This window comes from Pristis pectinata, chromosome 24, assembly GCF_009764475.1.
Source record: "Pristis pectinata isolate sPriPec2 chromosome 24, sPriPec2.1.pri, whole genome shotgun sequence".
Lineage (NCBI taxonomy): Eukaryota > Metazoa > Chordata > Chondrichthyes > Rhinopristiformes > Pristidae > Pristis > Pristis pectinata.
The window spans coordinates 16,584,899-16,729,077 of NC_067428.1; the positions used below are offsets into that span (position 1 = coordinate 16,584,899).

At 45.1% G+C, this 144,179-nt stretch overlaps 2 protein-coding genes across 13 annotated transcripts; one reads left to right on the forward strand and one right to left on the reverse strand.

The window, feature by feature from the left end:
* The first annotated feature begins 402 nt into the window (after positions 1–402).
* Positions 403–109,024, forward strand: ssbp4 (single stranded DNA binding protein 4). Of its 5 annotated transcripts, none has more exons than XM_052037575.1 (18): positions 403–492; positions 1,133–1,205; positions 1,300–1,361; positions 3,973–4,057; positions 86,436–86,525; positions 92,400–92,483; positions 92,997–93,056; positions 95,670–95,736; positions 97,865–97,935; positions 99,090–99,157; positions 100,060–100,108; positions 100,648–100,683; positions 101,558–101,609; positions 103,631–103,701; positions 105,208–105,286; positions 105,997–106,025; positions 107,683–107,784; positions 108,800–109,024. In XM_052037575.1, the coding sequence occupies exons 1-18, from the start codon at positions 452–454 to the stop codon at positions 108,827–108,829; spliced, it is 1,149 nt and encodes a 382-aa protein (XP_051893535.1). In that variant the 5' UTR covers positions 403–451; the 3' UTR covers positions 108,830–109,024. The 5 variants fall into 5 exon arrangements, with proteins under 5 accessions (XP_051893535.1, XP_051893534.1, XP_051893536.1 ...); XM_052037574.1 differs by having other exon boundaries at positions 453–583; XM_052037576.1 differs by lacking the exon at positions 86,436–86,525 and having other exon boundaries at positions 453–583.
* Positions 109,025–119,174: 10,150 nt separating this feature from the next.
* Positions 119,175–135,839, reverse strand: LOC127582621 (inositol-3-phosphate synthase 1-B-like). Of its 8 annotated transcripts, XM_052038069.1 has the most exons (13): positions 131,715–131,747; positions 130,069–130,122; positions 128,924–128,987; positions 127,154–127,232; positions 126,315–126,476; positions 125,472–125,601; positions 124,608–124,801; positions 124,021–124,170; positions 123,488–123,703; positions 122,249–122,413; positions 121,396–121,509; positions 120,179–120,396; positions 119,175–119,681 (listed from the first exon to the last, which is right to left on the reverse strand). In XM_052038069.1, exons 5-13 carry the CDS (start codon positions 126,411–126,413, stop codon positions 119,501–119,503), a joined length of 1,467 nt encoding a protein of 488 aa, XP_051894029.1. In that variant the 5' UTR covers positions 126,414–126,476; positions 127,154–127,232; positions 128,924–128,987; positions 130,069–130,122; positions 131,715–131,747; the 3' UTR covers positions 119,175–119,500. The 8 variants fall into 8 exon arrangements, with proteins under 8 accessions (XP_051894029.1, XP_051894028.1, XP_051894027.1 ...); XM_052038068.1 differs by lacking the exons at positions 127,154–127,232; positions 128,924–128,987; positions 130,069–130,122 and adding exons at positions 134,238–134,276; positions 135,650–135,839 and having other exon boundaries at positions 131,715–131,846; XM_052038067.1 differs by lacking the exons at positions 127,154–127,232; positions 128,924–128,987; positions 130,069–130,122 and adding exons at positions 134,238–134,404; positions 135,650–135,825 and having other exon boundaries at positions 131,715–131,846.
* Positions 135,840–144,179: the final 8,340 nt, after the last annotated feature.

A 144,179-nucleotide genomic window follows, 5' to 3' on the forward strand; every position in this document is an offset into this window, starting at 1 on the left:
TCCTCTTAACTAAATGTTTCACCTCTCTTGTCAACCATGGTTCCTTCACCCTACCATCCTTTCCCTGTCTCAGTGGGGCAAACCTCTCCAGAACCCCATGCAAGTGTTCCCTAAGCAGCCTCCAACACCTATTGGTGGAGAGGGGTCTTGTACACGTCCCTCCACACCTCCCCGCCCCCGACTCTCTTCTCCTCCTGCAAATCACTCCTAAATTCCCTCCTCTTTGACCCAGCTTTGGTTGGCTCACCGTCTTGTGGTTTGGTTCAGTTGGCTAAACAATCCAGTGAAGAAACTTCCTGTTTCTCTCGACAGAGGGAGCCGGCAATCCGTTGGAAGCAAGAAAAACATTCACATATATAGAGAGTTGGAAATCCTGCAGATCGAGTCGGTTTCAAGTTGCCCTTCACAGAATGTGGCTGTGCGTGCCCATTGGTCTGGGAGCTTTGCTCAGATGTATCTATGGAGATGGCAAGTCGCTGGTTCCTTTGACAGGTGTGTGTTTCAGCTTTAAGAGACAGACAGCGGCAATGTACAGCAAAGGGAAAGGATGTGCGGTTCCTTCGGACGGTCAGGCAAGGGAAAAGTAAGTGGCAGCGAAAGATAGGGAGAGACAGAAGGAGAAAGAGGAGAAAAAGAGAGAGAACATCTGTGGCTCTCGGTGGGAGCGCTGTGCAGGAGAAGGGAATTTTTCGGAAACTGGATTTACCCGGGGAACGCCGAAGGGGATGAGGAGGGAGGGATTTTCTTGTAAAGTTTTTATTTAAAATGTAAACATTTATTCTCCGTTGCATTTTAATTGTTTCAATTTTACAATATTGCGGATAATAACGCTTTGCAAAGAAACACCACGCTTGCTGCGGTTTAATTCTGGTCAATTCTGAAAATTTTCCCCATTTTATATTTTTTAAAAACATCGTTCAGTTTCATTGGGAATTTCATAGCATCCTATCCCGGGAAGGGAATCTTTCCGTAGTCTCGGGAATGTTTTGTTCCAGTAATATATGTAAATATTTGGTGTGTGGTTGTGTTTTGAGTCTCTCTTTCCAAAGCGTGTTTTACATTTAATAAAAGTGCTTGTTGCAAAAAAAAAGTTAATTCCTTCTAATGTGGCGCGTTTGTTCTCTCTCTGTAGGTTGGCGTTGTATGTATACGAATACCTGCTCCATATCGGTGCACAGAAATCTGCACAGACTTTTCTCTCAGAGGTGAACCCACTCTCCCGTGTTCCGAGGTTGAAATTTGGCATTATTGGTTTTGATTCTTTTCAGGTTTCCTGATTTCCTCCATCCTTATTTTCAGATCCGCTGGGAAAAGAATATTACTCTGGGAGAGCCTCCCGGGTTCCTGCACTCCTGGTGGTGGTAAGTTTTAGTTACATTGGTTTAGTTTCATTTGAAAGTGCTTTCCGATGTGCAGGAGACCGGCTCCTCAAACAAAGGCAGCCTGTTTCCAGATGGTGAGGAGGGCGCTCCTCACCTCAATGTCCTGGCTATTTATTTGCTGTTCCCCCCACCCCCACCCCCACTTCCCCCTTCCCTCTCCCTTCCACCCCCTCCCCTTCCCCTCCCCCTCACTTTCGCCATCCGTCCTCCAACTTCCCTCTGACCCTGCCCTCATCACTTCTTCCCTGACTCCCCAACTCCCGCTGCACAGCCCTGCCCCTCACTCACACCCTCCTCTCTTCCTCATTCTTTCCCCCTTTACCTCAGCTCTCCCCCTCCCCAGCTCTCCCTTTCTCCCTCTTTTTCCCTCTCTACCTCCCTTCCCTCTCTCCCTACCCCACTTCTTCCCACTCTCTCACCTATCCCCCTCTTTTGCCTCTCTTTCTCGGCCACCTTCTCCCCAATTTCCATGCCTCTCTCTTCCCACCCCATCCGTCCCTATCTCCCACTTCTCCTTCTCTGTTACTCTCTCTCTCTCTCTCTCTCTCTCTCTCTCTCTCTCTCTCTCTCTACCACACCTGGCCCCCACCCTTCACTTTCCATTGCTATTTCTCTCTCATCACAATATCACAATCTCAAACTTACTTTTGGACTGCCTGGGGTCTTGGGAACATTTATCAAAGTCACAGTCTGTGCACCTTGGGTACAGACCAGGACACCAGTGAGCTGCAGCCACCAGTGAAGGATCTGGGCCTCTGCTCACTGGGCTTTGGGGTACTGAGCCAGGCTGGGAACCTAGTCTCCACCCCAAGCCTGTACAAAGTTATCTATTAGGATAGTCTTAGTCATACAGCATGAAAACAGGCCCTTCGACCCAACTCATCCATGCTGACTGTGTTGCCCAGCGAGCTAATCCCATCTGCCTGTGTTTGGCCTGTAGCCCTCTAGACCCCTCCTACCCATGTACTTATCGAGATGGCTTTTGAGTGTTGCTAATGTGCCCACCTCAACCGCTATTTCTGGCAGCTCATTCCAAATACACACCAGGCTTTGCATGAAGAAGCTGCCGTTGATGTCCCTTTTAAATCTCTCGCCTCTGATTTTAAACCTATGCCCTCTTGTTTTTAACACCCCCTCCCTGGGAAAAAGACTATGTGTATTCACCCTGTCTATGCCCCTCATGATCTTATATACCTCTGTCAGGTCGCCCTTCAATTTCCTGCGTTCCAGGGAATTAGGATAGCAATTAGTCTTAATCCAACATCCTCCTCCCCTCACCCCCGTTGGGCGGGCGTGAAGCTCGGCCTGGGTTTCTGCTCCCCACCACAACCAGAAGGTGGATTTACAGGTCCATCGGGGAAGGACAAGGTTGGCAACGATGCCTCCACAGTCAAATATTCTTCTCCCTTTGGCTGGTATAGAACTGGAGCAACTTAACCTACAACTAGAAGCAGTGCCTTGAAGAGAGATGAGGAAGGTGAAGGCAGTGCAGAGAAGATCTGCCCAGTTAGTCCCTCTACTGCTCCCACCCTGGGACCCATCATCCTCCAGAACCATTGGATAAATACTTGAAGGGAAAGTAATTGCTGAGCTCTGAGGAAAGAGCGACGTGTGGGATTAATTGGAGTGCTTTTAAAGATGGGCTGAGTGGCCTTTTGCACACATCATTTTAGGATTCTAATTATCCAGGTCCTTTTTGCAGGTTCTATCAAATCTGCTTCCACCAACCTTGGAGTGCATTCCCATTCAAAACAACTCACTGCGTTAAAATGTTCTCATCTCCCCAATGGTTCTTTTGCCAGTCGCCTTCAGTCTGTCTCTTGTATTTACTGACCTTCTGCTGCCAGAAAGAGTCACTCCTTATTATGTTAAAATCCCTCATAGTTTTGAACCTACCCTTAAGTTTCCCTGCTCTAAAGAGAACAGACCCAGCTTCTCTAATCTCTCTGCCTTCCCTGAAGTCTCTCATCATGATGTGATTGGTCAAAGGCGATTTGTCCATTTAAACTGGGCTACGTAACATGGACCTGGGCCAACATCTGGGTACCTGTCCCAGTCAGACCCTGTCTTGTTCTCAGCCAGTGGGTTCACGACTGTGCTGAGTGGTGAAGTGGTGCATGGAACCCGAAAGCCGTGGAGTGCTGTGTTAACTGGATCCTTGTTGTAAGTGGTCCTCAGCACTGTGGCCCATGGGAGTCTGTGCTGAACCAGACTGCTTGGCTCTGGGATAGATGACCAGCCGGGGGTTTGAACTGACAGAGCAGTGGCTTCTGCAATTCCACGACTGGGGTTGGAATCTGGAATCAGAATCAGATTCTGGCTGTAGGCCTCTCCTTATCTGGAGTTGGAGTGTGATTAAATATTGGAGCCCATGGATTTGGATGGGAATTGGGATTGAGGACCAGAGTTGATTTGAGTACCAAGGGCCTGTTGTCTTCCCTGTGGAAACTGGTTGGATGTGGGGTTTGTGATGGGGAACATGATATGTGGCTGGTTCCCTGTTTGCCAATTTTATCAAATACGTGACAATATGAACTGAGAGCCAGAGCAATGAGAGAGTTTAGTGACGGTCTCTGTCTCCTCTCTCTAGTGTATTTTGGGATCTGTATTGTGCAGCTCCTGACAGACGGGAAACCTGTGAGCACTCCAGTGAAGCCAAGGCCTTTCATGATTATGTGAGTTTTATGCTAATTTTATTCATTATGGAAAGAGATTCTCTGTCTTGTTGGAGGCAAATATTGCTGGCAGGAAAGACTGTGTGTGTGTCTGTTTACCTCCCTGTGCATGTGTGTCTGCCTCAATGTATGACTGTGTGCCTGTGTTTTTCTGCCTCTGTGAGTGCCTTTGTGAGTGCTAGTGTGTATCTGCTTCAGTATGTGCCTGTGTCTCTGTGTGTCTTTCTCTGTTTGGTACCCGTGTATAACCGTGTGTGTGTGTGTGTGTGTGTGTGTGTGTGTGTGTGTGTGTGTGTGTGTGTGTGTGTGTGTGTGTGTGTGTGTGTGTGTGTGTGTGTGTGTATCTTTATGTCAATGTGCTGATGTAGGTCCACTTGTGACTGTGGCTCCATTCATGTTAAAGAGCAGATGGACCTTAACCAGGATTTGATCGTGTCTGAATTAGTCTTTATCAGAATATTGTGCATTTTACTCTTCACTTAAGTGGCTTCATAAAACTTGTGATCACTTCCCAGATATTGTGGTTGATGATTGTTCCAGCTTTTAGAATTTACGAATTGGGAAGGAGGGTTGGTTTAAACTGTGACTTCTTAAAGGCAAGATCTGTTGTATCTAGAAAATAGATTGCCCTTACAGTCTGGTTGTCTCAGCCTTTCGATTGTGATTGAAAGCTGTAAGTATTGTCAGTCTGTCAATAGGGTAAAAATGACTAACAATGTATGGTATAACTAATACTGAATGTAGGGCCCATTACTTTCCATTTGGCCTGTTCATAATGTAAATATTCAATTTTTTTTTCATTGATGAAATAGATACCATCTTTCTAGTTGTATCAGTTTATGAGCCTTTTTCTCATTTGCTGTAATTTCTATGCAACATGTTGGAATGTTTTAGTATGTTTAAAGGTGCTACATAAAAACAAGTTGTTGTTGCAGTTACCTTCCATACCCTCTGGTGCACATTGACTTGAAACAAACAGTAAACCTGTGTGTCAGTGCTAGCTCAAGGGCTGACAGGTTTCAATGGCAGCGTTGACAACCTTTGCTTCCACTCACAAAATTTATTTTTCATTCCGGCTACTCCAACCCTTCCAGAAGCTGCTGAATATTCCCTGGTTATGTGCCCTGCAGCCACCAGCACTTCCTGGGGTATGGGATCTGCAGACACCAAATCCCACCAGGGCATTGAACCCACTGATACTGATACCCACTGGGGTATGGATGGCACAGATGGTAAGTCTCACTGGGTATGTGTCAAACAGACACTGACCATCATGGGGTTATGGGCCCAACATAAAGTGACATTCCTTGCGGTATATGTCGCACAGATGCTGATTCTCACTGGGGGGCGCGTCCCATAGACACTGACTCCCACTGGGGAATGGGTTCCACAGACACTGACTCCCACTGGGGGATGGATCCCACTGACTCCCACTGGGGGACACGTCCCACAGACACCGACTCCCACTGGGGGATGGGTCCCACAGACACTGACTCCCACTGGGGGATGGGTCCTTCAGACACTGACTCCCACTGGGGGATGGGTGCCACAGACACCGACTCCCACTGGGGGATGGGTCCCTCAGACACTGGCTCCTGCTGGGGTTCATGTTCCGAGGTATATGAATCACTTGGTTGCCTATAATGATACTTAAAAATGGAAGAACCTTTATGTCAGAGACATAGTCCGAAGGATGAGTCATTATCTTCTCAGATCTTGAGATGCTGTTGTCCAAGAACTGAATGAACATCTCGAGAGGCAACAAATCCTTTGTCCTCTGTGAGTGCCAATGTTCTCAATCCATATGACGATCATCTCTGAGGGTACTATAAAATGGTGTGGATAGCAGGGGTGAGGTTATTCGTGGTCAAACTTGTACCAATGAAAGAAAAAGATTGATAGCACATTTGCTACCTCAGAGCATCCAAAATTGCTTTGTAACCAATGAAGTACTTCGAAGAGGTGATGACTGTGGTAATGTAGGAAATGTTGAAGCCAGTGTCTGTCCAGGAATTTCTACAAACAGCACTTCTGATAGTGACAGGATAATCTGTTCTGGTGGTGTTATTTGAGATGTTGCTGGTTCAGGAAACCAGAAGAATCCATCTGCCCTTTGAGATGTAGTGCTGTGCATCTTTCTATTCACCTCATGTCATCCCAGAGACAGCTCCTCCAATAGTGCGGCATTCCCCAGTGCTGTACGGGAATGTCGGCCCTGATTATATTCTCAGGCATCTAGCCTGGAACTTGAAATGTTTTACATGCGATGCCCCATAAATGCTTCACATCACCATCAACAGGTTTAGTTGGTTTCACGTATCAGAAAGATTCATCACTCATTAAATGCCTGGGCAGGGCCAAGTTTCATTAAAGGAGGTCAAACCAGCATGGGGACTGATACAGAGAGCTTTGGTCAGACTCTGCTTGCATTAAGTGTTGGATATCACAGTAGGAGAGACTGGGTGCAACACAGACTCAGCTCAATGTTTCTGGAGGGCTAAAAGTATTAAGCTATGAAGGGGTTTGCAAGGATGGTCCTTGGATTCCCTGGAGTACAAAAGATAAAGGGGTGCTCTAACTGAGATGCTGTTAAAGGGTATTGGAGAGAAACTGTTTCCTATTCACTGTGTGGGATACGGGTGGAGCACAACAATGACCCATAATAAAGTTGGAGCCAATCCATTCCAGAGTGATGTCAGGAAGCACCTCTTCGTGCAAAGGGCAGTGAAAATCCAGATCTCCATCCCTCTGAAAAGTGTGGACACTGAGAGTCAATGAGGTCTTCCAAAATCAATTTGTTTTTGTTGGTAAGAGTTTCAGGCCACATGTACCTGGAGTGGGTAACTAGAGCTGAGTTATAGATTAGCTAATAAAATTGAGGCAACAGGATTGAGGGGCTGAATGGCCCAATCCTGCCCCTGCAGACCATACAATGTTAATGCATTTTCTCATTAATGACGGGCTTGTCTATAGCAGGTTGTGTGCTCTGCTTTAATGCTGGGAGGTCTGAGAGAACATTACTTGTCCTGGAATTATTGAACATATATTTCTAACTTCTTTAACCCTTCCTCTCTCATCGCCAACTAACCCCTCCCCTCCACACACACACACACACACACACACACACACACACACACACACACACACAATTACACACACACACAATTAGTCACACACATAATTACACATGCAGACACACAATTACACACACAGATGCACACACAGACACACACACAAAAACACATACATAAACACACACACACACACACAATTACACATACACACACCCAGACACAGACACACACAATTACACACACACACACACAAAAACTCATACGTACACACACACATACACAATTACACACACACACACACACACACATGATTAGTCACACACATAATTACACATGCACACAGACAGACAGACACACACACACACACACACACACACAAAATGATCAGCTGGGCCTCAGAGGAGGGGCCGAGAGGCTATTGACCAAGGATTGATGCTCTGTTCACCTGACCTCTGACCCTGACATTGGGCATGTTGCAGCAGATGGAAGGGCTGTTATTGATGGGATGTCCTGTGAAATGGTTCCCTGGGTTCCTGTGATGTGTTAGCTCTGGGGACAAGCAACTACCAACCTCTCGCCATTTCCATGACAATGTGAACCCTTCTGTAAAATATCTGTTTGTTGGAACTAAAGAGTGCAGCAGGCAATATAAATAAGACTATTAAATATAATGTTCCTTTACTTTTGTTTAAATTACCTATTAGAATTACCCTGCTAAAGAGGTAGACTCCTTTTATTGGCACTGGGGCAACTCATTGACTCCTCATAATTAATCTAACAAAAAACCTAATTATCAAATCCAGCAGTATAATCCTTCCCAGGTACAGACCTGACATTATGAGACCATTGCCATTCCCTGAGCTAATATTTTCATTTCTTTCCTCTCAATCTTTGCTTCCCTTTCACCTTATTTCATTGACTGAAGGATAGGAGGCCATTCAGCCCCCTGGCTGTGGTACCATCCAATCTGCTCATGGCTGCTCTGTGCCTCACACTCCTTCACTTGGTTCTTTCTATCCAATAAAAATCTTATAGATCTTGGTTTTGAAAGCTCCAGTGGATGCCGGCATCCACAGCATTTTAGAGGGAGAATTCCAGATTCCCCTCCACTTGGGATGATGTGCTTCCTGATTGTAGTGTCCAAGGGTTCTTCTCTGTATCGCTTTTTAGTAAGGGAATGAAACAGGACAGAGCCTCCAGTCAACATCCTTCGTTGATGGTGAACAACACCTAACTAAAAGCTGGGGGTGATAAAACAATGTATCATAAGTCACCACATGGTACACATTCAAAGTTATAGAAACCCAATGTACCATCTTGACATCATTCCATGAATGACCTGGCTCTTATTTTAAGATTCCTTGTTGCAGAATCCCCATGCAAAGGTATATCTGCATACCCAACATCACTTTAATCAGCTTAAGCATCCAGTAAGACCATCCCCTATTCTATAATACTAAAGAACACAAGGATGTCCTTACACAATGTCCTCATAAATTAACCTTGAAGCCTTGGCAACATTCTCAGTGAATCTGCACTGCGCTCCATCTGAGGCCAACATGGCCTGCCTGAGATGTGGTAGATCCAGAACTGTTTGCAGTGTGCCAGGGGGATCTATACAACAATCCACCTCTTGACCTAAAGGCCAGCACTCCAGGCTGTTAGTCTGACTTTCTCCTGACTTTCAGAGGTTCATCCACACCTCTCTGCTTTGAAGCAGTTTCCAATCTTCGGCCATTAAAATAATTTTCCTGTCTGTCTTCATGCGAATCTTCCTGCCTTTTCCAGACGCCTGCTGGGCTTTGAGACCTTCTTCCTTGCAATTCTCTCCACAGCTTCCTCGGTTGTGGAATAACTCGAGGTGCAGGGGGGAAAAGTTATAGCAAAAGTTGATACAGTTGGGAGAGTCAATTGGTGAACGCAAATTGTTTCAATGGCTAATAATGGTGTTGTGAAGGGATAATGTGGTGCATCAGCAAGCATGGAATCTTCCTGCAGAGAAGGAGGATGCTTGACTCACCTTGCCAGTCTTTGAAAGAATTGATAAATTAGGTCCATTCGTCACAGCCTTGCAAATCAGTGCTCTTTAGCTATATGTGGCACAATCTTTTGAAAGTTATGGATCGTATTGCAATGGGGATTAACTACACAAGTAGGGAAGTATGCTACAACTGTGCAGGGCATCAGTGATACCACACCTGGAGTGCTGAGTACAGTTTAGGTATCCCTGGGGGGATGTACTTGCTTTGGAGGCAGTTCAGAGAAGGTTCACCAGGTTGTTTCATGGGATGAAGGAGTTGTCCAATGAGGAACAAATGAGAAGTTTGCACCTGTACTCATTAGAAGGAGATGCTTTCTTGTTGAAATGCTCTGAAAGGGCGGACCTGATAGATGCTGAGAGGAAGTTCCACCACTTGGGGGAATCCAAAACTAGGGGGCATGTCTCAAAATAGGGAGTTTTCCATTTAATAAAGAGAGGAGGTGGAACTTCTGCCCTCCGAGGGTTGTGAATCTTTGGAATTCCCTACCGGAGACAGCTGTGAAGGCAGAGGCATATACAAGGATGAAATAGTCAGATTTCTGGAGTCTGGGGAAATCAAGGGTAATGAAGAACAGGCAGGAGACTGAAGTTGAGGCCAAGATAAGATCACACATGATCTAATTCAATGATGGAGCAGTCTTGAGCGACTGTACATCTGATCCCTTATTTCTTATATATTGATGTTCAGAAGCAAATTCTCCCCCCTCACTCTGCTGCTTCTGCCAGCCAATTATCTTAAACCTGGACCACCGGAAATGCTCTGTGAAAACCAGTCTTAAGCATCTCTGCTAAATATACCCTTAATCTTCTCTGCTCCAAGGAGAATAATCACAGCTTCTCCAAGTTCCACGTTGACTGTAATCACTCATTGTTGGAACCGTTACCATAAATCTCTCCACACCTTCACCAAGCTTCCTAAACTATCAAGCCAGTACTCCAACTGGGGTCTAACCAGTGATTTGTAAAAGTTTAGCATAACCTCTTTGTTTTGTACTCAGTGCCCAGTAAGAGATAGGATGAGGAATACCAGGATTTTTACACTTGGTTTAAAACCTGTGATTCATTGAGGTAGTTTGACATGTAAGCATCTTCTCTCCCCACCTGGAGCTATCCTTCAGGCATAGCTCAGTCAAGCCCAGTTCAGCCAGTTTGGTACCAGATTAAGATTGCACAAGGTGGGATCTTGATGTCTCAGTCCATCCAAGTGGTGAGGCCAGAGCAGGTTAAAATTGGTCAGAATGTTATTACTGGAATTAGAATTGGTTTATTATTGTCAGTGAAAGGTACAGTGAAAAGCTTGCCTTGCGTACTGTTAATACAGATCAATTCATTACACAGTACATTGAGGTAGTACAAGGTAAAGCAATAACAGAATGCAGAATAAAGTGTAACAGTTACAGAAAAAGTGCAGTGCAGATAGACGATAAGGTGCAAGGTCATAACGAGGTAGATTGTGAGGTCAAGAGTCCATTTTACCATACTTTCCACAGAATTGCAAAGATACTGATTGGACAGTGCAAGAAGGAGATAGAAGAACATTTAAACAATACAGCAAGCTTTAGATTGATCCTTGCAACTTCGAGGGGTACCAGTGGTTTTATACAGAGTGTGACAGATAGCTAGGAGTGAGTTACAGGCTGGAGTCTGATAGAGAGGGTCAGGATGGAGCAGGTTAGCAGGAATATAGTCAGGGTTTTGGGAGACTTACTACAATGACAGATACCCGGGTATTGGTTACAGGCTGGAATCAAATTAAGTGGCTGGAAATAGAGTTGTTATACAGTTGTGTGTCCACGCGCACGCGTGCACAGACACGCACACACACACACACACACACGCGCGCGTCTGTGCAGGAACACATAACCACAGTAACACAGGCAGTCCACTGCCCCGTGAAGCGGTTAATGCTATAAGTTGAGACCAGAGATTTCTCCATCTACAGGAGTGGTGTAGTTGACCTACTTAATTCCTGTAGCAGGATTGCAAGCTGGATCCCATGGGAATCTCTTCCATAATTCCAAGTAAACCCTTCTGACTCCGGCATACTAAGATCCATGAGCATGGAATAGAAATTCAAATATGCTCTCCCCTGGGTAACTGGGAGCTCTCCCGAATGAGCAGCCTGAACTGCTTACGGTGAGGTGGGTGGGGCGGCTGGGTTAACGAAGCAAATGTCTTCTCCCTACCACCCCACTGCCCTTAGACAAAACTTTGCAAAGCTTCACCTGGTCATTGCATAGAAGGTCTGAGATTTTTCTTCAGGTATGCACTGCTGTATATGATGGTGGTTACCTTCTTTCTTTGCCTGCCTCTGCCTTACCTCAGCTCATCAGCTGCTGAAACCATTCTGTTTGTACCTCTATTCCAGGCTGATCTTTCTGTTCTACTCTATGTGAGCTCCTGTTCCTCTTTAGTTCTTATCTCTCTGAGACCCAACTCTGCTTGAGTCCTGTTCACCCATCACTCCTGTGCTTGCTGACCTACACCACCTCCCAGACCAATGGTGCCTTGATTTCCCATCCTCTGGATTGCTCCAGGTGTGACAGCAGGTTTCTGATCTTCAGAGCATCTCAACACCCTTCACAGCCAGTAAGTACATTGTAAAGATAGGGATGCATTTGTGTGCACAGCTGATCCCACAAACAGCAACTGACAGTACACTTAATGTTGATTCGGAAGGGAATGTTGTCAGGGTACTGAGAAGAATTCACTGCTTTTCCATTAATACCTTGGGGTCCTTTATGGAGCAAGCTTGAACCCACAGCACTCTTCCTTGAAGCCAGAACATTAACTGCTCAATGGGCCACGCAGAGTTCAAAATATCATTCATTTGTTACCACCTGTGACACTGATGCTGTGGAGTTTATACTCCCTGACCTGTCAGTGGATCCAGGGACAACATTTGGGGTTTCACAATTTATTTACTAGAGCACATAGGGTTAATACTCTGCATTTCCTGGTTTACTATGGGGAAAGGGTTAATACTCAGGGTTCCCTGGTTTACTGAGGGGGTAGGGATGGGATTAATACTCAGGGTTTACTGAGGGAGTGATGTTGGGGTTGATACTCTGAGTTCCCCGGTTTACTGTGGGGATGGGCTTAATATTCAGGGATGCCGCTGTGCTCAGTATTTCCTGAGTTGTGTTTGTATTGGCAGAGACTGCAAGCTGGTGGTCTTTGCAACATTCGCCTTGTGAAACTGATGGGATTCTGGCCTGAAGCCAGGCTCCCAACAATCCAGCAGCAGCAGGGGAGGGGAGCAGGGTTGGGGGGTGTGGGGCGGGTGCAGAGGGGTTCAGAGGAGTCTGGGAAATGGAGAGCTGTAGGAAGGGGGAGTAAGGGAGGAGATGAGGAGGGCAGGTGTGGAAGGGGGATGGATGGAGCAGGGTAAGGGTAAGTTGGTGGAGGCTGTATTAAGGTTTGTTGCTGGCACATGGAGAATTGGATTTTTAAATATTTTCCTTCAGTGCTGCTTGCTTGTCAAAGACTTGACTGAACAGACTGTTCAGTTACAATCTGCTCATGTCCACTTGCATTATCAGACCTTGAACTGCTTTTGTTTCTTGCCTAATGCGAACCCCCACTGTTCCCTCTGAATCTCACCACAAGCCTGCATTCCTTGATTAAGAATTACTGTTATACAACTTTTGTTTGAGTACAGAGGAGGGATTTAACAATTTACAGTTATATAGCACCTTAGACCAAGTTAAAGCATTCTAAGGCACTATACAGGAACGCTCTTAAAATTTAACCAAGTCACCTAAGATATTGAGACAGATGACCAAAAACTTGGTCAAAGAGGCAGGTTTGAAGCAACATCTTAAAGGTGGAGGGAGAGAAAGTGAATTTTAAAGAAGGAATTCCAGAGCTTTGGGCTTAAAAAACATGGTTGTTAGTTACAGGAGTAAGGAGTATAGGAGCCGAGAGGTAATGTTGCAGCTATATAGGACCCTGGTCAGACCCCATTTGGAGTACTGTGCTCATTTCTGGTCGCCTCACTACAGGAAGGATGTGGAAGCCATAGAAAGGGTGCAGAGGAGATTTACAAGGATGTTGCCTGGATTGGGGAGCACGCCTTATGAAAACAGGTTGAGTGAACTTGGCCTTTTCTCCTTGGAGCGATGGAGGATGAGGGGTGACCTGATAGAAGTGTATAAGATGATGAGAGGCATTGATTGTATGGATAGTCAGAGGCTTTTTTCCCAGGGCTGAAATGGTTGCCACAAGAGCACACAGGTTTAAGGTTCTGGGGAGTAAGTATAGAGGAGATGTCAGGGGTAAGTTTTTTACTCAGAGAGTGGTGAGTGCGTGGAATGGGCTGCCGGCAACGATGGTGGAGGCAGATACAATAGGGTCCTTCCAGAGACTTTTGGATAGGTACATGGAGCTGAGAAAAATAGAGGGCTATGGGTAAGCCTAGTAATTTCTAAGGTAGGGACATGTTTGGAGCAGCTTTGTGGGCTGAAGGGCCTGAATTGTGCTGTAGGTTTTCTATGTTCTATGTTCTAAGCAAGGGGCTGGAAATGGAGAGTGCAGAGATCTCTGAGAGGAATGAAATGGGTGGGGGTTACAGTGACAGAGGAGGAAAAACTAGGGAGGGACTTGAAAGCAACAGTGAGATCTTTGAAATTGCTTCACGGAGTGGGGTGATGGGGGGGTGTGGTTGGAGGTGAACTGGACTGGATAGAGGCAACAGCACTTTGAATGACCTCAAGTTTCCATCAGGTGGTGGTTTAGAGGTCAGTCAGTTGGGTCTGGAAGTTACAGAGGCACTGCATAATATTTGATAAAACCCAGAGAGGTTGAGAGAATTCCAGAGGTTGGCCATTGGAGACACGGCTACCAATGGCTGAGCAATTGTTTGTCAACTTGGAAGAGATCAGAATTTAATGGGCACAGAAGTTGTGGAGAGATATAAGGTTAGATGAGATTACAGTAACTGGAGCTGACTTAGATGAATGTGGAACCCATACCCAGTAAGATTAATAGACAATGACTGACACAGGTCTGGGACCCACAAACAATGGCTCTCACTGCAACATGGGTTCCACAGTCACTGACTTACTTGGGTACAGGTCCCTCAGACACTCCCTCACACTGCAGTTCAGCTCCCACTGAATCTCAGAGGGTATGGATCTCTTTTTTCCTATTGTGAGCCATTAGTATCGGCAGTGTGTGTGCAAGATGTCCTAAAATTAGCCTGATTGCATCCTCAGTGAGCAAATGCACACTTATCACAACATGCTCACTCTAACACGCCACATACACTCACTTTTACACATATGCACGCCAATGTGTACCGACATGCTGTAGTATGAACATACATAAACCTTCTCCAACCCACAAGTGTACACTTGTTTGTACAGACAGGGTCAGGGGTAAGCACACTAAGACATACAACAGGCAGAGAGAGGACTGTGTCCAGTTTAACATCAACCAGTGTTGGAGACTGAGCCCTTCTCGTTCTGGTTAAACCAGAGGATGTCTTTGCTCGCTGTGCCATGTGGGAGTCTGTGATAATGTGATGGCATCTCCTGTGTCTGTTTGCTAGCTTTTTCCTTATGAGTTCTGCCTAATCGCTTGGCTGCTTTTGGCTTCATGTCTCCCAGATGCTGTTCCATAAATACTTAAAGAGAGTGTTTAAAATATTCAGATTTGAAAAAATACAAATGAAGTCTCCCAGAGTATTAGAGCCATACAGAAATCTCTCAGTGACTGGGTCAGAGGCCAGTCTTCTGACTATCTGTAACCTGTAATTAGGTTTTATCTAAATAGTTCCTGGTCAGTATTAACCTATATTTCAGTGTGTTTCTCTCCTGTGATCATTCTCTCTCTCTCTCTCTCTCTCTCTCTCTCTCTCTCTCTCTCTCTCTCTTTGTTCTTTCTTTCTCTCCGTCTCTAGCTGTTTATTCAGTCTGTTTCTCCCCGTTTCTCCATATTTCTCTCTCTAGCTCTGTGTGTGTATGTGTGTGTGTGTGTGTTTGTGTGTATATAATATACGTGTGTGTGTGTGCATGTCCATGCATCAATACACATGATATGTGTGCACCCATATGTGTGGTATGTATGTCTGCTTGTGTGGGTCTGCATGACATGTGAGTGTTGTTTACGTGTATCTGTGAATGTCTCTGTGTATGGGACTGCTACATATGTGTCCTTATGCAGGTGTACATGGTGTATACACCTACTCATATGTGCCCCTATGTCTGCACAGATCTGTCTCCCTGACTGTCATTTTCTATACAGCTTTCTGCCAGTGATTCTCCCCCTTCTACTGTCTCCCACACCCTTTCTGTCTCACCGACACATTTCTTTTGCTGCTTTCTCTCACTCTGCCTCTTGGACAGGTTGATAGTTTTGCCCCACTACAAAGCTTTGAGCATTTAATCTAGGGTTGCAATTCTAGTGCATATTGAAAGGATTAATTTTCTCGCCAGGGCAATATAAGGAACTCTTATGTTCACCTGGGAGGACTGAAGGTCTTCGGTTTCACATCTTTTTGGAAAGCTGGCATCTCCAACAGAGCTCAGAAACCAGTATTACATCGGGAGTGGCCACAAATTTCCAGAGTCAGGACTCGAAACCCCAACCTTCTAACTTAGGGATGATACTAGTATCTGACAAACTAGGGAAAAAATACACCAACCTAACCCCTCCCAGCTCAACCTCTTGATACCCGCGCCCAGTTAAACAGTCCTTTCTGTTCAACAGTGTTAAAAGGAGATTATTTTGCTTATTGTCCATATTCTCCAGGGATTTGTTCTCTGCAGGAGATTAATCTTCAATTGCAGGAAGCTCCTGGATGGTCCCCTGGTGTACTCCCCAGAGCCCAAGCAGGAGACTCTCCATACAAAGGTTTCAGAAAGATCTTCACTGCCTGCATCTATTTTCGGAATGAGTCATAGCATTGACGGTCCGCTCGAGAGGCTGGGGGAGTGGGGCTAAGAATGACATCAGTAACTTGGTCTCTATGTCTCTGGTTAGTGCAGGCCCGGGGGGTGTAACAGCAAGGAAAGCTTATTTTGCTGCTTCTTTCAAAATATTTATGACGGGGCACTGCAAGTAATTTGCAGCTATTCTGAGCCTCCATAAATTCTGAATGTTTGGTTTAGGATCAGCTCAATATGCTTTGCAATTCAAGCACCAAATGAAGTTTTTATCTTCTTCTGCTATTTTCTCCCTTTTTTTTGATGCCTTGTTTTTAATAAGAATATTTGTGTAAGTAGGTATCTATAGAATTTATTTGCATACATAAATCAGTCCGCAGTCGCTCCAAGTTAATGGGATTCAGTGAAGTACGAGCTGACTGTTTCAGAAGCTAGTCTGCCTCACAGGTCAACTTGCTGATTTAGGCCTTGTCTCCATGGCAACCCTGGCTTGCATATGTAAAGTCTGAGCACTTTGGGACTTCTGCAGACACTCGGCAGCCCCTCACCCACCCTGGGTTAGTCATCACAGGCACAAACAATAGACCAGAGGGGTTAACATGGAGACTTGGCACATGGGCAAGTAACCTATTCCTTGCTGGATTTAACTGTCCTCAAGATTATTGGAATGCCTTACACCTTCACAGCTCAGCCATTGAAGAAATTTGAGTAGTATGGATTCAGGTTTGCACCCACTTCTCACCTTCCCACTCCCACCTCTTCCCCTCCCCCCAACCTCCTGTCACCCTCCTCTCACCTGCTCTAAGGGTTATATTTCATCTGCCCAGCATTGGGCTCCTTCCTTTGGAGTGGACAGAGACAGTGGGGAAGGGATTGAGAGACAGACAGGTATTATCTTTGGGGTCATCAGCATTCCAGGTTTATTCTGGAATCTCCAAGAATTAAAGGGTTGCTACAGACGCAGAATCCTGAAGGGAACTTCAAAATATATGTGCCTAGAAATTCATACCCAGGTGGTAGTATTAAATAGACCATGCATTATTGACTGACTTCAGTGCAACTGAATATTAGAAGTGGAGAAGACCAATAGTAAGCCGGGGATGTATTTCCAGGCAATTGTCTTTTCCTAAATGTTCTTCGAACACTTTAGTATCTCTGTTGTTAGCACTCACTCTCCTCTCTGTTAAGGATTTGAGTCCCACTCAAGAAACCCGAGCAGAAGTTGAAGGTCTCTTGGATGAAACTTTAAACCAAGAGCCCACCAGCAGCGTGTAACAAATCTGATGGCCAATAATTGAAAAAAGTTAGGATGTTCTCTCTGGGGTCCTGGGCACTAGAAAACCCAGAAGCGTTAATGCAGCTGGGTAATTATTGCTCTCGCTAAACCATTGATACAGGCAGGCAGCATCTATGACGAGTCCAGATGAAGAGTCTCAACCCAACATGTCAACTGTCCATTTCCCTCCAAAGATGCTGCCTGACCCGCTGAGTTCCTCCAGTGCTTTGTGTTGCTCCAGACTCCAACATCTGCAATCTCTTGTATCTCCGGCATACAAAATAAAATACGGCATGTGCTGGAAATCTAAAATAAAAACTGATTATTAAAAATGTATTATAAGCCACTGATGCTGTTGCACCTTTCAATTTTCGCTCTGGGCCCATGGCTGGCTCACTCACTCTGCGACATTCCCTGACGTGGTAGAGCATGGTCTCTGATGTGTGATGTACTGGTTACTGCCAGCAGACACTCCCTGGCGTTGCTCTCAACCTCCAATCATTCAGGAAAGCAGCATTATGTCACTTCAAGCATGATATTCCATTTTCTTGCTTGGCTGATCAGGATATCTTGGGGAACCGTAGAACTTGGGAAAAGAACAAAATTGAAAGACTGGTATTTCTGTGTTAAAATTTACAGCAAGTGGTGATCTTGAGGTGTACTCACTGTTGCAATGTTGAAGATGTGGCAGCCCAGTTGGTTAAGAGATGGATGTTCACCAAACCATGAGATTTAACTTGGTTCCTTTTATTTAAAATGCCATCATGGTACCATCTTCACCCACCAGAGAGAGTGGATGAAGATTCAGTTTAACAAGCCATCTCAAAATCAGCACTCCCTCAGTACTGCACTAGCTGGATAGGAGTCTTTTTACATTCATTCAAGGAAAGTAGGGTTTGCAGCCTGAGCTGGCATTTCATTGCCCATCCCTAGTTGTCCTTGAGAAGGTGGTGGTGAGCTGCCTTCTTGAACTGCTGCAGTCCTTGAGATGTGGGTATGCCCATGATGCTGTTAGGGAGAGAGCCCCCAGATTTTGACCCAGTGACGATGAAGAAACAATGATATATTTCCAAGTCTGGAAGGTGTGTGGCTGGAGGGAAACTTCCACGTGGTGATGTTCCCATGCTTTTGCTGCCCTTTTCCTTCTAGCTGGGAGAGGTTGTGGGTTTGGAAGTTGCTGTCTAAAGAGTCTTAATGAGTTGCTGCAGTGCGTCTTATAGATGTACAAATTGCTGCTACTGTGCGTCAGTGGTTGAGTGAATGGTTGTGTATGGAGTGCCTATCAAGCAGGCTGCTATGTCCAGCATACTGTCAAGCTCCTTGAGTGTTGTTGAAGTTGCACTCATCTTGGCAAGTGGAGAGTATTCCATCACTCTCCAGACTTGGCCTTTTAGATTTTTTTAATTTCAAAAATAAACTTTATTCATAATAAAAAATATATACAAAGGAAGAAAACAGTGTAAAATACAAAAGCTCAACATTCATGATTGTTACATTCAGTAGTGTAAAACTTAAAGAGAGAAAAAAACACACAAACATAGCACCACTGCCACTTATGTGGCTCTCCGAGGTGATACCCCTTTCATTGTTCGAGGGGCTTCCGCACCCAACTCTGCCCCTCCATTTGCAGTAGCGGAAGGAGCCTAGACTGTGGTCCTTCCCCACAGAGCCTTAGCGTTGGCTGCACCGAGCTTCAGTGAGTCCTTCAGCACGTACTCCTGCAGGCTAGACTGTGCCAGTCTGCAGCATTCCCTTATGGACATCTCTCTGTGCTGGAAATTCCGGGCAGACCAAAGGGCATCCTTCACCGAGCTGATGACCTTCCAGCAGCACTTGATGTCTGTCTTGGGAACAGCCCGTAGATCAGAGAGTCCTCTGTTACACAGCTGCTGGGGATGAACCGGGACACGGACCTTTGCACCCATCTCCACACCCTCTTTGCAATCACAGTCTGCAAAGAGGTGTGTGACCGTTTCCTCCCACGTCCCCCACCCCCCATCCTCACCCACCCCCCCCCCCCAGCCTTCCCGAGGGCAGCGAGCATTAGGAGTGATGTGTTGTCTGTAGAGGAAGGCTCTGACTGTGAGGGCACCTCTCACCCCCAGCCAAGCGAGGTCTTGGTGTTTGTTGGACAGATCTGGCAATGAGGCATTCTGCCATATGGTTTGAACCATTTGCTCAGGAAACAAATCCACAGAATCCATAATGTCCCTATCCCTTTTAGATGATGCATAGGCTTTGGGGAGTTAGGAGGTGAGTTACTCGCCTCAGTATTGTGAGCTGCTGACCTGTTCTTGTAGCCACATTGTGTAAGATACAGGAGCCTGAGAGCACGTACCACCAGACTTAAGGACAGCTTCTACCCCACTGTGATAAGACTATTGAATAGTTCCCTTATACAATGAGATGGACTATGACCTATGACCTCATGACCTCACGATCTACCTTGTTGTGACCTTGCACCTTATTGCACTGCACTTTCTCTGTAGCTGTGACACTTTACTCTGTACTGTTATTTTTTTTACCTGTACTACATCAATGCACTTTGTACTAACTTGAAGTAACTGCACTGTGTAATGAATTGACCTGTAAGATTGGTTTGTAAGACAAGTTTTTCACTGTACCTCGGTACAAGTGACAATAATAAACCAATACCAATACCAATATATGGCTGCTCCCGTTCAGTTTCTGGTCAATTTGTTACCCCCCAGAATATCGATAGTAGGGGACTCAGTGAAGGTAATACCATTGAATGTCAGGGGGTGATAGCTGGATTTTCTGTTGTTGCATATCATCATTGTGTGGCATGAATGTTACTTGCCACCTATCAGCCGAGGCCTGGATATTGTCCAGGTCTTGCTGCATTTGGTTATCCCTGGATCAGGATTTGAACCCACAATCTTCTGAGGCAGGAATACTGCCCATTGAACCACTGCTGACTTTAATAAAATGGGTCAATGCTTTGGATGCATGCTCTTTGTCAGAACTGAAAGCTGAGCAATGAGCAGTGGAGGCTGTAAAGATACAAGAGGAGAAAAGCAGCCCAACAGGATACCCCATTCGCAGGGAGGCAGTCAGTGAGCCAATTGCCATGCAAATGACTTGATAGGGAATAGTGAGGTGATAACAAAGTTCCTCAGTGTGTGAAGGGTGGCAGTTTCAGACTGGAGATGAGACATTATCAGTATTTTAAGATTCATTTCCATCAGTAACTAAGTGTGAAGCAGCTTGAGACGACTTTCAGGCATGTGTGAATAATGTGTTTGTATATTTTTGCTATTTTGCTAGTGAAATTTCTAGTGGAATTACTCATTGATGTGTGGTTTGTGAGGGTTATGCAGTAAATTATTCTTCTATTAAGCTGGGTTGATACCAATTTTAAGGGCATATTTTAAATGCTGCAAAGAAAACAGTGTTCAGACTGCATGTAACATCTGCCTTTCACTCTCCTTTCGTGATGTGGGACCGGTCACTGAGAGACTGCAGATATTCTGGATCCCGCACCGAATGAATGGTTCCGTTCTTATATTTTCTCTGAAGGGATGCTTGTCATGTGATGAAAACACCAGTAGGAGATAGGAAAGGCAAACTTGCATTTCTATAGTGCCTTTCACGACATCAGGATGTCCAAAAGCAGTTGACAGCCAATGAAGTAAAGCAGTAGTTGTCACTTAGTGTAAATAGGTGCTTATGTTGGTCGTGGGCTCGGTGGGTCAAAGGGCCTCTTCCTGTGCTCTGTGACTCTGAATGTTTTTTTACAATGTAAGAGAGAAACAGCCAATTTGTTTGCTGTTGGCTCCCACAAATAACAATGTGATAACTACCAGATAACCTGTTTTGGTGATGTTGATTATGAAGTAACTATTGGTTGAAGGATAGCAGGGAGAACTCAAAAACAAAAAAACTTCACAAAATACTGCAAATCTGATGATGTAGGAAGTATAGATACTGCCTGGCCCGCTGAGTATTTCCAGAATTTCTGTTTTCAACAACTATTCAGGATCTCACCACCAGCCACGTCTTTCCCTCTCTTTCCCCCACACCTTCCCTTCTCACCCACCCCTCCCCATCCTTTGGCACTTTCCCCTGCAACCATAGGAGGTCAACACCTGTCCCAACACCACCTCCCTCACTAACATCCAGGGAACTAAACAGTCCTTCCAGGTGAAGCAGAGAGTCATGTACACCTCCTCCAACCTGGTCTATTGCATTCAGTGCTGACGATGTGGTCTCTTCTACATAGTCCAAGTGACTAGAGCACCTATGCCCTTTCTGTAACGGCCATCTTGAGTATCCGGTTGCACGTCATTTCAACTCCCCTTCCCACTCCCACACTGACCTTCTCCACTTCGGCCTTCTCCACTGCCACGATGAGGCCAAACACAAGCTAGAAGAATGATACCTCACAGGGCAGTACGGTAGCGTAGTGGTTAGTGCGACGCTATTACAGCGCCAGTGATCGGGGTTCGATTCCCGTCGCTGTCCGTAAGGAGTCTGTACGTTCTCCTGTGTCTGCGTGGTTTTCCTCTGGGTGCTCCGGTTTCCTCCCACATTCCAAAGATGTACGGATAGGTTAATTTGGGGTTTAAAATGGGCAGTGTGGACTCGTTGGGCCGGAAGGACCTGTTACCACGCTGTAAGTAAAATAGAACAATAAATAAATAAATAAATAGATGTTCCACCTGGGTAGCTGACACCCCAATGGTATGAACATTGAATTTTCCAATTTTAGCTAACATACATGGTGGGCTGAAGGGCCTGTATGGTGGGCCGAAGGGCCTGTTTTGTGCTGTATGGTTCTATACTCTCCCTGTGTTTCTTTCTAACTCCCACCAGTTCAGCTGGAGTCTCTCTCCCTTTGTTTACCTTTTCCATCCCTCTCCCCCATTACCAAGACATCATCCTCCCCCAAATGGCTCCATCTGCCCATCGCTTGCATACCAATCTACCCGGGTTTCTTCAGCCTTGGTTCACCTTTCCCCTTACCCAGCTGGTTCCACCTATCACCTACCAGCCCTTTGTCTCTACCCTTGCCCCTCCCCACCCCCTGCTGGCTCCACCTGCCTATTATTTTTCACTTTTCTAATATTTCCACCTATCAGCCTCTATCTCAACACTCTTCCCCTCCCCTTCCTGCAACCATCTGCCCATCATCCCCCCTCATCTGGTTCCATCTATCAGCCTCTGTCTTACCCCTTCATTTCTATATACTGACTGTCTTCCCTCTACGCTCTAAGTTCTGATGCAGGACCTCAACCTGAAATGTCGACCATCCCTTTGCCTCCACAGATGCTACTTGACCCACTGAGTTCTTCCAGCAGTTTATTTGTTGCCCCAGATACCTGCGGTCTCTTGTGTTTCTATTCTTTTATGCCCACCTCAGAGAGCATTTGCGTGTCACTTTGGTGTCTTGACCAAAAGACGGGACCACCGATTTTGTTGTGCTCTGTCACTACCAGACTGCAGTGTCGGTCTGGATTCCTGTGGTTAAGTCTCTGTGGTTGGAGCCGAACCCAGAACTTCTGACGCAAAGGAAGGATTGCTACTCACTGAGCCAAAAGGACAAATCCTACAATTGGTGAATCTGTTCTTTGTGTCGACTTTTATTAAAGAATACCTTTGTGTGCGTTACGTTTCAAACATTATTAAAATATTAATGATAATCGTCAAAATATCAGTGCATTTAGCTCTTAGCTTGCATTTAAGAGTCATTAAAACACCATAAAATATTCATAATGAGTAATAATTTTGTGAGTATTTGGATAAGTTTAAACGATGATGTATCGTTGACCCTGTTCAGTGCAATTGATAGCCAGTCATATTGGCTGGCTATGGGTTCTTTGAGATAGTCAGATTGGTTGGATGACAAGTTTGTAAACTTAATGGAACCAATCAGGTTTTGCCTCCTTAACTGCTGGTTACGCAGAATGGTTTCAAGATGACCAGATGGTTTCTGAGAAGCAGAGTTACTTGTGTGTTTGCCCTAAAATGTTACAGTAATTGAACTGCAGGTCAGTGCTGTGGAGGGAAGCAGGTGGGAGTTGAAGGTTAGTCAAAGGGTCGTGGATCCCCCAAAATCTTTAAGTGCGTTAACAACAGATGCTTATGTTCACTTACATATGTGTGATATGTATGTGCTTAAAATGCTCCTCCAAAAGCCATCAACTTTAACTTCTTCACTCTTTCCTGGAACTAGATGGTTTTAAATTCCTATCAGCTTCCTCATTAAGATGGATTTTGTAGAGTTAAAATGTATGTAATAGAAGCAGGATTCACCTCTCAAACCCATTGAGGCTACTCTGCCATTCATTAAGATCCTGGCTGATTTTATGACTTGTCAAATTTGCTACCTGATCCCCATATCTCTCGGTTCAAGAGTCAAAAGAGTCTATTGATCTCACCCTTGAATATACTCCAAGGAAGTCATAAGAACATAAGGTTATGTTATGTTCCCAGCTGATGTGGCGGGATTTGAATATGCCTCTAGATCATTTGTCTGGGTTACGCAAATTGAACAATTGCATAACTGAATTCTTGGTACCCTGGCCATTTTTAGAATAGTAATTACTTTCAAAAATTACTTTATCGCCTGTGGTACCATTCTGTGGTCACTGACAAACATTGGCTTCCTATTTAGTAATGCCTGCATTTTCAAATTCTCACCCTTGTTCACAATTCCCTACATAGCCTCTCACCTTCTTACCTCTTCATCTCTATGACCTTCTGAAATCTCTGCACTTCAACATTTCTGGACAATTGCTCATCATCAGTCATGGCCATGTCTTCAGCTGCCAAGGCCTTAAGCTTTGGAATTCCTCCTTGAAACTTCTCCGCCTCTCATTCCTACCTCACTGATCAAACGTTTGCTCACCTGCCTGAATGGCTTTTTATGTGACTGAATGCCAAATTTGTTCTGATAACCTTCTGAGAAATGTCATGAGGTAATTTACTATGTTAACTGTGCAATCTAGATTGAAGTCATTGTTCTAAGTTGCTTTTGGATGTCCTGAGTTTGTAAGAGGCACTTCATGGACCCTATAACCCAATCAGAGTTGGTGTCAGTGGCATCACAGTGGGAGTCATGGTGTGTGTTGTGTGTGTGACTTATACCCCAGTGAGAGTCGGTGCCCATGGGACTGTACAATAAGTGAGAGTCAGTGTTTGTGGGACCCACTTTCCAGGGAGTGTCAGTGTCTGTGAGACCCATACCCCAGTGATCTGTAGCCCAATAAGTATCAGTGTCATTGGAAACTTTACAGCAGAGGAAAGTATCAGTGTCAGTGGGACCCGGTGAGAGCCAGCGCCTTCAACAACTAAAATGATCAAAAACATTGGAATATTGGTGTAGTTTTTCTGAAACTTTTACTCCTGGACTGAATCTTTCCCCCAACTCTGTGTCTCTCCTCTGACTTTCCCACAGCATCTCTCTCTCCCCCAGTCTTCACCCACTCTCCAGCAATCCCTCCCCCAGCTTTCTCCTCACTGAGTTCCTTCACCCCCTTCCATTCTCCAGCCTTCCCTTCCCTTCAGCCTCTCCCTCTTCCCCAGTCTCTCCCCACACCCCTGTACCATCTCCTCCTCATCCCACTCCTCTCAGCCTCTCCCCCCACCAACCTCTTCACCCCACCATCTTCCTCAGCCTCTTGCCCATCACCAAGGCTCCTGCTACCCCCCTCCCCCACCCACATCCACCCCACCCTGTCTCTCCCTCTTCCTGGTTCTCTCACCTTCCACAAAGCGAATGTAAATTGGGACAAACACTGAGGAGAGGGGCCTGTCTCTGCTCGACAGAGCTGCTGACTTTGGTGTCTGTGGAGCATTGTTGCTTGTCTGAGAAGGAAAGAGTTAATGGGAGAGGCTGGTGTGGCTGCCTGACTCTGACCCCTCGCTCCCACCCTGGCAGGCTGCTGCAGCTCTCTGCAAAGTGCTGGCAGGGCGATGGGGGATATCCTGTTTGAAGGAGCTATGATTTGTTGTTGGATGGAGAGGAATCAGCCTCCAGGCGATATTTAGGGGGCCCTCTCTCAACAGCCTTAGTTACGAGATAGGATTTGGCAGGAGTCTGGCTCCCCTCCCCCCACCCTCTCCCTCGCCTGAACCATTTCTCCATGAGGCAGAACGGCAGCACTCGGTCGCAGACCAACACTCGGGCCCAGACCAGCACTCGGTCGCAGACCAACACTCAGTCGCAGAACAGCCCAGCACTCGGTCACAGACCAGCACTCAGTCACAGACCAACACTCGGTCACAGACCAGACCAGCACTCGGTCGCAGACCAGCACTCGGTCGCAGACCAGCACTCGGGGTCGCAGAGCAACACTCGGTCGCAGACCAGCACTCGGTCCCAGACCAGCACGGTCCCAGACCAGCACTCAGTCCCAGGCCAGCACTCGGTCCCAGACCAGCACTCGGTCACAGACCAGCACTCAGTCACTAACACTCGGTCACAGACCAGCCCAGCACCCGGTCACAGACCAGCACCCGGTCGCAGACCAGCACCCGGTCGCAGACCAGCACTCGGTCGCAGAGCAACACTTGGTCGCAGACCAGCACTCGGTCCCAGACCAGCACGGTCCCAGACCAGCACTCGGTCGCAGACCAGCACTCGGTCGCAGGGTCGCAGACCAGCACTCGGTCGCAGACCAGCACTCGGTCGCAGGGTCGCAGACCAGCACTCGGTCGCAGACCAGCAATCGGTCGCAGACCAGCCCAGCACTCGGTCACAGACACACACTCGGTTGTAGACCAGCACTCGGTCCCAGACCAGCCCAGCACTCGGTAACAGACCAACACTCGGTCACAGACCAGCACTCGGTCGCAGACCAGCACTCGGTCACAGACCAGCACTCGGTCGCAGACCAGCATTAGGTCACAGACCAGCACTCGGTCGCAGGGTCGCAGACCAACACTTGGTCGCAGACCAGCCCAGCACTCGGTAACAGACCAACACTCGGTCACAGACCAGCACTCGGTTGCAGACCAGCGCAGCACTCAGTCACAGACCAACACTCGGTCGCAGACCAGCCCAGCACTCGGTTGCAGACCAGCACTCGGTCACAGACCAGCACTTGGTCGCAGACCAGCACTAGGTCACAGACCAGCTCTCGGTCGCAGGGTCACAGACCAACACTCGGTCGCAGACCAGCACTCAGTTGCAGACCAGCATTCGGTCGCAGGGTGCAGACCAACACTCGGTCGCAGACCAGCACTCGGTTGCAGACCAGCGCAGCACTCGGTCACAGACCAGCACTAGGTCCCAGACCAACACTTGGTCGCAGACCAGCCCAGCACTCGGTCGCAGACCAGCACTCAGTCACAGACCAGCACTCGGTCCCAGACCAAAACTCAGTCGCAGACCAGCACTAGGTCACAGACCAGCACTCGGTCGCAGGGTCACAGACCAACACTCGGTCGCAGACCAGCACTCGGTCGCAGGGTGCAGACCAACACTCAGTCGCAGACCAGCACTCGGTCGCAGACCAGCACTCAGTCACAGGGTCACAGACCAGCACTCGGTCGCAGACCAACACTCAGTCACAGGGTCGCAGACCAGCACTTGGTCGCAGACCAGCACTCGGTCACAGACCAGCACTCGGTTGCAGACCAGCGCAGCACTCGGTCACAGACCAGCACTAGGTCCCAGACCAACACTTGGTCGCAGACCAGCCCAGCACTCAGTCGCAGACCAGCACTCAGTCACAGACCAGCACTCGGTCCCAGACCAAAACTCGGTCGCAGACCAGCACTAGGTCACAGACTAGCACTCGGTCACAGACCAACACTCGGTCGCAGACCAGCACTCAGTTGCAGACCAGCACTCGGTCGCAGGGTCGCAGACCAACACTCGGTCGCAGACCAGCACTCGGTCCCAGACCAACACTCGGTCACAGACCAGCACTAGGTCGCAGACCAGCACTAGGTCGCAGACCAGCACTCGGTCGCAGGGTCACAGACCAACACTCGGTCGCAGACCAGCCCTTGGTCCCAGCCCAGCACTTGGTCGCAGACCAGCACTCAGTTGCAGACCAGCACTCGGTCGCAGGGTCGCAGACCAACACTCGGTCGCAGACCAGCACTTGGTCCCAGCCCAGCACTCGGTCGCAGACCAGTACTCGGTCGCAGACCAGCACTCAGCCACTGCAAACAGAAACATCCGTGGTGGATGCAGAAAACCCACTCATGTTTCCTCTCACAGGACGTCACAAAACGCGCATAGCCTACCAAGTGCAGTCACTGTTGTAGTGTGGAAAAGGAGACTGATAATATGCACACAGCAAGATCCCACCAAACTACTAACGTGAGAATATAACGAGACAATTAGTGATGTTGGCTGAGGGAAAGGTATTAACAGCTGCAGATAAGAAGTCAGGGGAACTCAGAGGCTAAGAGAGAAAGGGAGAGATGGGGTTGGGTGAAAGAGCTAAGAAGCACTGTTATTGTTCAAATTGGAACCAAGTCATCCATCTGAGCGGCTCAGTTTAACACCTCAAGAATCTCAAAGATGGAACCATTGACACCCAGGCTGTTGTCCCTCTGAGACAGTGCAGCACCCTGTTGGTACTGGATGTCAGGCTAGCTTGAGGGGCAGACTTCAGTCCCCGTGGCCCAATCACCCTCCACTGCCTCTAGTGAGCTCCACAGTTGCTCACACGTTGATCAAAAGCTTTGCTTAATTCCAACAATGGTCTGGCACAGAGACCACCACACTCACAACTATGTACGTGGCGAAAGGGTGAGGAATTCCATTCGGTGTGAAGCAGCCTTATGCATGTCACCCTGACTGTCGCACTATCACCAGGGGTGGAGGGTGAACTACAACAGCGTGCATTAGAGAGCAGCTCAGCTTATGGTTTGACACTGAGCCACATAAGGAGATATACATGGCAGAGCACCAGGAGCTTAGCCAGAGTTGTACGTTTTAAAGAGAAACTTAAAAGAGCAAAGAGAAAAGGAGACATTTAGGGAGAAAGTTTGGTCAGCACGCCCTGTGGATTGAGACCAGGAGGGGTGTTTTGTTGAGGATTTGGGTCTGGGCTTTGGGAATGGACTAAACACTTCTGAATCATGGAAAATTGGCTAATAGAAGATTTCACACCTTTCTTGCTCTCTCTCTCCCTCTCTCTGCTTCTCTCACTGTCTCTGTTTCTCCCTGTCTCTTTTGCTCCTTATCTCTTTCACCCAACCCCATCTCTCCCTCTCCCTTAGCCTCTTTGTTCCCCTGACTTCTTATCTGCCTCTTTTTATTCAGGTCTCCCACTATCTCACAATCTCACTTACAGTCAAATTTTATTGCTCTGTGAACCTTTCTAAGATACATTTCAATAGCATGTTAAGTCCCCAGTTTAAATAGCTGCTCAGTAACCCAAGGGAAATACAGCTGAGATTCCTCAGGTTGATCATTTACATGTATGTGTGTCTGTATGTGTGCAAGTTTTGTGTGTGTGAGCGCATTTGTGTGACTATGCATGCTCATGTTTGGATATGTGCGTGTGCACATGCCTGTGTGCGTGTTTGCATGTGCGTGCGCACATGCACAGCTTTCAGTGCGCAAAATTACAGAAACGGGGCAGCTTATAGTGAATTCTCCTTGAAATTGTGGATGGGCTGCATAAAGAGCAGAAAGAACCATTTGCATTGAAATTCTGCGTCTCAGATTCTCTAATGCAGAGTTAATGTTGTGGAAACCATGCTCACATTCTATTTGAATCGAAAAGCAGCACTGCTTTCTCACCTTTGATTTCTCATTGCAGCGAGCAGGTGCTGCAGCTGGTAACAACTTTACCAGCCGTGCAACTCGTGAGTGTACCCGTGCAAGGATGCACAACTGTGCCCATGCGAATGTGCATGTTTGCTTGTGCACCTGCATGTTCATGTGCGGGAGGAACACTCGGCTGGAACTATGGGTGATCCTGGTGGATCCCCAATACAGTTGGAGTCTCAGTGAATGAAGGGGTAGAGGGAAGGGAAAATAGTTTTTAAGACCCTTGGATTATTCATAAATGCATGTTTCATAAACAGACTGAAATTGGACAGACAGTGTCGACATGAGCACTGAGGCAACGTATGGGAAAGGTGAGCAAGGCTGAGAATGTGAGGGGAAAATCTCTCAACATCCACTGTCTCCTGAGCTTTCTGTCTTCTTTACATAAAGGAAGAGCTTCCGCAGCATTTCTACAGCCTCTGGGCATCCCAAAATGCTTTGCAGCCAATGAAGTTCTTTTAGAAGTGTTGTCAGTGTAGGAAACATTGTGGCCAATTTAGGCACAGCAAGCTCCCACTGACTGCAATGTGATAATGACCAGATAATCTGTTTTTTAGTGATCTTGGTTGAAGGATAAATTTAATCTTAAATCCAGCCAGTGCGTCATTCAGTCCATGTTCTGCAAAAATCCGTCCTTTGCAATCCCCTGCAGATCTTACCCTTTTAAATATTTATCCAGTTTTCTTTAAGCCTCATCTCATTTCTGGTTACCAATCACCTAAATATTGGCTTCTCCCTTTGTCCAGCATAAACTGTTGATGTCACTGTATGAGAACACCATTCCTCAAGAGTGTGTACATCTCAAAGGGGACAAGGGAGGGAGAGATGAGGGTGGCTAACCTTTGACCTATCAACATGTGCAAAGATCGACACTGCAGCCAGTCTTGCTGGGGATAAACAGGCCACCCCCACAATTTAATCTCTGGCCCAAGCTGATCCCTTGGACTGGCTGGATGAGTTTAATAACTGTCTCACAACTCCAGCAACCTGGGTCTGTTCCTGACCTCCTGTGCTGTTTGTGTGGAATTTGCACATTCTCCCTGTGGCCACACTGGTTTTCTCTGCATGCTTAGGTTTCCTCCCACGTCCTGAAGACAGAGGTTAATTGTCTCCTATAAATTGCCCTTGATGAAGTTGGGTACCAGGAGAAATGGGGTAAGGGGAGTGTTAATGAGCATGTGTGAGTGAATAGGCTACAGGGAAGTAAGTGGAGGGGATGAAGTTGATGCAATTGTTCTGAGGGCTGGCATTGACTTAATGGGTGAATGGCCTCCTTCTGTGTCATAGGAACAGATAGGATCATACTGTGGGATACTCCCTCCAGCTCTCCCTTTCTATGTAGCACTGACTCTGGATGGGCAAACATCCACTGCATCTCCATGAGCCCAGAGAACTGGATGACCATTCAATCACAAAGAACGTTGTAGTGGATTTCACTCCCACTCTCCTGCCCCTGAGCCGCACCCATCTGCACATTTTTCACTGGAGCTGGAAATTCCAGTCCTCTCACTTGCACACATCAGCACATTTCACACCCACACGTCTAGCAGTTCATGGAGGGACCCTTGGCCATTCTCTCTCCCGTTCCGGGCTCAAGGAGGCACCCATTCACTGCAGTTCAGCTGGTTACATTCTCTCACCCCAGACTCGGGATAAATTTAATCTTAAATCCAGCCAGTGCATTATTCAGACCCAACCCAAGACTTAGTATACAATTCAAGCTGAGCCTCATGCACAGTACTGAGGAAGAGCTGCTCTTTCAGAGTCCTGCTCCTCACTGACAATCAACACAGGCACATTTCAAGGATGTGTGCTCAGCCCACTGTTCTACTCTCTCTACACTCATGACCGTGTGGCTAAGCACAGCTCAAACGCCATTTATAAACTTGCCGCTGACACCACTGTTTTTGGTAAAATCTCAGATGGCAACGAGGAGGTGTACTGGAGTGAGATAGATCGACTGGTTGAGTGGTGTTGCAATAACAACCTCTCACTCAATGTCAGCAAGACCAAGGAATTGATTGTGGACTTCAGGAAGGGGAAGTCAGGAGAACACACACTAGTCCTCATTGAGGGGTCAGTGGTGGAAAGGGGGAGCAGCTCTAAGTTCCTGGGTGTCAACATCTCAGAAGATCTGTCCTGGGCCCAACACACAGATGCAATCACAAAGAAGGCACGCCAGGCAAGCTCTGCTTTGTTAGGAGATTTGGTATGTCACCAAAGACTCTTGCAAATTTCTATAGATGTACGGTGGAGAGCATTCGGACTGGTTGCATCACTGCCTGGAATGGAGGCTCCAATGCACAGGATCGCAAGAGGCTGCAGAAGGTTGTAGATTCAGCCAGCTCCATCATGGGCACAACCCTCCCTACCATCAAGGACATCTTCAAGAGGCGGTGCCTCAAGAAGGCAGCATCCATCACTAAGGACCCTCACCATTCAGGACATGCCCCCTTCTTGTTACTACCATCAGGGAGGAGGTACAGGAGCCTAAAGACCCACAGTCAATGATTCAGGAACAGCTTCTTCCCCTCTGTCATCAGATTTCTGAATGGTCCATGAAACCATGAACACTACCTCGTTATTCCTTTTTTTGCACTATTTATTTATTTTGTAAGTTATAGTAATTTTATGTCTTTGCACTGTACTGCTGCCGCAAAACAACAAATTTCACGTCATATAAGACAGTGATAGTGAACCTGATTCTGATTCACAATGCTGAGGGAGCATTGCACTGCTGGAGGGACAGGAATGAAGGAGCACTGCTCTGAGAGAGGGCCAGTGCACGGATAGGAAAAGTTTAGAGGGATATGAGCTGAATGCAGGCAAATGGGACTAGCTTAGGTGGGAATCTTGGTCGGCATGGACCTGTTGGGCCAAAGGGCCTGGTTCCGTGCTGTATGACTCTCCATTGCACTGTTGGAGGGGCAGCACTTACAGTGTGCTTCACTGTCAGAAGGGAAGTACTGAGATGCAGGACTAAGGGAGTTCTACTTTATCGAAGGGGTAGTCCTTCAGGAGTGCTGCACAATTGGAGGTGCAGTACTGAGGGAACTCTGCTCTTTTGGGGGAGGGGGCTATATCAAGAGAGTGCTATACTGTTGGGAGACAGTACTGAGTGTATGCCGCACTGTTGTGGAGTTTAGTCCAGTCAAGTGTGAGGTTGCATTTCGGGAGGTCAAATGTAAGAAGTATACAGTAAATGGCAGGACCTTTAGGTGCATTGATGTATAGAGGGATCTGAGGGTGCAACTCCATATCTCTCTGAGAGTGGCAACACAAATGGATATGGTGGTAAAAAAAGTCATACGGCATATTTACTTTCATCGGTTGGGGATTTGAGTAAAATAGCAGGGAAGTCATGTTGCAGCCGTATAAAGCTTTGGTTAGGCTACATTCAGAGTATTGTGTGCAGTTCTGGTCACTGCATTACAGGAAGGATGTGGAGGTTTTGCAGCGGGTGCAGTCGAGGTTCACCAGGATGTTGCCTGGATTAGAGAGTATTAGCTATAAGGAGAGATTGGACAAACTTGGATTGTTTTTTATGGCGCTTTGGAGGCTGTGGGGCCACCTGATAGAAATATATAAAATTAAGAGAGGTACAGAAGGAGCAGGTAGTCAGAAGCTTTTTCCCAGGGAGAAATGTTAAATACCAGAGGGCACAGCTTTAAGGTGAGAGGGGGTTTAAAGGAGACTTACGAGATAAGTTATTTACGGAGTGTGGTAGGTGCCTGGAGTGTGCTGCCAGGGGAGATGGTGTAAACAATTAAGATAGTAACGTTCAAGAGGCATTTAGACAGGCACATGAACAGCCGGGGATGGAGGGAATGGACCAAGCACAGGCAGATAGGATTAGTTTAATTTGGCGTCATGGTCAGCACAGATATCGTGGGCTAAAGGGCCTGTTCCTGTGCTGTATTCTTCTATGTTCTATTGGGGGCAGTATTGAAAGAGTGCTGTATTGTCAGAGGGGCTATCTTATTTTTAATTGATGTTCACATCGAGACCTCATTTACCCTTTCACATGGATATTGTCCGAGGCCAATATTTATCCATCAACCCCTGTACCTCCAGATATCTGATCCCTTCTTTACTGTTGCCTCTCTAATTGAGCCAGGGTGGTCTAAGCAGGTTACCTCAGACCACCCCATGTATAATTTGCAGTGAGCAGTCTATCCAGCAGGAGCAAGTCTCACTGGTGGGAAATCCTGATTTCATTTTGTGAAAGAATGTTGTGCAGATTTAATTCTAAGGCGTTATTCAGACATCACTTGATTTTGTGTTGGGTCCTCCCTCTCCTTAATTCTTTAAAACCTTGATGCACAGTGCCCAAGATCAGGAAGCTGTGTGGGCATAGTGGGTTTGCTGTGCCAGGAATTCGTTTGCTGCACAATGTTAGTCATGACCTGCACCCTGAGGACTGAGAGGAAAAAAACATTTGCAATTTGCACGGTAAATGTTTTGGCGATGAAGGATAAGCCATTAGAGAGTGAGTTGGAGAGAGAGCAGGAAGACAGAGATAGCCAAGAAGAGAGAGAGAGGGAAAGAGGCAGACACAAAAATAGAGGGAGATAGGAGCGAGAGGCAGAGAGGAAGACAGAGAGAGGAAAAACGGAGGGACAGAGAATAAGTATCACAGAGACAGAGGAAAAGAGAGAGAGACACACACATTAGTCAGAGACAGACTTAGAGGTAGCAAGTGTGCGTGTGTGTGTGTGTCTGTATGTGGGTGTGTGAGAGAGAGAAGAGAGATTAGGAAGAGAGACAAACATATTTACAGTAGTGATAGCGAGTGGGTGTAAAAGAGAGAGAGATAGAGAAAGAGTTAAACAGGTAATGTAAGAGAGAGAGGGAGAGAGAAAAAGAGAAAGAGACCAGACAGTGCAAGAGAAACAGACAAGAGAGTGTGGTTTTGTCTGTCAGTCTGTTGGAAGGGAATTTTATTATTTAAAATATTTTTCACTGAATTCTTGGCAACCAGCCCCTGGGTTCACTGACCCTGCAGTGAGTGTGGGTCTCAGGCTCCTTGAACATTCTAGGCTGGAGTGGTGGGCAGTGAGTGTGAGGGGCTGCCCCTCCCTCACAGCGGGGTAACACTGCCCCTTGGACAGCTGCCATGGCAACGACTTCTGTCCACCGCCCAGCATTGAGGGTACCAGTGATTGACGGGTGATAAAGGACGCTGGGTTTTGGCCGTGGGCCGGCCTCCCTCCTTTGGAGTGCTGATGACTTGCAAATGTTCACTGGCTGCCATTTGCATAAGGAAACACTTAAGCCTGTATCACAGACCACACAGCACTCCCTGGGTCCCATTGTCCATCCTATTTCCATACGCCACTGTCTCATTTTTAACACAATCTTACATCCACAAATTTCTTCTTCTTCTGAAGTGGTCCCTTGAAATTAAGGGTGACTTCTACTCTGGTTCCATGTCTTCTGCCCAAGATGGCACTGGGCCTTCGTCTTCCCCGAGCGACGGGGAGAACCCGCACGCGGGAAAAGTTTGATGACGTAGCGCATACGTCATTTCCGTTTTTGGTGGGTGGGAACCGTTCCTCTTAAAAGGCCCACGCAAGGCGGGAAAATAAATCAGTTTTGTTCTGCAACTCATCAACTAGTGTCTTACTTTCTCATTGCGGTAGCAGCCACTATATTGGTGACCCTGACGGTCCAAATGGATTGTGGACCCACACAATGGACGACCACGCAGCAGCCAACGCAGTGGCACTTAAGCTGCCCACCTTTTGGACGCTTCGGCCCAGCGTCTGGTTCAACCAGGCCGAAGCACAATTCCAACTTCAGCAGATCACCTCCGACTCCACATGGTACTACCACATAGTCAGCTCCCTGGACCAGGAGACAGCCGCTCAGGTTGGAGACTTCATCCAGTCTCCTCCAGAAGAAGGCAAGTACCTGGCTTTCAAAGACATTCTTATTCGGACCTTCGACCTCTCCTGTCGCGAGCACGCTGCCCGCCTGCTTCATCTCAATGGCCTGGGGGACAGATCCCCATTGGCCCTGATGAACAAGATGCTGGCCTTGGCTGAGGGACACAAGCCCTGCCTGATGTTCGAACAGGCGTTCCTCGAACAACTACCCGACGACATTCACCTGCTGTTGGCCGACACCGATTTCAGCAACCCACGTGAGGTAGCCGCCTGGGCAGATGTCCTGTGGAAGGCCAAACGCAAGAGCGGGTCGTCCATCGGCCAAATCGCCAGACCGCAGGCCCAACGCCTTCCTAAACCAGTCCCAGCAACCGAGCGACCACACCCCAGAAACACAGATGATGACGCTGGCGACGAGCTGTGTTTCTACCATCAGAGGTGGGGCGCGGAGGCCCGTCGATGCCTCCCACCCTGCAAGTTTCAGGGAAACGCCAGGGCCAGCCGCCGCTGATGGCTACAGCGGCTGGCCACAAACACAGCCTCCTATTTGTTTGGGAAAAGCAGTCCGGGTGTCATTTCCTCATCGATACTGGAGCAGAGGTCAGTGTTTTACCCCCGACCAGCCGCGACACTTGTAGCAGGCAACAGGGTCCCGCACTCAAAGCCGCAAACGGCACAATGATACGAACTTTCGGTACCAGTTCAATTACAATTCGGCGACAGCCGTTTTACCTGGAATTTTACCCTTGCTGCCGTCGCCCAGCCACTCCTGGGAGCGGATTTCCTTCGGGCCCACAGCCTGTCAGTCGACCTGCGAGGGAAGCGGCTAGTGCACTCCAGAACTTTCCAAACCTACTCCCTGGGAGAAGCCAGCCTACCAGCCCCGCGCCTGGACTCCATTTCCCTACCTGGCAACGAGGTCACCAAGCTCCTAGCCGAGTTCCCATCGGTTTTGGCACCTCAGTTTACAAATTCGATGCCCAAACACGGGGTGCGGCATCACATCATTACCACAGGGCCACCCCTTCATGCCCGAGCACGACTACCTCCAGACAAGCTCTGCCTGGCAAAGGAAGAGTTCCACCGCATGGAGGAGCTGGGGATCATTCGCAGGTCAGACAGCCCCTGGGCTTCCCCCCTGCACATGGTCCCCAAAGCCACTGGCGGATGGAGGCCCTGCAGCGACTACCACAGGCTAAATGACGCCACCACCCCAGACCACTACCCCGTCCCTCACATCCAGGACTTTGCGGTGAACCTACACAGGGCCCACATCTTCTCCAAGGTGGACCTCGTCTGGGGATACCACCAAATCCCGGTCCACCCTGACGACGAACCCAAAACTGCGCTCATCACTCCATTCGGCCTCTTTGAATTCCTTTGAATGCCGTTCGGCCTTAAGAACGCCGCGCAGACTTTCCAGCGGCTGATGGACGCGGTAGGCCAAGACCTGGACTTCGTGTTCATTTACTTAGATGACATACTAATCACCAGCCGTGACTGCCAAGAACACCTTTCCCACCTCCGCCAACTGTACTCCCGTCTCCATGATTTCGGCCTCACTATCAACCCGGCCAAGTGCCAATTCGGACTCGACTCTATCGATTTCTTCAGCCACAGAATCACCAGCGAGGGAGCAACACCCCTACCCGCCAAGGTAGACGCTATCCGCCATTTTGCCCATTCCAACATGGTCAAAGGCCTGCAAGAATTCCTGGGGATGGTCAACTTTTACCATCGGTTCATCCCTGCAGCAGCCCGTATCATGCGCCCTTTGTTCTCGCTGATGTCTGGCAAGGGCAAGGACATCGCCTGGAACGACGAGGCCGCGGCTGCCTTCGTTAAGGCCAAGGACGCCCTGGCAGATGCCGCGATACTGGTACACCCTAAGACAGACGTCCCAACCGCCCTCACGGTGGACGCATCCAACACCGCAGTCGGTGGGGTACTGGAACAACTAATCGAAGGCCTTTGGCAACCCTTGGCATTTTTCAGCAGGCACCTTAGACCACCCGAACTGAAATACAGTGCTTTTGATCGGGAACTTCTAGCGCTGTACCTGGCAGTCCGGCATTTCCAGTTCTTTTTAGAAGGCAGGACTTTCACCAAGGTCTCCGATCCCTGGTCAGCTCATCAGCAGTGACATTTGTCCTACATTTCCAAATTCACAATGGATATCCAACATGTCTCCGGAAAGGACAATGTCGTTGCTGACACGCTTTCCAGACCAACCATCCACAGCCTGTCCCTGGGTGTAGACCACGCGGCCCTGGATGACGCATAGCAAGCCGACGATGAGCTGCCTAGCTACAGAACCACAGTCTCGAGCCTGCAGCTCCAAGATTTCTTTGACGGTCCAGGTCAGCAGACCCTCCTTTGCGATGTCGCAACAGGTCAGCCCCGCCCTATAGTTCCTGCAGCCTGGCGGAAACGCGTTTTCAACTCGGTACACGGGTTGGCACACCCGTCCATCAGATCAACTGTTGGACTGGTCGCCAGCAAGTTTGTCTGGCACGGCCTGCGCAAACGGGTCAGTGAGTGGGCCAGGACTTGTCTGCACTGCCAGACATCAAAAATGCAACGACACACCAAGGTCCCACCACAGCAGTTCGAGCCTACCCATAGAAGGTTCGACCACATCCACGTCGACCTCGTTGGTCCCCTGCCAGTTTCAAGAGGAGCTCGGTACCTCCTTACCATCATGGACCGGTTCACGAGGTGGCCAGAGGCAACCCCTCTATCTGACATCACGACCGATTCCTGCGCCCGAGCGCTGCTCAAACTTGGATCTCGCGTTTTGGTGTTCCGTCCCACATCACTTCAGACAGGGGCGCCCAGTTTACCTCCAGCCTATGGTCTGCATTAGTGAACATGCTAGGGACGCAGCTGCACACCACCATGGCCTACCACCCTCAATCAAATGGGTTGGTAGAATGTTTCCACCACCATCTGAAATCAGCCCTGATGGCCCACCTGGAAGGTCCTAACTGGGTTGACGAATTGCCTTGGGTCCTGCTCGGCATACACACTGCCCCCAAGGAAGATCTCCATGCTTCGTCAGCTGAATTCGTGTACGGTGCGCCCCTGGTCATGCCAGGGGAGTTCATACCCGCCCTTCGGGGGCAAGGGGAGCAACCCGCGGCAGTCCTGGAAAGACTGCGCGAGAGGCTCGGCAGCTTGGCACTGATTCCCACTTCACGGCATGGTCAAGCCCCATCCTGTGAGCCCAAGGAACTACGAGACTGTAAGTTCGTTTTCGTTCGCAGGGGCACACCCCGGGCACCGTTGCAACGACCATACTAGGGGTCGTTCCGGGTCATCAGGAATAATGGGTCCACCTTTATTTTGGACATTGGGGGCAAGGAAGAATTCTTCGCGACGGACTGCCTCAAGCCAGCCCATTTAGACCTACAACAACCGGTCAAGGTCCCAACACCGCGACGCAGAGGCCGACCTCCTAAGCAACGGCTAGCACAGCCCAAGAACCTTGGGGACCGTATCGCCAGTTCTGGGGACGGGTTGTGTAGCGACTCACCGTCCGAGCAAGCGAACTGGCTCGGCGGTCGGGTCATGCGTTGTCAGAGCGGCGAGGCCCAAGATGGCGGTGGGCCTTCGTCTTCCTCAAGCGACGGGGAGAACCCGTGCACGGGAAAAGTTTGATGACATAGAGCATACATCACTTCCGTTTTTGGTGGGCGGGAACCGTTCCTCTTAAAAGGCCCATGCAAGGCGGGAAATAAATCAGTTTTGTTCTGCAACTCATCGACTAGTGTCTTACTTTCGCATTGCAGTAGCAGCCGCTACAAGCATGCCTTATGAAAACAGGTTGAGTGAACTTGGCCTTTTCTCCTTGGAACGACAGAGGATGAGGGGTGACCTGATAGAGGTGTATAAGATGATGAGAGGCATTGATCGTGTGGATAGTCAGAGGTTTTTTCCCAGGGCTGAAATGGTTGCCACAAGAGGACACAGGTTTAAGGTGCTGGGGAGTAGGTATAAAGGAGATGTCAGGGGTAAATTTTTTACTCAGAGAGTGGTGAGTGTGTGGAATGGGCTGCCGGCAACGGTGGTGGAGGCGGATACGATAGGGTCTTTTAAGAGACTTTTGGATAGGTACATGGAGCTTAGAAAAATAGAGGGCTGTGGGTAAGCCTAGTAATTTCTAAGGTAGGGATATGTTTGGCACAGCTTTGTGGGCCGAAGGGCCTGAATTGTGCTGTAGGTTTTCTATGTTCTATGAGTCTCTATTTTGGGAGTCTGGTGTCAGGCTTGTGAATGACAGTGTTCCCAGAAAAGCCAACTGAATGCAACAAGGGCCTCAATGCTGGGGATGTTGGCCTGGGAGAGGACACTACCATTGATTCTCCTATTCCCTCAGTGAATTTGGAGGATTTTGAGAATCCAGCATTGTTGGTGTCTTTCCATTTCCTTCAGGTGCCTGATCTCATTAATCCAAGTGCCAGAGGCATATAGGAGGGCAGGAATCATTGCTGCCTGGTAGACCATAATTCTTTGCCCATTCTGGGGTCTCGATCATCAAATACCCTTTCCCTCAGTTGGCTAAAGGCCATGATAGTGCATTGAAGGTGCTGGTGAATTTCATTATTGACCTCTACCTTTGCTGAGATGTGGCTCCTGTAATCTGGGAAGCAGTCCACATTTTCTAGTGCCTCACTGCAAACCAGCCAATGAGTTAGAGGTCATGCAAAACGAAGATAATTTACCCAGAAAACAAGAGTAAAGGAGACAGTCTACAGCACTGCCTCTCAGTTAAAGAAGGCTAATTTCTTCAGAAAAATATGCACTGAATGGAGGATAATTACATATAAATTGTGCCCAATATAAGCATTGTCAACCACTTACAGCAGTGTGGTCACCAAGGTGGATTGACAGGAGAATCACCAAACCATCAAAGGTCTAGCTGTAAATATTCCAATAATTTACTCCTTGGCTCTCTCTTAAGATGCTGACTTACACAGCACTCCTCAAATTCTGGCCTCTTAACCACCTGATTTGAGTTGTTCCACTTCTGGAATCCGTGTCATTAACTACCTGGACTTCCCTAAACATCTCTGCTTCTCTGTCACTCTCCCCTTCAACACAATTGTTGAAACCTATCTCTTATTGTTTTTTTTTGCTTTTTGGTTCCCTTAATATCTCTCTATGTTGCGTGGAGTCAAGTTTTATTTGATAACACTCCTGTGATGTTGCTTGGGAAACTTTTTATGTTAAAGGTGATGCATAAATGTAAGTTGTTGTTATCTGACAATATAATGAACATTTGGTTAGAATGTCAATCTACATCCTTCTGGTCTCCTGCCACTTTCCCTCTTTACACTATCATGACTTTATCATACTGATTAAATCCTCTTTTAACCTTCTCTGCTCTAAGCAGAACAACCCCCGTTTCTCTAATCCCTTGATGTAACTGAAGTCCCTCTTCCCTGGGATTGATGTGATAAACATTCTCTGCAGTGTCTCCAAAGTCTTACCATCACTCTTAAAGTGTGAAAAACAGAACTGGACACAGTACCGAATGTGGGGTCTATTCAGTGATTTATACAGGTGTAGAATAACTTCCTAGCTGTTGTACTCTCTGCCTCTGTTTACAAAGGCAATAATCCTGTGTTTTTAACAGTCGTCTTAACATGTTTTTCCATCTTTGCAGATTTATGTCAACATTGCTAGGTCCTGCACTTCTCTAGATTTGCCCTATTTAGTTGATCTTGCCTCCTCTCATTCTTCCCATCAGAATGAATCACTTCACATTTCTCTGCATTAAATTTCATCTGGCCTGTGCCAATCCATTACGTCCTCCAGTTTTACTCACTAGAGGTGGGGGAGGGGTGTACTTTAGAAACTGAGAAGCTGTTTGAAAGGAATTTTGCTGAGAAATTCATTTGCGTAATGCTGTTTCTTTTCAGTGTTGTGTAATTGAACATTTTATTTCAGAGTAAAAGACAATAACTTCAGGTTGTTTCACATCACTCTGGGCACTTTGGGTGAACATTAGTGTCTGTTGGACCCTTACCTCAGTGAAAGTGAGTATGTGTGGAATCTGTACCCTCCTTGAAGTTCAGTGACTGTGGGACCCATACTCCAGTGAGAGTCAGTGTCTGTGGGACCGGCACCCCAAGTGAGACCCAGTGAAAGTCCACATTTGTTGCATCTGTACCCCAGTGAGAGTATGTGTTTGTGGGACTACCTCAGTGAGAGATGGAGTCTACTTGCGGATGTGATGGCAGGGTTTGAGAAATGGATATTAGAATCTACCAGCTGAAAATCACGTTATCATTAGTAGCTGGTCTTCCTCACGTCTGTTGCTTGTGGAAGTGGTCATAGAAATGTTTTGCAGGCTGGGGTTAAGGTGATCCACCTACTGTGGGAGGCTGCTACTTGGTTCTACATCAACACAAAAGCTCTCAGAAGGCTGGGAGGTGACTGAAGAGGTTGGGATGGGGCAGAAAAAGGTGGTGACAAGTGTATCAAAGGCCTGAGGTTGGTGGAGGCTGTGGCTTTGGGAAAGAAGGATGGGGGAGAGAGGAAAGGGAGAGGATAGGTGAGGGTGCCTGGGGAATGGGAAAGTACATGGTGGAAAAGTAGAGAGAGAGATTGGAAGAGGCGAGAGGGAAGGGTAAGAGGAAGTGGGTGGGATCAGAGGGGAGGGGGAGTGGGTTATCACAGCAGGTTCAATTAGTGTCAGAAGTTTGAGGTTGGGGACTTATCATTTCATGGATGGCCTTCCAAACTCCACCTAAGATGTCCTTCCAGTTAATTGTGTGGACTCGGGAGACTCATAGGTTTTATTGCAAAGTGTTTTCTTGTTCTGTGCCGACACTGGGGTTGTGTGTCAGTGGTGTGCAGTCCCACACTCGGAGCGTGAAGTATTAGTCTGAGCCCATCTGCCCCTCAGGTAAAAGAACCCAGAGCTATCATTTCAAGCACGATCAGTTTTCCCCAGTATCTTGGGGCCAAGGTTTATCCTACTACTAACATCATTAAACAGGTGATCCCACTTTGATAGTGGGAGTTTGGTGTGTATAAATTTAGTTGGTCTGTTTCCTAAGCTGCAGGAGTGACTGCCTTCCAAAGGTGCTTCACTGACTCTGGGCCACTTTGGAATCTCCTGGGGTCATGAAAAATGTGACAGAAATGGAATTCTTTTCGACTGGAGAAGTTCTGATCTCCATGTTAAAGCAGGTTACTAAATAGCTGAAGAAGGTGCAAAAATATTTACAAGGATGTTACCAAAATGAGGGACTAGAATTACCAGGAAGGCTGATCAGCTTTGGTCATTACTGATGTGGATGCTGTGCAAGAACAACTTAATCCTTTGGCAAATTTCTTGCTGATGAACCTTTTATTAATGTAAATTCAGGAGCCATTGTATCATGCAGCACAGAAACAGGCCATTCAGCCCATTGTGTCCACACTGGTCATCAAGTACCCATTTACACTAATCTCACACTAATCTCACCCTTTCCCCAGATTCTACCACTCTCTAGGGGAAATGTACAGTGCTCAATACACATTGGCCAAATACGTGCGGGTTGATCGTTGAAACTGGATCATCCCGACGAAACCCACGCTGTCACAGGGACAACATGCAAACTCTACACAAACAGTGCCAGAGGTCAGGACTGAACCAGGTTGCTGGAGCTGTGAGGTAACAGCTCTACTAGGAAGGAACAGGAAGTGTTCCAGTGCAAGGAGAAGTAAGATCCCACTTCCAACATCTAGTTTGTGGAGCAGGAAAGAGGGGCCAAGTGGCCTTCTCATGTCTCTTTTCTAATTCTTATATTTTCTGAGGAGGGGAAGGCTGGGAGGAGACCTGATATAGATGTTTAATATTAGGTAAGTCTGAGATAGGGTAGAAGATAGTTTTGTTTCTGGGAGTATCTAGAACCAGGAGCCATCAAGAAAAAGTCGTAAAATCCAAGAAGGAATTCAGGAGAATTTGTTTCCCCAGAGAACAGGTTGAATGTGAAACCCACGCTGACAGCGAGAGGTTATGGCAAATAGCAGAGGTGGGTTGAAAGGGAAGCTGGATAAACATAAGGAGGGGAAAGAAACAGAAGGAGAAGGGGACAGGGGAGATGCAGAGGGCTGGGAGGGAGCAGTAGATGCAAACTTCTGTGTAGCATCTTTCTTACAGAATGTGCTTCCTCCTGCCTGATGTTTTACATTAATAAATGGTGCATCATAAAGAGATTCCCCAAAGGATCATCGTGTTCTCACACACGGGTCCATGCGAAAAGATGACTTCATTCTAATTAACTCTATTTAATTGTTCTCATTAACAGAAGCCATTATTGGTTTCAATGGTTTTCTTAAAACTCCAAGCCATCTTTCAGCAGGGTGTATGTTTATTTTTGTGACGGGGCATCACTGGAAGACCAACATTTATGGCCCTTGAGTGGTGAAGAAAGGCTTTCATTTCAAGAACACTTGACTTGTTCTCAGCACTTTACAGCCAATAATGAGCCTCTTGAGCAGCGGTTACTGATACAATGTAAAAAATTCATGCACAGTAAGATTCCATAAAAAGCCATGTTCTTCAGATGATCATTTAATGATGTTCATTGAGGAAGATGTTGGGAAGAAGCCGTCAGTTCTACTTCTACAGGGGTGGTGCAGTGACGCAGCTACTAGAGCTGCTGCCTCACAGCTCCAGTGACCTGGATAGGACAACACACCCTCAGCCCAGCCCCTCTGACAGTGCAGCACTCCCTCAGTTCAGCACCTCCCCCCCAATAATTCAGTGAGGAAGAAAGCAGTTCAAATTATCAGAAGGTTGGTCAGAGTGGCAAATGAAATTCAGTCAACAGGGAGCTCACCAGCACCTCCACTTCCTCAGGACGCTAAAGAAATTTGGCATGTCCCCATCGACCCTTACCAATTTTTATTGATGTACCATAGAAAGCATCCTATCTGGATACACCACGGCTTGGTATGGCAACTGCTCTGCCCGAGACCGCAAGAAACTGCAGAGAGTTGTGGACACAGCTCAGCGCATCACGAAAACCAGCCTCCCCTCCATGGACTCTGTCTATACTTCTCACTGCCTCAGTAAAGCAGCCAGCATTATCAAAGACCCCACCCACCCTGGACATTCTCTCTTTTCCCCTTTCCCATCAGGCAGAAGATACAAAAGCCTGAAAGCATTTACCACCAGGCTCAAGGACAGCTTCTATCCCGCTGTTATAAGACTATTGAATGATTCCCTAGTGCAATAAGATGGACTCCCAATCCACCTCGTTATGACCTTGCACCTTATTGTCTACCTGCACTGCACTTTCTCTGTAGCTGTTACACTTTATTCTGCATTCTGTTATTGTTTTACCTTGTATTACCCCAATGCACCATGTAATGAATCAATCTGTATGAATATTATGCAAGACAAGCTTTTCACTGTACCCCGGGACATGTAACAATAATAAACCAATTCCAACGGTGTCAGGGTTGTATTTGGAGGAGGGAAACAAGGCAAAGGGAAACACCATAAATGGTAGGATGCTGAGGAGAACAGAGGGGCAGTGGGCCTTGAAATTGCACTCTTCACTGCCTCCAGTTGACATCCAGTCTGGCATCCAGTGTTGTCTGAGCAGGTTTCCTCCAACTATTGGGTAGTTTGAAGCTAGTGTCTAAGTACCTATAACGAAATATGTTCTCTGACCACAGACTCCACCCCTCTCCATGGCAACGGTTTGAAACTGATCCAGGCTGCTCACATGGCTACATACCTGACCCCATACGAGCTTTGGATCTCAAATCCATGGCATCTCTAAGACTAGCCATTTCACCTCTGTGCCAATGCCTGTCAAGCTGTTGCCTTGGCTCAGCTGGGGCTTTATTCTGCTCTTCTTAAAATTAAGGCCATCCAAAACTCTACTGCCCCATGTCTCAACTGGCACTGTCCCATTTGCTCATCAGCTCCATGACCACTCACCACACTGGTTCCCAGTTAAGCAACACTTCACTTTTAAAATGTTCATCCTTGCTCCCTCTCTGTGTCACAGGATCATAGAATCGTACAGCATGGAAACAAGCCATTCAGCCCAACTCAGCCACACTGACCAGTGGGCACCCTTTAATTAATCCCATTGCCCAGCACTATGTCCATAGCCCTCTTTGCCTAAACTAATCTAGTGCTCATCTAGACATTTTTCTGAATGCTGTCAGCAATCCAGCTTCAACCACTTTCTAAGGCAGTGCATTCCAGGTACTTACCACTCTCTGGGTGAAGAAGGTCCCCCTCATATACCCTCTAAATCTCTTTCCCCTTAACCTAAACCTATGTCCTTTTGTTTTATTTGCCCTGATGGAGAAAAGCTTCCTGCAGTCTACCATTTCTATACACCTCATGATTTTATATTCCTCAATCATGACCCATCTTAACCTCCTCCACTTCAGGGACACTAGACCTAACTTCTCCATGATAACTGAATTGCTCCATCCCGGGCAACATCCTGGTGAATTCTCCTCTGCACCCTCTCCAAGCGCTATCACGTTCTTCCTAAAGCTCAGTGACTGGAACTGCATGCAATACTCCAGCTGAGATCTGATTAAGGTTTTATAAAGTTGGAGTATAATCTCCCTACTTTTGTGTTCAATACCCCAACCATGTCCCGTATGCCTTCCTAACCTCATAACTTGCCTGTGTTTACACCTTCATAGATCTATGGACTTGCACTCCAAGGTCCCCCTGTTCCTCAGTTCTCCCTGACCTTACCATTCATGGTGTATGTCCTAGCCTCATTAGTGCTCCCAAAATGCATCACCTCACATTTGTCTGAACTAAACTCCATTTGCCATTTTTCAGCCCATTTCACCATTACATCGCTATCCCTGTGCAGCCCAAGACTACCCTCTACTTTATCAACAACTCGCCAATCTTCATGTCACCTGCAAACTTACTGAAGTTGCCTCCCATAATCACATCCCAGTCCTTTATGTATGTTGCAAACATCAAGGGTCCCAGCACTGACCCTTGTGAGACACCAATAGTTACAGGTATCCAATCTCAAAAAACAAACTTCTGCCATCATCCTCTGTTCTCCAATTGCCAGGCCTATTTTGGATCCAGTTTGCCCCTTGTCCTGAATCCATAGGCTTTTTGAACCAGTTTCCCATGTAGGATCTTGTCAAAGTCTTTACTGAAGTCCCTCTGTAATTTTCTCCAGGTCTACAACCCTGGAGGTGTAAGATTTCAGCACTCATGCAACTCTGTGGTCTCTTGATCATTCTTAATCTTAAGCACTGTGTACTGGGCAACCATGCCTTCAGCTGCCAAGATCATGAGTCTGGAATTCCCTTCCAAAACCCCTAGGATGCACCTTGATACCGACTCCTTTGGCCTTTGGATATCAGTCCTAGAATCTTAACAATGATATTATTTGTTGATAATGCGATAATACTTCTGTGAATCTTGGGAGGTTCTTCCACTGTTAAACATGCAACGTAAATGTTGTTGCTATGCCTGAAAATTTCTGAAGCTACCAGGTCAAGTAAGTAAAGGGGTTAAAATAGACCTTTGGGATACTTTGCTTTATTCAGTCAAAGCACAGAATATAAGAGCAGGGAGGTCATGCTGGAACTGTTTTAAACACTAATTAGGCCACAGTCAGAGTGCTGTGTGCAGTTCTGGTCATCACACTACAGGAAGAATGTGATAACATTAGAGAGGGTTACAGAGAAGGTTTACAAGGAAGGTTGCTGACACGGGGGAATTTTAGTAATAGGGATAGACTGATGAGTCAGGGATGAGAACAAAATGCTGGAAATGTTTAGCAGGGTCTGGCGGCATCCATGGAGAGACAAACAGATTAAACCTTTCAGGTCGATCATCTTTCATCAGAACCATCTGGGGTTGTTTTCCTTGGAACAAAGGAGACTGAGAGGGATTTAATCAAAATATCTGAGATTGTGAAGGACCTTAAAAGAGAAAAAGGAAGAATCTATTTCTTTAGATGAGAGGGTCAATAACTAGGGCCATTGATTTAAAGTCATTGATAGAGGATTAGGGGGAAGTTAAGAATATTTTGAACCTAGAGAGGTGCAGGTTGTATAGACCCCACTACCTGAAAGGGTGGTGGAAGCGAAAACATCACGTTTACATTAAAAAACATCACAAGTTGAGAAGTAGGGGCAGGAAAAGACCATTCAGCCCTTTAAGCTTTCTCTGCCATTCAACAAGACCACAGTTGATCTTCTACTTCAACACCACTTTCCTGCCATAATCCCATATCCCTTGATTTCTCTAATATCTAGTAATCTATTAACCCTGCTCTGATTGAACTCAATGACTAAGCTTCCATAGCCCTAAGTATGGAATTCCAAAGATTTACCTCTCTCAGAGTGGAGAAACTTCTCCCCGTTTCAGTTCTAAATTGCACATCCCCTTATTTTGAGAGTGTGACTGCTGGTCCTAGACTCCTCAGCCGAGGACACCATTTCTTCCGATATCTTCTCTGTTGAGCCCTCTAAGCATTTTGTGCATTTCAATAAGGTCACCTCTTATTTTTCTAAACTCCAAAGAATAAAGGCCGAGCATACTCAATCTCTGCTCACATGACAAACCGCAGTTCTGGGTAACAGTATGATGAGTCTTCACTGCATGCCCTCTATAGAAAGTATGGCCTTATTTTGGTAAGGAGACCAAAATTCTACACAATACTTAAGGTGCCATCTCACCAACATATAATTGGAGTAAAACATCATTTCTCTTGTACTTAAACATCTTGCCATAAAGGCCAGCATACCATTTGTCTTCCTAACTGCCTTCTACACCTGCAAGTTAGCTTTCAGTGACATATGTAGAAAGACATCTGGGTCTCTTTGAGCATTAACATTCCCACATCTCTCACTATTTGAACAGTTATATTTTTCTACTAAAGTGGATAACCTCCTATCTTTCCACATTGTGCTCCAGCTGCGCTGTTGATGCCCAGTCACTCAACTTGTTTATATCCCCTTGAAGCCTTTCTGCATTCTCATTGCTGGTCACTTAGTTTCATGTCAATAGGAAACTTGGAAATACGTCAGTTGGTCCCTTCAGCCAAATTATTGAGTATAGATTGGGAATTGTTGGGATCAATCCCTGCATTATCACAGTAGTCACAGCCTGCCAACTTGAGAAAGACCCATTTAATTCCACTGATGGCTTTATTTCTGCTAACCAACTCTCCAATCCATGCTCATATTTTACTCTTCAATTTCATTTGCTGTAATCTTGTTCACTAACCTGTGTGGGACCTTATTGAAAACCCATCTGAAAATCCAAATAGGCCACACCCACTGGTTTCCTTTCATCTATCCCATGAAGTATATCCTAAAAGAACTCCAATAGATTAGTCAAATTTCATTTCCCTTTCATAAATTTCATGTTGAATCTGTTCAATCATATTATTTTTACTAATCACGATACCACGATATTTGTTATGGGCTCCAGCACCTTCCCTGCTATCAGTGTCAGCCTAACCAGTTTGTAGTTGCCTGTTTTCTCTCCCCTTCTTTTCTTCATAAGTGGGGATACATGTGCTCCCTCTAATCTACAGAAACCTTCTGGGGATCTATAGTAATTTAGAGCATTCACTTTTCCTACAGCCACCTCTTTCAAAACTCTGGGATGCAGATTATAATGTCTTTGAGATTTAAAATATTTTGGGCTCATTAACATCTCTAAAAGTATATCTTTATTATCTCTTACTTCCTTTGTACTGGATCCTTGGTTTCTCCATGATTTCTCTGTGTTTGTGTTTACTTCATCTGCCATTTCCGTACTCCCCAGTATAAATCTTCCCATCTCTGTCTGTCAGGGACCCACATTTGCCTTTTCCTTTTTCCTACCTAGAGAAGCTCTTAGTGTCCCTTTTTTTGTGTTTCTCATTAGTTGACTCTCATATTCTGTTGTCCTTTTCTATGTCAATTTCTTGGTCATTCTTTGTTGAATTCTAAAACACTCCCTACTGGATTTTTTTTTGGCAAATGTACAAAATTTTCCTTAGATTTGAGACGATGTTTAATTTCTCCCATTATCCATGGTTGGGACCACTTTTTCTTTTGTGCCTTAAAAGAATGTATATTTGTTGCAAATCAAGTGTTATTTCTTCAAACACTAGCCATTACCTGTCTATTGTCATACCTCTCAATGTAGTTTCCAGTCTAACACAGACAACCCACTCTTACGCCTTCCCTCTACAGATGCTGTTCAACCCGCTGAGTTCCTCCAGCATTTTGTTTGTTGCTCCAGATTACCAGCATCTGTAGTCTCTTATGTCTCCTCACATGTTTATAGTTTCCTTAGACTGAAAACTCTGGCTTCAGATTGAACTACATCATTTTTAAAAGTAACATAGCATTCTGTCCTGTGATGGTCACTCCTTCCTGCGGGCCCCCTTTACAACAAGAATATTAATTAACCTTTTCTCATTATAAGCTACTAGATCTATAAAATAACCTTTTCTTTAGGTAGCTGGAAATAAACAAAAAACTGCAGGTGCTGGAAATCTGAAATAAAAACAGAAGATGCAGGAAACACTTAGAAAGGTCGGGCAGTATCTGTGGAAAGAGAAACAGAGTTAATATTTCAGGTCCAAGGTCCCTAGGCAGGGTTTGACGAAGGGTTATCAACCTGAAATATTAACTCTATTTCTCTTTCCACTCATGCTGCCTGACCTACTGTAGTATTCTATGTTTTCTGTTTTTATTTTAGCCTCTTCCTCAGTTGGCTCTTCAACATACTGATCGAGAAATCCATCACATATAAATACTCCAAGAATTCAACAACATAAATACCAATTTGATTGGCCCAGTCTAAATGTAGATTAAAGTCTCCCATGACTACTATATTACCTCTTTTAGTTGCACCTCTAATTTCTTTATTTATACCATACTCTACACTATTGGAGGCCTATAAACAACCTCCACCAATATTTTCTGTTCCCTGCTGCTTCCTTAGCTCCACATAAGTTGCCTCTAATTCTGTGCTAGGAACTGCCAAGCCAAGATCCTTTCTAACCACTGTACTGATATCATTCCTTACTAACAGCTCTATCCCAGCTTCATTTCCTTTTTGCCTGCCTTTCACAAATGTCAAAAGCCCAGGGATATGTAGTTCCCAGCTCTGGTCACCTTTGAAGCCACAATTCTGTAATGGCAATCAGGACATAGCCATTTTAATTATTTGTGCCATTAATTCATCCACCTGGTTATGGCTGCAGTGTGCATTAAGATATGGTGCATATAATCGTGGCCCTCTATACTCTGTTTTCCATACTCTGACCCTCTTTGCTGCTTTCTTTGATTCTGCTGCCTATTTATTTTACTTATTACCTTTCCAGTTGCCTGCTATCAGCTTTGTTTTTTCTCCCTCCTAACTCTCCCTTCAGGTTCCCCATCCCTCTGCCAAGATAGTTTTAAATCCTCTCTAAAAGAACTTTCAAAACTTTCTGCTACAGTATTGATCCCGGTCCTTGTTGAGGTGTAACCTATCTGACGTGTCCAGGTCTCACCTGCCCCATTTGGCCCCAGTTGGTCCCAAAGTCTCATTAATGCTCTCCCCCCCCCCCTGCACCAATCTCCCTAGTCACATAATTATTTATTTGCTCTGGTCTCCAATTCTGGTACTCAGATGAGAAGTGACATGCAGTAACTCACAAAAACTATGGACCAAGAGCTTGGAAGTGGGATGAGGCTGCATAAATCTTCTTCAGCCAGCACCAACACACCGGGCTGAATGGCCTCCTGTGTGATAGATTCCTATATTACAATGGTGATTGATTAAACATTTGCCATTGGATCTAATACAATTTATTTCAATGAGGATTCAGTGTGAAGACCACTTGAACAATTCTTTCATCAGGCTTTTCACCCATTTCCTGATCTTTATTTTGCTGTTCTCCCTATTAAATGCTAGCACTACATTCATCACCAGTTTAACACAACAAGAAAGGGTGAACTCCAATTTCTAGTATTCTTTGCTGGCCACTTTTATAAAAACCTTTCATAATTTTTAATATTTCATCCAAAAGATGTCACCGTCCAACAGTGCGTCACTCCTTCACTACCGCACCTGTGAATGTTACAAGGGATTGAATCTCAACTTTGGCTGAAGTCGCTTTATAAGTGTAGAAAGAATAAGTGTAGAAAGAAAATTGATGTTGCTCAGCAGGCGGCACTTCTGCCTCTGAGACCGAATGTTATTGGCTAGAGTTCCACTCCAGATACTTGAGCATGGAATCCATGCTGAAGGAGTGCTCCACTGTTGCAAGTGCTGTCTTTCAGCTGAAATGTAAAGCTGAGAGACACACCCTGCTCTCTGGGGTGGATGTAAAAAGATCCTACTATTTTGGAGTTCAGGGGCTCTCCTGCTTGGGGACATGGGTTAACTCACTGCAGGGCCTGGCCTAGAGCCTACTCAGCATGGGCCTCACATAGGGCTCAGCTTACTCAGTACAGGCCAAGCCAACTGTGATTGGTGGGTGTGTTAGAGTCTGCGATTTGTGTGTCAGCATAATAATGTTTTTACTTCTATAAAGGAGCACTATCAGTGAGGGGAGGGAGAGAAGGAGACCAGGAATGTGATTTATGTGCTTGACTATTAATGAGGCACCCGTTGCAGTTGGTATGAGACTGCTGCAACAATGAAGCGAATACTGCATACTGAACACAAACTGCTTCACGGCAAATGCAGTACTTTGTTTAAGGGTATTCGTTGTCGTCTCACAGGAAACCCATCTACCCAGTCAGGTTGCTCCTGCCCCTCCTATGGGTCCCCTATTGGCCTCATTCAACCATCTCAGAACTCACAGAACTGGACAGGAAGCAAGCCATCCCTGACCTCGAGGAATTGCCTAAAGTAAAGAAAGAGATATAGGAAACAGGAGATAGGAAAGAGATAGTAGTCTACTTACGCACAGCAAGCTCCAGTAAACAGCAGTTGTGATTATCAACAGATCATCTGTTTTTCAGTGATTTGGGTTAAGGGATAATATTGTCTCCAGGACATGAAAGAGAACACCTCTTTGTCAGCCAGTGCCTTGCACTGTTTACATCCCTCAAATAGAGGGGAAGGAGCCTTGTCAATGTGCTCAAGGCAGGTGCAGCCATAATCTGATTAGATAGCTCAAGGAGTGCAATGCCCAACTCTGAGCTCCTGAGTACCCCCAATATTAATCACTCCAACACTAGCACCCATGGCTTCAGCTGCCAAGATCCCCAGGCTCTGGAATTCCTTCCCTAAATATTTTTATCTCTCTGTTTCTCTCTTTAAGGTGCTCTTTAAAACCTACTTTCTTCAGCAAGCTTTTGGTCACCTGTCCAAAAACCTCCATAAGGAATAAGTGTCACATTTTGCTTGATTATGCTCCTGTGAGGTACTTTGGGAACCTGGAACTGCATAGAATGTACAGCCTATTGGGACAAGCATCCTCCCATCCCCATTCATTCCTCCCATCACCACATCCTTCTGTCCCTTTCTCCCTTGTTATCTATTCATTTCTGGGCTGTGGGCATTGCTGGATTGGTCAACAATTGTTGTCCATCCCTAAATATCCTTGATGAGGTGGTGTTAAGCTGCCTTCTTGAATAACTGCAATCCTTCTGGTGAAGGTACTCCCACTGTACTGTAGGGGAGGGAGATCTAGGATTTAGACCCGGCAACAATGAAGGAATGGTGATATATTTCCAAGCTGGGATACTATTCTCCCACTTTAAGTAATCCCCACAACACTCACCCCCCAACCATGCCTCTTCTTTTCTTCCCTTTCCTAGCCCTCTCTCTCTTTTTTTCTACACCCTTTTTTTCCTCCTTACCTTTGACCCATCCCCTGGTGGATCTGCTCTCCCCTCCTCCCCCACACCTGCCTATCACTATCTCTTACCTGCATCTACCTATCACCACCTCGTGTCCACCCCACCTCCCCTCTTTTGTCCACCTATCACTGTTCTGCTTTTCCTTTCTATATATTGGGCTTCCCCTTTTCCTATCTTCAGTCCTGAAGAAGGGTCCTGACCCGAAACGTTGACCGCCTGCTTTTCTCCATGGATGCTGCCTGGCCTGCTGAGTTCCTCCAGCATCGTTGTGTTTTTCATCTAGATTCCAGCATCTGCAGTCCTTTGTATCTCTACCATGTGAGTTGAAAGGGAACTTGCTGGCAGTGATGTTTCCGTGCGTTTATCCAGCTTCCCTGTAAACACTTCTCTGCCGCCTCACTTCAACTGTGGGAGGGACTTGCATATTCCTCCGGAAAAGGAATTTTTCCTGAATTGCCTATTGATCTATTAGTGACCGAAGTATATTGACCATTGCCAGTTTTGCTCATCCATACAGTTAGAAATGCTCATCTAGAAATTGGACTTGTTTGTGCAGGTATAATTAGGTGGAATTTGTAAATAAAAGCTGTTTTATGTACATTGGATCAGGCTAGTAATGATTTCCATACTGGGAAATTGCTCTGGACTACTGTGCATGATTCACCTTAGTGCATGCCATGGTTGCACAGCGTCAGACATACAGCTAACAATGTCATCTGCTTCGTCATAGCCATTTCCTTGTTTACCAACAGAAATCGACTTGTAAAGGTGCGACCTACGACCCATGTTTTTGATACATAGTAAACAAGTTGTCTGGAAGTGCAAATTAAAGGCTCCCAATAGGGACAATGATGTTTGCCCACAGCTTCTACTAGAGCTGTTTTTCTGCTCTCCAGTTTTGTCCACAAGCATGACCGACAACGATCGCATCACCTTGACATTGTGCACATCCGTGCAGGATACTGTGCCCACTGGCCCCTTGATGAGCCTATAACATGTAATGGCTTGGGGCTGCTTTTGGCACAAGGGCACATTATGTGGGGGTTGCCCAGCCACACAGGAAATAGCATGTCCTGTGATTGATTCCCCTCCCACCACACCACATTCTCCCTCACCTCCAAGGCAACCTTTTTTGCGGCTGTACTGTGGCTGCTGAGAAGAACGTTCTTTATGGTCTGACCTGCTTCCCAACAATCAGCACAGCTATCACCCCGCAGTTGCAAGTTCTGCAAGCAGCTGCTGTCTGGAACCATGCAGCTGAAGTTTTACCACAGGATTCAGTGTGAAAACCACCTAAACAATTCTTCCCTCAGGTTTCCCACTGATTCTTTGCAGGTCACCCAGTTAAATGTTAGCAATACATGCAGTACTGGCTTAACGCATCAAGAAAGGGTGAGATCCAATTTCTGGGCATCTCTTTCTGTCCACTCTTATCAAAACCCTTTGTAATTTTAAGGGCCCCTAATGGATCACCCCATGTCTTAACTTTTCAAAAGAGGTTTGGCCAAACCTCTATATTTTCCATTCTCTACCCCTAGATATAATCCCTAGTCTTTAGTTTTCATTGTAATGACTTTATTAACCCACAACACTACTTTGAGTTAATTGTGGACCTGTACCTCCAGAACACTCTGCTCCTCCTTCCCAGAGATCTTTTCACCCAGTGGTGTGATCCCTCCTTATTTTTCAAAATAAAAAGTAACATCTCACACTTACCTTAGATGAAATTTATTTCTCAATTAGTTATCAGTTAAAGGGAGCTGTATAAATTTGTCAATGTTGCTTGTTTGTGGGATCTTGCAGTATACACATTGCCTGCTTTGTTTCCTACATTATAAGAGTGGCTACCCTTCAATGCCACCCCAATGATGTTAAGAGTTTTAAAATGCCCATTTTTCAGTTTCACTTGAAAGATGGAAAAGTCTCAAGGGGCTGAATGGCCTCCTCCTCTACCTCAGAGAGACGGAGACAAGGGTTTCTGCCTGCAAGACATGAAGGTGCTGGGAGAAGCAATTCATGCAGACAGCAGGAATGCAAGCTGGGATTTTGGAGGTGTAATGGGAGGAGGGGGATTGTAGCAGAGGGGTGGGTTTCCTCAGTGATCCTAGAGCCTGGGGCTGCTATACAGACTCCCCATTGTCTTGCAAATGATTTGTACCGTGCTGCAGACTGCACTGCCATCCCCGCCCCCCACCCCCCCAACTGCATTGATCCAGACCTGTGATAAACGAGCAGGGGGCCACAGGGCTGTCTGTAGCAGCCTCCAAAATCAAAGTGAGATTCCTCTGGGTCCAAGTACCCGCCGTGTTCAGTTACAGAAAGAAAGGCTTGGTTTTCTGTGACACTTCCCCAATCCAGGACACCACAGAGTGTTTTAATGCCAATGAAATACTTTTAGAAGTGAAGTCCCTATTGAAATGTAGGAAACAGGCAGCCACCTTCAGCATAGGAAGATCCCACAAGCAGCAACAAGATAAGATGACTAGATTTGTGGTGTTGTTGAGGAGGTAAATGTTTGTCTGACGATTGCCAGAAGAACACCCCTTATTGTCCTTGTAATTCAGGGAGGGTACTTCTGACAATGCAGCCTTCCCTCAGTTCTTCTCCTCTGACATTACAGCATGTCCTGGGTAATGCCCCTCCAATTGTGCAGCTGTACTGTTCCCCTTCAACGGTGCAGCCCTTTCTCAGAACTGCCCCTTCAACAATGTCACAGTCCACATTCCTCCTCCTGCAACAGTGCAGCACTCTCTCTGTACTGTCCCTCTCTAACAGTGCAGCACTCCCTCAGCACTGCCCCTTTAACAGTGCAGCACTCTCTCTATACTGTCCCTCTAGAACAGTGCAGCACTCCCTCAGCACTGCCCCTTTAACAGTGCAGCACTCTCTCTATACTGTCCCTCTAGAACAGTGCAGCACTCCCTCAGCACTGCCCCTTTAACAGTGCAGCACTCTCTCTGTACTGTCCCTCTCTAACAGTGCAGCACTCCCTCAGCACTGCCCCTTTAACAGTGCAGCACTCTCTCTATACTGTCCCTCTAGAACAGTGCAGCACTCCCTCAGCACCGGCCCTCTAACAGCGCAGCACTCCCTCTGTACTGCCCCTCTAATAGCGCAGCACTTCCTCAGCACTGCCTCTTCAACAGTGCAATGTTCACTCAGTGTTGCTGCTTCAGCAGTGAGACTTTACCGACTGAGCAAGTGCTGCCTCGTTGCACCAGCCTCTATCTCTAGCAGAGTGACAACTCTTTGATTTTTCAGGTGTCTCAGACATTGTTTCCCCATGTCCTCCATTTCCTTTACCTTCCCTACCCCATAACCCAACTAAGGAAATACCATTAGCGTGACTAATCATGTCTGCAGTTTCCAAGTGCTCAGGTAATTACAGGGTGTAGACTGAATTCGAGAATGAAAAGTCGGTAGCTTTCCCACCCTTACTTCCCTCAAAGTTAGCAATAAGGGCCACCTTCATTTCAGCCTTGGTTTCATTGGTGATTCCATCAACAGGTTATTCACCTGTGGAAGTTATCACATCAAACACTCTTGTTTAGTTGATGACTGCATGTGATAATAGGGGAGGTAGCTGGATGATAATCTGGAGATTATACTTGAAGGGACCAGAGTCCACTGTAATGAATGGGATTGATTTGGCACCCTCATAACCACATGGCTCTGTTTAGGTTACATAGTGAATTTGTTCATTGAGCTCTGTGGAATGTTTCACTTGCTCTCCTCTCTCTTTCCCATCTGCTCCATTTCTTTCTCTCTCCCTTTTCTTCCAGTCAGCATCAAACTGACCTGCCCATCTCTGTCTTCAAATCTGCTTGACCGCTGAAGGTTCAGTGAGCAGGAAGGACCTAGATACTCATCCGTCTCTGCATGGCTTTGGGATCACAAAGTGTTGCGCCTGCACTGCCAAAGAGTTATTGCAATCCCACTCATTTAACATTTCCAATCCCACTCTCTGACAATTCCTAATCCCATATCTTTCTCGTTCCTAATCCCACTCATTGTCCATTCATCGCCCCCATTCCCATTCTGAATTAGCAGATCCTGATCCAGCAGGCGGCCAAGATAAAGATTTCCTTTGTAGCTGTTTTATGCCTGCCTTCTCTCACTGCCCTCCTATTCTCCCTCTCATTTCCTTTCCTATCATCTCTCCTTCCTGTCCGTTTCCTGTCACCGAATCTGTGTCCCCTGCTGCCTCTCATTTTCTCCCAATGCACTCCTCTTCCATTCACCCTTGTTTCTCTTCCCTCTCTTTCTTTCTCCGTCCTTTACACTTCCTTGCTCTCTCTGTGCCCTTTTTAACTCTATCCCTGGCTACTTTATCCCCACCCCTAATCTCTCCCACTTTCCCCATTCCTCACATTACTTTCTCAGTGTCCCTTCCCCAGTGCCCCACTGCTTTACCTCTCCCTTCTCCCACTTTCTGCTTTGCAATCTCCCATCCCTCCCCACCTCCTTTCCATGTCTCCCTCCATCACTTACTTGGAGGATGGACAGAATGAATATATTCAAAAAGTGGAATGGTATTATTTCTGTCTAAGCTGTGCTCAGTGTTGGGGGAGGGGAGGAATGGGACACCCATCTGTTTCCGCTTAGATTCCATGCAAATGTTGATCTTTGTCATGAGTACTCTCATTGGCCTCAACCTTTCACACTGACACTCCCACTCACTCACTCTGTTTCTCCAGCTCTCCATCTTATACTTTGTTTCCTTCTTTGTCCATTTCCCTTTTTCCATTTTCCTTCTGCTTCTTTCCACGCACGTGTATCTGTGTGTATATTTGTGTGTGCACATGTGTGTATGTTAGCATGATTATATGACTGTGTGTGTGTGTGTGTGTGCGTGTGTGTGTGTGCGTGTGTGTGTGTGTGTGTGTGTGCGCGCGTGTGTTCACACAAGTGTGTGTACCTGTCTCTGTCCAATGTATCTTCCTCGCTTTCCTCTCATTTGCCTGTCTATTTCTGTTGCTGTCTCTATTTCTCCATCCCTTTGTCCTTTTCTTTCTCTATCTCTCCTTCTGATGTTTCTGCTGCTCTTTCTGTCTCTGTCGTTCTGCTTCTGTTTGCCATTGCCATTTTCTACTGATTTCTTTCTTCCTCTTTCCCTTCAGCCACCCTTGCCCATCTCCCAATCTTTCAGGCTCACCCCTTGCAATAGACTAGAGATGGGGCAGCAGCCTCCAGAGTCAGGTGAGTTTATAGCAAGCATGAGCAGCCTCTAGTGGTGGCCCTAGGTGCTGCAGCAAAGTGGCTCCCATTACTGTGTCTGATTTATCCATGACCAAGTTTTATTTGATTTATTTAACCAAGTTCTGAGTGCATGAATCAGACTTTTTTAAATGTTACAACAAAAACAACAGGTTGAAGTTGTATGTTACTCTCATTCTAGCAAAATGTCCCTAGGTGCTGCATAGAAGGACAGGAGTTCAGACCAGCATAGATCAGCCATGATCATATTGAATGACAGAGCAGGCTTGAGGGACCAAGTGGCCTACTGCTCCTATTTTCTTGTGTTCTTGTGTGTTTTATACTGAGGCCCATAAGGAGATTTTAGCACAGGTGATCTAAAGCGTTTTCAGGAGCTTATTAAGAGAGGAAGGAGAGGAAGAGATAGAGAGGTGTCATGGTTTAGGGAGGGAAGTTCAGACCTTACAGCCTTGGCAGCTGAAGGCATAGCTGGTGACAGTGACTTACTAAAATTGGGGGTGAAGAGGACTGAATTGGAGGAGCTCAGATGTTAATAACTAATCAACATCTAGTAACTTAGACACCAATAGTAAAGACCAAGTACCGTCTTTGGAGTCAGCTCATCAACTAAACAGTAAGACATTCTATCCTTATATGTTTGGATTATAAGTTCCTATGCCAGAATTTCTTATGATAGCTGCCTAAGTAACTTTGTTGTGCTGTAATTGTACCTCATGGTGGCAGGGGTGCTGCCTCTGGCAGAGATGGGAGTAGTTACAATGTGACAGATTTACAGCAGTGGTTTTCATTAGAAATGTTGACATATGAGTTTATAATGGAAAAGATGACAGGAATTGTGCACAGTTGGCGGTCATTTTAATAGATTACACATGTTCCTTTTCAGTGAGTGGCAATGATGATAACAGCTTGTCCATTCTGTATGCCTCATATTGTCTCCAGGTCATGATTCACACTGTGCATCAACCAATGATATAGTGGTCAGGCTTTGTGGAGGTGATGTCAGGAATCATTTCTTCCTACAAAAGGGGATGTTGAACTCTCAACCCCAAAATTCTGTTGGGGGTCCATTAAAATTTTCAAAACTTGAGCTTGGTAGACGTTTGTCAAGCATAATTTCTGGAAGCAAGAGTAGGTCATAACTGATCTGAATATTAACCTCAGCTCATTTTTTCTGCCTGTTTCCTATAACCCTTAATTCTTCCACAGTCCCAAAATCTATCCATTCCAGCCTTGGATATTCTTAATGATTTACCTTTCATAATTCTTGGGGATAAATTAATTCTAAAAATTCATATCAGTATTAAGGGATACAGAACAGCATTAACAGTTATGGAATGAAGCTGGATAGTTGGAGTTAAGACAGATCAGACATGATCTGACCGAGTGGCAGAATGGGCTGGAGGACTGAATGGCCTTTTCCTTTTCCTATCTTCCCAGTTAGATGGTGGTTAGTCGGAGAACTGCATGAAATTAAGGAGGACCGTAGAGCCATGGTGGGACACAGTGAAGGTGGGAGAGTGTAGGTAGGAAAGATCTTGAAGGTTCAAGCGATGGTGCATTTGGTAAGAGGATCACCAAGACTCAAGATTTTATCATAAAGAGAAGGAAGTAAGAAGATACATTGTTTTGTAAAGTAGGAAACACAACAACCAATGGACACCCAACAAGATCGAATAAGCAAAGCTAATAGCAGCTAGTTGCTTTTGGTGATGGTGGCTGGGGGATAAATGTTGGCCAGAGAAAGCTCCCCTGCTCTTTGAAATAGTATTGGTATTGGTTTATTATTGTCACTTGTACCGAAGTACAGTGAAAAACTTGTGTTACAAACCGATCGTACAGGTCAATTCATTACACAATGCAGTTACATTGAGTTATACAGAGTACATTGAGGTAGTACAGGTAAAAACAATAACAGTACAGAGTAAAGTGTCACAGCTACAGAGGAAGTGCAGTGCAGGTAGACAATAAGGTGCAAGGTCACAACAAGGTAGATTGTGAGGTCAAGAGTCCATCTCATCGTATAAGGGAACCGTTCAATAGTCTTATCACAGTCGGATAGAAGCTGTCCTTGAACCTGGTGATATGTGCCCTCAGGCTCCTGTATCTTCTGCCTGATGGGAGAGGGGAGAAGAGAGAATGACCCGGGTGGGTGGGGTCTTTGATTATGCTGGCTGCTTCACCAAGGCAGCGAGAGGTAAAGACAGAGTCCAAGGAGGGGAGGCTGGTTTCCGTGACGTGCTGGGCTGTGTCCACAACTCTCTGCAGTTTCTTGTGGTCCTGGGCAGAGCAATTGCCACACCAAGCTGTGATGTATCCAGATAGGATGCTTTCTATGGTGCATCAATAAAAGTTGGTGAATGTCAAAGGGGACATACCAAATTTCATTAGCCTCCTGAGGAAGTAGAGGCGCTGGTGAGCTTTCTTGGCTGTGGCGTTTACATGATTGGACCAGGACAGGCTATTGGTGATGTTCACTCCTAGGAACTTGAAGGTCTCAACCCTCTCGACCTCAGCACTGTTGATGTAGACAGGTGCATGTACACTGCCCCCTTTCCTGAAGTCAATGACCAGCTCTTCTGTTTTGTTGACATTGAGGGAAAGGTTGTTGTCATGACACCATGTCACTAAGCTCTCTATCTCCTTCCTGTACCCTGACTCATCATTATTTGAGATATGGCCTACTGCAGTGGTATCATCTGCAAACTTGTAGATGGAGTTAGAGCAGAATCTGGCCAAGCAGTCATGAGTATATAGGGAGTAGAGTGGAGGGCTGAGGACGCAGCCTTGTGGGGCACCAGTGTTGAGAATAATCGTGCTGGAGGTGTTGCTGCCTATCCTCACTGATGTGGTCTGTTGGTCAGAAAGTCAAGGATCCAGTTACAGAGGGAGGTGCTGAGTCCCAGGTCTCGGAGTTTGGTGACGAGTTTGCTTGGAATTATAGTATTGAAGGCGGAGCTGTAGTCAATAAACAATAGTATGGGATCTCTCAGGCAATCTCAGTTTAATTTCACCCCTGAACCTCAGAACTTGTAACAGTGCAGCCTTCCCTCAGTACTGCTGGATTATGTGGGCAAGTCTCTGAAATGGGGACTTGAATTCAAAACCATCTAACCTTGAGATCAAAGAATGCTACTGACTGTACATTTATTATTGACTACAATATGTAGCTCCTGGTTTTGGTTCATCTCTGGGAACAAACCCATATTAGGGACTGCGACTTTTTATTAACATACAGATATGGGCATCACTGCCAAGGCATGGATTTAATGCCCATCCCTAATTGCCCTTTAGAAAGTGGTGGTGTGCTGCCTTCTTGAACTGCTGCAGTGGTTAAGGTCCTCCCACATGCTGTAGGGTAGGGAATTCCAGGAGTTAGTCCAAGCGATGAAGAAGAACCAGCATTATATTTCCAAGTCAGGATGGTGTGTGACCTGGAGAGGAACCTGCATTTCTGTGTATGTGCTGCCCTTGTTCTAGATAGTAGAGGTCACAGGTCTGTGGTTTGTGTGAGTCATTACCACCATTACCAGGACCTGTGGCCTCTTAATCATTTGTTTGTTGCTAGGCAGCCAGTTGGACCTGTCTGTATGAAGAAAAAAGGTAAGGGAATTTTTAATCTGTTTCTGTATCCCGTGGAGGTCCTTGTCTCCTTGTTAGGCTGTGCTGCCCTGAAAGTGGGATGTTGGGGCATTATTTGGACTTAACTACTTGAAGGTAAATCAGTGTCAGAGCAGTATGAGACATTCAAGAACGAGATTCAGATAAACATGATTCCACAGGGAAAAAGGATGGGACTGCCAAATCTAGAGCCCCTAGATGACAAGGTGAAATAGAAGGCATTAAAAGGGAAACTACTGTAAGATACCAAGAGTTCAATACTTTCAGAGGATCTAGAAAATGTGGGGCTAAAAGTAAAAGGGAGATGAGGAAAGGAAAGAGAGGTGGAAAAAGTACTGCCGAGTAAAATCCAAGAAAATCCAAAGAACTTTTTAAGCACATAAAGAGCAAAAGGGTAACCCATATGTGGATAAGGTTCTTAATTAATACTTTGTGGCGGTCTACAAAGTAAAGGGGGATGATACCAATGTTGTAGTTAAGGATGATGAGTATGAAATATTTAACGGGATAAAGGTAGTAAAAGAGGCAGTATGAAGGGGCTTGACACCTTTGAAAATGGATACGTCACCAAACCTGAATGAAATATATAGCAAACTATTAAAGGAAACAAGGGAAGAGATTGTGGAGGCTCTGACCGTCATTTTCCAATCCTCCCCAGCAAGCTGGAGGATTGAACCATGGCTAGTGTTGCAATGCTGTTTAAAAAGGGAGGAAGGGATAAATTGTGTAATTACAGGCCCATTAGTTTAGCTTCGATGGTGGGTAAATTATTGCAGCTGTTTCTGAGGTACAGTGCAGTATAAACTTTCATAAGGGCATGAGAAATTGGAGTAGGAGTAGGCCATCTGGTCCCTTGAGCCTCCTCTATCATTCAGTGAGATCACAATTATCTGATCTTGACCTCAGTAATGTTTTTGTGTGTTCTCCATAACCCTTGACTCCCATATAAACTAAAAATCCACCTATTTTAGTCCTGAATATATTCAATGATGTAGCCTCTACAACTTTGGGGTGGAGAATTCCATTGATTCACAGCCTTCTGAGAAAAGAATTCCTGCTCATTTCAATCTTAAATGGTGACCCTTATTCTCAATCTATTTGCCCTCTAGTTCTAGATACCTTCATGAGGGAAAAAAACCTCTCCTTTTCTACCTTGTCAAGCCCAGTTCAGTACTTATATGTTTCAATGAGATCACCTGTCATTCTTCTAAACTCCAATGGATATGGGGCCTCACTAGATCAATCTTTCCTCATAAGACAACCCTTTTGTTTCTAGAGTCAAACCTGGGAATCTTCCCTCAATTGCCTCCAATGCAAGAATATCTCCTTAAACAAGGAGGCCAAAAATGACTCACGTACAGTCTCTCCAACACCTTCCTCAGATGTTGCGAGATTTCTCTATATTTTTACTCAATCCCCTTTGCAATAAACATTTCTATTCACCTTCCTAATTATTTGCTGCAACTCCATTCTGACTTTTGGCTTTACATGAACAAGGACATCCAGATCCTTGTCAAGTAGCAGTCTGAGTGTTGGATGATCATAGCCAATGCATCCACTATCTCTAAAGCCACTTCTCTTATGACCAAAGGACATAGACCATTAGGTCCAGGACACTTAACAGCCTTTAGTCACATTAGGTTGTCTGATACTTTTTTTGTGGAGATATAGATGTTTGAAGCTTCTCCCTCTCTTCCGTCCCCAGATTTTCTGCAATTATTGGGATGCTTGTAGTGTCTACTCCTGAAGTTAGATAATATTTGTTCAGCCTCTGCTGCTTCTTTAGTTTAGTATTAATTATCATTTACAAAGACACAGATTAATGAAGGATAGTCAACATGGATTTGTTTAGATTGTGACTGACTAACTTGACTGAATCTTTTGAGGAGGTAACAAGGAAGTAGATGAGGGCAATTCTTTTGATGCATTTTACATAGACTTTAGAAAGTCCTTTGACATGGTCTTGTACCACTTTCTGGTCAAAAAAGTAAAAGCCCATAGAATCCAAGAGAAAGGGGAACAGGCTTGTGGGAGGAAGCAAAGTGTAATGGTTGACAGGTATTTCAACAAGTGAGAGACCTTTTCCAGTGTGGTTTCACAGTGATCGGTACTCGGTCCCTTGCTGTTTGTACTGTTTATTAATGATTTAGACTTAAATATATGGAGCATGATAAAGATGTTTGAACATGATGCAAAGAATGGCTCTGTGGTTGAAAGTGAAGAGGAAGGCTTTAGACTGTGGGAAGATCTAGATGGTCCTGCTCAGTTGGACAGAAAAGAGGCAAATGGAATGCAATCTGGTGATGCATTAGGAATGCCCAGTCATAGGGAGGATACTGAGAGGTGTAGAGAAGCAAAGAAGCCTAACCTGTATGGTTCACAGATCCTCAATGGTAGCAGGACAAGTCAAAATACACTTCCAATGTATGAAGGATTCTTCCCTTTATTAGCAGTGGACATAGAATATAAGGAGCAACGAGATTACACTAGAATTGTATACAACACCAGTTAAGCCACAGCTTGAGTATTATGTACAATTCTGATCACCATATTGCAGAAAGATGTCACTATACTGGAGAAGGTTCGTGGGAGTTTTACAAGGTGCAAAATTTTAGCTACAAGGAATGATTGGATAAACTGGAGTTGTTATCTTTGGGAGGGACGAGGAGGATGAGGAGAGACTTAATCGAGGTGTGTAAAATTATGAGGATGGCCTAAACACAGTAAATAGGAAGGACCTATTTCCCTTAGCAGAGAGATCACAAACCGGGGGAGCATAGAAGTAATTGAAGTAATTGATAGGATTAGAGGAGAGATACAGAAAGATTATTTCTACATCCGGAGGGTGGCAGGGGCCTGAAGTCAATGCCTGAAAGAGGTAGAGATCCTGACCACATGTAAAAAGGACCTAGAGGTGCTCTTGAAGAGCCGTGACTTGCTAAGCGAGGTGGGATATAATGGAGAGCACTGGAAAGTTACGGGACAACTACACCCCCCGCCAGTTCCAGGGCACCCTGCTATGTGCAGCACTGCCGCCAGTGAGAGAGGGTATGTGTGGAGCTGATTTTAAAATTCACATCATTCTTTTCAATCCCTCCATGAGCTCACCCTTCCCCAGCTCTCTAATCTCCTTCAGTCCCTGTAATCCTCTCAGATCTCCACGCCTCTCCATTTCTAACGAATTGCGTATCCCTATGTGAATCACTCCACCATTGGCAGATGGATCTGCTACTGCCGAGAGCCTAAGCTTTGGATTTCTCTCCCTAAACCTCTCAGCTCACTTACTCTCTCCTTCTGCTTTAAGGTGTTCTTTAAACCCACCTCTTTGACAGGCTTTTGATCACCTACCCTAATATATTCTAATGTGGCTGGTTCTTCATAAGTGCCCCTGTGAAATGCCTCGGCACATTTTTGCTTACGTTAAAGGTGCTACAGAACTGGAAGCTCAAAGAAGGCCTGTTGGACTACAACCCTGTGGATTTGCCACCATCACTGTCTAGAACCCAAAAGCCCTTCCTGCAGGCTGCTCCGTTTAAATGGATCTAGCTCTTGCTTACACACACTGCCTGTTTCCCATCCCATAATACTGGACCCCTTTAAACACCCTGCTTGTCTCTGTGCCTCTGGGGCACGCATTCCACCTTCTCACTGCCCTTTGTATAATTTCCTGGTTTTCTTTTCAACCGCTTTATTTCAAACACCGAGACTCCTCCTGGCCAACTGGATTCCTCCAGGGGATCCGTTTCTGTCAAATCCATGCAGGATGTTAAATCCTCCATCAGATCATAAGCATGTGTCAGAGGAAATGGAGGAGTCAATGTCTGTGGAAGTGGTACTCCAGAGACAATCTGTGTTTGTAGGGCTTACACAGTGAGAGTCAGTGTCAGTGAGGCCCCTTCACCAGTGAGGGTAAGTGTCTGTGCAACTTGTACCCCAGTGAGAATCAGTGTTTTCTGGAAGCTTTAATCTGGTACAAATCAGTGCCTTTGGGACCTGGACCCCAGTGAGGGTCAATGTCTGTGGTGGCACGTACCACGTCAGTGTCTGTTGTCCATTGGATCTGTACCCCAGTGAGAGTAAAGTATCTGTGGGATCTGTAGCCCAGAGTTTTACCTCATATATCACAGACAGAGTTGGTGTCTGTGGAACTTCTAGCCAGTGAAAGTCAATGTCTGTGCAACCTCTACCCTAGTGGACGTCAAGCTCTTTGGACTGCAGACGCTGGAATCTAGATGAAAAACACAACGATGCTGAAGGAACTCAACAGGCCAGGCAGCATCTGTGGAGAAAAGACCTGAAGAAGAGTCCTGACCCGAAACATTGACTGCCTCTTTTTCTCCACAGATGCTGCCTGGCCTGCTGAGTTCCTCCAGCATCATTGTGTTTTTCATCAGGGTCATAGAATAATACTGCATGGAAACAGGCCCTTCAGCCCACCGAAGTCGACCATCCACCACACATTTTACACTAACCCCACATTAATCTCACATTCTCATCAACAATCCCCAGATTCTACCACTAATCTACACCCTTGGGGTAATTTACAGTGGCCGATAACCTACCAAACCACATGTCTTTGGGATGTGGGAGGAAACTGGAACACCCAGGTGAAACCCAAGCAATTGCAGGAGAGAACGTGCAAGCTCCACACAGACACCACCCAAGGTCCGGATTGAACCTGGGTCTCTGGCACTGCGAGGACTTTGCCACTGCTTTGCCCTGTGTGGGAAACTGTACTCACTACCATTACAACAAGCCAGGGGATCAGTGTGTGCTGCAGAAGGGCATGCTGGGAACAGCCCCAGGCAGAAATAAAAATGACAAGGTGGAACATACTATGTTTGCCCCTTTCTGCAGTGTGCCTAGAACCTTTCACCACAGTGAGCGTTGATGCTCTGGAGGACTGTAGTGGTTAGCATAACACTATTACAGCGCCAGCAAACCCTTGTTCAATTCAACCGCTGTTTGTAAGGAGTTTGTATGTTTCTCCCCGTGTGTCCTGCGTGGGTTTCCTCCGGGTGCTCCGGTTTCCTCTCACATTCCAAAGACATACAGGTTAGGAGCTGTGGGCACGCTTATGTTGGTGCCGGAAGAGTGGCGACACTTGCGGGCTGCCCCCAGCACATTCTCAGTAACACAAAAAGACGCATTTCACTGTGTGTTTCATTGTACATGTGACTAATAAATAAATATCTCATCTCATCACCCTAGGGAGAGTGAGAGTCAGTGTCAGTGGAACATTTACCCAGCTGGTGTAAAGTCTCTGAGCCTTTTTTTTAAAATTAATCTTTGGGATCTTGTCATTTCTGGCAAGGCCAAATTCCCTAATTACTCTTGAGAAGGTGCTGGTGAGCTGTCTCTTTAAGCTGCTGCAGCCCATCAAATGACAGTGATATGAGGAAAGAGTTTCAGGAATTAAACCCAGTAATGACGATGAACTGCCGGCAGAATTGTTAGAATGGCATGCAACTTCTGAGGGACCTTGTTGGTGAAGGTGTTCCCATCCTGCCTGCTGCCTTTGTCCATCTTGTTGGCAGAGGTCACGGGTTTGAGTAACGTTGTGCACTGATGTAGAGAAAATGACCGTTTACGGTGAAGGGTGAGGTGCATTAGGGTTTGGCCTGATGGTGTTGAGCTTCTTCAGAGTTTGTTGTGCTGGGTTCATCCAGACAAATGGAGAGTATTCCATCATATTCCGGACTTGTAACTTACAGATGAGTGTCAGGAGGTGAGAAGTTTGCCACAGCATACTCAACCTCTGTAGCCAGGGTTATTTATACGGCCAGTCCAGTTGAGTTTGTGGTCATTGGTGACCCCCAAGGTATTGATGGTGGGGAACTCTGTGATGGTAATTGCCATAAATGTAAAGGATAGGGTTAGCTTCTCCCTTGTTGGAGATGGCCATTGCCTGACGCATTTGTGGTGTGAATTGCTGCTTTTCACATATCAGTCCATGTCTGAATGTTGTCAAGGTCTTACTGCAGGCTGCTTCGTTTGTGAGGAGTTGTACACGGAATTGAACTTGTGTAGTCATAGTGAACTTCCCCACTTCTGACCGAATGATAGAGGAAGATCTTTGATAAAGTAGCTGAAGACAGTTGGGCCCAAGACACACACCTAAGGAATTTCTGCAGTGATACCTGGGGCTAGGATGACTGGCCTCTGACAATCACAACCACCTTCCTTTGTGGAAGGTGTGATTTCAAACGCTGGAGTTGTTCCTGTTGATGCCCATTGACTTCAGTTTTACCAAGGCAACTTGATGCCACACTCAGTCAAATGCTATCATGATGTCAAGGACAGCCACTCTCACCTCACCCCTTGAATTCAGCAGTTTGGTGCATGTTTGTACCAAGGTTGCGATAAGCTCAGGAGCTGAGGGTCCTGGCAAAACCAAACTGGGCATCTGTAAGTCGGTCTTGGTGAGTAAGTGCTGTTTGATAGCACTGTTGATAATAGCTTCCATTACTTTGCAGATGACTGAGAGTAAACTGATTAGGCAGTAAATTTAGCCAGATGGATTTGTTCTGCCTTTTGCAAACAGGACATACCTGGGCAATATTCCACATTGTCAGGTCAATGCCATTGTAGCTGTAACAGTAGGGTGAAAAAAAACAGCAAACGCTGGAGAGCAGGTCTTCAGCACTGCAGCTGAGATGTTTTCTGTCTGTATCCAGTGCTCTCCAGCTGTTGTTTGAAATTGCATTGAGGTGAATCGCTGACTTCCATGGTTGCTGGGAATCTCAGGAGGAGCTGAGATGTTTTGTAACTTTCTGGTTGGACATGGTGGTGAATGCTTCGGGCATTTTTTAGCACTCACATACTGGACCCCTACATTGAGAGTGGGAACATCCCAGGGACCTCTTATCTTTCATTAGCTCTTTAATTGACCTTACCATCACTCACAAAGTACATGTAGTAAGACTGCAGAGCTTTGATCTGATCCGTTGGTTGTGAGATTGCTTCACTCCATCCATTACATGCTGTTTTTGCAGTTTCCATATTTTTCCTTATTTCATTTGGCCCATCGAGTCAATGCCTACTCATAGGTCAAACATTCCACTAATTATTCCCTGTTACCCATTCTCCCCATATTCCCATCAGTTCTACCACTCACCTACACTAGGGGCAATATAGAGCATCCAATTAACCTACCAATCCTTACGCTTTGGATGTGAGAGGATACCTGGAGGAAACACCCATGTGTTTCACAAGGAGAACGTGCAAACTCCACACAGAGAGTACTGGAAGTCAGGATTGAACCTGGGTCACTGGAACTGTGAAGAACCAGCTCCACTAGGCTGCATCACTGTACCACAACTATGGGAATACGGGACGATGCACATAGTCCTGTATTACACACTGACTAGGCTGGCACCTCATCCTTTTTATTTTCTGCCTGGGGCTGCTCCCAGCAATGCCCTTCTGCAGCACGGATTGAACCAGGTTGATCCCCTGGCTTGTTGGTAATGGTAGTGAGGGATATGCCAGGTTCATGAGGTTGAAGATTGTGGTTGTGTACATGTCTGTTCCTACTGACAGTCCACAGCCACCTCATAGATGCCCAGTTTGTAAGTGACAGATCTGTTCTGAGTCAAATGGAGACACAAGAGACTGCAGATGCTGGAATCTGGAGCAAAACACAAAAATCTGGAGGAACTCAGCGGGTCAGACAGCATCTGTGGATCCATAGATACTGCCTGACATGCTGAGTTCCTCCAGCATTTTGTGTGCTGTTCTGAGTCAATCTCATAAAGCACATTTGTAGTGCCATACAACACACTGCAGGGTGCCCTTGGTGGGCCGGGACCTTGTCTCCACAAAGGCAATGTGGTGGTCATTTTTACCAATGTTGTCAATGACAGATGTCCCAATGATCCTCTAAACCAGTGAGAGTTAGTGTCTGGGGGACCCCATCCTGCACTGAGATATAGTGACTGTAGAACCTTAAACCCACTGTTTGACAATGTCTGAGAGAGCTTGACCCCAGTGAGGGTCAGTGTCTGTGGGATACTTACTGCACTGAGAGACAGTGCCTGTGGAATCTTTAACCCACTGAGAGACAGTGTCTCTGACACCTGCTCCCCAATGACCGTTGGTGTCATTGGAAACTTTAACCCAGTGATGGACAAGGTCTGTGGAACCATATCCCAGTGTCAGTCAGTCTATGGGACCTGTACTCCAGTGAGAGTCTCTGGGACTTGAAATTCCATAGAATTTTGAAGCTGTGTACCGTTCAGACTGGGCACAAGGACCTGTGGAATCCCTTTGGCTGTGCAGCCATTCCCATCCCCCGCAAGCTGTGTTCTCAGACTTCATCCCAAGGGAGCAGTGGAGGAGGAGAAAGCCTTAAAGCAGCCAATGGTGGAGCTTGATTCTTAGTTCCCAGGGCATGGTGATTAATTGTGTTAAACTGGAGAGGGAGTAGTGGGGTGGGATGAGCAGAGAAAGAGAAAGAGAAAGAATTAATAGATCCACGGACCACATAGGCAGCAACCCAGCATATGTGTGGCAGTAACAATTCCTCAGGATATCCAGACTATGGTGCCTTAGTGTGGTGGTCCCTCTGTCCTGTCCCTCTGACAGTGTGGCAGTTCCTCTGCACTGCTCCTCCAACAGTGTCTGTAAAGGATGCAAAGGTCCTTGATGGGGTTCATCCCGAGCAGCTGCGTAACACTCTCTGATCTACAGGCTTTCCCTAGGGATGCATCCCGAGACAGACATCAAGTGCTGCTGGAAGATCATCAGCTCAGTGAAAGACGCACTTTGGTCTGTCTGAAACTTGTTGGTCTTCCAGTACAGTGCTATGTCTGTAAGCGAGTGTTGCTGACAGGCACAGTCCGGGGTGCAGGTGTACGTGCTGAGGGATGCACTGAAGCTTGGTGTAGCCAATACTAAGGGTCTGTGGGGAAGGATAAGATAAGATATTTATTTATTAGTCACATGTACATCGAAACACACAGTGAAATGCGTCTTTTTGCGTTACTGAGAATGTGCTGGGGGCAGCCCAGAAGTGTGGCTGCTCTTCCGGCGCCAACATAGCATGCCCACAGCTCCTAACCTGTATGTCTTTGGGATGTGGGAGGAAACCGGAGCACCCAGAGGAAACCCACATAGACATGGGGAGAACATACAAACTCCTTACAGACAGCGATGGGAAATGAACCCGGGTTGTTGGTGCTGTAATAGTGTAACGTTAACAACCACAGTCGAAGGTCCTTTTGCCACGTTGCTATTCATTGAGTGGATAAGCCCCGTGTAAAAGCCTCTCAAACACTTGAAGTCTGTATCATCCGAGGAGGCCACATGAGTGGCAATGGTACCATGTACACAGAATGTACTACCACTTCAAATATACAGAACCGATAGCACTATGAATATATAGACTGAACAACACTATAGATGTAAAGAAAGCCATGCACCGTTTGTTGTATTTCTTGCATATATTCTTATGAATAAAGTTTATTTTTGAACTTAAAAACATCTGGTATTCTGTTGGTGCTGCCCCTCAAACAGTTATTCCCTTAACACTGCTCTCTGACAGTGCAGCACTCCCTCAGTATTGCCGATCTAACCCATCAGCATTCCTTCGTACAGCCCTTCCAACTGTACGGCACTTGCTCAGAATTACCCTCTCAGTAATGTGACAGTCCCTCAGTATCGCCCCTCTGCCAGTGTGGCTCTGCTCAGTGCTGCTCCTTAAACAGTGCAGCGCTCCCTCAGTGTTGTCTCTCCAACAGTGCAGCACTCCCTCAGTGTTGTCCCACCAACAGTGCAGCATTCCCTCAGCGTTGTCCCTCCAACCGTGCAGCACTCCCTCAGTGTTGTCCCACCAACAGTGCAGCATTCCCTCAGCATTGTCCCTCCAACAGTGCAGCACTCCCTCAGTGTTGTCCCACCAACCGTGCAGCACTCCCTCAGTGTTGTCCCACCAACCGTGCAGCACTCCCTCAGTGTTGTCCCACCAACAGCGCAGCACTCCCTCAGTGTTGTCTCTCCAACAGTGCAGTGCTACCTCAGTGTTGTCTCTCCAACAGCGCAGTACTACCTCCACGTTACAGATTTCTTTTTTGTAATATACACCAAGGTACAATGAAATTTGTTGCTCATATGAAGTTCACAGAGTAAACAGTATAGATGGTAATAATAAATACAACAATAAATACAATGACGAGCACGAAGCAGCAGAATAGTGCAAAGATTGTAGTGCAAACTGAAGTAGTGCAAGCTGAAGTAGTGCAAAAAGAAATGCTACCTCTCCAAAACTGCATCCCTTCCTCAGTACAATCTGCCTGAAAGCACAGCTCTCCCTCAAACCATCCCTCCACTAATATAATGCTTCCTTAGTACTGGCCCTCTGACAGTGCAGCACTCCTTTAGCCCGGCTTTTATGTTCAGGGTCTGGAGTGGGACCATGAATTGACAACTTTCTGAATCAGAAGTTAGAGAACAACATCAAGCCACAATGTATGGAATTGTCCTCTATAATTTCTGCCCAATTTAATCAAAGGTTTACTGCAAAATTATGGCAAAAATTCGTTACAAATGCCTTGTTGCCTCGCTGAGCCAGGTGCTACCTGGTGTGCTCCTGAGCCACAGAACCCATGAAGCTTCCTGACCCACACTGGCTCCTCTTCCAGCAATGCCTTGCTTTAAAAATTCTCATCCTTTTCAAATGTCTTTATTGTCTTGTCCTCTCCCTGTCTCTGTGATCTTCTCCAGCCCTAGAATCATCTGAGATTCCGGTGCTCCTCCTGTTCTAGCTGCTTGAGTATTCCCGAATTTAATCAGTCTACCATTCATAGCCATGCCGTTGGCTGCCTTGGTCCTAGGCTCTGGAATTCCTTCCCTTAATCTCCCTGATTCCCTTTAAGATCCTTCTAAGAGCCCACTTCTTTGACCAAGTTTCTCATCACTGTTCTGATATCTTTCCATTTGGCTGTGTGATCAGCACCCTTGCCTCCAAATCAGGGAATTGTGACTTCAAATCCCTCTACCAGGATTTGGCCACAGAAATCCAGGCTGGCACAGCAATGGAGTGCCACACCGTCTTTCCCAAGAGAAGCCAAAGATGCCCTCCCAGGTGGTTGTAAAACTCCCCACAGCTGCTGGAAGAAGATGGTGAGCAGGACAGTTCTCCCTAACCTGCTCTTTGTTGCTTGTCCCTTAACCAACATTATCAGGTCACTTATCACAGTTGTTGGTGGCACCTTGCTCTGCATAAATTGGCTCCCAATCCTTCCTGCTCAACAGTGACTGCACTTTGAAGAAAGCTCCTTATTGGCTGTGCTTGAGGTGTTGTGAGGTTGTGGAGTGCTCTGTGGATAAAGGAGACTTTTTTTCCCTATTTATTAGCATGTTTGATTGGGTAAGCCTTTATTGTGATAGTAAAAATCACAGTTCTCCAGCTCGCTGGGATTCTGATTGTCAGCTCTTCACCAGAACTGAAATGCTGATTAATATTTCCTGCAAGTCTATTTGCAATTAGCATCATTAATTGGGCCCAGTTAGTTGCACACTTATTCAGTCAAAGCCATCCCTGTCCTGCCCTTACCCATACTCCTGGTTATTGAGGACATAACCCTGCTAGATCCAGTGAGCACAGGATCATTCACTAATCACTAGTGTCAGTTTAATTGTCTGATCACTGAGCTTCAAACAGTACGGATTGTTTGACCTGTCACTGGTCTCTGTAGCCTATGTCCCTAACCTGCCTTAGAGTCCAGTTTGTTTGTAGAGTTAGATTAAATTTGGAGAATTTGTCAGGGCACCTTCCCAACCTCCAAGTTTCAAGTGAATAACATTCGAATCCTGTTAGGCCTGTTTCCCAATCACTATCTCACTACTTCCTTGGTATTTCAAATTCAGGTTATTCCAGCCGCACTGGAGCTGCCTTAAGAGCACTGACTTTCACTGGAGCACGGGTTTGACATACGCTGACTCTCAATGGGGTACAGGTACAGACACTGGCTCAACTGTGGTAGAGATGCCACAGAGACTGACACTCACTGGGTACATGTCAAACAAACACAACTCTCACTGGAATATGAGTCCCACAGACACTGATTCCTCACCTGAGGACAGGTCCAGCATACACTGATACCCTTTGAGGCACAGTATTCCCAAAAGCTGTCTGCTCTTGGACAACTTGGCAGTTTGGAATTAGCAGAGCAATATAGCAATGAAGTGGGTCTTTTTCAATTCATTTTACAGCATTTAGGAACACTGGCAAAGCCAGAATTTGCATTCCTAGGTAATAGTGAGCTGTCCTCATGAACCATAACTGTCCTTACCAGTGAAGGCTTTCCTACAGTGCTATTGGGGAGGGATTCTCAGGATTCAATCCCAGTTACAATGACAGAATAGTGCTGTATTTCCAGCTAGAATAGTGTGGGAACTCGGAGGTGAACCTTCAGGTGGTATTGTGCCCATGCAACTGCTGATCTTGTCCTTGGTCCTCGAGATCAAGGATTTTGGTGGGGTGCTCTTGGAGTAACCTAGATAAGTAATTGTGCACATTTTGTGGATGGTACACATCAGCCACAATGTACAGTGATGGAGGGGACAGAGCACGTCAGGTGGAACATAAATGCCAATCAAGGCATTGAGTAATGGTGAATGTTAGAAAAGGGTTTAAATTTCACCTGAAATTGTTCTGTTGTTGACTGTCTTATTGCAAACTAAAATACTGTGGGTACAACCATGAGTGGAGTCAGTTCTGTTATTATGGAGCATTGTTGTAGTATTGTTGGGTGCAGTCTGTCATTGTGGAAGTTCCAGTAAAATGACAGTGATGTAGGTCTGTCACTGTATAAAACTGGGGTGCAGTGTAAATGTTACTGTATTACACTCAGGTACTTATCTCTCACTGTATAATACTAAGGCGTAGTGCTGGTGTACTTTGCCACTGTAATACTGGGGTACAGTGTTGGTGGGTCTGTAACTGTGCAACACTGAGGTACTATACGTGCAGACAGGTCTGTAGTTGTTTCACATTGGTGTATAGTACTGATGGGTACAGCTCTGTCACTGTGTAACACTGAGATACAGTGATGGTGTGGATGGGTCCGTCACTGTGTTAGAGCAGGGGGTACAGTGCTGGTGTGGACAGGTCCATCACTGTGTAACACCAGGAGTACAGTGCTGGTTTGGACAGGTCCGTCACTGTGTAACACCAGGAGTACAGTGCTGGTGTGGACAGGTCCGTCACTGTGTAACACCAGGAGTACAGTGCTGGTATGGACAGGTCCGTCACTGTGTAACGCCAGGAGTACAATGCTGGTGTGGACAGGTCTGTCACTGTGTAACACCAGGGGTACAGTGCTGGTGTGGGCAGGTCCGTCACTGTGTAACACCAGGGGTACAGTGCTGGTGTGGGCAGGTCCGTCACTGTGTAACACCAGGGGTACAGTGCTGGTGTGGGCAGGTCCATCACTGTGTAACACCAGGGGTACAGGGCTTCTGTCCACACCAGTACTGTACCTGCCTGGTAAGGGGTGTTATGAGGAATGGTTTACATGATTTGGATCTGCCTTTTGTCTACTTGAAAGTGAAAGGGTAAGCCCGCTGTTTGCCACTTACTGAGAGTGGGCAGGGTGCCCGGTGGTCTGCTTGTTGTTCAGTGCTGGGAATCCATGTCTTTCCGACACATTTGTTTAGCAGGAAATTAATCAAGCGATTGATGCTGCAGCTGCAGGAGAGAGCAGGCCGTGTCCCCCGACCAGCAGCCACCCATGGAACATCACACAACCCCGCCCACAGCTCTCTGTACACACACATACATACACACACACATACACAGCCCTCTGTACATACACACACACACACACACACACACACACACACACACACACACACACACACACACACACACACAGCCCTGACAACACACTCATGTGCAGACACACATATTGGCACACACTCATACACGCATAGCCTTCCCAACACAAACATACACACAACTATACATGCACAAACACACCCACACTTACCCATCACACATAAACATGTATACATATCTCCTGACAGCTACACACAAATACACACACTTAAACACACCTACACATGCATGCATACCCACACATGCCCACGCACAGACACACATACACATGAACACACATACACATGCAAATACACCCAAATGTACCCACCTACCTACACATGCACCCACACACAAGCAGATACATGGACATGCCCACACACCCACCCATTTCACCATGCATCTCCCTTCCATACCTCCATACAGATCAGCAATATGCCAACTTATTGTCTTATCCAAAACACCACTTTCATCCCCACACAAATGCTGTACCCACCCAAAAATCCATAACTCCACCATACGTCACTCGACCCATTGTCACCCTCACCTGAGATCAAACACATCACTTGCTCTAATGCTCTGGAAGATCCCCACAAAACTCCCTGTTCTCATTTAAGATGCTCCTTAAAATTTACTCCCAACCAAGCTTAGTGCCTGCTCTAATAGCTTCATTTGTGGTTCACTGTCAAATCTTTGCCCAATTTACAACTGCATTAAGGATGCTACACATGCACGCAAACTGTTGTCATAACTGCCTCCCCCACGACCCTCCCCCAACAGACAATGACTGTTCTCCCCTCAACTCAGTTTACCGACCGTGCAACTACTGCTTTTTGCCCTCTCCCTCCAGTCCCTCCAGTCTGTTGCAGAAACGTGGTACTCTTGCGTCAGAGCGAGAAAGTGAGAAGGTATTTGACAAGCTACCATGTAACAGGCTGTCAGGAAGATTGAAGGCCATGAAATAAAAAGGGGTTTGTAACAGCATGGATAGGAAATTAGCTAAGTAACCAAAATAGTAGTGGAAGGTTGTTTGTACTAAAGGCAAGTATACAGTGGAACTCCCTCAAGGTCACGATCAGGACCACAGATTTTCTTTAATATATATTAATGACTTGAACTTGGGTGTACTGGACATGGTTTTCAAATTTGCAGGTAGCACAAATCATTGAGGACTGTAGAGAGCAACAGACTTCAAGGAGATACGGACAGCCTAGTAGAAGGGGCAGACAGGGTAGCAGGTGAAATCTAACGCTGAGAATGCAAACGGTTACATTTAGTCAGAAGAATTGCAAGAAGAATACAAACCAGAATTTTACAAGGGACACAAGAACAGAGAGATTGAGGAGTGGAGGTACATTCATTGAAATGGAAGGGCATGTTGAAAAATACATGGTATCCTGGGTTTTATAATTTTTTTATTTAAAAAGTAAACTTTATTCCTAATAAAAATATATACAAGTATATATTTATAAATAAATATATATTTATAGTACAGTTATAAAGGACCATAAGATATAGGAGCAGAATTAGGCCATTCGGCCCATCAGGTTCTGCTCCACCATTCAATTTCAACTCCATTTTCCCATCTTCTTCGCATAACCCTTATCCCTTTACCAATCAAGAACCTATCAATCTCTGCCTTAAATACACCCAGTGACTGGCCACCGCAGCTGTCTATGGCAACAAATTCCACAGATCACAACCCTCCTGGCTGAAGAAATTCCTCCTCATCTCAGTTTTAAAGAGACGTCCCTTTATTCTGAGGCTGTGCCCTCAGATCCTAGATTCTCCTACTGCTGGAAACATCCTCCCACGTCCACTCTATCCAGGCCTTTCTGTATCTGGTAGGTTTCAATGAGATTCCCCCCTCATCCTTCTGAACTCCATTTAGTGCAGGCCCAGAGACATCAAACACTCCTCACAGGTTAAACCTTTCATTCCTGGGATCATTCTTGTGAACCTCCTCTGGAGCCTCTCTGGGGCCAGCACATCTTTCCTTAGATATGGGCCCAAAATTGCTCACAATAAATGAAGGCAAGAACTTCGTAATCATCGTAAAACACTGCTTTGGTCACAACTGGAATATTGTGTCCAGTTCTGGCACCAAACTTTAACATTGAGGTGAAGGTTATGGGGCAGGTGAGAAAGAATTTACCAAAATCATTCCATGGTGAGGAATTTAAGTTGTGTGGACAAACTGGAGAACGTTGGTGTTGTTCTCCCTGAAACAGAGGAGGCTGCAATCCTTCTGATGGAGGTATTTTAAATCATGAGATCAAGAGAGACAGTTTCCATCGGTGGAGCGGTCAAGAACCAAGCAATGTGAATGAAGATGATTGACATAGTAACCAAAACTAAGATGAGGAAAAACTTCTTTATGGCGTGAGTGGTTAGGGTCTGGAGTGGACTGTCCTGAGTAGTAGTGGAGACAAGTTCAAGTGTAGCATTCAGATAGATGCCTGACAGGTATCTGAAGTCAGAACTATGAGGAAAGGGCAGGGGACTGAGACCAGCTGCATTGTTCTAACATGGAGATGTACATATTCAACGGACTGAATGGCCTCCTTCTTTGCCTGTGAATCTGTGAAGTTGTGGCTTAAAAAAAGACGTATAATGAAGACACCACAGCAAGGTACACACTGCAAGTTCCACGAGTAGCAACAAGACAATGATCAGTTATCTCTCACAGTAATGTTGAGTGAGCACCAACCTACTCTCAGTAAATGCGGCCCATGAAACCACTGAATTATCATAAAACCCATCTGGATCAATAATATCCTTCAGGGCAGAAAATCTTCCCTTACCCAGTCTGGTTTATTTGTGATCCTGGCCCACCAATCTGATTGACTCTTAACTGTCTCCTCAGTTCAGGGCCGGTTTGTGATGGACTACAAATGCTAGCATTGCAGTGATGTCCCCATCCTGTGACAAGTGTATGTATTGATCAGCACTCTGGAAACAGTTGCTCTGATCTTCTTCAATATAGCGCCATAGATTGATAATGGATAGAGATCAGATCTAACACATCATCCAAACAGCCACACTTCCAGCCCCACTCAGTCCTGATGCATCATCCTGGATTTTCCCTGCTCAAACTCTAGACTGGGATTTGCACTTACCACCTTTGAGTCAGAGGTGAGGGTGCTGCCACTGAACCAGACATTGTGTCCCACTCCATCTTCAAGTCCCCTCCTGCACTTGGAGGCATTAGTTTAGACTGATCTTCCCAGTGCCAGCACCCAGTAAGTGCTACACTGTCATCAAACCAAGACTCTCTCTGGTTGACATAAAAAATTCCAGGGTATTTTCAAGGAAGAGCAGGGATCTACCTGAAACATTGGTCATACCAATGGCCAAAAGGTTGGTTAAAGAGCAAGGTTTTAAGGAGTGTCTTGAAGGGGAGATAGAGAGTGAGAGTAATAGAAAGAGACTGAGAGACTGTTTAGGGACAGAATTCCAGAGTTTAGCGGCTAAAAGACACAGCTGCCATTGGTGGAATGAAGTAAATTTGGGAATGACCAAGAGTCCAGAAGCTATAGACATGCAGAGATCCCAGAGGAATAGGGCTGCTGGAGGTTACAGAGACAGGGAGAAGAGAGACCAGGGACATAGTAAGGTGAGAAATTGAAGCGTACTGTGGTGGGAGCCATGGTGAATCAGAGAGACATGACTACTGGGGTGAATGGGACCTGGTGATGAAAGTTCAGGCACCAGCAGAAGAGGTTTGGATGAGCTCAAGTTTCCGAAGGACGCATTAAGGGAGGTCAACAGCAGTGGGTTGGAATAAACACATTTCGAACATAAGAACACAAGAAAATCGGAGCAGGTATAGGCCACTCGGCCCCTCCAACCTGTCCCACTATTCAATATGATCGTGGCTGATCTGCCCCAGCCCTCATCTCCCTCTCTGTGCCAGTTCCCCATCGCCCTCAATTCCCTGATCTTTCAAAAATGCATCTACTTCCTCTTTAAATACTCCAGCGATTCAGCCTCCACAACGTTCCAAGGTAGAGAATTCCTGAGGTTGATCACCCTCTGTGAGAAGAAGCTCCCTGGCACTTCAGTGTTAAATGACTGCCCCCCCCCCCCATCCGAGATTCCCCCACTGGTGGACATATCTCACCATCTACCCTGCCATGCCCCCAAGGACCTTATATGTTTCAATAAGATCACCCATCATTCTTCTAAATGCCAAGGTGTAAAGGTAAAGGTTAGAGTTAAAAAAGGTGCAGATGAGGGTTTCAGCAGTAGCTGAGCTGACAGCAAATTGGTATTGGGATTGGTATTGGTGTTGGTTTATTATTGTCAATTGTACCAAGGTACAGTGAAAAACTTGTTTTGCATACCAATCGTACAGGTCAATTCATTACACAGTGCAGTTACATTGAGTTAGTACAGATTGCATTGAGGTAGTACAGGTAAAAACAATAACAGTGCAGAGTAAAGCGTCACAGCTACAGAGGAAGTGCAGTGCAGGTAGACAATAAGGTGCAAGGTCACAACAAGGTAGATTGTGAGGTCAAGAGTCCATCTCATTGTATAAGGGAACCATTCAATAGTCTTATCACAGTAGGATAGAAGCTGTCCTTGAGCCTGGTGGTATGTGCCCTCAGGCTCCTGTATCTTCTGCCTGATGGGAGAGGAGAGAAGGGAGAAAGACCCGGGTCGGTGGGGTCTTTGATTGCGTGTTTTTTGGGTGCACGTGGGAAGCTCTCTGGTTGAATAGTTGGTTGGGCCAGTGGATGGAAAGCAGGCATTGTCGAGGAATTGGATTTGTGTGGACGAGCAAGTCTCAGTTGTTCTCCCACACTGTTCCAGTTCACATCAAAACACCGTGGGAATAGTCAATGACCTCAGAATGTTGTCAGTGTTGGTACTTTGGTCTGAATGGAATGAACCAGCAGTCATTTTTGATGACAATTGAGGGAGAATTCAGGCCACAAATACCAAGAGAATAATTCCAGCTGCCTCCACAACCTTCAACATCTTTGGGAACAGGCTGGAATGACATTGGTTTTATGACAATGCAGCACTCGCTCTGGTACTGCTCCTCCAATAGTACAGCACGCCCCTGGTACTGCCCCTCCAACACTGTGGTTCCCCATTACCACAGCCTATTCTTCAAAGCAACACTCCCTCAGTACTGCACCCTGTACTGCCCTGGTGCAACCTTCCTGATGCCCACCTGCTCTTGCAGTGCTTGCTCAATATGGTGTAACTCCCTCAGTATTCATTTATCTTTGCAGTGAACTTGTGGAGACAACGTTAGCTGTATTTTTCCAGTTCCCTGAGATGTCCACTAAAGGTAGTTCAAGTCTCAGTACAGGCCTCAGAAACATATAGGGGCAGGGATGACAGGTTGGCAGAGGACTTTGGTCTTGTGAATGGAAAGTGTAAGGCCTGTCCTCCCATGTGCTTCAGTGAAGGAGTCAATAATGTCTTTGAGTTCAGTCTTCGAACGAAAAGGTCATCTGCACACTGCCATCGACGACTGAGGTTCAGGTGACCTTGGTTCTGGAGAGTAGTTGCTGTGGGTTGAACAGTGTGGAAGCATGTCATCCTCAATCACAAGTGACTCTTATGCAAAAGGACAAGACTGCCCCAGTAACTCCCCCTCCAACACTGCAGCACCCCCCAGTATTATCTCCAACGATACAGCATTCCCTCACTACTGCCCCTCTGTCAGTGCAGCACCCCTTCAGTGCATGCCCTCCAACAGGGCAGAGCCCTCAGTGCTATCCATTCAACAGGACAGCATTGCAGAGTACTGTCCTTCCAGCAGTACTGCCCATCCAACATCACAACGTTCCCCAGCATTGCCCCTCAAACAATGCGTGGCACCCTCAGCACTGTTCTACAGAGTGTGCAGCACTCCCTCAGTATTCCTGCTCTACTGTCCATTACCTCTCAGTCTGACCCTCAAACATTGCAGCAAGTCCTCAACAGTTTCCCAAAGGTGCAGCACGCCTGCAGTCTTGCCCTTCCAACAGTGTGACATTCCCTCCGTATGGACCCACCAACAGTGTGACACTCCCTCAGTATGGACTCACCAACAGTGTGACACTCCCTCAGTATGGAGTCTCCAACAGTGTGGCACTCTCTCAGTTTAGACCTTTCTGTTATATAAACGTTTATTAACTAAAAGCTCTACAAAAAAGGACAACCAGTGTCAATACACTACATCCAAAACAGAAGAGAAGAAACAACTTAGCAACTACATGACTACAGTAAAATAATGCGAACTAATACCCGCGAAACAAACACGCAACACTACACCTGCTAACGCAACACGCAACACTTCAAATTAGAATCGCATTCATACCATCCATGACACACGCGATCCCCTGAGGGCCCACAGCATGGACCCTCCAACAGTGACACTCCCTCAGTATGGAGCCTCCAACAATGTGACTCTACCTCAATGTGGACCCTCCAACAGCGTGACTCCCCCTCAGTGTGGACCCTCCAACAGTGTGACACTCTCTCAGTATGGACCCTCCAACAGTGTGACTCTCCCTCAGTACCTCCCCTCAGATGGTCCACTCTCCTTCAGTACTGGTCCTTTATCTGACACCACCCCTTACCCTGAATAAGTTTTTACTCCACAGTTACATGATGATTGATTTTATTAGTGATCACAATTCTGGTTGAGTGAACCATTTTGTTTTTAATAGTGGTTCCGTAGAGGAGGACGTGGTTGCTGCCTTGGCAACACACAGACCGACCCAGATCTACCCTCCCCGACCCCTGCTGACCTGCAATGTCCGTGAAGATGAGACTCAGACACTGAAGTGCGGTTATCAGATTCATTTGGGGAACAGAATTGGCCTCAGTACCCACACATGGAGGAGGAGATACAGCTGTATCATGTTACTTTCATTTGCGTGAGGGACGTGGACATCAGTGGCAATACTGGCATTTATTGCCCATCCTTAATTGCCCCTGGTGAGGGGGTTGAAGTCAGACTGGGTAAGGGCAGCAGATTCCCTCACTGGAGGACATTAGTGAATCAGATGGGATTTTATGAAAATCCAGTCGTTTCATGGTTATGGTCACTGAGACTGGATTTTTAATTCCAGATATATTGAATTACTTGGATTTAAATTCCCTGGCTACTGAGGTGGGATTTGTACTCTCGCTTCTGGATCAGTGGTCCAGAACTCAGCTACTAGTCCAGTAACTTAACTGCTACATTACCAAATCTGCCAGTCTTGGTTGTGAGGCAGTCTATGGTTGATCAGTCTGTCAGCAGGCACCGCCAGGGCTGAGAGGGGCTCTTGAGTATCTTCCAAGGAAGTCTATCCCAGAGGCAGCCAGCACGCTCTCGAGGGTTGGGATGCACTTTGTAAGGAAGTGATTGTTTCTAATTCCAATGGAGTGTCAGATGATTGTTATAATTCCCTTTACACTGAAGTACTGCGGCTTTTGGAGTAGGTCAGATGCGGGATATCTAGTGACTCACCTCCTGATACCCAAAGTCTTTACATCATCACCATCAGAAGTGTGATGGAAATCTCCAACACACTAAGAAGCTTAACACCATCCAGGCCAAAGCAGCCTACTTGATTGGCAAACCCCCACCGCCCCCCACCACTATCCAAAATGATTATCCCTCCCTTATGGCAGCCGACTGTGCCATCTATAGGACAGACTACAGTTGCTCATCTCTCTGAGTAGGTCATTCCGACAGCACACCCCAAAGCCTTGGCTCCTACCACCACAAAGGCCAAGGGCAGCAGGTGCATGTCGGGGCACTTGGAGGTGACAGTGTTCCCAAGTCAAGCACCTTCTGAATTTGGAAATGATACCATTCCTTCACTGTCACCGGGTCCAAATCCTGGAACTACCCACCCAACTACCCACCTAAGGGAGCACCTTCACCAGAAGGACTGCAGTGGTTCAGGATGGTAGCTCACCACCACCTTCTCAAAAGGCAGTTCAGGACAGGCGATATACACTGGCCTTGCCCAATAACAAAATGTAAGCAGGGTTAAGATTCTTGGTTCAATGGAGGGAACATTTCCTGCTTAAAAAAAATAGTGTATGTATGAGCTGTAAGTAGAATTGTGGTTTTTGGTACCTGCAGGGTTCACTAAGCTAATGATACAGACCCAACTCTCAGAGGCATTGAGTGATTGCCAGGTGGAGGGTTTTAATGGGGACTCGAGAGGCATTGGAAGCATGGGTTTCCATGGTTACTGGTAGTGCAGAGCCCATTCACCTGACCAAGGGAAGGATTTTACTCGAGTCAGGAGAGGCGTCTCCTGATCTGCCTCCAAACCGATTAATTTTTAATAGTTTTGAATCCACCACAGGTTGTTGAAGTGGAGAGTTCACTGCACGGAGCTGGGAGAGGAACTGTCGAGCACTGCAACAGCACAGTGCAGCGCTTCACTCCCCTCTCTGCCCTCATTTAAAATTCACATCATTGCCTGTAAAGCTTCAGAATTTTTTTTTGTAAACCCATTGCGTGTTTATTTTGTTTAACCCTTTCAGTCCCTGATTTGCTGCAACTGGTTAGGTCAAGACCAGGTTGCATTATTCAAACCATTCGAAGTAGTTCCAGGAGGGCAGGCTGATCCATTTAATGTGCGGTGCAGTGGCACAGAGAGGAAGCGAGGCAGCACTGCTGAGGAAGGGGGTATGGAGGGAACGGAGAATGGGAAGGGGAGGCAGGAAAGGAGGGGAATAAACCAAGGAAGGGAGGTGGCTGTGGTGGTGGTGGTGGTGGTGGTGGTGGTGGTGGTGGTGGTGGTGGTGGTGGTGGTGGTGGTGGTGGTGTGTGTGTGTGTGTGTGTGTGTGTGTGTGTGTGTGTGTGTGTGTGTGTGTGTGTGTGTGTGTGTGTGTGTGTGTGTGTGTGTGTGTGTGTGTGTGTGTGTGTGTGTGTGTGTGTGTGTGAATTTGTCTTTCTGTAGTGTATATTTCTTTTTGCCAATGTGTGTGTGTTGCACTTTGTGTGTCTGTGCATGTGTGTGTTACACATGTGAATTTATGCCTGTATGTATGTTTATCTGCTTCCCTGTACCTGCTCCTCTGTGTGTGTGTGTATGTGTGTATTGCACTTTCTGTGCGCACGTGTTTGTGTGATGTTGCATTTTGTGTGTGTGTGTGTTGCACATTCTGTGTGTGTGCATGTGTGTGTGTTGTACTTTCTGTGTCTGTGTGTGTTGCACTCTGTGTGTGCGTGCATGTCTGTGTGTGTTGTACTTTCTGTGTGTGTGTGTGTGTGTGTGTGTGTGTGTGTGTGTGTGTGTGTGTGTGTTGTACTTTCTGTGTCTGTGCTTGCCTCTGTAACATTTGAGTTTGCCTGTGATGCCGGTCATGGGTGAATAGCCAGAATTGACTGGCTCCACCCCCCACCGAACCCCCCTCCCCCGTGATGAATGGTCTCTCAGAGGATAGAACTGGAACAGCCCGGGTGAGGAGTGCAGGGGGTTGGGGGTAGGTGGAGTGTCTGCCTTGACAAGGCGAGGTGGGGGGAGGGAAGAGCCCTGTGTGTGTGGTGCTGTGCCCCCGCAGTCCCAGGGCTCTGGGCGAGCTCTGCACCCGTGCAGGGTGGAACTGCTGAAAGCAAAGCTGCTCCTGCAGCAGCTCGATGCTCATCCGATTAGTATGCATGGCTGGGCCTCAATAAACCATTCACTGATTGGATGGAGAGACGGGGGAGGCACAGGATGATGTGCGAGGATAACCTGGGGTAGGGCTGGGGGTGGGGAGGGGGAGGCAGTGATCGGTACCAACTCCACCGAAGGGTGATTGGTGGTGGGAGTCTCTGTAGAGGCAGCAGATTCTGACGTGATCCTGCCCTGTGTGTAGCACAGTCACAGACCCTAGCTCAGTACATCACCCCAGGTCTGTCGGCAGCCAGTCAGCAAGATTATCCACACTCCCACTCTCCATTCAATGCCTGCCCACCCCATCCCAGCTGTGGTGGAACAGTAGGGGTAGGTAAGATTAGACCCTGAAATATATCCGAGATTACATGGCACAGTTTAAAATAATAGAGGTTCATTAGTGGCTCACTGTAAACATCCTTCCTCACACTTGGCTAACTATTTCTCTATATATAAACCCCTCTGTGAACCTTCAGATTCCACTGTTGGGTATTTGTTATTTAATGTATAAACCTCTTCAACCCCTTGATTAGATTCCAGCTTATATCTAACTCCCAGTATCTGTTACTGTCTATGTAAACTCCACCTCCCTGAACCTCTCAGATCAGATTCCATCCTGTAGTTCACTCCTGGGGGGGGGGGGCTTGTTATTCCATATGTAAACCCACTGAACCTCTCGATCAGATTCCGCCCTGTAACTCAGTCACATGTACCTGTTATTCTACATACACACCCCCAGAATGCAGTCTGGAGTCTGTTATTCTACATGTAAACGATCTGAACCTCTCAGTTGAATCCCAGCCTGTAACTCAACCATGAATATCTGTTACTTTATAAACCCGCAGAACCCCATGATCAGATCCCAGCCTGTAACTCACTGCCGGGTATTTGTTACTTTCTCCAAGACCCCCTCTGAATCCTTCAAGCAGATTCCAAAACATAACACACTCCTGGTTATTCATGATTCCATATATAAACCCATTGATTGGATTCCAGCCTGTAACTCACTCCCAAGAATCTATTTATATATAAACCCCCGAACCCCCGATTGGAGTCCATCCTGTTACTCACTCCCAGGATTCTACTTAAATATGAACCCCCTGAACTCCAATTATGTTCCAGCCTGTAACTCCCGCCACAATGTGCGCCCACCTGGTTTGATGCCGGCTGTTTGCCTCCTTTCCTCTGAACCTCGGAGGCCGACCCTTGAGGAGTGATGTGCCCAGTGTCTGGCCGCTGCCTTTTGCCGCCACCTTGTGGTTGTGTGTGGGTGACCGTGAGGGGCAGGGGGTGTGCCAGCTCTCCCGCTGGCTGAGTGCGACCTCTCGCCCCACATTCTAACCCATTGCTTCTTGCGTCTTTTCGCAGAGTGCAGCAGCCGCTCCGAGCCCTGTCCTCGGTAACGTGACTCCTGGTGAGGGGGCTCCAGGGGTCCCTCTCCCGCCCGGCTTCTTCCAGGTACTCACAAGCTTACTGCGGTGGGGTCTCCACAAGGTGGGCACAGGGGGACTGCACCAGGGCTTGGGTTCAACACTCTCAGTTAGAAGCTGCACCATGTCCAACAGCAAGCACTTGCATTACATGGCGCCTGGGGTGAAGGGGTTGTCTGATGAGGAAGGGTTGAGTAGGTTGTTTGATGTGCAGAAGAACGAAAGGTGATCTTATTGAAACAGAAGATTTTGTGAGCGATGGGCAGGGTGGATTTTTACAAGATGTTTCCTCTGCTGGGGTTTATCTAGAACTAGAGGGTACAGGTTCAGAATAAGAAGTTGGTAAATTAGTTTATTGTTGTCACATGTACCAAGGTACAGTGAAAAACTTTGTTTTGCATGCCATCCATATAGATCATTTCATCAGATCAGTGCATTGAGATAGTACAAGGGAAAAGCAATAACAGAATGCAGAATAAAGTGTTATAGTTACAGTGAAAGTGCAGTGCAGGCAGAAAATAAAGTGCAAGGCCACGACGAGGTAGATTGTGAGGTCAAGGGTCCATCTTATCATACTAGGGGACTGTTCAATAGTCTTAAAACAGCAGGATCAGTTACCCATTTAAGATGGAGTTGAGGAAGAATTTCTTCTCTCAGAGGATTGTGACTATGGGATTCTCCACCCAGAGCATTGTTAGGCAGGGTCACTGAGTATACTCGAGCAGAGATAGATTCTTTGTCTATTGTCATTGGTTAGGGGGACCAGGCAGGAAAGTGGATCTGTGGCCTGGATCAGATCAGCTATGATGTTATTGAATGGCAGAGCTGTTGGCTGGATCCATGCTTCTAGGCTTTTAATGTGGTCCAGAAACCCCTCCACAGCCAGGTTTACCTCCCAGCACTCCTGGTGGTGACTGAGCTGAGGTCCTGTATCCTGATATGTTGGGGGGGGGGGGCAGGGGCACATTAAATCCCTCCCTTCACTGTGTCATCCACTGAGGTACCAACATCCCTAAACGAAAGCTTTCTGGTCTCCATCACCATCAGTCACCTGGTCCGAACATGTCCTAGGGAAGTGGGATTGGGGCTGGTTTGTGACGCCTGCTGTGGTTCAATGTCCCATTGATAACTCCCTTTATTTGGGTTGGGGTGAAAATTAGACGCTTGGGTAATGCACTGGAGAACAATCTTTCCTGTCTTGTTCTCTTGGTCTTCACCTCTGCAACCTCCCTATGTCAACCCATCTCAGTCCTCTCTCTTCTTCACTCCCTCTCTCTGCTCTCCAACTCTTTCTCTCTACACATCTCCCTCTCTGCCTGCCGCCTCTGTGTCATGCTGTCAGCTCACTGCATCCTCTCTCTACGTTGTGTTTTACTTTGTTCTGTCTCACTCTTGTCTCTGTTTCCCCTCTCTTTACTCTCCTTCCTAGTTCCCCTCACTGGCAGTATTTCTGTCCGAGTCCCTCTGCTAATTCCCTGACACCTCTTCCATTACCTCTCCGTGTTCTCTGTTTCCTTTGCCTCTGTTTTCTCACTAGTGCTCTACCTCCTGAATTTCTTAGCATGACCTCACTGAAACACAAGAACATTCTTGAGACCCTCAGCACGATGCATGTTGTAAATATGTGTGACAGTACCTGACCAGTATTTTTACAATGCCATCTTTTGTATATGAGATCCCAAACTGGATCATGGCCACAAGATTGGGAACCACTATTCTCGTGTCTGGCTTGTCCATATTGCCACTCTCTCTGCACACATTCTCTGCTGTCTCTGTGCTCTCTTGGATTCTCTCTCTGTTTTCTGCTCTCTATTTCATGCTCTCTCTGATTATCCCCTTGATTTTGCTGTCTGTTTCGTGTGCATTCTCTGATATTTTGTTCTTCCTAATTTTCTCTTTAGACCTGATGCAACATTGTTTACGGGTAACAAAAAATAAAAAAAACTCTAGATGCTCGAAACCTGAAATAAAAATGGAAAATGCTGAAACTGCTCAGCTGCTCAGGCAGCATCTGTGAAGAGAGAAACAGGGTTAACATTGTTTTTCTCTGTCCACAGATGCTGCCTGACCTGAGTATTTCCAGCTTTTTCTGCTTTTATTATTGCTTAATTGACTGTTCTTTGATTTGCTGAACAACACTGCCATCATGTGGTGATATGTGTTTCCTGCCGTCTACTCAACCAAGCACATCTTTCTCTGAGTCTGTAAACATCAGAGAGCTGGGAAATGGTTCTCCTGTCCCCCACTTTCAGTCCTGCATAAACTGAAAATAAAAGCCCGGTCATAATGATACATCAACAGATTGATTCATAACACAAAATAAATGCACATTAACCACTGGTTAAAATCAGTGGTTATTGTAACTAGTTAACAGCTAGTTATTTTGCCCTTTTGTATAATGGTAAGGATCACGTTTATATTTGGTTCAGAATTTCAATTAAGTTTATGTTACATGTACAGAATTGAAGAAGATCATTCTGCTGGCTGGTTCCCCACGAGCCTCCTCCCATCCCTCTCATCTCACCCATCACCCAATCCTTTTATTCCAGTGGTGCATAACCTTTTCTTGCGGGAAGGGCCAGATTTACAATCCAAATCACATCTGAGAGTCACTCACATGAAACATCTTACCTGAATCACACATAACAGGTTCTGATATCTTAAGCCATGTTCATTAAAATGCAAATTCTAAAGTTTATTCCATATGTTCAGCCTGCTACTAAACAGCAACAAGCCAGACATGGTGTAAAATGCAGCGAACTATGCCAGGGGTTTTTATGTTTGAAATAATTTTTTAACCTTATGAGTTCTAGAGTCTCAGTACCAGTCCAAATTTTGATTCCCACCTCCATCTCAAAGGTTTTAAAATATTTACTGCTTTACCAAGTAAACACGCCTTTGCAAAACATACTAATTAAGTTTGTATTGTTTACCATCACATTTAAAATTTCCTTCCATTTTCTCACTTTCCCTCCTCTACAAGTATTATCCACTTCTTGTTTATTTTTCGCTAAATAATCATCTCTTCAACAAGATAGCATTCATTTCTTTTAATGGAAATCTGTCCTATATATTTACAGTTAAAAATTGGAAAACAAAATGTTAACATTCCCTTGTGCCCGTAGAGCTTTAATACTCCAAAGAGAAAAATAAATACGTATTTCTTTTATTTCTTACTGCTAGAACTTATATCTGGTGAAAGTTATTTACAGATAATATTTCTGAAGGTAAACCTGTATTAAGCTTCTGAAAGAAAATAATAAATAAAAGATTTTAATTTTCATCTCTGTTTCCTGCCCTTCTCCTCCCACCATCTCTCCCAAGCAGAACAAGGGTAGTCCCCCTTGTCCTTGCCTTCCATCCGCTAATCTCCACTTTCAGTAGATTTTCTGCTGCCTTTAATGTGATGTTACCACCAAATACCTTCCCCTCCCTTCCCCTTTCAGCATTCCGAGGGCACCATTCCCTCCACAACTCCCTGCTTCACACTTTCATCTCCATTCCTTTTCTCACAGCACTTGTCCATGTAACATAAGGAAATGCAACATCTGCCCTTTGCCCTCTTCCCTTACCACTGTCCAAGAACGCAAACAGTTCTTCCAGGTACGCAACAATTCACCTGCACTTCTTCCAATCTAGTGGATGGCATGCGGTGCTCACAGTGTGGTCTCCTCTATAATGAGGTCGCCAGTGCTAATGAGATGAATGCTTTGCAGGACACTGCAAGGGTGATCCTGAGCTTCCAGTCCCCTGTCACAATAACTCATTGTCCCACTCCAGCTCTGTCTTTCATCTCCTACACTGATCCATGAAGCCTAATGTAAGTTCAATGAACAGCACCTCAGCTACTGTTTAAGCAAGTTGTAGCCCTTGGGACTATATTGAATTCAACTATTTCAGATAACTAGCCTTTCCTGTTTGTGTCAGAATTAGCCAGTTCCAATGTAAGGTCATCCACTTACAACATTAACTCAGTTATTCTCTGTCCATAGGTGCTGCCTGATTTACAGAGAATTTCCAACATTGATCTTTTATTTCACATTTTCAGCAAGTGCTGAGTTCTGGATCTCATTGTTCCAGCAAGTTCTTTTTGGTTTTTTTTCTTTCTCTCGAACTTCCCTCATTCATCTACAACTAGGCAGCTCCAAAGACATTGTGCCAACTTTGATCTCCTACCCATCACAGACAGTCACTTACTTCTCTCCACCCTCCCCCTCTTTGCAACATGAAACATTTGTGTTTCCTCGCTTTTCCAGTTCTGAAGAAGTTATCTGTCTGAAAGGTTAACTCTGCTTCTTTCCCCGCAGATATTGCCTGACCTGCTGAGTGTGCCCAGTATTTTCTGCTTTACTTAATGGAGTCTAGTGAGTTTGTAGACTGAGAGCAGGGTTAGAGGTCATCCTGTGTACACAGAGCTGCTAATAAAGCTTCACTAAAATCAGCTTACGCCAAGAAAGCAAGAGTAAGTTCTCTGCTAGTAGAGCAGTAGGACCATACGTGTCAGTGGTTCACGACAGCTCAGAATAAACAAGGATGTTGCCCATTGCTGTTCCCTTTCTCTCTCATCTGTTTATGCAGCTTCCTCTTAAGAGCAGCACCATCATTCCCGTCTCAACCATTCCCTGTCGGAGCCAGCTACACATTCCGGGGAAATAAGTTGCTCTTGAATTGCTGACAATCTTATATTTGCAATCAGCAGTTTTGGACTCATCACATGTGGAAGTAACCTCTCCACATGACCGCCACCACATCCTTTCACAGTATCAGGGCCTTGCTGTTGTAGTGAAGGGATCTTTCCTGATAGTTCCACCTCCAATATGCTTCTACTTTAAGTAAATTTAATAATCTGGGCACAAATTGGTGTAATCTTGTCCATGTGTTGTTGGGCAGTGTTGTGAACAACTAGCACAAGCATTTACAGAAATTTCATCTGCACCATACGTGACTCATCTTTGAGATTCCTCAGTCCTTTACACCAGTTTGCTCCAGTTCACCAAAGTCCTCCGAGAAAATCCAGCCCATAGTTTATCTTTCACTCCTGCCCACATCGTTTGTTAATTTAAACCCCAGGGTCAGCAGTGCCACATATCTCTCAAAGGCACTGACTCAAAGATAGAATACTTTTCCGCAGACGCAGCACAACCAGGCTCACCCGCACATGCAGACTTCCTCCAGCAGATGTCAGTAGACAGCAATTAATAACTATCAGCACTGGGGAATCCAGTCTGACACCTTAACTGCTTGCTTATCCCAGGTTTGTTTCTGAATTATGTTGAGATCGTCAGTCTGTAACAGTGGGATTTGAAAAAGAAACATACTTGTGATAATTAATTTAATAATAAAACCACTTTATGCCCAGCCTCTAAAGGGATAAGGTCCTCCAGTCCTTCTGAATGCCCCACCCCTCAGTAGCATTGTAGCTTATTCCCTACCTCGTCAATTTTACAACTCAATCCCCGTATCCCTTGATTCCATAATATCATTCCCAATTTTGAATGTACTCAACTGCACGGCCCTCTGTTGCAGAGAGTTCCAGGGGTTCTTATGCTAAATACCTTGAGTGTTCTCGCCTCAGGAGAGGAGATCCCAGTGCATCGTTACGTCTGTCACAGCTAAACTCAGACTATTCAAGATGGCCTGGAGTAATGCAGAGTCCAACTCAGGAGAATGCTATTAAGCCCATTCTGCCTCTTTGAAGGTACCCTCTGATTAGTCCCTCTCAGCTGTTCTTTGCCCTTAACCCTGACCATTGTAAGCTTCATGTGATGCTAACTGCTAGGGTCAGCTGACTGGTCAAGCTGGGTGCTTCCCTGGGCTGGGTACAGTGTCCAGGGGATAATGCAATTTAACCTGGGTCTGTCCCAGTTGTCACTGATTTCTTTTCAACTTTGTTCTGTTAAAGGGCCCCCCCGGATCACAACCAACACAACACAGTCAGGCACCTCGGCACAACCCTAACAATCCCATTATGGGACCCCACGGTCAGGTGAGTGCTGTCCAATGTCATGTGGAAGGGACAGTGAGGAGGGAGCTTTATTTTGTATTTAATCCATGATATTCCTGCCCTGAGAATGTTTGTTGGGATGATCTAGAGGGAACTTTACTCTGTATCTAATCCGTGCTGTTCCTGCCCTGGGAGTGTTTGATAGGACAGTGTGGAGGGAGCTTTCATCTGGATCTGACCTGTGGTATCCCTGAGCTGGGAATGTTTGATGGGACAGTGTGGAGGGAGCTTTCCTCTGGATCTGACCTGTGGTATCCCTGTGCTGGGAATGTTTGATGGGACAGTGTGAGGAAGCTTTCCTCTGGATCTGACTGGTTTTACCATCAGTGCAGAGAGACGTTGGTAGATGCTCAGGGAATGCACCAAGTTCTCTGTAGGTCCCTTCCACGTGGCTGTAGCTGGTGAATTCAAAAGCGCTGGGAATTTCTGGGATGTTTGGAGTAACCGGGAATCCTCCCTACAGCCCGTGACACGCTTGTGTTTCTCCCCCAACAGTCTTTCATGTCTCCTCGATACCCAGGTGGACCCCGGAGCTCCCTCCGGATATCAGCACAGGTGAGTCACCAGATTCACCCCTGACCTTTTGACGGGAAACAGACCTTAGACCCCTGACACAAGGAGATGCCGTCCAAGTAGCTGGCACATTGCCATGTTGATCCGCCCACGATGTGACTTCACACCCACCAATGTTTGTTGTTGATGGTATAACCTTTGGCAGCCAGACTGTCCTGGGGTTTGCGTTTGGATTTCTTGCCTTGCCCCAGAGTTTGGATTGAGGGGTTTCAGTTCCACAGGGGTTGAGAAGCCATTGAATTGTTATAAACCATGAGTCTCCTTGTCTGCTCTGCCCGTGTGTGTGATTCCCGACCTACACCCCCACTCTGAACTGCCTGCCCCTGAAACTCACTCAGATGCATCAAACATGAAGCTGCACATAAAAGTCCTGCTCCCTCTGAAAGAATGGTTTTGCTTCTGGGCTAGAATTCCAAGGAATAAGTTCAGTTCCCTGTTAAGATAGGTACATGGATAGGAAAGGTTTAGAGAGATATGGCCAGACACTGGCAAATGGGACTAACTTAGATAGGCACCTTGGTCGGCTTGGACCGATGGTCCTGTCTCCGTGCTTAATGACTCTGTGACTCTCCCCATTATTAAATGACAATGGGTTTCCTCTGCTGCCTGTCAGTCACCTCCCCCCCCCCCCCCCCCCCCCCCATTTTCATGGGTCAACACTAATTAAACATGTTTTTGGGAACCCATTGTCCTGGCCCCCCCCCCACAACAATTGAAAGCCCCCACTGCCAAGGAAGAAGGACGTCAGAGGGAGGGGATGGAGCTTCCCCACATTTGGGAATGTTTCTTAAATGAGAGTCCAGTGCCTCGTCCTCCCAGGCTGGGAATGTGGAAGGATTTGGTTCCCACCTTGCTGTGGAATTGAGATTTAATCTCTATCACCCAAAAATGCCTGACAATAATTGGCCAGATCCTGGCACCTTCCCATTCCAGCTAAACAAGTCCTGCGCCATAACAACCACCTCCTGTGGCCTCGAGAATTGGAGCTGTTATTGGAATCAATGAATCTCGTGGCAGAGAATGAGGCTGTTCAGTGCATCATAAACCTATATGTTTTAAGTTTATTAATCTATGAGAAGAATGCCAGGCAACCATGCCAAGCCAGCATTTATTGTCCATCCCTATTTGCCCCTGAAGCGAGGAGACAGATAAAAGGCAACTGCGTTGGTGGGTGTGGAGTCACGTATGTTCACACTAAATGAGGATGGCAGATCTTCTTCCCTGAAGAATGGGTTTTTACTCCCATCCAGTAATTTTGAGGTTGTCCATCAGGAATATTTGCATTTGGAATATTGTGAGCAATCTTGGGCGCTGTATCTAAGAAAAGATGTGTTGGCCCTGGAGAGGGTCCAGGGGAAGTTCACAAGAATGATCCCAGGAATGAAAAGCTTAACCTATGAAGAGCATTTGATGTCTCTAGGCCTGCACTCGATGGAGTTCAGAAGGATGGGGGAGGATCTCACTGAATCCTACCGGATACTGAAAGGCCTGGATAGAGTGGACGAGGAGAGGATGTTTCCATCAGTAGGAGAGTCTAGGATCCGAGGGCACAGCCTCAGAATAAAGGGACGTCCCTTTAAAACTGAGATGAGGAGGAATTTCTTCAGCCAGAGGGTGGTGAATCTGTGGAATTCATTGCCACAGAGGGCTGTGGTGGCCAAGTCATTGGGTGTATTTGAGGCAGAGATTGATAGGCTCTTGATTGGTAGAGGGGCTAAAGGTTATGGGGAGAAGGCAGAAGAATGAGGTGGAAGCAAAAAAAAATCAGCCATGATTGAATGGCGGAGCAGACTCAATGGGCCGAATGGCCTGATTATGCTCCTATATCTTGTGGTCTTATGGAGTCTCCAGCGTCTCCCTAGTAACTAGTAAATATCTGCTGATAAGTTCGACCTAACATTTGATCTATGGTAGCATGTGGTGGCTTTGTTTCTGGACTAGAATTCCAAGGAATGTGTTCACCTCCCAGAAAGGCAGTTTTGGGAATTTTGAATTAAGTTCTAAAAATGTGGAAAATCAGGAACCCATCTCAGTGAAAGGGGCTGAGAACCTGCCGGATTCTTGCCAACCTGCCATCCCCGTACCTGGGTCTGGGCCTATATGTGACTCCAGGCTCTCACCCCCCACTCCTAACTGCCCTCCAGAGCAAGTCATTCAGGGTATCAAAAATAAGAGCCAGCCTGTCAGGGGAACAGGGATGGGCAATAGATGTGGGGTCCACGTCTAGGAATTAGTGTCTCTTTGATATGATGTTGAGGATGAGTAATGAGGAGAGGTGGGAGCTGAGAGACAGTCCTACACACCTGGGGAGCCACTTGTCCTGAGCTCAGTAACGGAAGCTGTGCCAGGGATCATTGAAAACATCACAACCGTTGACGCCATTGGGCTGGCCCCTCCTGCAAGAGGTAGGAATAGTGTTGGGACTTGGGGAGTCTGGGTGGGTGAGTCTGGGTTGTCACTGAGAGCCCAGGAGGTAGGGGCAGAGCCTAAGACTGTCTCAGTGGGCATGCAGAGGGTAGGGGTAGGTGGAGGGGAGGGGATGTGGGAATCCTGCTCTGTGTTAACCCTTCCTTCCTTTCTGCTGCATTCCTGTAGCCTCCTATTGGAGTCCCGGGATCTCAGCCACTGTTACCAAATGCCATGGACCCCACGAGGCAGCAAGGTGGGTATAGGGTCATGGATGTTGTGCATTAAGCCCAAGGGCTGGACCAAGGTTGTCCCACAGACTTTTCCCCTGCTGATGTTGGAGGTACTGACAGAGACCTGTGTCAAGTCCTTCCCCCGTTCCCTCATCCCACTGCCACCTCCACCAAACTGTTCACCCTCCCTTCTACACTCTTGCTGAACTGTTTCCTCCTACCCCCACCAATCCCCATGAGCTGTGTGAACCATCCCTTGACCTGTGCCCTCTGCATCCCGCTCTCACCAAAGGCATTCCCTTCTCCAGCACCAGAAATAGCAGAAAGATTTTAGCAGGCTGTGTAAACTGTGGATTTCAGTATCAGCAAGGGTGAGATTGTCCACCTTGGACATAAACAGGATAGAATGGAGTCCTTTCAAAGCACCATTTGACTCCTCATACCATTCAATAAGATCTTGTCTGATATTTTACCTCAGTGCCTCTTTCCTATAATAACCCTATATCTTGTTTAACATCCAAAAATCTTTTGATCTCTGTCTTGAACTCATCGACTGAGCCTTTACAGCCCTGTTCAGTAAATACGGATCCTCCCCAGCTTACAGACACCCGAATTATGTGCAACCCATATATATGAACAGGCATTTGGGAGCCCAGTGGGATGGATTTATCAGCTGCTGCAGGGCCGCAGGCATTTCTCTATGTGGGAACTCAATTCGCAACAGCATTTCCGACTTGTGAACTGCCTGGGTTATGAGCAGTTCACAGGAACAGAACCCAGCCATAACCTGGGGAGGATCTGTAATTCCGAAGATCCACGACCCTGTGGGTGATGAAATTCTTTCACATCTCTGTTCTGAATGGCTGACCCTCCATGCTGAGATTGTAATCCCTGGTTCTAGTTACCCTAGTTTGAGGAAACATCATCACTCCAAATATCCCATCGACCTGAGAGAATTTTGTGTGTTTCAATGAGATCAGCTTTCATTCTTCTGTAAAACCCACTTGAAGGAACCACATGAATGGTAATGGTGACTTGTACATAGAATGTGCTTACATCGCAAATGTAGAGAGCCCAATGACACTATAAATGTAAAGAAAGCCATGCACTGTTTTTTTGCATTTCTTGTATATATGTATGTTTAATGAATAAAGTTTAGTTTTGAAATAAAAATAAACAGTTCACCTCCATCTACCCATTCTGAAAACTTAAATCAGTTCACCACTAAACCTTCCTATTTTTCACATCCTTCTTAAAATGAGGCCCAAGTGGGATTTTGTAAAACCCATTTACCAAATGCACAGATTCTGGTTCCTGACGTCCCGGAGACTGTCAGTTTTTACACGGAGGTCTTTGCGAGTACCTGAGTGTTTACATGGCATACAATGAAAATAATTCCGTGAGAAACCTGGAGCGTGTTACTACTTATGGGGGGTTTCTAGCAGTGTGTCATCATTTACTGGAGGTTCCTGGGAGACTGTGGATATTCATCAGTAGACCAAAACTGGCTTCCCATAAGTGCATCACTTTCACAGAAAATTCCTAGGAGTGTGTCAGGGGGTCCTGGGAGTGTGTTGGCACTTGCATGAGATCCCTGGAAGGGCATCAGTATTTATAAGAGATATCAGTTTTTTAAGATAAGATTTCTTTATTAGTCATATTTATATCAAAACACACAATGAAATGCACCTTTTGCATAGAGTGTTCTGGGGTCAGCCCGCAAGTGTCGCCACACTTCCGGTGCCAACAAAGCATGTCCACAACTTCCTAACCCGTATGTCTTTGGAATGTGGGAGGAAATCCACGCAGACACGGGGAGAACATACGCACTCCTTACAGGCAGCGGATGGAATTGAACCTGGGTTGCTGGCGCTGTAATAGCGTTACGCTAACCGTTACACTACACTACACTACACTGACTGTGTCTCAGTATTTACAGGGGACTATGGGAGAGTGTCAATATTACAGGATGTTCCCAGGAATGGGTCAGTATTTATGAATGTTGCTGGAAATGGGTCAGTATTTACAGAGGGCCCTGAGGAGTGTGTTAGTATTTACAACGGGTCCCTGGGGATGGGTCAGTATTTATGCAGGGATCTTAGGGAATGTGAGGGTATTTTTGACGAAGAATTGCTTTTGTGTTTGTTTCAGGGCACCCAGGAATGGCTGGTCCAATGCAGCGAATGACTGCTCCTCGAGGACTAGCTGGGATGGGCCCCCAGGTACTGGACTAATCACTCCCCCACGTACAATTCTGCCCTCGAGGGGCATGCTGCTCCTTCTGCCATCGGTCATCTGACTTTCCCATCCTCATTAGATGATCGCCCAACTGACGGATTAACTCACACTGTGCCAGGATTACTTCTCACTCACCCCTCCAGCTCTGTCTTAGGTTCACAAAGGGAGAAAAGCAAAATCCTGCAAATGCTAGAAATCTGAAATAAAAATGGAGAATGCCGAAAGTTGCTCAGCAGGTCCAACTGTGTCTCTGAGGGAGAAACAAGTTAATGTGTCAGGTCCTCAACCTTCTAAAGATCAGGGAAAAGTTAGAGACAAACAGGTTTTAAGATGCAGAGAAAGTGGAGAGGGAGGGGAGGAGTGAATGAAGGGGGAAGGTGTGAGAGGATAGAAGTCTCCAATGACTGTGATTTCACATTCTCACAACTTTCACATTCAAGAACTTTCACAGCTGGAATGAATATGAAAGCCATCCCTCCATAGATGCTGCCTGACCTGCTGAGTTCCTCCAGCACTTTTTGTGTATTACTCCAGATTCCAGCGTCTGCAGAATTTCTTGTGTCTCCGAAAGCCTGAATCTACCGGGCAATGACTGCAGCCATCACCAGGGGCTGTTTTCCAATGACTACTGATATTTTACAGTCAATCTGTGGTTCAAAGAGTTCCAGCAGAGGTCCCAGCTGTGCTGTGTTGAACCACCTGATCCCATCTTGTCATAGAGTCATACGACACAGGAGGAGTCCCTTTGGCCCACCAAGCCCATGCTGACCATCGAGCACCCATCTACACCCATCCTACACTAATCCCATTTTATTCACCCCACATTCCCGTCAACCACCCCCCCCCCCCCACCCCCGAGTCTACCACTCATCTACATACTAGGGCCAATTTACACTGGCCAACTAACCCACCAACCTGCATGTTTTTAAGATGTGAAAGGAACCAGAATATCCAGGGGAAAACCCACGCAGTCAGAGGAAGAACGTGCAAACTCCACACAGACAGCGCCTGGGGTCAGCATTGAACCCGGGTTGGTCGAGCTGTGAGGCAGTGGCTCTACCAGCTGTGGCACTGTGCCGCTCATCTACTCATGACTTTGCTCTCTCACTCCTGTCTCTTTTATCTTTTTCTCTTCCAGAATTACGGAGGTGCAATGCGGCCCCCACCTAACTCCTTAGGAGGCCCTGGAATGCCGGGAATGAATCTGTAAGACTTCCTAATGGATTGCAATTGCTGGATTGTGTGATCAATTGGTCCCAGTCATTGGAGACAGAGCCAGCATTTGACCTGCATTGTCTTGCTTCCCTGCACTCTTCCCATTGCCCTGTAAATGTTCCCCTTCGGAAAGTTCTTGTTGGATCTGTTTCCACCCCTCTTTCCAACTCACTGCATAAAAATTTTCTCCCCTTTGCCCTTCTGGATCTTATGCCGATACCAGGTTTGTCTTATCAGCTCTTCTGTGAATGGGAACAGTTTCTTCAAATTTAATCTTTCAAAACCATCCCAAATTCTGATCTACTCTGAACCTCTTCTGCTCTATGCCGAACAGCATCAGTCTTAGAGAACAATGGAGCTTAGATTTTGGATTGGATGGTAGACAGAAATGAGCCAGATGGCCTTCTGCAGCCTCAGTGATTACCATGTGAGACCCATCGGCACGGACACCAGCATCTCAGACCACCTCAGGACATCCCAAAGCACCTTACAGCCAGTGGAGTACAGTTGAAGTGCATTCACTGTTGTAATGTAGGAAATGCAAAAGCCCACTTACACGCAGCAAGCTCCCGCGAACAGCAATGACCAGAGAGGTGGTTTTAGTTTTACGAAAAGTTTAGAAATTGTGTATTTGGTGCTAAGGAAAAATCAAGAGAGGTCACAGGCACAATGACAACATTTGGGTCAGAAAAGGTTGTGATGTAGATGCCAGTGGTGAACAAACTTTTGTTGTGGGTTTCCCAGTGAGGGTCTCCAATTAAGGGTCTCTCCCAGTCACAGCCTTCCTATTGGAGAGTCCTGTCAGTTATCAGGAGTGTTTACTTGTCTGAATGATTGACAGGTGTAGTCCTGCTGTATGCTATCTGTAACTCAGGGATGTGTTTTGGTTACAGGGGTCCAGGTGGTGGGAGATCATGGCCAAACCCTCCCAATGCTAATTCGGTAAGTAACCAATGATCAGGGTGTCAGAAGGAAGTAGAGAAACCAAATAATCCTCAATCAATGCAGTGATTAGTTCATCTGTTGCCAACCTCATCACAGTCCACCTCTTCCTTTGTTTCAATATTCCAAGCCCAGTTCTTCCCAGTTATCCAACCACATCACTGAGTTCTCTTTTGATTGGTTAATGATTTTATGATAGGGCAAGACTTCATTCTGAAAACAATAATTAATGAATTGGCAGTGACCATTGTGTCCATACCTGTGAAATAGCTCAGAGATCGAGATAAGTAACATCGTACACTCACAGCCACTGCAAAATGAACATTTCGTATTTGGAGCTGACGTCAGGATGAGATTAGCCATGATCTTATTGAAGGTGGAGGAAGTTTAAGGGGGGACATGATCTACTCCTATGTTCTTATGGATTGTATCTTCAATTAAGCGGGGCTAACAGTGGCTGTAATGCAGAGTGTTCCTAAGCCTGAAGACTCCAGTAATGGAGGTTTATCACTAATGGTTTGCCTCTTTCTTTGTCCTAGATACCATATTCCTCATCGTCACCAGGCAGCTATGTGGTGAGTTTATTGTCCTCAGCGAAACAATGATGGATGCACATCCTGCTAAAGGTCCACCCCACACCATCCCTGCCCCACAGTCCACACCCTCCACCCCGTTCCATCCATCCTTCTCTGCAACTCCCCTCCCTGCACACCCCACACCTGCACCTCTCCTCTCCCTGAACTCTCCTCATCTGCACCTCTCCCCCACCAGCAGCCCCCTCTCCTCTGCACCCCTCCCCTAGCCCACCTTCCCAGCCCCGCAATCCACCCCTCCTTGCGTATGCTGCACCCTCCCTGCAATCCACCCCTCCCTGCGTATGCTGCACCCTGTATCCAGACCCTCCCTATATCCATACCCTTCCTGCACCCCTCCGCTAGCCTGCACCCCTCCCCTCCCTGCATGCCTCCTCTTCATACGCCCTCCTGTCCCTGGTCACACCCCTCCCCTCACTGTACAAGCCCATTTCCACCCCCCTCCCATCCCTAGTCACACCCACCCCCTCGCTCGCGCCCATCCCCTCTCCTGCACATTCCTGTGCACCCATCCCCTGCAACCTTCCCCAACCCTGAACCCTGCCCCCTCGCACCCTCCACAACACCGCTAGCCTCGCTGAACCCCTCCCCAAGCCACATCCGCCCTTTCCTGACCCATTTTGTTCCACCCCACCATTGATTGGCATACAGTTCTCCTGATTCTCCTCCCCAGTCCTCCTCCGTCACTCTACACTCCCCTCTCTGCTCACCTACTCCATTTCTCTCCCTCCTCCTCCCCTCCCCTCCCCTCACCCTCCCCTCATCCTCCCCTCATCCCCAGAGTGGGATCCCCCCATCCCCACCCCTCCCATACTTCCCTGTGTTGATCTGTCTTTTCCCATGTGATCTCTCTCAGGGTCCACCGGGCAGTGGCCCCCCAGGAACGCCAATCATTCCCAGCCCCGGAGGTAATGAGTCTCTTCCCTCTGTTAGTTCTCAGGAAACAATGGGAATGGGGAATGATGAAGTTGTGACCTGTGGTGTTGGAGGGGCATTGGGTGGTGAATCACAACAACACAGGCAGGTCATTCGGCCCTTCCAGTCTGCTGGTGTGCATTCATACCCAGGTCGTAGCTCTCCAACTTTGAACCCTGTGCATGGAGCATCCTCCCAGATGGTGCGCGCTGGTGATTTATACTTTCTGCTGGGGCGATGCCTTAAGATCTGTTCAGAGACTGGGACATGGTTGCCTCCTGTCAGCGTGCCTACTGCTGTTGGGATGGCCAGACATGGGAACAAACCGAACTATGTGGCCAAGTCTCTGGCACTTGTACCACAGTGAGTGTTCAGGGCCCAAGAGTATGGGACAATTCCAACAAGTTGAACCCCTGGCTGGAATTGTTCATGGGACCCATGGCCTGAATCCTCTTTGGGGCTCACTCCTGTCTAATTTGAGCCATCCTTTGGAAATATCCTCCATTCATTCCACACCACATGTAGGGGTTTCCTGTACAGGCTGCTCCAGTATTCTCCATCTCCTTGCACACGCAGTGTTGGTTCATTCTGCCATGTGGTGGTGAAGGAGAATCTCAGGAACAATTTCTCTGTGTTGGAGTCTCCCCCTTTACTTGAGGACCTAGGGTGGAGAGCATTGCACAGAGTGATCTCACGGGACGGATTTGGAAGCTGGTTCCTGAATTCTCATGCTGCCTGCCAGTTGGGGGACCTCATTGGGTCCTGGGCCTGGCCAAGGTGGATCCAGGCAGTGGACCATCAAAGGTTCATCCAAGCCAACAGCCTGCTCCAGTTCTAATGATATGTCCATATCTGGGTGTCCCTGCAGAGGGACCATACAGTGTCTACAAGATTTCTGGTGCCCTTCCAGGATGGGTGGCTACCACAGGGACTGGAATACATCTTGGACAGTGAGGAGGACATTTTAATGTCAGTTGCAACACACAAAATGCTGGAGAAACTCAGCAGGTCAGGCAGCATCTATGGAGGGAAATGGACAGTCGCTGTTTTGGGTTGAGACCCTTCATCAGGACTGGAAAGAAAGAGCTGGGATGGCCAGTATAAAGCGGTGGGGGGAAGGGGTGGAGCAAGAACTGGTGGGTGATAGGTGGATCCAGGCGAGAGAGGGTTGATGGGCAGGTGAGGGAGGGGGAGAGTGGGAATAGTATAAGAAGCTGGGAGGTGATAGGTGGAAGTGACAAAGAGCTGGAGAAGATGGAATCTGACAGGAGAGGACAGTAGACCATGGAATAAAAGGGAAGAAGGTCGGGAGGGGACCGGAGAGAGGAATGTGTGGGTGATGGGCAGATCTTAGAGGACAGCAAAGGGGAAACAGATGGGGTGATGGGGCAGGTGGGATAAGGGGAAAAAGGGGATAAGGGGAGAGGTTACCAAAAGTTAAAGAAATCGATGTCCACGTTGTCAGGTTGGAGACTACCAAGGCGGAATATGAAATGCTGTTCCTCTAATCTGCACCTAGCCTCCACTTGGTAGTAGAGGAAGCCATGGACAGACATGTCGGTGTTAAGGCCAGTTGTGTTGTTGGTTTTTTTCAATTATTTTAATATGAAAAAATAGCTTATGTACAGAGTAAACTTCCCTCTGCACTGGCTCCTCACTCTGTACTCCACTGCTGTGATATTTCCTCACACATTCTATGGGTGGTATTCTTTCTGGTTCTTATTGTGTTTGAATGTGCTTTGATTCCTGGTAGATGCAGCAATGAAACTGTTCAAAGTCCCAACACACAAATCAGAGAGGAGCACCAGAGACCTTTTCTCGGTTGTTCTGAGCTGTGCTGAGACCAAGAGTGGGAAAGAGAGCGTCTCTGCTCACTGCTTCTCCCAGTCTGGAGCTCAGCTCAGGCTCAGTAATGTGGATCATCCCAATAGGGGTCCTGCTGGCTTGTGGTTTGAAACTCCAACGACCTCCAAGGCTTGCCTTTAACCTTTGTCCTTTGCTGTTTTTTTATTAGATTCTACCAACTCCAGTGAGAACATGTACACGATGATGAATCCCATTGGACCTGGAGGGAATCGACCCGGTGTAAGTCTGAGGGAGATGGGTCTGTGGGGCAATTTAGCTGTGACTCTGTTGGCTCTGGATCCCTGGTCTGTGCTGATACTGGCCTCAGTACGTCAGGATCGGGTTTGTCAGGAGGATTGCGACAGGGTTGTGCTTTCTGCATTCTACAGTCAAATAGCTGACTGACACAGACTGTCTGGATTCATGTAAAAGTTCTGAGTGAAGCAACCAAAGGGGTGTCTTCACTCAATGTAAGTCAGCAGCTTCAGGAGGGATGGAAAGATAGTTCCAACCCTTTAATATTACCTCTGCTCACCTCAGCCCATCAGCTGCTGAAACCCTGGTCCACGCTGTCGTTATCCTTGCATTTGTAGGTTCCAACATGCTGTGAACCAGCTACCCATCTCCCACACTGAATAAAAACTGATCCAAAACTCTGCTGCTCAGGTCCTAAGTCCTATGGTCTGTCCATGTATCACCCTGTGCTTACTGACCAACAGTTCTGGCCCCTCAAAAATCTCCCAGATTTAACCATTGGTGCCTCTGCCTTCAGCTGCCTGCAGCCCAAGTTCCATAATTCCTGCCCTAAAATGCTCCACCTCTTTCTTCTGTAAGATGCTCCTTAAATCCTACATCCTTGACTGAGGTTTTGGTCACTGTCCTAATACCTAGTTTTGTTTGATTTGAAGCGTCTTGTAATGTTTTACTAAAAGTGCTGCAGAAATACGATGCCTGGGAAAGCAGGCTAGAATCTTAGAATTGTTCCAGCATAGAAAGAGGCTGTCTGGCCCATTGTTCCTACTGCAGCAATCCCATCCATCTCAATCCCTCAATCTGCAAATTATCCTTTTTCAATTGCCTATCCAAATCCCTTTAGAAAGCACCAATTGTATCCTTCCACCATCCCCACAAAATGAGCTCCAAATCACCGCTCGTCCTTCTGTAATCTTTTGCGAAAAATTTTAAGTGGGTGCCCCAGATCCTTGGACTATCCTCTAAAGGGAACAGCTTCCTCCTATTTACAACCAAGCATAAGCTGCTCGCATCCTCAAACATGATCAGGAAGCTCGTTTCCAAAAGCACGATACTGCAGATGCTGGAAATCCGAAATTAAAACAGAGAACGCTGGAAATAGTCAGCAGGTCAGGCAGTACCTGTGGAGAGAGAAACAGAGTTGACATTTCTGGTTGATGTTCTTTCATCAGAACTGATATTATTCTGATTATATGTTGTAGTATTAATGATATTGGTTGAGGGTAAGATCAGAGCTCACTGCCCTTCTTTGAAATCTGAGAGCAGGCTGGGTGTTGCTTGAACATCCGAGGTCCATCCAACAATGAAGCGCTCCTTCAGTATTATACTGGTGTGAGCTTGAGTCTCTGGATTGGGCTCACACCTTTGACCTAGGGAGATGAATGTTTCCCACTGAACCAAAAACTAACCTGGTTTGTGGTCCCTGTGTGTGTACCCCTGCAGTGAGTGGGACTGAACAGCAAGTAAACTGTCTCTTCCTTATCTCTCTTTCAGTTCCCAATGGGTCCTGGAGCTGAGGGTCCGCTTGGTGGAATGGCAGGCATGGAGCCTCATCACATGAATGGAACGCTAGGTAACGGATTGGGGGAGTAACTCAGTAATGTCAATGTGAGCCTGCAGTAATACAGAGTAATGGGCCTAGAGTAAAAGTAATCTAGATCCAGGCTGGGAACACATAATTGAAGGCCTGGAGTAACAAAGTAACTTGAGCCTGGATTAAAAGTAATCTAGTCATGGCCCTAGGGTAAAACAGACTAACATAAACTTGGACCCGAAGTAGCAGAGTAATACAGATGTGAGCCTGGAGTTATACAGGACAACATAGACAAAGGCCTCAGTAACATTCAGTAACTATAGATTATGGAATTAGATAATATGCAGTAGTATCAACGTGGGCTTGGAGCAGCACGCAGTAACATGGGGTTACAACAAAGTAATACAGCCCAGAACTGCCTTGTGTAATTCAGCAGTGGTTTCTGGGATTACACAGAGTAACACCATCCTGGACGTACGTAAATGCAGAGCGTTGCACTCATGAGCAGCGGAGAGCAGAGGGAGTGAAGGTCAGATGGTGGGTTTGGAGTTGAGGAGCATTGGAGCCTTTCTCCCCTCCTTTGGTGTCCTGCCACCTCCTTTTTGGGAACTGGATGATCATCACACCCTGGGGATGCACCTCACTCACCCTTTCCTGTTCACCCCTGGTGTTGTTTGGAGGCCATATCTGAGCTTTAGAAATGAACCAAGGTGAGAGGGGGCAACTAACAGTCTTTCTCTGTCTTTCAGGTTCTGGTGATATTGATGGATTGTCAAAGGTATGTTGGTGCTTGAAGGTTATAGGTCACACGTTGCAGATCACACAGATCTTATTAGTCTTCTTGATATATAAGCTCTAAGGTCAGAAACGGGTCTTTCTGCTCTGTGCCATTGTTTCTGCCCCACACCAGTCTTCTCCCATCCATTTCCATTTCACCCCACCACATCTCCTCTCACCCAGCTTCCCCTTAAACCCATCTCTGCTGTTCACCTCATTCCCTCCCAGTGGAAGCGACGTCCACATTCTCCCCTCTCTCCAGGCGATGGAGGTTTCTCCTGAGTCCTAGACTAGATTGATTAATGACCATCTTATTGCTGTTGCTGGGTACATAAGTGGAAACATCTCCTTGTTTACTCTATTGAACCCTGTTATTATTTTAAGTCCTCTAGCTGTCCCCCCTCCACCTCCTCACTTGACCAATTAAAGAGAAGAACCCCACCCAGTCATTCCTGATAGTTGCAGCTCAGATCTTCTGAATAAATACAACATGGCTCTTTCTCCAGTGCTGGAGAATTGTACTCTCATTGCTCTACAGTGCAACATTTCTGAATGTGTGGGCCCCACTGGGGGCCAATCAACTGTAAGAGTTATCACTCACCACTGATCCAGAATAATGCACCAGCTGCCAAATTTTCCTTCATGATCTCCCACCTGGTAGTGGGTTATGTGATCAGAAACATCTTACAAGTCCATGGTGCTTTTTACAGCTTCAGGACACCTCAAAGTGTCTTGCAGCCATTGAAGTCTGTTTTGAAATTTAGTCACTGCTTTAATTTATTTAGAAAATGCAACAAAAAAAGACTATATATGGCAAGCTTCCATACAGCAACAATAATGACCAGATAAACTGCTTCAGCTGTTGGTTAAGAAGTGAATAATATGCAGGAAACTGAGAACTCCTCTGTTCTACTTGAAATAGCAAATGTGGGACCTTGGAGTCTAATGATCTGAATAGCACTGGCTGTCCAAGTACAGTCTGTCAGTGTCCTCTGGGCCAATCAGAAAAGCAGGTCAACAGCGTTACAGCTCTGACACTAATACACATACAGGTCGACCCCAGGTAATGAATGGGTTCTGTTTTTACAGACATGCTTAAGTCGATTTTTGTCCCTAAGTCGGAAAATACACAAAAATCACTCGATGTGGTAACCACACTTCCACAGTATTGTAATGAATGACATCAAAAGCAAGTAAGACTGATAAGAAAGAATAATTACTAAAAATGGAGAGAGACAGGAAACTCTGCTGTTCGTAGGAATACATCGGACTTTGAATTTAATAATATTACGGGAGTTCATTTGTATGCAGGTGTGTCCGTAAGTCAGGCGTTCTTAACCCAAGAACGGCCTGTATGCATTGAAGCAGCCTTCCTGTAAGAGGTCCAGGAATGCGTGAATCTCTCTGTTTAAACACAATATCCAGGGACATATTTAAGTCAATTTAAAACTGTGTTCGGTTAGTGACTGTTTGCTGCAATTACTTTCACAACCCCCTTGCATATATAAAAAAATTTGATTCTCCATAGATGAATTGTTCCTTATTTCTGTAATTCTTAATAGTTTACTGTGAATGAGGTTCAGGCTTTGCTGTAGGAGAACAGAATTAAGCTTGAAATTGCTTTATAATCAACGTGCCTCTCGTCCCTTTCCATGTAGAATTCCCCAAACAATATGACAGGGATCAGCAATCCTCCCGGAACTCCACGTGATGACGGCGAGATGGCGGGAAACTTTTTAAACCCTTTCCAAAATGAAAGTGTAAGTTAAACTACAGATTGCCCGTCTAGCTACTCTTTCCCTTTCTCTCTCTCGCTCTCTACCACTTCACTCAGCTAATTCTTTCTCCCTCTCCAGCCTCAGTGGAATTTCCAAAATGACTTCATCAATGTTTGAAAGCTATTTTTATCTTCTCCACTGGGCATATCTTCCTGCTCTGCATTTCGCAACTCCTACATTTTGTTGTTTATGTTTTCACTCTCTAACTCATTGACCAGGTAACCTTGTTTACAGCTTATTCCCATGCTCACCCCAGTTTTACTCTGAGCCACCCTCCCTTCCCCACACTCCCTAAAGTTTAGCAAGCTTCTTTTGTCTCCTTCCCGGTTCTGACTAAGGATCTTTGACCTGAAAGTTTGACTCTGTTTCTTTTCCCACAGATGCACCTTACCTGCTGAATATTTCCAGCATTTTCTGTTTTTGTTTTAGATTTCCACCATGTGCAGGTTTTGTTTTTGATTTTCATTTGTCTTTTCTATGTGTCCAACAGTAGGATATCTTCTCCTTCTAACCCAGAAGTTATTGGGTGGTGATCAGGAGCAGGAACAGTGATATCTCTTTCTAGCTCTGGGTTTTCTTCCCAAAAGGACATTAATGAACCTGACAGGTTTTATAACAATCCATCAGCTTCATAGTTATACATACTGCCAGATATTTAACAATTAAATGTCCTGGAAAGCCACAGTATGAACATCTTTGTGCTCGTATGTGTTTATTTCCATGTTGTGTTAAAAAACTTTGCATGCTAATTTTCTATAACATTGGTTGTTCCCAGTTCTGGGGCTAGACTACAGGATGGTGTCAATGTTTTGGGAAGGGTGTGGAGGAGATTTACAGGAATAATTCCAGGATAAAGGTCTCAGAGATGTGGAGAAACTGGGGCTTGTTCTCCTTGAAGCAGAGAAGATTAAGGGAAGATCTGATCAATTTTAAAATCATGACTTGATTTGATAAATAAGGAGAAATTGTTTCCAATGGCTGTGTTTTCTTTCCCCAGTACTCCCCAAGTATGACAATGAGTGTGTGAGCAAACCCTACAAACTCTCTCTTCTGATCCTCGTGCAACCCCACTGGAAATGAGAAGAAAGCGTGGATGGCCAATTGCTATTGAAACTAAACAATATTTAATGGACAATTACCTGCGCAGTTGTGTCTGCTGTGCTGCGCTGTAGTTAAGTTGGATGAAAGCCTGAGGCCTACTGGAGGAATGGAAGCTGTTACATTTAAGCATGGGCTGAGGGGGGAGGGGAGGGGATGGGATGGGGAGGGCGATCAAAGACGTTTTGCTGTTTTAATACTTTCTTTTGTATAAAAACTGTTGTCCATTCAGATGACAAAGATACGTAAAGGCCTTGGTCCTGGAGCAGGCCCAAGCCAGCACTGTATGTGGGTATTTCAGTTACATGGTGCTGTGTTAACCAAACAACACTATTCTATCATTATCTTGACATGGGGAAGGGCAGTGGAGGGGCGGTAGGCATTTCATGTTTCACTGGAACATCCAATTATTTGGTATCTGCCTTCAGTCCAGTAGTGTCCACACAGGTCTTGGTGGACTGAAGGATCTATTTTCCATGCTATATAACTTTGTGAGGTCTGGGTGCAGCCAAGGAATTGAGTATTCTGAGACTGTAGACTTGGCCTCTGGAGTTGGAAGCTCTTTCTCCGTGCTTAAGCAGTTTTTGGACTGTGCAGCAAACTTCACAATTCAGACAGAGGACCTTGCTCCTCAGCACACCACTCATGAGATTTTCTCTCCATATTTTCCATATCCACATCTTTGCCTATGAAGAATTCCTTCCAACTTCACCTCAGATCCAAGCTCTTTGGAAATTAAAATTCTTCCTCCTGATTTGACGGTTGGGGATGAAGATTTATAGTTCTAAGAGTTTGTGGTTCATGGGTTCATGTGTGCAGAGCACTGAGTCTGCCTTGTTGCTCTGACCATTTCCTATTGTCTGGATGGTGAATGCATCACAGCACAGATCCAAAGGCTCTTAGTTCTGCTCCTTGATCAGCCATTAACCAAGGGAAAGCCCAGCAAACTTGTCTTTTTGGGCAAATGTGGCTGTGTGGGAGATGAAAATGCCTTTTGTCCTGCTCAACCCTTGTGTCACCAGCACATGAACCAGACCCTAGATGCATCCAAAAGCTAACTGTTGTTTTGACCAGAAGGGGCTTCCTTGTAAATATTGTAATCATTTATTGTCAATGGCTTCTTTCAAAAATTCTGGAATTCATTTGGTACTTGGAGATTGTCCTGGCATGGAATATGCCCTGAGTCCCTGCTACCCACGGAGTTGTCTGGATTCAACAAAAGATCTTGGCTTCAGTATCCAATTTCACATTGGAGCAACCACAACTGCCATGAGTGTGGCACTTACCTTGTGGATTGTTAGAGGTCTCAAATACCAAGATGACCAGTTATCTTATGGTGTTTCTTCAGCTATTGGTGATGGCTCAGATTTTAGGAGTTACTCAAGAGTTTCAGAGGGATCTTTAGCATCTACCAAAGAGATTTGTAGGAGACAGGCCCCAGTGTAATGTCTTATCCGAATGACAATGGATCATGTTCCTCTCAAGTATGTCAACATTTTGTGGAGCTCATTGAGGTGTTCAAGAACATTAACAAAGCAGAATGGAGCAGGACAAGGCTTCACATGATGAAATAGCTGAATAGTTAACGTGACTCAGTTGTACATGAACCGGGCTGTTGGGTGAAAGCCCTTGGTGTAATTTAAGCTTGAGTGATGATGGGGAGAGATATTGGGTGTTTCTGGTTAGATGGACCAAATGGTTCCCCCATGTCCAGCTAAAAAAAAACTTACAGGTTGTCCAGGGGAGTTTTCCTTTTCTGAATGTTCCATATTACAGTTATGTCAGCTCTCCCTCTGGGGAACCCCTTTTCTACCATCCTGCCTCCCTCACCAGCACTTCAACTTTGTAGCCAACCTGTGTCCAGCAGAAGTGAACACTTTCTGTGGTCCACTGACTGTCATTGGGCAGACATTGTGCCCTTCCTTCCCCCCCCCCCCCCGCCCCCCCCAACCCCACCCACCCCACCCACCCCACCAGCACCTCCAGTTTATGTTCACCTGTTCTCTCCATTGGAAGGTTCTGTGTAAATTGTTCACTCCTATAATCTGGTGTGAATTTAGGCAAGAGGTCTATTGATTACCAATTTCTTGAACATCATCTGGTCTCAGAGGAGGTTGTTCCTCACCTCTTTTCTCTCTCTCCCTCTCTCTCTTTCTCTGTGTACTACAGGCTCATGTTCTTCATCAACACTGTAAAGTTCTCACATTTTCCTTTGCAAGCACATTGCCTGACACTTTATTTGCTCACAGTGTCTGCTCACACATATTCTTTCTTGCCCTCTCAAGATCCACTCACCCTCTCTTCACGTCTGTGATGTCTCACCTATAAGAAAGCATGAAGACTCGGTGCCCACAACATGCTAAAGCTTGCTTCTATCTTTGGACTTTGTGGTGTTGAATCCTCATTTTCTTGTTTGATTTTTTTGCTGCTCGTATTTTGACACTAGTCTTTGATTTGTGTGACTGTAGCTGGGGGAGGAAGATTCTCACAGCCCTACGTCCCAGAATGGACATTATTGAGAATATCAATAAGAAGGGACTGGTATGGGTTGCAGGAGGGGGCTATTGTGGCGTTTCAGTAATGTTTTATGGGGTAATGTCATATTGCTGAGAGGCATTGCACTAAAAGTCCATCCAGAATGCCCTGAGTTATCAAGAAAGGAGTTCACTATATGAGCAGAGCCTAGATCCGGCTGTACAAACCTTGGAGATACCCAGAACCAAATGAGATCTGTGTAGGAGGAGAGCAGCTTCAATTGGTCTCGCACCTCAGGCTTAGGGTCGGCCTGAAAACCAACCAGGATATCATGACATTATCTCCCCTTGATGCCATATACCCACCTGATCCTGAGCCCTTGGATCTTGCATGCCCAGATCCCATTCTCCAAGAGCCCACTTCCCACTGGTTCCATGTCCCCAGAATCCTGCATGCCCCAGCTCCAGCAACCCCTGGATCCCTGTTGCCTTTGATCCCATACCCGTGGATCCTGCACTCTTGGGTACCACAATCCCCCTAGATCCTGCACCTGCCAAGATCCTGCACCCACTTGGATCCCACTTCCCAGGTCACATCCTGGATCCCACACACTTAATTCCTGCGGCCTGTCCAGTCAGCACCTACTGGAGGCAGGAATGAGAACAAAGAACATAGAGCTTGAATTCAGAGCTGATTACTTTTTAGCTGAATTGAAGTCACAGTTACTACACAAAGTACACAGCGTACTGTTGGGTACTAGCAGGGACCTCAGCCAATCTTGAACCCATGTTTTTTTAAATATATATTTTTAATATCTATCATTTATGACTCTGTACAGTCCTGTATTCCTGCTGCCTGCCAATTGTGTTTGATGTATAATTGCATTAAACTTTTACGTGATGTCCCAACAGTATTGAACACAACGTTGGCAGTTTGCTGATCCTCTCAGCCCCAAGTTTGCTGTAGCGTTCTGTGTAGTTATATATATTATGTCACCTGTATGTTCTTTATATATTGTAAAGATTCTTTAGATGTTCAGTTGCGTATTAAACTGCATCAATAAATGTCATGGATGCTTTTCTTATTTCCTGCCTCTGTTGTGGCTTTCTGTTATAACAGCATAATGTAATAGGAGCAGGAGAAGGCCATTTGTCCCCTCATGCCTGCTTCATCATTCAACAAAATCAGGGCTGATCTTCAGTTTCAACATTATTTTTTTCCCCTATCCATATGTCCCTTGAATCCTATATCAGGAAATTTATTGGTCTGATTTGAATGCAATCCATGACTGAGCCTCCACAGCTTTAGGGACAGAGGATTCCAAAGATTCACCATTCTCTGAGTAAACAAGTTTCTCTTCATTTCAGAACTAAATTGCCTACCCTTAATTTTGAGCCTATGTTCCCTGGTGTTTAGACTCAGCCAGCAAAGTATCCTCCCCATATCCATCCTAAGTAAGTATCCTGTATTTAGTACATTTCAATTTCTCATTCTTTTAAACCCTGGAGAATAAAGCCCTAGCCTGATCAATCCTCCTTATATTAAAGACCTGCCCTGCCAGGAAAAAGTCTAGTGAACCTTTGCTACATTCCCTCTTTAACAAGTATATCCGTATTAGCTGTACACAATATCCAGGTGTTGTTTCACATCTCCACTATTGTACCCAAATCCTCTTCCAGTAAAGGCTAACATACAATTTGCCTTCCTAATTGCCTGCTGCATCTACATGCTAAATTTCAGTGACTTGTGTATAGGGACACCCAGGTCTCCAGTCTTTCGCCATTTAAAAACTACTCAGCAATTTGTACCAAAGCGGACAACCTCATATTTTTCCATATTGTACTCCAACGTATGGTTGCCCACTTACTCAAGATAGTCCATATCTCCTTGAACCCACTTTGTATCACTACCCTTACATTTCTACTTAGTTTTGTGTCATCAGCAAAGTGGGAAATGTTAGATGTGGTCCCCTCAGCCAAATCAATGAATTGTTAGAAGGTGGGATTAATTTGTGTAGTTTCTTTCTTAATAGGGCTGAATGGCATTAGTGCTACATGAAAAATTGAAATGAAAAATTGTGAATAGTTGGGCTGTAAACACCAATCCCTGTGGTGACCCACTCATCACTGACTGCTAACCTTACTCCCACCTTTTGTTTTCTATCTGTTAACCAACTCTCAGTCCACAATAATATTCCCAATTCCTTGTTCACCAACCTGCTAATATGGGATGTTATAGAGATCCTTCTGAAAATCCATACCAACTAGTTCCCTTCATTTACTCTCCAGGATACATTCTTAAAGAACTCCAGTAGGTTAGTTGAACATGATTTCCCTATCAGAAATCCATGTTGACTCCGCTCAGTTGTATTATTATTTTCTAATTGTCTTGCTATTAATCAGGAAATAAGTCATTAAACCAATCCAGATTATGCCTATGTTTTCTGGACGAGTCCCAGCTGATTCCCACTCCCCCCTCACTCCTTGCACCCATGAAATCCCGTCCAGACTTAATCTGTAGCCAATCCAAATTGTGCATACCCTGACAGTGTCTGATGCGATAATGCAGAGGGAACTTTACTCTGAATCTAACCCAAGCTTTACCTGCTGTGGGAGTGTCTCATAGGGCATTGTCAAGGGAATATTCCTCATGGCAGTCTTAAAAATTTGCTTCCACCTATAGCTGGACAGTCTGTGGCTGCTGCTAGCTGGGTACGGTAGCATAGGGCGGCAGGGTAGTGTAGCAGTTAGCATAACGCTATTACAGTGCCAGCGATTGGGGTTCAATTCCCATCACTGTCTGTAAGGAGCTTGTATATTCTCCCCGTGTCTGCGTGGGTTTCCTCCAGTTGCTCCGGTTTCCTCCCACATTCCAAAGACGTATGGGTAGGTTAACATGGGTTTAAATGGGCAGCGTGGACTTGTGGGCTGGAAGGGCCTGTTACCGTGCTGTATAAATAAAGTTTTAAAAAGTTTAATAATACCTTATTTAATGCCTTTGACACCAAGGAAGTAACAAGTTCAGATAAAACAACAAAGCCAGGCAGGAAACAAGAAGCTGCAGGCCTAGAACAATTCTGCAATTTCAAAAGGATATCAAAAGGTTTGCCAGTTGGATCACAGTGAGCTTTAAAGAGGGCCTTGGATTGAAGGAGGTGCAGAAACAGAGCAGCTAAGGAAGGAAATTCCAAAGTTTAGGATCTAGCTTGCTTGTCACAGCTGGTAATGCTGGATGATATGAGAAAGAATGGGTTATGGGAAAGGGACTGGAGTAGACTGGAGATTAGCAAGGATGAGATATGTGCAGAGTTCCATAGATGTTTTCTGTTTCATTTGCAATGGCCTTATCTCGAATCTTGCCAAACTCAGTGGCAGGTGAGGAGGCGAAGGTTATAACTTTAAAGGGAAAGACCAAGACTGCAGAGCAAACTCGGGTAATGACAGGTACAGTGTAACAGAGAGAATAATAAAGTGAACAAAGTCAACTAAGGAAAAATGATAAGGGTAAAATTGTATAAAGTATTCTTAACAAGATAGACAAATGAAAAGAACAGAGAGAGACAAATGGGATTGAATATAATCATTACGATGACTTGGTTTTCAAGGTCAGGGATGAAATAGTCCAGGATACTTGAAATTTTAAAACAGTGTTTTCGATGGTGGGGATGAAGGGTGCAGGGGTGGGAAGGTGTGTAGCCCTGATAATAGAGGATAAAACGTGACAAGGACGGTAGTGAAGAACAATTTCACACAGAACAGGGAGTAAAATCAGCACAGGTGGAGAGCAGAGGTAGTAAGGGACATCATAGAGATTGGTTTATAGTACCCCTAACAGAAGCAAGACAGCAAGATTGTTGGAGATAAAATTAAGTAAGATCTTGTAGCAAAGATGAGATATAATCAGGGGTACATTAGTCTTCGTGTAGACTCAGCAAATTAAATTGGCAAAAGTAGTTTGGAAGATGAACTCATAAAATGCACTTGGGACAGTTTCCTGAAGCAGTATATCATGGAACCAACTAGGAAAGAGGCTAGATTATCTTCTATAATGGTGCAGTTTTAATTAGCAATTAATAATCTCATAGAAGGGGATTATCTTGGGAAAGTATAACAATATGATACATCTCATATTCATTTCAAGAGGAGTATAACTAACTTGGAAACTAGTGTCTTTAACTTAACTAAAGCCAAATGTGTAAATATGAGAGTCAAATTGGTTAAAATGAACTAGGAAATTGAATGCAATAGATAAAGAATGACAAATATTCAATCAAATTTTTTTGTTTTCAATGAATTTACATTCCATTGAGAAATAGAAATTCCGTGAGGTAGGTAATCTATCTCTGGTTGTCTAAGGATGTTAAGGGTAAATTAGAATAGCTTATAATGATGTGATGAAGGTAGGAAGTCTGGGATCATTTTAAGGTAATCCAAATGTTGATAGAAAAAAGATTAAATATAGCAACAGCTAAAAAATATAAAAAGAGATTTGAAGATCTAAAACTATGTAATAATGTTTTCCTTAGCAGCAAAAGCTGTAAAAGTTAGAGAGGAGAGTACAAATATGACTGATGTCATTAAACAAATGCTTTGGATGGTTTTACTATAAAAGAAGCAATAGAGAAGAAATAATAAGGAACTATGAGTCTAATGACAAGTATAGAATCAGGAAATACACAGTACGAATACCATTCAGCCCTATCAAGAAAGAACAAATTAATCCCACCTTCTACCAATAGTTTGCAGCTCTTCAGCTCATATTTCATTTCATATTTTCTCACGATATAGATCATTTGGTCCAGCAATTCTATGCTGGCTCACAGACCCCACTAATTTTCCCCTGTAGTCTCTTCTCCCCACATTCTCATAAGCATTCCCCTGATGTGAGGAAGATTCTACCACTCAACTACACACTAGGAGCAATTTACAGTGGCCAATTACCCTACCAATCCACACATTTCTGGGATGTGGGAGGAACCTAGAACACTCAGAGAAAACCCGTGTGGTCACAGGGAAAACATTCAAACTCCATACAGTCAGAATTGAACCCAGGTCACTGGAGCTATGAGGCAGCAGCTCGACTAGCTGTACCACTGTTCTTCAAGTACACATCCAATCTTTTAAACATGATGAGGTTCTGCCTCAATCATCCTTTCAGGTAGCGAGTTCCCAGATCCCCTTCATCCTTTGATTGAATGACAGATTTCTCATCTCTCCTAATCCTTTTATCAATTACTTCAAATCAATGCCCTCTGGGTTTTTACTCCTCTGCAACAGTAAATGGGCCCTTTCTAAATAATGCCCCCATTCCCCACTCCCTCCATAATTTTAGGCACATTTAAGACTTCTCAGCTTCCTCAGTTCCAAAGAAACAACCTTAGCTTATCTGACCTTTAATCTAAGATAAATTTTGCTAATGGCAACACCCTCATAAATCTCCTCTGTATTGAGGAACTTGAAGTAATTAAAGTCACTAAGGAGAAAGTACTAAAGCAATTAATTAAAGGGACTCAAAACGAACAAGTCTCCTGCAGTTGATAGCCAGATCCCTAGACTGCAGAGAATGTGAATGTATTAGTGATGGTAGCGTAGTGGTTAGCGCGACACTATAACAACACCAGCTATTGGGGTTCAATTCCCGTCGCTGTATGTAAGGAGTTTGTACATTCTCCTGTGTCTGCGTGGGTTTCCTCCAGGTGCTCCGGTTTCCTCCCACATTGCAAAGATGTACAGGTAGGTTAATTTGGGTTTAAAATGGGCCGCGCGGACTCGTTGGCCCAGAAGGGCCTGTTACCACGCTGTAAATAAATTTTTTTTAAAACTTCCAAATTTCCTGTTTCTAAACAGTCCCAGCAGATTGGAATGCAGCAAATGGCACATTGTTATTCAAGAAAGGAGGCAGGGAGAGAATATGAACCTATGGACTTGTTAACCTAATATCCATTGTCAGCAAAAATCTGGGATCAGTTATTAATGATATGGCTATGAAAATCATATTGTGACTAGATTAATCAGAGTCAAAATGATTTTAATGAAAGGGAAATTGTGTTTGACAAACCTAATGGATTACTGAGGATGTAACTTGCAGGGAAGGGGGAATTCAATGGATGATGTAGGGATTTTTAAAAAGGCATTTGATAAGATATATAAAAAAAAGACAGTAACGTTAAATAAGGGATCAAATGGTTGGGAGTACATGATTGACAGAAAACAGCAAGAATAACTGGATCTTTTTCATATCAGCAGGCTGTTACTAGTGTTGCAGAGATTGAAATTGGATCCTTTGCTATTAACAATTTATATAAATGGCTTAGATGAAAAGGCAGCGTAACATGTCCAGGTTTTCTGGTGATACAAGCGAACAGGAAAGTGACCTCCGAGGACACAGTCTGTAAAAGGGTTATAGACAGGTTATGTGAGCAAGCAAGAAGATGGCAGACTTTAATGTGGGAACACATGAAGTTACTTTCTTTGGGAAGAAGAATAAAACAAAACATCAGTGAGAAATCAGTAAACATTGCAGAGGGATCCAAAGATGCTGGGTCATGAAAAACTGAAACAGCAAGAAACTATGAAGGCCGTAAGGTACAGACAGTATGCAGCTTTGGTTTCCAAATCAAAAAGGAAGGATACAATTGCTCTGGAGACAATGCAACATACCTCTAATAGTCTAATTCCTGTGATGAAGAGACAGGGATTGGCAAATATTACGTGGGATCTAAGAGAATGAAAAGCAATCCAATTGATAAATATAGGGTTCTCAGAGGAATGTAATTACTATAAATTTGTTTTTCTTTGGATTTGGGATCTGTATATGTTGTCCATCCCCAATTAACCACTAGAAAGTTGGCAGTAAGCCATTTCCTTGAACTGCTATAGTCCTTCTGATGAAGGTATTCCCAGTGCTATTGGTAGGGAGCTCCAGGATTTGCATTCAACAATGAAGGGTTGGTGATATATTTATATAATCACATTGGAAATTCATCTGCAGTTGCCCATCAATGAACCTGCTGCTCTTGTCCCTAATGGTAGGGGAGGTTGTGGGTTTGGAAGGCAGAGTTAATGTGGCCAATAGCAGTTGTTGAGGATATTCAAGATATTGATTTTATTTTTACTTTAAGGGAATCAAGGGATGAGGAAATCAGTTGTAGGGGAAAATGTGGTGTAGAGATATGATATCTGGGTACTCATGAAACTCCTTTGCTCTTAATGACAGAACAGGCAGACAGCTTTATGTTTGATCAAACATTCTGTGAAGTGCAAGTTTAATCAGTTAAAAATGATTCATTAAAAGATCTGTAAAAAGGTGAAGACATGATCAGGTTTTAAAGTATTCCCAGGTAGCAGAATAAAATTAAGCCCTAGAAATTTAGTCTATGGAAGATGCAACCCGGCTAACAAGCCACATTGGCTTCCCATATTACTACATTATGCCCAGTTGCTATCACACGTTATTAATCAGATGACCATCACACTAATATTAGCCCAGTTTTGTACACTGATTGGCTGTAGTTTTGCCTACTTTACATTAAGGCTTTGAAGGAGGGAATAATAATATTAAGCCTGAATCTTAAGATCTTAAAAAAAGATTTAAAAAAATTTTTTAAAGTTATACAAAAGGTCTGGTTGGGAATGGCAATGAGGAAATAGAGAAAGCCAACCACAAAACTTCCTTCTGGACTGAATATTTGCCAATACAACAAATATTTGCCAAAATTATAGTAAAACTAACAAAAGCATCCACTTAGTAGACTCACTACCCACAGCAAAGCACTAAACCCAAAAATCCACAGTAAACAATTCAAGATGAAGAATTTTATTTTAGAATCCTAGGATATGGTTACATCTTTAGATTGTGCTCTTTATAGAACATAACTTGTGACAAATAGGCTATGAATACATTCAACATTAAAATAACCCACAAAACTTTATGCCCTGTATTTCAACAATAAAAACTAGATATATCTACAGCCATCCAAGGTATGGGGCTGTTAAGCATAACAGCATTCATCTTCCAGTTAAGGAGCATATTAGATACAGCTGTAGAACAGTTTAGAGCCCAAAATCCAGAAGCCCAACAGACCAGAAGTAACCCAACAAAATTTCAATAACATCTGTAAAGTTAATTAACAGCCATTCATATAACCATTTATGACATGGTTCTTGTTGAGGATATTGTCAAGTTTTGCAGTTTTACGAGGTACAGGCTGAGCTGCCAAGTGATCAGTTATCTGGGTACTCATGAAACTCCTTTGCATCTTGTGTTCCAGAAGCATGTGGTTCTGAGGAGGAAGAGCCAGACAGGCTCTATACAACAGAGGCGAAATCCATGTTACTGATTAATTCAATTAGATTCCTTACCACAACCCAACCACAACTAGCATTTAATGGTGCACTTTTCCAGTCCATCCCCAATGATCAGCCACTTGTGTACTGTGAAGACTTCAGCCCTATCCCCATATTAGCACAAAGCACACCAATCCTTCCTCCCACCAACTGCCTAATATTTAGATCCAGCACTGAACAAAGCATCACTGAATCACTTATACAGACTGTTAACAAATGATAAAAAAAATTCCCCCATTTACCTTTGTTGAACCACAGTATTCCTCCACCTAAGTGAGCTACCTAGTCTAATACAGTCTGCCTTGCTTTCCTTGGTCCATATGATGCCCCCCTTGGGCACTACTTTTACTAACAAATCTTCCAAGGGGTGAACCAATTCCATTCAGAGTTCACGTCCATTTTTCGAATACCCCCTTCTGCTTCATTTCAGTAGGAATTAGGCTGTTCCAAGCACTTACCTCAAAATATTCTCAATGCATGTCCTTTGCCTGAAGAGAGAATTAACAACTGGTGTTCCACCTGGCACCAATGGGGCCTTACAGAGGTAGCTGAGAATTGAGAGAACACTGTGGAATGTTTGGAATTCAGTGTCTGATTCAGTTCGGAATGTTATCCTTTGGCAGAGCTCAGTCAGGATTACCAGATCCAGAATAAGAGGACTGGCAAGCAGGGAATCCTAAATGGAATAAGGTTTGAACATTCAGTTAGGGCTCCTTTACAATGTATTCAATAGTTTCAGTGAACATCAAGTGTTTGGTCACAAGATTAGTCTCCAGCTTAGAGAAAGGATTTTATGGTTTTTGTACAAATAAAGCCAGTTTAAAAACAAACAGAAGCTTAAAAAACCAATGCTAACTTTAAGACAAAAGCAAAAATAAATGGAATTAAAAAGGCAAGAAGATCACCAGGACCTGATAACCCAAATCCTATAGTGGCTACATAGTGGTTGCACTAGATGTCTTCTTCTGGTATTCTGCAGAACAGTTCCTACAGACTGAAAGGTAGCAAGCATAAACCTCCACAATTTAAGAATGAATAGGGAAATAAAGGAACTACAGACCAATTAGGTTTACATTAGTAGGGGAAATGCTGGAATCTATTATTAGATGGTAACAGGACCCTTGGGAAATAAAAGACTAAACTCACAATTTGAAAGGGAAATTATGTTTAACAAATCTGCTGGATGCAAGGTTTTAACCAGCAGAATGACAAGGGCAAACCAATGTAATGTGTTTAGACTTTCAGTAGGTCCTTGAATAAAAGTACACAAAGATCTTTAAACATAATTAGTGACCAAGGTGTTGGCACTATGGACAGAAAACTGTAGGAAAAAGAATCATTTGGGTTATGAGCTGGAGGGACACTGCAGAGATTAGTGCTTAGACCCCAGCTGTTCACAATTTACATCAATGATTTATACAAGGGCGTTAAGTGCTTTATATCCAAGTACACTAATGATACAAAGCTAGATGGTGGTGTGGGATGTTAGGAGAATGTAGAGAGGCCAAGTGAATGAGCAAGGACTTCGCAGAAGAAATATGCACTATGAAAAGAATTCCAAATTTCAAAGTAAATTTGGACAGGATGTTTTTCATTCTCTTCCTACCAACAGTCCATAAAATTCCATCCTCCCCCCCCACCTTTCCAAAAACCCAAATATTCCCCCTTGACAAACCTCACAGGTGTTATGGAGGACAATGGTGTTGGTGCCACCCATCATGATCTCCGATGTATACTCGTCCATTGCACGCTTGCTATCTCCAACATATGGGACATATTTAATTACAACCTAAGAAACATGGATAAACAAAATGCAAAAAAAACCACAAGGATGATTAGTCCACTAAAGCTCCTTTCAAGTTTCTAAGATTCACTTTCAAGCATTGGTTGGCAAATCATGCTAGGTTTATAAGTTTTTATTGTTGCCACATCAACATTTAAAAATTAGCTCAAGCCCCCAGGTCTTACACCAGGCTCATGTTGCAATCAATCACAAACACCTTTTCATCAGGCTGGAAAAAAGAGAGCTTAAAGAGTTTCCAGTCTCAATCCTGTTAAACTCTGAATGGTCCTCCTGCAGCTTTATTAAAGACTGGAGTGAAATTTCCATCTCCAAATGAGGAGCTCAGTTGGTTCACTGAGTCTATGGCAGCCCAGAGCAATCCCATTTTCCCCACTAATTTTCTCTCTAATCTATTCTCCCCACATTCCAATCAACAGACTCAGGGCAATTTACAGTGACCAATTAACCCATCAACCTGCATGTCCTTGGAATGTGGAAGAAAACCTGATCATCCAGGGGAAACCTATTTAGTCATAGGGAAAACAGTGCTATCTGTGAGGAATTTGCACAAAGGTCAGTATTGACCCAGATTGCTGGATCAATGAGGCAGCAGCTCTTCCAGCTGTGCCACTATGCTGCCCTTCATTTCTCACATAAGCAACAGTAACTGGTAAATTGATAGATGGATTGAAATTAAAATCAGTGAGAATAGTTAAAGAACAAAGAAGGCTCTTCTGGTACTTACACAATGATCTGGCTTCTCAGATGGTCTGTACAGGATAGGATTGGATTGAACCATGTCATCTACAACATTGCTCTTCGAGATCTCTTTTGATCTGAACTGCTCTGGGGCAGAAAGATTCTTCCCATCATTGTTGCCCAAATGATTATAACTGACAATTGAGACTGTCTGCAAGGAAAGAAAAGGAAAAATGACTTTAGCACTGGCATTTCCAGTCAGCTTTTATTCTCATCCATGATTGAAACTCCAATTGTTGAAACCCAAGCCATAATCATCAGCACAATCTAGTAATTAAGTCTGCTTAAAACTGGCTAGGTACCATCTACTATTTTAAGCAGTAAACCATTGCTAATAAATGAAAACTACACTGCACATTAAACTCTACACCATATGGTGGCAGTATAAAAATGAAGGAGTCAGCCAATTTTGTCAGATCATACATTAACCTTGGCCTAAAATAATTCCACAACAGCCTGCCCAAATTCCAGGTCCAATGTTTCCTCTAATGGTGACAGCCACAAATAAAGAGACCAACACTGATAGTTTTTAAGTCTTTCTAAAAGTAGAAACAATATATAATTACATAGCACTGCTTCAAAGCATCTGTGTTTCTGTTTCTCAGCCAGAATTCCAGAAGTTACAAGCTCCATTATTGGTTCTCAAATGGGTTAATGTTACCTTCCCCTTTCTTTTTATTAGTTTTCAAATTAATATAACATCAATGTTTGTACATGTAATACAAAGATCAGGAGAACAATCATAGCATAGATAATCATAAAGAACAAAATATAAAAGAAATCTGTAGATACCATGATCTCTTAGTAAATGAACATAAAAGAAAGATTATATATCCTCCACCTTTTTCTTCCGTTTTAGAAGTGAAGGCTTTTTAATAAAAAAAGCCAACACAATTTTTGAATATATTTTTAACTCCCAATCAGCTGAATCACATCACAACCAAGCCATATCCTGCTTGCACTGATAACATAGGTACACCCATACACAAAGCAGAAATGGTAAACAGAAACAAATGGTACTGTTGCCAGTTGTCCTTGAGCTAGTATGAGAAGAATGCTGTTCAGTTCTCATTTCAAATTTGTCATATGTTAAGATCTGTTAACTCAGTACAAACAAAAGAACTTAATACTCTTGCAGTATTGTAATTCAACAGGCAAAAAAAAGTAAAGTAAATAGCTATAGTACACTTATCAGGAAGACAGGACACATTAAAGAGCTTCTCACCTTTAGCCCAGCACTGACCAGAAAGTCCACCAGAACAGATTTGATTTTAGTCTGGCCAGATTTGAAGTCATCACCCCCAATAAACACCTTGTGTTTGATGGCAAGATCAATGACCCCTGGCACAAAAGTGTTCTGGGGAGAACCATTGATGTAGGCACAGCCCTCCAAAATGCTGGCCACAGCAAACATAGATGATGGCGATATCTCTCCTCCACACTGCAAAACAAAACAAAAAAGAAAATGACAGTTACAATCACCATTGCACACACTCAGACATTCTGACACACACAGCTTATAATTTCATGAGCTCTAGAGGCAGCTTGGCAACATGACCAGGAACCCATTCTGAAGGGTCTTCAACCTGAAACATTAACTCTGGTCTCTTTCCATAAATGCTGGACTACTGAGCATTACAAACGTTTTCTGTTTTATCTGACCATGAATCTTCATCAAAAAGTCCTATTTGTTGAAGAACATGCTGAGTCTATTCAACAATTATTCTAGATTTGGAAAAAGTACTTTTAAGTGTTTACCTCAATTGTCTTCATTAGATTTCCTGCTGTATCATTTACTCCACGAGTGACATCACAGAAGCGCTCAGTATTTGCCGTCCATAAAACAATCACTTTGTTAACACCACTCTTTGCCTTGAAGTCCCTGATGTCTTTTCTAATTTGCTCCACCTGTGGAAAAAGAAAAGTTACAGATTCTGCTGTTGAGGCACCCTATGGCCAAACTATTTTGAAACCAATTACTAAAAATCATTTCTCCACCCACAATTTCAATTGGGATATGTATGGCTCAAAAGAAACAGGGCATCCTCATTTCTCATGTCACCAGTCCTCTTGTGCTCTTTTCCACTGTTTTTGATGGAAGAACAATCTAATCTGGATCCAATCTAAACCACTCATTAGTTGTCAGAAGTACAGGGTCACCGGAAAGAAACCCCACAAAGTTGCCACTACCTCATCCACAGGCACCAAAGTACCATTTGTAACCCTGGCAGTGACAGCCAACGCTGCTTGCTCTGCAAGAATCACTATACAGAGAGTATGATTAGTGACCTATTCTTCATGTCCCATTGCTGTAACATCTTAACCAGCTGCAAATATTTCTGTACCTGCTCCTTTTTGGAACCATGAATCACATTATCTGCCCGTGAACCCTGATTAGCAGCAATGAATTCTGGAAAGTAAATAGAAGGTCGAGGCTGGAACTTTCTCATGTGAGGCTTCAGCTGTTCTTGAAGTTGCCAATCCAGCACCTGAGCTCTCACCATGGCATCACACAGATTCATAGACGAAATATCCCAGCCTGGAAAATAACAGTTCAAATTTTGTACCATTTGCATCTGTAAAGCACCTTCCATATTCCCAGACCACCAAGCTCTCCATAGCCAATAAACTGATTCTGGTGCCCCTATTTACATAAAACAATACAGGTGTTGATTCATACATGTAAAGTCAAGTTAATCCATTTGATATTGGTGCAAGGGCAAATGCTGCCCAAGACACTGAAGGATAGTACATTCTTCAAATAATGCCAAAGTACTTTTTTTCTATGCACTCAAACACAGACCACACGGAGCTGGAAAACTGCACACAAGAACACTTTGTTACAGCCATCAAGTTCAAAGTTATATTCAAGTCCTAGGTCAACTCCATTTCTAGACTCACAGGCAGGTAGATGTACTGTCAGGCAAAAATGATAATTTCTAAATACATCACAGCATTACTATTACACTGGGAATATTCAAACTAAACATGTATGAAAACATGTAGGCAGCATGCAGCAGCTATAGTTTCCGAATGGGACAGTAAAATAAATACATTTTATTCTGCCAAGGAAATCTAAAGTGTTTTGAATGTTCTGATACAACCAGATCAGACTAGTTATTGCATCTAATGGACCTTGCACCATCACCCTGAAGAAAAAGTCAGCCTTTCATACAATTGTTACCCAGAGGAGGTAGTAGAATACATACCATCAAAAACAATGTCATTTGGATTCACTGTGGGCAGTAGGTCCTTGAAAGGCATATAGATGTCACCAGCAGGACCAGCACCTAGACACACAGTTGAGGCTTGAAACAAGGATCCATAGTAATTAGCAACCTGTTTGTTGTTGTTGTTGGGAGCACAAGATATATAGAAAAGGGATGGGGTGGGGAGAGAAGAAAAACATTAAAATGTCAAGCTAGAAGCAATCAACTTTCATAAACATAACACTTGAACGTAAGATCTAAACAAAGACTTAGTACAGTAGAATGTGTTGTATGAAGTAATAGTTATGTAGAATTTACATCAAAGCACAGCTACTTACAAGCTTTGTCACCTTGTGGGTGGAGGGGTGGGGGCAAAACAAAAGAGTAAAGAAAAGAAATCCAGGATTTCCTCCCTTATCCACATCCCACAATGAAATATTGAAAATAATGCTCCAAAAGCACTAATGGTATTTCACCCTATCACTCCTAAACAAAGAGCTGATGTGATACATGATTGTGAGTTCAGTATCTTTATCATCTTAATATTTTTGGAAATAAAAAGGATTAACAAAATACTTTATTTATATACCCTAATGGATTTAATTAGGTAACCAATGACTTCTGGGAATTGGTTATGTTTGCAATGGCTGCCTCATATGAGGTAATGGGAAAAGATCATAATGTACTTCAAGAACACAAATCTTCAAGTTTAGAATCTCAGGACAAACAGCTCATTTGAAACGTGAGCACACAAAAGATGTCTCTCAAATGCTCCTATCCATTTAAATTCCACCTGCAATCCCAGAGGAGAAATTCAGCAAGATCAAGTGTTGCAAGACCAACCTTCTTTCCTGTTTTGGTCATCCAGTGAAGTCCCATCTTGTTGGCCAGAACCGCTGCAGTAACAGTAGTCCCATTATTACCACCCCATCCAACCAGCATCACTCCGAGTTTTGGCACCTTTCTCTCTGTGCGGAAGGTGAATTTGGTTGAACATGGCTTCACCTAGTCAGAGCCCAACACAAACAGATCATTTAAAACAAAATCCAAAAATCATAATTTCCCTCAAGGCAAGTAGGCTTGTCAAGCCTTGGTAATGGACTTCAGAGTTAGCATTTGTCACTGCTAGAGACAGTTCAACTCTAAAAGCCAAAACAAGGTTGATGCAGCAGCTATGTGCATGCTTTCCCCACCACCTGCCTCGATGAGCATGAATGAAAATATAGCCTTGGATGAAGACACATACAATACTAAAAGGGCATCAAGAAATCCCAAATAGAATTGTATTCAAGCAAACATTGAGAATGAGATAGGCTAATACCACGCAGAGAAAGGGTTGTTTATGAAACCAGGTATGTCACTACAAGGTACATTGAAAGGATACAAAACATCTGACATGTGTGAATTATAAACGGCATACTTTGAGGGGCGAGAGAGGGAAAAATCTAACAACCCCAGGTAAAATTATACATATGCAGAGTAACCCACAAAACAAAACTAAAGTCTGATGAAATGGAGTCCTTATCAAGCCCAACCAATGTTACCCAAATTATATTAGGCTTGCCAATGAAATCATAATATTTCTCTAGCAAAGTGCATTCAACTGATGAATATTGAAATGCTTTTATTGAAGGGCTCCCTAATAATGCTTAAAACTAAAAATATTGCAGAAAAAATCTCACCCATTGCTACCAAAACATAGTCAGACACGATTTATGATCCTGTCACCTTAACGTTCGGGATCAAACGGCTTTATTTTACCTAGAAATGTCACAAGCAGCATTAACCACAACAGGACAGGTGCTTAATAATTTAAACGTAGCCAAACTATAAAAGGAAAATAAAACAACCACACTGGTTTGCAGACCATTATGCAGAAGAAACACTGGCATACAAGCTGCTCCTCAAGTGACTGTTCACTGCTGAACATTTTCTGTTTTGAAGGGGTCCAGAATTTAGATCACTGAAAGAATGGCTTGTATCTAACAGTGTCCTTATACAAAGAAAGCAGTGTTTTTTTTGTTAAAAAAAGAAAAAAATAACTATTATGGTTTTAGGGCTAGCCAATATATTTCATTCATATTCAAAATGCTGGAGGAACTCAGCAGGTCAGGCAGCATCTGTGGAGAGAAATAAACAGTTGACGTTTTGGGTCAAGACCCTTCATTAGGACTGGAAAGGAAGAGGGCAGAAGCTGGAATGAGAAGCTCAGGGGAAGTGGAGGAGTAAGTGCAGGCAGGTGATAGGCAAGTCCAGGTGAGAGGGGGAAGTTGGTGGGGGGGGGTGCTGGTAGGGGGAGAAGTAAGAAGCTGAGAGGTGATAGGTAAAAGAGGGGCAGTGGACCATGGAATAAAAGGCAAGTCGTGAGGGTGGGGGAAGGGGAAAGGGGACCTCAGGAATGAGGGAACACATAGGAAGAATAAAAAGATATGGGGGTGGGAGGGAAGAAGAAAGAAGAGGGGAGGGGTTACCAGAAGTTAGAGAAATCGATGTTGAGGCCGCCAGGTTGGAGACTACCAAGGCGAAATAGGAGGTGGCCATCCACTGCAATTCCACATCCCACTCCCATATTGGCATGTCCATCCATGGCCTCCTCTACTGCCACATTGAGGCCAGACGTAGGTTGGAGGAACAACACCTCAATTCACCTTGGTAGTCTCCAATCTGATGGCCTCAACATTGATTTGTCTAACTTCCGGTAACCCCTCCCCTCTTCTCCCTACTTTCTTTTATTACCCCCCCCCTCCATTTTATTCTTCTTTGTCTTCCCTCATTCCCGAGGCCCCCTTCCCCCACCCTCATGACCTGCCTATCCCTTCCCCCCCTCTTTCACTTTAGTCCATGGTCCACTGCCCTCTCCTACCAGATTCCTTCTTTTTCAGCCCTTTGCCTCTTCTACCTATCATCTCTCAGCTTCTTACTTTCTCTCCCCCCCCCACCCCCGCCCCATCCCCCTATCACCTGAACTCACTTATCACTTGCCTGCATGTACTCCTCCCCTACCTTTTTATTCCAGCTTCTGCCCTCTTCCTTCCAGTCCTGATGAAGGGTCTTGACCGTTTATTGCTCTCCATAGATGCTGCCTGACCTGCTGAGTTACATAGAATGATACAGCACAGTACATGTCCTTTGGCCCACAATGTTGTGCTGACATTTTATCCTACTCTAAAGTTCCTCCAGCATTTTGTCTGTGTTGCTCCGGATTCCAGCGTCTGCAGAATCTTTTGTGTTTCTATTTCATTTATATTTACCTGTTTGGGAATAAACAAAAAACTTGCACTTATACTGCATCTTTCATGATCTCAGTACATTACAAAGCGCATTACAACCAATGAAGTTCTTCAAGGTGTATTTGCCAATGTAATACAGTTAACACAACAAGTGCCCACAGTGTTCAATAATGACTAGATAACTTTTTACAAAAAGGCATTTGCTGAGGGATAAACATTGACCTGGATACCGGGATTAATTTCCCTGCTCTTCTTCAAAATAGCGCCGTGGGATCTTTTAATCCACCTGAGAGCAGAACAGATAGATATCAAGACAACGTGCTTTATCTTTTCAATTTGGAAGGAAGCAGCTTCTCAGAGGAAAGCAATTCAACATACATAACTTCCATACATCAAAAGTATTAAACACATGTCTGTAGATAAACAACGTTTAGAGTTCTGCTTCAAACAGGCAACTGATATACCATCAAAACCAGGGAAAACCAATAGACATCCAAGGAGTCATTCCCAAGTGATTAATTACATGATTACTGTGAATGAGAGGGTATCTGTAATCTGGGCATTCAAAAGAAGAAGCTGATCTGAAGTAAACAGCAAATTCATGAATGTTATTCCTGCACTATACAAAAAGGAACTAAAGAATTCATGGTAGATTCTAAAAGTTCAGTTAAAAGTATTCAAAACACACACTTAACATCTTGGACTTATTTCTGTAATAGCTTAATTATTGTACTAATCAGGGATTCCATTGTTGATTTGCAGTGAATTTACTTAAAGCTTAATTTTTAAGCTGTGAAGGTACTGACTGGTTGGTGGCAATGTGCCCTCCACTTTAGTAGACCACAGCATGGGAAGGACAACTTTTGAGATGCCATGATAGAGAGGTGATGGTTAATCTTATAGCTAACTAGTCTTCACAGATACACAAAGTTGCAAAGTGTAGACCATGGGCAGATAAACGAAGTTTACAAACAATTCCTACTACTGTGAAAGCCAAGTTGTTGGGAAGGTACCCAAATTTTAGTGGTCTGGACCATGACAGCAATTACTGCTTCAAATAATTAGAAACTCATTTCCCTTCTTTGATGTCACATTTTCTCCCAGGTAATAGGTAACAACTGTTCAGATCAAAAGCTCTTATTTTTTGCCTTGCCATGGTCTGCGATCAGAAACCTGTCCCCTATGAGACATATATCAATAAACCATTTCCTTGAGAAGGCTGTATGGAAACAGTTGGGAAATGGGAATTGGAAGATTCAGCATAGGCACAATGGCCCAAATGGCTTCATCCTTTGCTTTAAGTTTCTGCTCCAAAACAGCATGCTGCAAATTCAAATCCCCTGCTAAGTAATGTTTAACACCCTCACCAGCCACACACTGGTTTTCCAGTAATTCTTCCACTTGAGATCACCAGGATCACACTGAAAAAGAAAAGTGTATCTAATCCGCAAACTAGTATCAGCATTGTCAGTGATAAAGATAAACAGATAATATCCACATCACATTTACCATGATGAATTCTTTGTTTGATTTTAGTTTAAGACATCATCGGCATAAACCAGATGCCTATTTGATAAAATGTTATACTGACAAGAGACCCCCTGCCCCCACCAACAAACAACCTTTCCATCCTCTCATTTATAAGCAACAGTCAAAATTATTTTGCTAAAATGTGCACAAATAGTTAATTTGCCAACTTTTCCCCTGCTCTTGACAGCATAGTTCAAGAGGTGCCTGTAGTTTTCTAGTGTCTTAACTAACCAATCATTCATGTGCAAACCTCAACAAAAGCAGTATGGATTTTCATTTGCGGGAACATCTTCATCTAGCATCCATCACAGGAGATTTTGGAGGGGGGCAGTGGTGGGATGCGAGAGAAGGAACAAAAACACCGGATAATGATCAGGAGCTCTGACTAATTTCCCTTTCCCTCCGATCCAAAAAGAGGGGTACAGTTGGGCAGCTGGCAATGCTACTGCCTCACAGCTCCAGCAACCTGTTTGATCCTGACTTCGGCTGCTGAATGCATGAGTTTGCACATATTTCCCATGACTACAAGTGTTGCCTTGGTGGTCCAGTTTCTTCCCACATCAAGGTGGACTGGTTGATATGTTAATTGGCTACTGCAAATTATCCTTTGTGTATGCGAGTGGTATGAAAGAATGGGTTGTAGGGCAACAGATGGAAGGATGGGATTGCTCTGAGAGGACAGACTCACTGGGCCAAATTACTTTCTACACTGTAAAGAAATAATATGAAGAGCTAAGGTGCCCCAATCACTAGATTAATTATACACATTTGTAACCAAGTTAGGAGGGCCTTACTCTGTAAAAAAAAGTCACCAACCAAAAATAGTTACAGGAAATCTTCAGCAAGTCACCCCTACCTCGCTCTTCCCACCCCTCTAATCCTTACTGCTTGTTCACCCAGTAAAACCAACTCCAGTATCATTCCTCACACCATTTGAAGTAGTAGATCAGGTCCAACAGCAAGTTAAGACCATGAGCCATTGGATTGGGATTCAGAAACAAAATTAAGGCATTTTGAATGAATGAAGAGACAAATGTAAATGAAACCCATAAACCCCCAACTCTTGCAAAAGCCAAAATTGTTTCCATTTAGGCCAAGGAATAAGACAAAAGAAAAACTCATTTTTACTACAAGAACTAAAAGAACATGGTTGTTTAAAAAAAAAGCAGCAACCAAATAGTGATAAATTGTTTTATCACAATTCCTTCAAGTCCCACACAATCAAATCTATCAAACATATTGACTGCTATTGCAGCTAGTCTCATGTGCACAAGATGGAATGTGGCACTCAAAGGCTCTAGAAAATAGTCCTGCTCAGGATGAGGAACTGGTCTAACTCCCGTAACACGTATTATACAACTGAATCTTTGAGGAATCGTTATTAACTGAATCCTATGTACAAACAGCCTGGGATGTCACCACAATACTCACCTTGCTGACAATCCACTTCACAGCAACTACAGTCAGAAAACAGATGCCTTACCTTAATTGAGCCATTCTCTTCGTAGACCTGTGTAGTCTGATAGGGATACACTGCCTCAATACAATCTTTGGTGTAAGTCACATCTGGGCTGTCAACAATAAACTTCTCCGCCATCATCAACTGGGAAGGTTCCTTTAAAAGGAATTTAGAAGTCAAGGAGGGTTTTGCAAAAATAAAATGATGAAACAGAATTTAACAGCATCCAATTTGTCAACTCAAGGTTAAGACTGGGACCAGATCTACCTTTTTAATTATTACTCTAAAAGTACAGCAGCCACGAACAAGTCACTGTCATGCAAAACAGGAATCCAAGTTGTGGTGTCCTGTCAGCCAGAGTAGAGAACACGCGAATTTGGTTAAATAAATGAAGGGACAAGTCCTGAGTTCACGTGAGCATGCAAGTTCCTGATATTAGCCACTGCTGTTGCAAGGCTCCATATTTAGAGCTTAAAGGAGATTACTTCTACAGGCCTTCAAGCATCTGGCTAGAAGAAATGCAAGCAGGTCACCTGCCTGCCTGTTTTCCTGCAAGATGAGAGGTTGGAAATAAAGAAATAAAGAAAATGTTTTCCAGACCTTCCATTTTCCTCATGATCAGTTCAGACCATAGATCAAATTTTCTGCTCTTTCATTCCTGGAGAAATGTCTCTGCACCAGTTTCTTTTTAAAAATCAGATTTAGTTTTATTGAATAACTATGCAAACAGAAACACGCCCCAGAACCCCAGTGAGGAGTACAGACTATCAACATGTCCAACCTGGAAGTTGCCTGAAAGGGTGGTTGAAGTAGGTACAATACTACTTTTGAAGATGAATTTGATTGAGATGCACTACCATGGTTTTAAAGATGATGATTTAGTTCTTTTTCCCCTCTTTTGCATAGGTAATCAAGTTATTCTGGATTTCTGTGAGCCAATAACAAGTTAAGCAATTTATATATTTAACACCGGTTCTTTAGTTATATCCCAAATGCATTAAAGCACATAGGTGTGGCTACCCCAAGGATGAGTCATTAGACCAAGTAATTGACTATGTGTCCATCTCACTGACCACTGTTGTTGGCAGGATCTCAAATGACATTCAACGTTTCAGGAACAGCTTCTTCCCCTCCATCAGATTTCTGAACAGTCCATGAGCACTACCTCATTATTCCTCTTTTACACTATTTATTTATTTTTGTAACTTATAGCAATTTTGTCTTGCACTGCACTGCTGCCAAAAAATAATTTCATGAAATATGTCAGTGATAATAAACCTGATTCTGACTTTTCACATCATGCAAAGTACAGACGAGGAGGAGAGTCAGTAATGTTGGCACTGCAGGCCATCCCAGTCAAAGTTCATTATGAAATTAGATTCAGGACTAACAAATGTGCAAAACACTCAGTGCATTCACACAGTAACACAACATTTCAAATCTCAAATTATTTATGATATTGCAGAGTAAAACTGATATAGGTGGGTGTACCAACACACTGTTGCAGTGTTTTTAGCCGATTGTATTATATTCATCCACGAGTTCATGGGTAAAGAGTCCTGACCGATACCAGACATTTTCTCAGAACACTGGAAAGCAAGAGGCAGCTATAGCATTAGCAGTAACATTTAACATCCCTCAAACGACAATGAAGCAATGACACAAGTCTTAATAGTACCTTCAGTCAAGAAATGGTTCATTATCTATAAAAAGTGAGGGGGTGACAGATTGGACAGGAAAGATCCATTTCTTTGCAGCAATCAGTGATTAAAACCATCATTTCATGTTAACAGTCAAAGTGTAACAGGAAAGTCAAGGAAAATTTCTCTCCTCAGAGCGTGGCAAAGTTCTGGAATTTAGTTCTTGAAAAGTATGTAAGGCAGAAACGCTCATCACATTTAAAAATATCTAATTACCCTTGAATTGCTGTAACCAGAGGAAAGCTGAAGTAATATTTAAACAAAAGGTGTATAAATTGGCTGCCATATTTTCTCCATAACAGCAACCAATTTTCAAAAGTTAATTGGCCATAAAATATTGTGATGTTGAGATTGTGAAAGGCACGAAGTAAACCTAGTTTTTTTGGGGGAGTGTGGAAGTCAGTCTGCACTGTAATAAAGTAGACAGCAGCAGAACCAAGAAGCGTACAATAAACACTTTATTATTTAACGCCAGTGGGAGTGAGGGATACAGAGAAAGAGTAAGCAGTGTAACTCAAGCTCTGCACTGAGCCCCACTCAAAGATTTGCATGTTTGTGTCCCTCCTTTTATACTTAAAGATGCCTACATGCAGAGTTGCACATACTTGGGCAGTTGCTTACAGCAAACTTTTAGCAAAAAAAGATATGCCTTAAGCACTCCCAAGCACCTGCACATCTCGCAGTCATAACTATAGTCACGCCATGGTTGAAGCAGTAACAGCCATACATTATTAATGCTTACATATCCAGTTACTTTTACAGGAGGAAAGAAGCAAAAATCTTTAGAAATTGCCACAGTCATTGAACATTCTACTGCATCAAAGCTGATCAACTTCTTTGATAATACCTTTATTTCTTTGATGTCTTGACAGCTCCAATTCTAGCACTAGAAAAAGAGAACACTTTCGTACGGCAGCTCTCAGCCTTAGAAAATTCCAAACACTTCACAGCTAGTGATCTACTTTCTGAAACTGAAGTTGATGTGTAATGTTGGTGGTCTGACAGCCAATTTACCTACAAAGAGATGATACATGACCCAACAACCACATTGTTTAAAATAAGCAATGATGGCTCAAGATAAATTCTGGCCAGAACTCTGGAAAACCCTAACCCTTCTACAGTGTCAGATTATTTATATGATGCAAGGGCAGTCTCTTTGACAGGGCAGCACTCCCTCAACACCTACACCATTGACATGGCAGTGCTCCACCACTATTGGCACCCTCCCCTCCTCCAGGGCAGATTTACACCACATCCATCCCACAACACATCATTAAGTTGCAGGTGGGGGGGGGGGGGGGGGTGGGGGGATCCAGTGGGCAGATGCACTCCGCTACCCTCTCTGAAAAGACAGCACTTTCTTAGAACTATTAACCCTCCCTCCAACAGGGTACGCAATGCTTCCATCCACTCTTCCTACCCTTCTCCATAGCATATGCAATGTTCACTCAACATTTCCCCCTCAGAAAGGGCAACACTCCCTAGCCTTCCTCCAAAGACATGCAGTTGACAGGTTAACTGGTAAATTGCCCCTAGCGTATACGTGAGTGGTAGAATCTGGAGGATTTCATGAGAATGTGCAGAGAATTTTAAAAAAACATGGAATTAACGCAGGATTTGTGTAAATGGGTTGCTGAAGATACAGCAAAGACTCGGGCCTGTTTCCATACTGTCTCTCTCAGTGACTTACCTATCCCTTAAACACCATCTCCCCTCCCTCCAAAAACAAAGCAACTCCCCCTTAACACCACCTGTACCTCACACAGCACTCCCTCATTTCGCAGCAGGAACAACTGGAGTGCCACGTTTCCAGAGCCTAAATCAGGAGTGCTCTGCGCCTCCTACCCCGGGTACCCTCTAGATCAACATCACTGAAGATGGAGTACCTGCTCGTCCTAACCCCTCAGGCACCAGCGTCGATTCGACCAATCGGCCCCGCACACTTCTGGCAGCCCCTCTGGATTGGGCAACAACCGCCGCCTCTCAGGCCGCGGCCCCGCGCCCATGCGCATTGCTTCGGGCGAACCCGCACTCGGCTCGCGGTGCCGCGGACACCAGCGGCTGTGGAGAACCGCCGAGCGGCACCCTCCAGCTCGCCGACACACGCCGGAGCCGATCGGATCGGCCTCGGGAACCCGTCGGGGTCGGCCTACTGAAAGAAACTTGTTCCGTTCCTCCCCTCCCGTTCCCTTCCCCCCCTCCCGTTCCCTTCCCCCCCTCCCGTTCCCTTCCCCCCTCGGTGTGGGAGCCAGACATTACCGGTTCTCTCACGGTGTGGATTGTTGCTGCTGCACGTCGCTTTTAGATTAGTAGATTTATTTTATGTAAATATATTTGGTCTCTAGATCTCGTAGCTCCAATTCTTGCTTCTGACTAACAAATCCCGCGGGCTTCCTTAATATAGAGAGTCAGACAGACTTCACTTCCATGGTTACCTCATTCAGTAATGGGCGGAGCGAACTGGGGGGGGCGGGAGACCGCTTACTTAAAGGGCCAGTGACCTCTCTTCTTTCTGCTGGGCAAGCAAATAACCCATCCTATCTCAACTGCACTTTGGAAATGAGGTGATGTCTCAACAGAGGGTAAACAATCTTGCTTTAAAGAACCGGGCAGAGTTAGTTGTATTTTTCCAAACCCACCCCCTGTGCCTGTAATCTGATCCATGAAAACTTCTTATGTTTGTCTGATTGGTGTTTAATCTATAACTCTTCAGACAATGCAAAGGCTTATGCAAATTCAAAGGGGAAAAAAAGCAGAACATTCTGGAAAAACAGTAATTTTCCATGAACTAGTTTACAAGAGTAATACAAATGCCATCAATTTGCAACACATAGGCCGTGCTTCAACACACTGCAATTAATGATGTTTAGCAACATTATATTACATTTTGAAGTAAATAATCAGTCATACATCTAATTTTAGAAGTAAGAAGGCTGTTACTGTTGAAACTCTTTAGTTATGAATGACAAGAAACAAACTGAAGCGTTTAATATACACATTTGATCTGTTTTAAAATAACTTGAATATATGGCTGATCTGTATTGGTGAATGGTCAATTGGGTGGTTAAGTTTCGTGTTTAGAATTAGGGTTGAAGATGTTTTATCAATTGGGATTAGGCATTACTATTGTGGTTGGAGTTAGGATTGGGGCTGGAGTTGCGATTATGCTGGAGAGGATGCAGAAGAGATTCACCAGGATGTTGCGTGGAATTAAGGATTTTAGTTATAAGAGGTTGAATAGGCTGGGTTTGTTTTCCCTTGGAGCAAAGGAGGCTGAGGGGTTTTCTAGTTCCTCAAATTTCCTAGTCCCAATTCCCTGCATTCAGCCCATATCCCTCTAAGCCCTGCCCCTCCATGTACCTAGACAAGTGCTTCTTAAATGATACTACTGTACCTGCTTCAAGCACTTCCTCTGGCAGGTACTTACCACCCTCTGCGTGAAAAAGTTGCCCCTCAAGTCCCTTTTAAATTTTTCCCCTCTCACCCTAAATCTTTGCCCCCTAGTTTTGGATTCCCTACCCGGGGGTAAAGACTGCTACCATCCACATTATCTATGCCCCTCATGATTTTATCTATAAAATCATCCCTCATTCTCATACACTGAAGAATAAACACCTAGTCTGGCCAACCTCTCCCTGTAATTCAGGCCCTCTAGTCCTGGCAATATCCTTGTAAATCTTTTCTGTACTCTTTCAAGTTTAGCCACATCTTTCCTATAACAGAGTGACCAAAACTGTACACAGTACTCCCAAGTGCGGCCTCACTAACGACTTATACAACTGCAAGATAATATCCCAACTCCTATAATCAATGCCCTGACTGATGAAGGCCAAAGTGCTAAATGCCTTTTTCACCACCCTGTCTACCTTTGACACCGCTTTCAACAAACTATCCACTTGTACTCCTAGGTCCCTCTGTTCCATTACACTCCCCGGTGCCCTACCATTCCATTCATAGTATAAGTCCTTTACTGGTTTGACATTCCAAAATGCATCACCTCACACTTATCAGTATTGAAATCCATTTGCCAATCCTTGCCCGACTTCCCTAACTGAGCAAGGTCCCCCTGTAATCTATGATAACCTTCTTCACTATCAACAACACTTCCTAATTTCGTGTCATCCACAAACTTACTGATCAAGCCTTGTGCATTCGCATCCTTGTGCATTCCAAGAAACAACCTTCAACCACCATCCTCTGCTTTCTACCTCGGAGCCAATTTTGAAACCACCTGACTAGCTCTCCCTGGATTCCGTGGGACCTAATCTTCCAGATCAGCCTACCATGCAGCATATAAAGGCATATAAAATTATGAGACGCAGTGTCAAAAACAAGGGGGCTTAGGCTTAAAGTGAGAGGAAGAAGTTTTAAAGGGGATCTGAGGGAAAAGATTTTCACACAGATTGGTTGATAGCTGGAACGCACTGCCAGTAGAGGTGGTGGAGGCAAACAATCACAATGTTTAAGAGATAGACAAGCGCTTGAATGGGCCAGGCATAATAGGATTTGGACCTAATGCGGGCAAATGGGATAAGCATAGCTCGGTACAGTAGTCATTATGGACATCATGGGCCAAAGGCCCTGTTTCTGTTCTGTGTAACTCTATGACTCTCTATGACTATCTAGGAATTAGCATTTGGACCATGGCTGTGTTGAAAATTTCTTTTGGCAATCTTCATAATTAGCAGAAACCATTAATGTCAACCATTCGAATTGATAGATAACCACTGTCAACGTGTACATCGTCACCAACAGTACCATTGTCATTGAGCATGGTTATCCAGGAGACACAATTGCTCTCAGTGGTGTCTGAGAGGGGAATGGATGTCTTCTAATCATAGCTAATCTGTTTTAAGAAGTACAAGTAGACGAAGATGAAGGCAGAAAAGAAAGAAAAAAACACACTGGAACTGATGCACAGAATTTGTAAGAATTCTGAAATAAAAGAGAATGCTGGAGTTCATGTAGCATCTGTAGAGAAAGAAAAAGTGAATTAATCTTACATCAAAACCAGCCAGTTTTGACACAAGTGGGGAAAGGCTGGTTATCCAAAATGTTGAATTCACTAGTGAATCCCAAGGACTGAATAGTTAATTCAACAGCTCAGAAGATGAGGTGCTTTTCCTGAAGCTTACTTTGGGCATGGAAAGTTTCATTATCTTTGCAATCAATTTCCACCCTACTGTCTCATTCACACGATCTGATTCTTTTCTTCCTTTTTTGACTTAATCTCTCAGAGGACTGATGAGCAAACATTAACCTCCACCAGTACCCACTCCTTTTCTCACAGCACCATCCCATGTAGCTGCAGGAAATGCAACACTGGAAGAGACACAGTGAGCCAAAGGGCTTGTTTCTATGCTGTACGATCCTATGACTACATTCTGTCCATTTTCTGGGCCCCTCGCTTTAGGAAAAATGTTAAGATCTTAGAAGGGGTACAGAGGAGATTTACTGGAGTTCCAAGGAATGTAGTAATGTGGAGAAGCCAGAGCATCTGTGATTGTGCTCTTTAGAGAAGATTAAGAGGAGAATTGAAAGGGGATTCAAAATCATTACGTATTTTGTTAGAATAAATAGGGGAAACTCTTTCCTCAGGCAGAAGGGACAGTAATGAGAGAGCACACATTTAAGATAATTACCAAAAAGAATCCAGGTTGAGATAAAGAGAAGCATTTGACACAGCAGTTATTATGATCTTAGTCCATTGCCTGGTGAGAGTCAACAGTAGCTTTCAAGAAGGAGTTGGATAAAACTTTGAAAGGGGAAAATTTTTCAAGACTAAGGGGAAAGAATGACACCAATTGGAGTGCTACTTTAATGATCTGGCATGGGTGCTGTACCTTAAAAAGAAAATCAAAATGCTTATTTTAATGGTTGTGATGAAATAACATCAGCCTAAAACTTTAGTTCTGTTTTGCCTCCCACACTAAGTTTTTCCAGCATTTTCTTTTTTTTTAATTTTGCTTCCATGGTCAGTTTATTTGTTCTTGGGATGTGGATGACATGTGCAACGCAGTAGTTAACGCCCAGCCTAGTTGTCCTTTGAACATCAAGTATGAACTGATAGTGTAGGACTGACATCACATGGAGCCCAAGCCAAGTATGGGTAGAAAGTTCTAGCAGTTTTCATTAGCTGTTTTGTGACATTAGCCCAGAAATTACTAGAATTTCTGAAGTTGGTTACACAATCTGCAATACTGAACTCTAGATCTATGTGTTGATATGAAGATATTATTTGCATTGTGTGTTGTCTGTCACATGCAAGCTAGCCTAACATGCAGGCTAATCTATTAAAGAAATTGCCAGGCCACTTTTTAGGGCATTGCCCTTCCTTATCTAAAGATCATGAAGGTTTTAAGGGAGACTTGGCATGGTCTCAGAATGTGTTTTCCAGGAGATAGTTTGGTGTGTTTGTGCACAATCTTTCATGCAGCTGAACCTGGTAAAACAGCTGAGCCCAATCAGGCGAGTAATTTAAGTAAAACACATCACCTGACTTATGTTAGAAAATAGAGCGGGAGCTCATCCCATAATTGTGAATGTACTCATTGTTGTAAATCATCACTTCTGTTTACAAACCGCAGGTGTTGTTAAATGGCATTCACAAATAGGCAGTTCAGGCAGGAATTGACCAACTTACAGAAGGTTGGTTAGTTGATAGAAGACTTACGGTAGATATTTCCTGTTGTGCTCCCGTTTTACTAGTATCAATTGCCTATCGGCTACAGAAGTTGAAGTTAGTACGTATTTTTAGACTCACTCAAGAAAGTCCATTTGATATTGCGCAAATAGTTTGTGTGGATTTGTGAGGAACAGTGTTATCTCTTCAAAATCAATTGATTGGGTTAAATTCTCAGGGACTGTCCCTGGAGACTGTACTCAGTGAACTTTTCCACTTCTAGGTTTAGCTGTAAACTTCCATTCCATTCTCTTTACACAAAAGGCCTTCAGACCATTATCATTGAGCTATCTGTTCACATCTGCTTTTTTTCTCAATTGTTGTGTTCTGTCCTGAGTCAGAAGACTGGGGGTTCAAGTTCCACTGTGGGTCTTGAACACATAATGCAGATTGGCATTGCACTGAAATACTGAGGGTGGGCATTGTCACAGGGGCAGTACTCAGGGTGTGATGCACTATAGGAAGGGAAGTACTGAGGGAGAAATGCACTGCAGGAGGGGCATTATCAAGAGAAAACTGCACTATTGGAGTGACAGTACTGAGGGAGCTAATCTGCCAACATTCCCATAACCATGACATCTACCACTAGGAAGAATAAAGACCCAGGCACATGGTGATACCACCAATTCCAGCAATGCCCAGATCCCTTATAATTCTACTAATTATAAGCAACCAAAAGGCTGAACAAAGGTGCATAAATACTTGTTCCCCAAACTAGCTGCGTTAATGACAGATTAGTGGAGGAATTTTTTAAAGTTCATTTTCAGGGATCTGGGCATTCATGGCAAGGCCAGCATTTATTGTCCATGCCTAATTATCCTGGAGAGGTGGTGGTGAGATACTTTCTTGAAATGCTATAGTCCTTCTGGTGAAGGTACTTCCATAGTGCTGTAGGGAGTTCCAAGATTTAGACCCAACAACAATGAAGGACCAGTGATCAAATTAAGATGATATGTGACTTGGAAGGGCTCCTACAGGAGGTGATGCTCCCGTGCGCCCGTAGTCCTTATCCTTCTTAGTGGTAGAGGTCATGGGTATGGGAGGTGCAGGGAGAATAGCCTGGGTAAATAATGTAAATGCATTTTGTAGATGGTACACACTGCAGCTGCTCTACAGTGCTGCTGGAGGGATTGAATACTTAATGTGGTTAAAGGGGTGCTAATCAAGTAAGCAGCTTTCTCTTAAATGATGACAAGCTTCTAGAGAGTTGTTGGTGCTGCACTCATCTAGGCACATGGAGAGTATTCCACCAAGTTCTTGAGTTGCCTTAAGGAAAAGCTTTGGGAGTTTCAGGAGGTGAGCCACTCACTGCTGGATACCCAGCCTCTGACTTGCTCTTGTAGCCATGGCATTTATGTAGCTGCTGTGGTTGAGCCTCTGGTCAATGGTGAACTGCAGGATGTTGTCAGTGGAGGACTCAATGACGGTCATGCCATTGAATGTCAAGAGTAGGTGGCTAGATTATGTCGTCTTGGAAGTAGTTAATATCATGAATGTCACCTGCCCTTATTAGCTTATCCCTGAACGTTGTCAAGACCCTGCTGCATGCAGGCCTGGGCTACTTCATTTGCTGACAGTTGCAAATGAAATTGTGAAATCATCAGTGAATATCTGCACTTCTGACATTATGATGGAAAGAAAGCCATCAATGAAGCAGGTGAAAATGGTTCAGCTAAGAACACTGATACACTGGCCTTTTACGAATCCCTGCAGTGATGGCATCGTTCTGGGTGATTGATCTCCAACAACCAAATTGTTTGTAAAGTATGTCTCCAATCACAGGAGTGTTTTCCTTTTGGTGACCATTGATTTCAGGGTGCCTTGATGCCACACTTGGTCAAATGCTGCCTTGATATCTGCAGACTTTTAAAATTCAGTTTTTTGGTCCATTTTTGAAACAAGGATTTGATGAGGTCTAGAACTGAGTTGACCTGGCGAAATCCAAACTGAGCATCAGTGAGCAGATTATTGGCATGTTAGTTCCATTTGATATCACTGTCAATGACACCTTCCATCACTCTGTTGATGATCAGGAGTGGACTGATTGGACTGCAATTACCTATATTGGATTAGTCCTGCTTTTTATAAACAGGACATACCAGGGAAATGTTACACATTGTCAGCTTTGTCCTAAAGTTTCAGAAGAAATCAGATGAACTGAAGCCATCAATCAGGAACTCTGAGGCAGCTGGCCTGTCAAAGCCCACCTTTACTGTGGGGATTGGAAATGTGGGGATGGTTGGTGGAGGAATTGTGAGGAGGTAGAGTGACAAGGTGAGGAGTAGGGGAGCGATGGTTATAGGTGTGGTGGGGGGGTTGCATATTTTTCCCATGCTCTGGGATTTTTATTATGAAGGGCTTCCAGTGATCTTTCCTGGTTCACAAATGCCATTCAGGGAAGAAAATATGACATCCTCACTTGATTTAGCCGGTATATGACTCTAGGCTCACCAATTTGGTTGACTATTACTTGTTCCTTAGTTCGGGGACAATCAGGGCTTCTGGCTTTCCTCAAAAAATGGCATTCACAGACCTTTGTAAGTTCTTATAGATAAACCCTTAACTCCTTCACCACAAAGGACTTCTGCTCACTAAACAAAGCCATCCTCTACTCCCAAGGGAAGGGACCCTAGCAGCAGAGAACAACAGTAAGGCACACATCTCCATTAGAGTAAAGCTGATAGTATAAGGAGACACACAAGTCATTCTGTGCTGCTGGCTTTCAGTGAGCTGAGCAATTCAGACACTACCCTACAAACTACTACTCCCCAGGATGACACTTCTAATTGGAGCGTTGAGGCAGTGATATTGAACTTTTGGAGGGCCCGATCTTTAGATCAGGGTCCCTTTTTTCTTGTTTTTAAATTCATGTTATGGATGTGGATATTTCTGGCAATGCCAACATTCATTATCCATCCCTGATTGCCCCAGAATTAAGGAACAAGTGAAAATAAACCAAATTGGTGGATTTGGAGTCACATACATGCCAAATTAAGTGAGCATGGCAGACTTCCTTTCCTGAATCACATTTTGAAGGTTTCCAGTGATCTTTTGAGAGCAACAGATCTGGTTCACTAACCAGGTGGGTTTTTACAATCATTCTTACATTCATAGCCGCCATTACTGACATTAGACTTTTGTTATAAATTCTAGATTTATTTAGTTTTCAATGTGGTTTCAAACTCATACCACTAGACCAACGATCCAGACCACTAGCTGTTAGTCTGTAATCTCTGGCTAAATCACGTTCTACACCAAGGAAGAGCAGGTAGGTAGTTGAGCTTGAGGTCCTAGCAGCACAGTGGTGGGTGAACTATAGATAATGTCAATGTCCCTGTTCAAATAAGTGGAATTCTCAGATAGGGAGTCGTGCCCAATTTTTGTCCATGACTCCCATTTGAAGATTTTTATGTGTGGAGCAGGATTAGACTTTGATATATTTCAGAAAAAGATATGATGAACTTTCTTTAATTAGACTAAACAGGAAGGGTACATGGTCTCAGAAATGATCAGATGAAGAAGTGAGTTTGACGAGTTGAATGGATGTTCCCTGGTTTTTAGAGGTTAAAATTCCATTTCATTACTCAGAGCTCAGGATTTATTCTCCCTTAGCAGTACAATTTTTACCCCTTTTTTTTTGATTATTTTTGCTGGTTTTTGTTTTTGAAGTTGCACAATACAAACAACACAAGGGATGATTAAAATCAGTTTTGCAACAACATAAACCATTTCAGTTAATGGCCATCCTTTAATCCTCCTGGACCACAAGATATTAGAAATTAGGATTGTAAGGAATGCCAGAATAGACAAACCCAAAAACAATGCCAGGACAAGATATATACCTTCCACATTTCTGACATGCCTTGTAGATGGCGAGAATGCCATCTACAAGACATGTCAGAAAGTGAGTCACAGGCATGTCAGGAAGTGAGGGCAGGCACGGTAGTGTAGCGGTTAGTGTAACGCTTTACAGCGCCAGTGACTCAGGTTCAAATCCGGCCACTGTCTGTAAGGAGTTTGTACGTTCTCCCCATGTCTGTGTGGGTTTCCTCCAGGTGCTCTGGTTTCCTCCCACATTCCAAAGACGTACAGGTTAGGAAGTTGTGG

What these genes read in the sequence shown, in the direction of transcription:
- LOC127582621 (XM_052038068.1), bottom strand. Translation starts at nt 131,831, where the DNA reads ATGATGGCGGAGAAGTTTATTGTTGACAGCCCAGATGTGACTTACACC. An exon ending in AAATGACATTGTTTTTGATG is followed by an intron (nt 124,802 to 125,471) that starts GTATGTATTCTA and finishes GTTATTTTCCAG; the next exon opens with GCTGGGATATTTCGTCTATG. An exon ending in TGCATTGAGAATATTTTGAG is followed by an intron (nt 119,682 to 120,178) that starts GTAAGTGCTTGG and finishes TCTGTTGTATAG; the next exon opens with AGCCTGTCTGGCTCTTCCTC.
- ssbp4 (XM_052037574.1), top strand. Translation starts at nt 528, where the DNA reads ATGTACAGCAAAGGGAAAGGATGTGCGGTTCCTTCGGACGGTCAGGCA. An exon ending in TCCCGCCCGGCTTCTTCCAG is followed by an intron (nt 86,526 to 92,399) that starts GTACTCACAAGC and finishes GTTCTGTTAAAG; the next exon opens with GGCCCCCCCGGATCACAACC. An exon ending in ACCCTTTCCAAAATGAAAGT is followed by an intron (nt 107,785 to 108,799) that starts GTAAGTTAAACT and finishes TTCTTTCCCCAG; the next exon opens with TACTCCCCAAGTATGACAAT.